At 38.8% G+C, this 144,179-nt stretch overlaps 1 protein-coding gene across 1 annotated transcript; it reads left to right on the top strand.

Moving 5' to 3' along the window:
* Window positions 1-32,941: 32,941 nt before the first annotated feature.
* Window positions 32,942-123,846, top strand: Zdhhc15 (zinc finger DHHC-type palmitoyltransferase 15). Its single transcript, XM_059251012.1, has 12 exons — window positions 32,942-33,116; window positions 52,257-52,283; window positions 72,825-72,919; window positions 79,962-80,082; window positions 92,039-92,108; window positions 93,709-93,741; window positions 94,470-94,590; window positions 99,642-99,774; window positions 101,911-102,037; window positions 105,368-105,471; window positions 119,798-119,874; window positions 123,308-123,846. Exons 1-11 carry the CDS (start codon window positions 32,981-32,983, stop codon window positions 119,842-119,844), a joined length of 1,014 nt encoding a protein of 337 aa, XP_059106995.1. The 5' UTR covers window positions 32,942-32,980; the 3' UTR covers window positions 119,845-119,874; window positions 123,308-123,846.
* The last annotated feature ends 20,333 nt before the right edge of the window (window positions 123,847-144,179 follow it).

The raw sequence follows: 144,179 nt of genomic DNA, 5'->3' as shown, positions 1-144,179 counted from the left end.
TCTGGAGCAGTCTGGAATACTAATCTGAAGCAGATGCTCAAACTAGTAGGAAATTCCATCAGTAGCATCTGGTTTACATCTGTTTTCCAGCAAGTTCAAGGATTGCTGAAGGACTACCTGAGGTTGGAGTGTTTGGAGCAGTTTGCAGTCTTTAGTTGATTGGAAATCTGCTAGGATAGTTCTAGACTAAGGACAGAAGGTAAAGTTGAGGAGCTCAGGGAAAAATCTTTATCTTGGGCGTACATTTGAACCTTCTAGGCCTATGGTCCTGATAGTTGGGGCCATGGAAGAAGTCTCAAGACCAGCAGAAGAACAGGCAATGTGGGGAAGCTGAAGCTGGGGATTGACATGGCAGGAGAACTTAACTGGAATCTGTTTGATCTGTGACAGGTTGATGCAAATCGCAACTCCCTGAAGCTTACATGAATTTTTTAAGTTTACAAAAGACAAAAAAGTTTTAGATATATATTAGCATTGCCATTGTTTGTAATCTGGACTGAAAGCCTCACTGTATAAAAAGCAGTTAATAAGTATTTGTAAACAGCTGGTGTAGACTCATGCCTTTGAGTAATGGCAAAGGCTTGGGGACCCAAAAGTTGATTCTGGATTAAAGGCTGTCTTTCCTCTGTCCAGAAGGCTGGGTGTATATAGATTAAACAGAGATGTTTTCAGCACAATGAGAAACACTTTTAAGTCTATATTTAGAAAATAACCAAAGGAAATTGAAAATCGTGAGCTTGTGACTGTGATAACAGTAGTCAGTGCTTTACCAGAGTTAGATTAATAGCTCCTCAGAATTCCACTGATTAATGTTAAAACTCTGAACTTTTGAAGTCTTTTTTTTACAGTTAGTGTTATTAATGTTTTCATTGTTTTACCCTGTTCTTATTTACAAAACACACACACACACACACACAGAACACATGTTCACATCATGACACAGTGACATAACATCACAGAATACAATATTTTGAATTTTACTGTTTCCACTTAACAATGTATTATTTTCCCACATTAAAATATTTTTTAAAAATATTTCAACAGCTCCCTGATGTGTTAATATAACAATAGCATAGTGAGAGGGAATAATATAAAATACTTTTAATATACCTTAAGTTATTTTTTATTTATTTATTTACTTTTTCTTTGGTTTTTCGAGACAGGGTTTCTCTGTGTAGCTTTGTGCCTTTCCTGGATCTCGCTCTGTAGACCAGGCTGGCCTCGAACTCACAAAGATCCGCCTGGCTCTGCCTCCCGAGTGTTGGGATTAAAGGCGTGCGCCACCACCACCCGGCCATACCTTAAGTTATTTTATCAGATATTTACAACTTGAATTTAAAAACCTGAAATCACTTCCCTCAGACCCTTATAACTTATTTAAGCTTTTATATCCTCAGATCTTTATAACTTGCATAATAAATCATTTTCCTAGATGCTCATAATTTTTATAAACTCGAAATATTTTTATCAACTGTTTACCATAAGACATAGGTGCTTGATTGAGAGCAGTCATTGAAAAGAAAGGTTTTTTTCAATAAAAGAATAGTAAAAGTTTCCTTGAAACCTGTTATGTGAATTTATCTCTCTTAGTGTAAAGCCTGTCAGTAAGGTAAACTGTATGTGTCTGCCTCTTTAGCAGGGGACCTAGTAGCTCTAGAAAAAGCAAGTCTTTATGTTTGTGTATGAAATGGGCTGACCAGGCAGCTGCAACTGGCGGGCAGCAGAGGGGCCTGGGTGTTTGCTGCTGTTAAACTGACAAAGCTGCAGTTAGCCATCATCATCATCATCATCATCAGATATCTGAGGATAAATTAGAGCAAAAAGTATAATCCAAATGGCCTGTATATCGATTAAAAGGCTACAGAGACAGTTACCCTAGGCTCCTCCAAGGTGATCTTGATGGTTTCCTTGGGGGGCAGAGGTCAGGGTGGTGTCAGTCTTCAGCTGTCCCGCAGGAGAGCATCAGCTCTTCTACTGCCACACTGGGTAATATCAGTCTTCAGATGCCATGCCCACCAGATCTGAGAGACTTTTCTGTGGATGAGGAAGTTGAGATACCAGCCTAGCTTGGTGAGGCAAAGGGGGGCAGTCAATTCTCGTGTCCTGCTTGTCCATAGTTTGGAGAGGGACCTGGCAGTGGGTGAGGCATGGGGCAGTTCTTTTCCCAGTGGTTACCATTACTGCAATTCACATGGAGTCCGTTGTTCCCAGTAGTCTTCTTTGGAGGAGACCCAAGGGCTGCCGCTAGGAGCTAGCAGTTTTATCTATCACAGGAAGCTTTTTCTTGAGTATTTTAAATCTCATATTCAGCAGGTTGCTGAGGAGTTTGAGGGCCATTATTTAATTTATTAAGTATACCTTATTTTTTTTTGGGGGGGGGGCTGAGGATCGAACCCAGAGCCTTGCACTTGCTAGGCAAGCACTCTACCACTGAGCTAAATCCCCAACCCCAAGTATACCTTATTTTAAACAAACTTGTTTTTAGTTACTTGCTTTAGGCTTAACCTTGAAAATATATGTAGAAAACTATAGAAAGGGAGGTATAAATTGGTTTCTTCCTCCAAGCTTGTTGCTGTAAATGAATTACATTTGTACTTAGCATGACTATAAACATAGTTTTGAGCACATTAACAAATGTGATCATTTATAAGGTGACTGACCATTAACTTGCATGTTTTAGTTATCTTTAACAATTTACAAGTTAGTAGCTTTTACAGGATTAGAATGTTATACTTTTACCCCTATTAAGTTTTAGCCTTAAAAATTCCAATTTTTAAACTGAAGCCCTTTTAGTATCAAAATAAAACTTTAAATAATAAATGCAGTTCATAGAGAGACTGAGAATCTTTAAAAAAGCATAAACACAGTCCACGGAGAGATTGGGAACCTTACTTTTCTTGATTCTTTTATATAATCAATATTACAGAATATTACAGATTGTTTTTGGTATGACTCAGTTTATTCAAACAGCTAAAGTTTAACAAAGTTAGCAAAGACAAAGAGGCTAGACATAGATCATTAAGTCAGTTATTAACTGAGTAGACCTTATGAATTTATAAACTTTATTTATCAAATCTATTTTATTTATTAAACATACATTGTTTTTTATCTATCTTTTATTTTTAGGACAAAAATCATCACATAAAAATCCATCCTAATCCAAAATATCTTGGAGACTGTTGTTGCTGCCTTAGTCTAAAAAGGAGATAACCAGAGTTGATTTCAGGTTACATATAAGCATGCAGTTGCAAATTAAGACTACCTATATATACGCTTTTTTAAAAACTATTACCCCTTTTTGTTACAAGTTTTAAGCTAACTTTTTTGCTTGGAATTTTAGAGGCTACCCTGTGGGCCCCCACCATGATCTTATAGATCCTCAGGGAAAGGAAGTTTACATTGCAGCAAGAGCTTTGAATATCTATGGCATTGAATGGGGGAACATTTTCTGAACAAAAACCAAGAAATGGGGAAGAAGTCAAGGGCTAGACAGCTGTAATTACATCTAGCCATCTTAATTTTTATATCGGGGGCTGGAGAAATGGCTCAGTGGTTAAGAGCACTGACTGCTCTTCCAGAGGACCCAGGTTCAATTCCCAGCACCCATATAACAGCTCACAAATGTCTGTGGCTCCAGTTCCAGGGTCCAACACCCTCACACAGATATACATACAAGCAAAACACTAATGTATATAAAATAAATCATTAAAAATAAAAAAAATTATATCAGTCCTTTTGATTAAAAAGATTTAGATAACATGAGACATAATAGTAAAAAAAAAATGCCATTTTTTTGTGAGAAAGTTTTCCTAAGGAGTGTGTTACTCAGTCTCTGGAGCTTTTACCATATATATATATATATATATATATATATATATATATATATATATATATATAAAGCTTTTCCATTGCTGTATAGGTGGATGCCCTCACTATTCTTAGCTTTTAGCCTGTAAACCCATAGCTTTTCCAGAAAACCTTGAGGCCTCATGCAATTACAGCCTAATTGTACACAACCAGCTAGGAAGAGTGACTAGATGCTTAGGTGAAGGTCTAATGACCTTGCCTATATCCTTCCTTTTTTGAAGAAATATTACCTTTTAACAAGCATAGGTCTGATTATTTTAAGCGGGCATATCAAGAGTTATTACTGAAAGATTTTAGATGGAGGGTATTGTTTTATTTTATAACCACTTTGTATGTGTCTGCAGATGGAGGCAGACAACCTGAAAAAGCTTAAGTATTTTTTTCTTATAAAGTCATCAAACTGCAGAGTAATGTAAGTATCTGTAACCTCGAGGACATTAAACAGGAAAGTATAAAAACTAGATATCTATGTACATTTCTGGGTTGGGATCACTGAGTCAGAGTAACTGGGAACTTATCTTAAAGGGACTAGAGTCACAGACAAATGGCTAGTGGGCACTAAGATGGATGCCTAGCAAAAAATGGAGTTTCTTTAGTCATCACAATACTACCTACTGTGTGTATGAGTGGAACCCAGAAATGTACAAATATGACCATCTACCTGTTATGATATGACTAACTGCTTTTTGGCTTCTGTAACTTGCTTATGCAGACAGTCAAGGACTATTTTGAAGGCACCTTGACTACCTAGTCTTGGCAAATCATAACACATATCAGAAAGCTCTTGGCTTTCTTGTGTAGATACTCAAGGTCTTCTTGTGGTTTTTGGATCTATAAATCCTTCCCTCACCCCCCCCCTTTGCACACTTATCTCAAATTTGTCTCAGAGATTATTGTTCTGATAGCAGCTTTAATAAATTTAACTAATTATAATTCAGATTGAGTCTATGGTCTTTTCCCAGGGGTCACAAACTCCACAACATTTGGAGACCCCAGTGAAAAAAGTAGAGTAAGATGAATAATAGGTATTGGGTTGATAGACAAAATGTGGAAGAGAGAAATGTAATTAGAAGGGTGGGACAGCAGGGACAAGGTATGGAGATGATGTAGCTCTGACTAAAAGTAGAATAAAAATAGAGAGATAAAAGAATGCAATCAGACAATCAGAAACACTCCCAGCTCTCAGGAGGCACAGACATAGAAGTCCCACAAATCAGGCCAACCTATAGTCTTTGGGAAAGTCTTTGAAAAGGAAATGAAAAGGAAAAGAATAGAGAAACTAGATAAGAGAACAAAGGGGAGAAGGAGAGAGAGAAAGAACAAGCATGAGAAAGCAGATAACAACAGAGTAGGACAGTGCTGTCTGGACAAGCTGACATTGAGTACTGAACAGAGAAGGAACAAATGTGAAAGTTAAGAGGTGAATGTGGTTTAGAATCTGAGTATAGTCTTTCCTGCTTGTTGGGACCAATCTCAACTTTCAGTATTCCTTCCCAAACACCCAGATGCCTGTAAACCTCTGGGCAATCTTTTGCCAGGTTGGGTCACAGATGCTGGTCCTGTCAATGAGTAGTCCCTCCATGGGTTGAGTTAAATGTGCTGATCACACCTCTCCAAGGTCCTTCATAAGTCTGGTTGTAAATGCTGGACCTGCCCCTGGTGGTCCTTCCCATGCCTAGAATGTAGCTTGGAAACTGTATCTGTATTCCCCTCTAGACTCTGGCTCCTACCAAGTTCCTTCCTTGATGAATACTGTGCAATTATGACGCAGTTGATTCCCTGCATCTTTCTGGCAATATTTCAGCACATAGTCTGAATTTCACAAGTGTATAAGTTCACCAGGAGTCTGGGGCCACCAAAACACCAACTCTTCTGTTTTTTGGGGTTTTATTTGTTTTTGTTTTGTTTTGTTTTGTTTTTTTAATGACATCCTGAAGCTGCTCTCATCTGGTATAGAAAAAGGGTGTTTTTTTCTTATGCTTCTCTTCCCTCTGCTACTGCTACATGCAACTTTTGTCTCCTTTTCTCCCCTTCTTTCTATTTGAAATGTCTGTCACTGAGAGTACAGTCAATTTTCTGAGACTCTTTGTCTTAAGTGTGGTTCTGGTCACTCCCTCTCACTGAGAAGGAGAAGCTCCCTGGACTGCTCCAATATGTCCAAAACAGAATCTGTAAGTTCTATTTGCTATCTCTGCACCACTGACTCACCTCGTAAAGTAACCTTTGAAATACTAACTAATACCTTGATGCCAATAACCTCCCCTAGGAAACTTAGGTCCATTTCTGATTGTGTGTATCAGATACCATATTTGCTCAAATGGTCTTTGGCTTTTTGTTTGAAGATTCCCATTGTGATGGTTGGAAGCAGTAAAGTTAATGAATACAAAACCCAGAACTAGAAAGTCCTGGAAAAGTTTCTAGAATGGTCCTCTATTCACAGGTTCTACATTCCCAGTGTAATCCTTGATCATGCCTCATCTAAATCTTGACATTCTCCCAAGTGACTGACAAGCCAGCAATCACTCTGTCCCTCAATTAATCTTCAAGGATTCATCATCTCCAGAGAAAATCACCTGTCTAGTACGTAATCTTATTCAGTCACTTAATAAATTTATTTAGTGAATATATGTTTAGTGTATGCTGGGCCAGGCAGTCTTCTTGGCTTTAGAGAAAATTATTACTTTTTCAACTTATCTTCTAACATAAACTTTAAAAAAATAAATCTTGATTAAAAAGGCAGGATCACCAAAGTCTGACTCTCAATTGTTTTCTAGCACAGAAGAGGTCTCTCTAGTATATGTTCCAGCTACAGCAGACTCTGAAACTCTAGTTTCCATCTTTAATATACCTACAGAAACTATTTATAGATAAGTTTACCTGGTCTCCTAGCATTTCTCTGTACAGATTCATTACTAACTCCCACACACTGTTCTAAGGACTTTACATAATTAACACATTTAACTATAACAAATTATTATTATATTTCCATTTTACATATGATGAAACTGAAGCTCAGAGAAATAGTATTTCTAAATATCTAGATGGTGGAGCTTGGGCCCAAGAAGCTTAGCTTTAAAACTTTTTTCTTAATGGATTCAAGATTCCAGCTCAAGCCTCTAGCCTAAAGTCATGGTCTTTTACATTCAAAGTTTGCTCAATTCTTACTTTTCCCTAAAGGCTTCCATAGAAGCCACAAACTAAAATGCATTTCCTTTGTCTCTCCTCTTACTAAATGATCTCTACTTATCACCTCCACCCCCCTCCCTTCTGTCCTTTCCTTTATTGTAAACTCATGAAGAATATCTATGTATTAAATATATCTCAAACAGATTTGAGGTCCTCTGTTCTCCTTTGTCCTCTTAGTTGTTTAGAATGGACACACTTTCTCTTTAACAAGCAAGGCACAAAACACTCCATATGCTTCTTGATAACCTCTCATCTCTACTGTTGTCTCTGAAAGCCAGTCTCATTCATTTATTTACTTATTTGTACCAAGTCCTCTATTATACCATTTTGATAACTTCCTCTCTGGCACTCACATCTAGATTCTTTTCAGTCCTTTTCAATGTCTTTGTGTAAAACAGGACAGATTCAAACTGTGCATTTACAGGCACAGAAATCTCCAGTGATGTAAGATGCTCCATTTCATGTACCAAGGGTTGGTAAAATTTTTTGGTAAAGTGCTCAAACAGCAGACACCACAGATTGTAGGCCACAGTCTCTATCATAGCTATCTAATGCTTGTCATAACACAAAAGCATCTTTAGACAATAGGTAAATTAATGGGTCTGACTATGTCCCTTGACACTTTATAAAATTAGCAATGAGGTAGATTTGGTTTATTGGCTTTTTTTTTGGTCCACTATTAATAGACATAGTCTTCATTCAGCAAAACTACCTATTTCCTCCTAGATTCCTGGTATGTGCCTGGGTCTTAACCATTTTTCCTTTCTCCTCACACCTATGAACTAACTCTAATAGAAAGGAAATCTTAGTTTAGTTCAGCAATCCATCAGTCCTGCTCATTTTCTAGCTCTGAAACAAATAAGCACAGAGTTCCATATTAAGATAAACTAAGAAAGAGTTACCAAAAAGGGTCACACAAGATACTTGCAATGAGACATGAGGTCTACTAGGAAGATATTTGCTTCCAATTGGCTGTGAAGGAGTTGGTAACAAGATAGTATTTAACAATAGGCAAACGGGATTAAAAGTTAAAAGTAATAATCATTATAGCTGCAGGTAACACGGAAAGAGGAGAAAATTGAAGAGAACCAGTCAAGTCAGAGACATCTACTAGAAGATGCTTCTTTTTACTTACCTGCATTCAAGGAGTCATGGCCTCTAATGAGGTTACACAACATAACATTCATAAGCGTGGACCATGGAGTTAGCTGCCTAAGATTTGAGTATCCAGACATTCTCTTTCTGTGTGAATGCAGGCAAGTCAATGTCTTAGTTTTTGTATCTCAAAAATAATTCTACAATCTGAGAGGTTTTTGACACTAGACAAAGAGTGCACACAAAGCACATTCAAATGAAGCCTACCATATGATAAGCAGCCCATGTGTGTCAATCATTACTGTGGGAATCTGGCACACAGCCAGCATTAGCAGAATTCTCAGGTGGTTACAAATCTGAGAACTTTGACATAGCTAGTTCTGTCATTCTGTCCCAGGGCCTGCATTCCACAACTTCCATTCTGACACGAGATAGAGTATTTGCTAACAAATTTATTCAAAGGCCTAATGTGCTACATTTTTATGCAATTTGCAATTTATCTACAACAGAGAACAGAAAAATGCTTTCAAATAAAAAACTTAGTAGCAATGTATTTTCTTCTGCCAATCAAATTAGTGTCTAATTCCTGCAAATTTGATAATAATGTCTAAAAATATCCAGACTACACTAAGCAGCTCCTGTTCTCAGTCTTTTTGGCTCACTTTTAGGTGCTTTCTATCTTTCAATTACAATATTTCTTGTTCATTTTCACTCCCTTACTATCCTTCATTCTTTTCAGAGTGCTCTTTATACAAATTGTATCTCAGTATACTTTTTATCATCCAACTTACTAACTTTTGTTTCTTCCTCACTGCCAAATAAAAAAAAAAATCCCAAGTTGTTCTTCTGAGTATTCAAGGTGCATTAACATTCTGGTTTCTTTCCATTATTTTTAGGCTAATTAAATTCATACTTTATTAATGTTTATAGTAATTTGTTTATTCTTTCCATTAGAACAAAATAGCATTTTAGGAATACAGTTCTATGACTCTACCTAGGCACAGATTCATATAATCAGTACAACAGTCATTAGAAAGGACAATTACATCATCTGAAAATACTCCTTCATCCTACTACTTTGTAATTATACTCTAATCACTACCGTTAAGCTCTGGAAACCACTGCTATGTTCTTTAATACTTTAATTTTATATTATAAAATGTTATTTATAATTTTTAAATTATGTGCACATGTAGATGGGGGTTATGTATATGTGGATACCCTCCAGGTCCAGAAGAGAACTGGATTCCCTGGCGCAAGGGTTACAGGTGATTGAGAGCCATCTGATATAGATGCTGGCAACTGAATTCAGGTCCTCTTGAAGAGCATTGAGCTCTTAACCATTACGCCATCTCTTCAATCCCACTTCAGTCGTTTTAAGAAGGACATACAAATAGAATAATACTCTATCTGACATTTCAAGACTGGCTTTAAAAAATACAGCACAATGCCTTTGGGAATTGTTCAATTACTTATATCTATAGTTCATTCCTATTTATTGCTGAACGGTATTCTATAGCATGCATCACTATACTTTGTTTAGCCACTAATTTATTGAAGGGTTTCCACATTCTTGTCACTTTTTAGTTAGTATGAAAAAAATCACTATGAACTTTCACATACAATTTAATGTCAGAGCATACATTTTCATTTATCTGATATAAATGTCCCCAAATTCAATTTCTATGTCCTATGGTTTCTTAATCCATTTTCTTTTACTATAAAAGAAAACCACAACACTGATAACTTAAGATGAATGGAAGTTTACTTGGCTCATGGTTCGAGAGACTGAGACATTCAAAAGCATGGCACTCATATCTTGTGAATACCTTTGTGCCTTCCTAATATGTTTCCTAACATGTTGGAATAATAAGAATCATGTAAAAGACATACAGAGAAAAAAACCATCAGTCTGTGCTTATCCTTTTTTTCTTTAAATCAGGAACTCTCTCCTTCAATAACTAACCCAGTCCTGTGATGATGGCATTAATCCATTCACAAGAACAGAGCCTCTTGGCCTAATCAGCTCTTAAAGGTCATACCTTTCAACACTGTTAGAATGACAATTAAATTTCAACATGAGTTTTTGAGAGGGGTTCAAAGCACAGCACACAGTAATTGCATGTTTAGTTTTTAAAGAAACTTCCAAACTGTCAAGAAGAAGGCAGCTATAGGCCATCAAAGGCCAGCCAAAAAATAATAATAATGTAGGTTCATTCCAAAAGGAAAATTAATGAGGATTCCAGAAAGAACTTGACAGTGGAACAGATAAGAATGTATAAAAACAAAAGCATAGAGCTTTTCTTTCTTAAGCTAGATCTACAGTCCAGGAAAAAGAATAGTAACATCCTTTCACTGCCTTCTAAAAAGTGACTATCAAAATGTGAAGTCTTAGTATCCCAAGAGGGCAATTCTGCCAATTTTTAGCATTGGGGGTGGTCAAAATGATTGTAAAATTGGATTCTTCTCTTTGGAATGGAAGAGATGTGAAGAAAAATTCATAGCAGAGTCTTAGAAGCAAAGACTTTCCAAATCTACTAGGATAGTGCCTCTGGCTATTTCACTGACCTCCATTCTCCTACTACTGGCAGGGCTCCATAAGAACATGGATATAAAAACATGATACTGTGATGGCAAATTTAAAGGATTTCTACTACATTCAAATAATTCTTTAAGTATTTGAGCCATTTCTAATAATAAAGGGACAATGGTGTTTAAATGGATAAAATTCCAGAGCAGAGAAGCAATGGTGTGTAATAGATAAGCATGGGTACTAACAGACAAGAGATACATAAAGACATATAAAGTGAGATGATATTTTGTTTGTCCTTTAACAAATAAATCTTGCCTGGAGATCAGAGTTGGGAGCTAGCCACTACAGGCCAGGCAGTGGTGGCACACACCTTTAATCCCAGCACTTGGGAGGAAGAAACAGGAAGTGATATGGCTGGGTGGAGAGAGGAAGTGATAAGGCAGGGTGAAGACAAGAACTCAGCCCTTTCAGGCTGAGGATTCTGTAGAGGTAAGAAGTCTCTTTAGTGGCTGGCTCCTTTACTGATCTTTCAGCATTTATGCCGATATTTGGCTCTGGGTTTTTATTATTAAGACCAATTAGGATTTGTGCTACAATAAAGAACTCCTAAGAACTGAACAAATAAAACAAAAAAACCAATAGAATAGTTAGGGAAAGGTATAAATAAGTAATTCACAAAAGCCTATCCTCAAGCATGAGAAGACCTTCAAGCACATTCAAAATTTTGAAAATGCAAAGTAAAAAAATGTACAGAGGCACCATTTCTCACCTATCAGACTGGCAAAAAATATGACAACACATTTAGAGGCTGTGAGGAAATAGGCCCTCTCGTACACTGATGGCGGCAAGGCAAACTGCTGCAGCTCTTCAGGCAGTAAATTGAAAAAACACCTAATAAACCCATGCAGGCCCTTACTTCTTAAAAAGTAACAGTTTTATATGGATATGATTCATAAGCCATACAATTGGCCCATTTCAATATCATTTTGTAAATTCAGAGTAGCTTGCACAGCACTACAGTCAATTTTAGAACATTTCATTGTCCCGCCCCTAGTAACTCCGCACATATTAATGGCCTTTCCTCATTACTCCTTGTAATTCTGCCCAGTCTTAGCCTTGAACAACTACTAACATCTATTTTTAGTCTCTCCATAGCAAAGAGGTATATATGAAGATATGATTGAACATTCAAGGAAATCATGGAAAGGATGCAGGGACTGTACAGGTTGTGAAATTGAGAAATCAAGCTATGTTTAACTAAATTCCCAAAGGAAGAGAAGCTCTAATTGACATCTGAGTTAAAAGTAAATCACACTCTTGATTTTAGACCAATTACAGCAACTACTGCCTCTCCATCAACCTTGAGGAATTTGATTTTAAGAGCCTGAAATAATAGTCCTTGAGCTGTTTGTTGAGCAATATGATTGCACAGAAAATCTCAAAAATTACTCAGAAATATACCAAAAATTCCTCAAAATAATCAAGCAAGTTGAGAATTCTGGAGTTGTTGGTTGTTACTGATAGTTTCTTCAACATCCTTTCCCAATGACGGACCACACCATAAATGGTCCAGAGGAGGTAAGAGCTACAGACTTGAAACTTTCTAGTATTGGCCGACCCAGATCCAACCACTCACTCCAGCCAACTCCTCCTCTTTTTTGTTCCCTCAGAATAAAATTATCATTTCAAATAAAATGCAACTCTGTTAGTTACACGATAAATTGGGAACCATATAGTTCTCTGAGAGCACAGAAAATCATTACATATCTTCCCCATGTCCAATCTGGACATATATCAATATATCTATATATATCTATATATATCAATATATATCTATATATATATCTATATATATCTATATATATCAATATATATCTATATATATATACATGCCCAGAAAGGTATATCCTGAAATACCTCTCTCTTTTTTTGATTTGCTCTATTTTGTAAAATGTTTTATCCTATGGTTATTGTGTATATTATAATCTCAAAAAATAAAAAAAAATTAAAAAGAGCCTGCTTCTCAAAAAGGGCTCACATGGTTAAAGGCAACAACTCAATGTGACAAAAAGAAACCAATTTTCGAGGCATGGATATATTACCTTGAAGGGTTCCTAACCTCATAGATCTAACAACCATAACACTTTAGTGTATCAGAAAAACTCAGTGTATTCCAAGTAAGGTAGATTCCCTTTTAAAATACTGTAATGTTTCTTTTTCCTTTAATCTTCGAGTCAAAACAGGACCTAAATGTCTGGAAGTAACAGAAGAATCTTATCATGAGTGATTATCTGACCTGGGAGCAACCTTATCATCAATATAAGTTCTAAGATAGAGGAAGAATGGTGCATATTAAATGGTTAATACAGCAGCCCTGAAATTGCTATCCTTAGAAGGGCATGCTTATAAAGTTGGCTGTTGGCTGACATCTTGAGGACTTGGTTCTTGGAATACTCCCAGGCAACAGTTAACTGATTAGAGGAGCACACTGGGAATAGACTAGCTGCACAAGCAATGTGGTTTATGCTGAACACCTGCCTTCCTTCTGGGAGTCTGGCATTTCGGCATGAACTAGGCAGAGCATTTATGTAATTAGTCACTAATAAAAATCTGGGGTGCTGACTTTCTAATAGGCTTCCATGGTAGAAAACATTTTGCATGTGTTGCTGCATTTTCACTGCTGGAGAAAAGTGTACTTTGCATAATCCTTCATAAAGGAAAGGAAGCACACAAAGCCTGTACAGGGAGTTCTCCAGAATCTAGCTGTGTTTTATTTCCCCTAAGATCCAACTTCACTAAGCCATTACAATAACTTGTATCCAGCAATAAAATGTTATGCTGAGTCCTGTGAGTCTAGCAAATAACCAAACCTATGGGTCGTCTTGGGGAATCTCTGACATAAGATACTTATTCACCTAGTCACTAACAGTTAAACCCATTATTCAATGAGCATTCTATGTCCTAGACAAAGTATCTTGAACTTCAGGAATGTGGTTCTGGCATACTATCTTAAACAACCAGTATAGTCTTTTCAAAACTCTGAAAGTGACTGGTAAGTACAAAATTCATTATGCAGCAAATACGTATTGTGTACATATTATACATCAGCAATGGTAGTTTCAGAATGGCAGGCTTGAAAGGCTCAAAGTACTACTCATCCTATCCTAACAACTAAATTCTCTATGAAATTTTATTTCACTGGACTTCATGAAAAAAAAAAAACATTTCAGGGCTGGATAGTGGTGGCGCACCCCTTTAATCCCAGCACTCGGGAGGCAGAGGCAGGTGGATCTCTGTGAGTTTGAAGCCAGCCTGGTGTACCGAGTGAGTTCCAGGACAGCCAAGACTGTTACACAGAGAAACCTTATCTCAAAAACCCAATTCCCCCTCAAAAAACCCAAAAAGACAAGAAACAAAAACCATTTCATTGAACTTTCTCCTTCCTAAAGGTATAACACTATATCAGGAGTAGTACAACTCTCATAAGATGATCTGATTTGGTTAAGAGATGTAGCTCAGTGGTAGAGCACATATCTACAATGTGGTAAGCCCTGGTTCCAACCTCAGCACTGAAAAAAATTACGTTTGTCTCTTTTTGTGGACTTTGACAACTAGTACTGCCACTTAATGTTCATCAAAGTAGTTTTCTATTTCTATGAACATAAAAAGCTGAAATAGACCAAGATTTCAAATCCAGCTTCTGAAAAGCACTCTTCAGAGCACTCTATATTCTGCCTATATGCAGGTCCTATACATGTGAACCAACAGGTAAAGCAAAAATTGTGCTTTAAGTTCTGGAAACTCATCTGCAATGTTATAACTCCTTAAACAAAATGATTAGCTCTATTTTTGCCACACTGATTTTGTTTACATTAATGTACTATACTATTTACCCAAATTGTGATTCCGAATAATGGCTTTTATTTCTATAATTTCCCCATTCTTGTAAGTAATACTATAATACTGATAGGACTCACAGTACTCAGAAAAGGTGCATACAGTCCAGTCAGTAAGATCTACAAAACAGTTTGCTGAGCAGTCCCAGGGGAGATATAAGTGTGACATACTGTCTTCTCTTTCAGACATCACCATTATCTAACCGTGCAAATAATGTCCTTGACCACTGAAGGCAATGACAGCCTTCTGAGTTCCAATTGCTTCCCACTCAAACAGTTTTAATATCTCTTCCAGTATATGCATCAAAGTCACCATATATCTCTCCATCTGCCTGGGAAACTGCATATGAGGAATCAAGATAAACAGTGAAAGAATTATTTGACTCCTACTTATACTAATAAGTTGTAATGCTTGGTAAAATTTGATAGGCATTAACAAGAAGAGCCATTGTGGTAGTTTTCCTTCCACAGTAAAACAGAATATGACAGAATTTTCCCTCAAGTAAATCTAACAGCAGTGTGCCCCTAATACACAAAAGGGCAATGTCTGTTCTTCCCTTGCTCCTTGGCTCTATCTGACCTAAAAATTACATTGTCTGATTTATATAAAACCAAGCCACAAACAATAGCCAGTATTCTAATAATTCTCTCCAAGCTGCCTCACTGCCTTTGTAAGAATACTCTCATTCTCACATTTCTTCCCTCCAAAGCGACCACACATCCCAGTTGCTGATATTGATTCCAATCCCTTTGCATTTGTCCTTTCTCCTACCCTTTAATCTCCCTGGCTCTAAGTTCCTGGTTCTGTGCCTCAGATTCAAAGTCATGCCTCTAGCCCCTTTCATTTGGAATAACCTTCACTAAATTCCTTCTCTTTCTTATCCACTATTTCCCCTACATTTATGGCACATCTTGTTCTCAAGTTCCTGCACTCCAAGGTACATTTGATGAGAATTTTGTTCTCACCTCAAGCACAACATAATCAACTAGGATTTATCCCTGAGATCCAAGAATGGTTTTATATAATTCAATAAATGTGACAATAAATTCAATAAATGCATTAACAATGAAGATAAAAATAATATGATAATCTCAATAAACACACAAAATGTTTTCATATATATATATAGCATTTGTTCATGATTTTAAAAACTCAATAAATTAGCTATAGCAAAAATATGCCTCCATATAAGAAAGGCTCTAATTAAACAGACCTAATTAACATCATACTTAAGGGTATCAACACTAAAGTGTTTTCCTCTGAAACCAGAAATAAGATAGGAATCCCTATTCTCATCAATTCTGTTCTATATAGTACTAAGAGTTATAGTCAAATCATGAAGGCAAGATGAAGCAATAAGAAGCATTCAAAAAGCAATAAAATCCTGTCTTCAGCTACCATGATTTGATAAGTTAAAAACCTACAATGAAATGTTCTCAAAATTGTTGGAACTAAGAACTCAAGTCAGTTGTGATGCCCATAATTCCAGCACTTGGGAGGTTGGAGGAGAATTTGAGTTCAAGGTCTCTGTGAGTTATATATTGAGTACCAGATCAGCTAGGCCTGTAGAAGAACCTATGAAGAAATAAATAAATAGATGCATATATGTAAACAAATAATAAAAATCTAATTCTGTAAATTTTCAGGACATGAAATTAACATAAAAATCAATTGTATGTTTATGTGCTTGCAATGAACTAGCTAAAACAGAAAATAATCCTATTTATAACAACATGAAAATAAAATACTTAAGAATAGTTTCTCAAGGACATGCATTTTATACGTGCATTCTCAAAAATTATCCCTGTACACACAGAAAAATGTAGCTCTGACCCCTCATCAAAGAAGCTTCATTTTGCCACAAACAGAGACCATTACAGAAACGCACAACTGGTCAAAATGCAGAGAACAACAGACCATGGGGTGCCCAATCACAACTGATACATCTACAATGCAGCTCTTCCACTTAAGGCTCAGGGGACGTTGGGGAAGAAGGGAAGAAAGGGTGCAAGAGCCAGAGGACTAGGATATCTGTTGCAAAATGGTGTCTTCTAGGCATGACAGGGAAACTGTGCCTGTGAAATCTCAACAGTATGGTTACCTAAATAAGACATCTGTAATGATAATACCAGTTGACATGACAACACATTTGTGGGAATCTCAAGAGCCCCACCCCTAGATGAACAGCTACAGTCATTTAATGGCTGCTGAGAGTTGGAGAATCAATCTTCTCCAGGGAAGAGAGCCCTGATAGGTTACACAATCCCAAATGGTCACCCTTAAACACATACATATATGAACAACACTAAATAGACTCATAGACTCAAGTGTGTATGTGCGTGCGTGCGTGCGTGCGTGCGTGCGTGTGTGCTATAGCACACATGTGGCATTCAGAGTATAACTTGTGAGAGTTAGCCCTCTCGTTCTACCATAACAATAGTAATTATAAAGGTCATGAATTTGAGAAGGAGTCGGGGGGCATGGAGGGGAACTGGAAGGGGTAGAAATTATGTGAATATAGTACCTGTAGGAAATTCCCGAAAATTAAAAAACAAAAAACCTGCTCCAGTGACATGCATGCCTGCCTACTGCTATGCTCCCTGCATTGATAGCTGTGGGGGACCAGCCCCCACCATCTTCCCCCAGGGTATTCTTGAGGAGTGAGGGAAAAGAGATTAGATACACATATAGAGGGGAGAGAAACATAGAAACACAGGATAGCCCTGGGAGGGCCTGGATCCTTATTCGCCGGCCCCTTCTGTCTCTTCTAAAGGGCTTTTTAAAGGAATGCCAAGGGGCAGGGCAAAAGACCTTGCTAGATCAAAGCATACCACACATCCAAGTACAGACCCTTCCAAATGCCTGTTAACCATGCATGTGGGCAAGCAATCCTCTAATGCAGCTCTGCTGGGTAAAGCAAGCTCAGATCTCACTAGGAAACCTTGTGGGACTCCACAGATGGCCATGGACTAAACCTCTGAAAGTGTAAGCAAGCCCCCAATTAAATGCTTTTTTTTTTAATTAAAAGACATGAAATCAGAAAGGGACTTGTTAAGGAAGAACAGGGGAGTTGGAAGGGGAAGTGCGGTATAGATAGGATCATAGTTCATTGTATACATGCATGAAATTTTTAAAATAAATTTTTAAAACAAAAATTACCAATGCAGAATAAGAACGTTAAACCAAAATTCATATAGAAGCATAAAACTCAAAATAACCAAAACAATCATAAAAAATCAGGAAAAATTATGACCTCATAGTTTCTAGTTTCAAGTTGTATTACAAAACTACATGGGTCAAAACAGCCATGCAGACCAATGGAACAAGAAAGAATCCAGGAACAAACTCATATATATATATATATATATATATATATATATATATATATATATGTATATATATATATACATATATATAGTAAATAAATCTCTCACAAGTATACTAAAAGTACATAATATGGAAAGGAGAGTCTTTTTTCATAAATCATAATGAGAAACTTTAATATCCACATGCATGAACCAGGAAACTCATTTAAACTATTCACAAGCATCAACTCAAGTGCAATACAAGCTTTACCGCAATGAAACTATTCAACTCCTAGAAAAGGCTCCTAGATACTTGGCTTTACACTCGGGCTTTGTATAGAACATCAAATGTAGAGGGAATAACAGGAAAATAAACAGGTGAAATTATAGCAAACAAAAAATGTTCGGAATAAGAAAGGAAATGAGACTGTAGAAATGGCTCAATGCATAAAGATCCTTGCTGCCAAGCCTGATGACCCAGGTTCCATTCCCGGAACCCACATAGTAGAGGGAGAAAACTGAATCTGCTAAGTTGTCCTCTGAACACACACACACACACACACACACACACACACACACACACACGTCAGCAAATAAATGTTAAAAAGGAAATTATCAATAGAATGAAAAAAGCAACCTATAGAGAGAAAATAGCCAGGCATGGTGGTGCACACCTTTAATCCCAGCACTTGGCAGGCAGAGGCAGGTGGATCTCAGTGAGTTTGAGGCCAGCCTGGTCTACAAAGCGAGTTCCAGGACAGCCAGGGCTATATAAAAGTAACTACAATTACTACATTATCTAAAAATCAATTTAAAAATCAAGTGTTACATTTAAAAATGGCAGGGGACTTGAATAAAATCTTTTTTCCAAAGAAAATATACAAATTGGGGGTGGAGAGATGGCTCAGTGGTTAAGCATGCATACTGCTCTTGCATAGGACCTGAGTTCAGTTCCCATCACCCATATGTTAGTCAGCTCACAAGCACCTGTGATTCCACATCCAGAGGATTCAACGTCCTCATCTGGGCTCTGTCCACAGCTGCAGTCATGTGTACTGCCCTACCCCACACACGCACACACCTAATTAAAAATAAAAGAAATCTTTTAAAAACATATAAAAAACCAATTGGGACACAAAAAAGTGCTCTGTAATCACTAATAATCATGGAAATGCAAATCAAACCATAATGAGATATCACCTCATACTTGTTAGGATGGCTAGTATTAAAAAAAAAATCTAAAGATAGCATAAGTTGGCAAGGATGTAGAAAAAGAGGGAACTTAAAGAAAAACAATATGGAAGCTCATTAAAACATTCTGAAATTGAACTACCATATGATTTGGAAATCCCTCTTATAGACATATACCCCAAAACAATGAAATCAGCACATTACAGACATATCTGCATTCTTCCTGGCGTTCATTATTGCTAATAGTCAAGATAAAGAAATAATGCAAATGTCTCTGATATGTGACTAAAGAAACGTAGTATATACATCTTAACTATTCTACATTCCAACACAAGTCACCAAGAAACATTTTTCTTTCTGTACCTGGCTTAATTGACTCAGGATAATATCTTCCAGATTCATCTGTGTTGTGTTCAGGCTGGATTTCCTACATAGTAGCTTTTGTCTCGGGAAGAAAGGAGAAGTGGGGAGTTGTTGATCAAAATACACAAAATTTTTACTTATCCAAGACAAATAACTTCTGGAAATCTAATAGTTATTTTAAGTAATATTCTATCATACATTTGGAATTTGGTAAGAAGGAAAATCTCAGTGCTCTTACCACAAAGAAATGGGAAGAAGACGATGGATTTGTTACTTAGTTTGATTGTGGTGGCCATTTCACAATGTCATATTCAGAATGAATATCATTGATCCAAACTTCAAACTCTGACATTTTCCAAATAGTGACATTCCACCATGAAAATTTAGGTAAATATTCCAAAATCTGACAAAGCTGTATATAATGGACAATAGACAATTTCATTCATTTCAAGCTCATATGGAATACTCACCAAGACAGAACACATTCTAGATTTAAAATATGCCTTAAAACTTAAAAAAATCTAGAAGCCACGTGAATATGCTCTTAGAACACAGTGGAACTAAGATAGAAGTCAATAATACAGGCTATGATGTGTGCCACATGTCCGTAATCTCAGCTATTCAGGAGGCTTAAGCAGGAGAATTCCTTAAGCCCAAGTGCTTGATGCCAGTCTGGGAAATACAGCATCACATTGCCTCTTACAAAATGAAGTCATATCATGAAATTTGCAGGCAAATAGATGGAACTAGAAAAAAATTCATCCTGAGTGAGGTAATCCAGACGCAGAAAGACAAACATGGTGTGTACTCACTTATAAGTGGATATTAGATATAAAGCAAAGGATAACCAGGCCACAATCCACAGCCCCAGAGAAGCTAGGTAACAAGGAGGACCCTAAGAGGGACATGCATGGATAGCCCTGGGAAGGGGAAATAGATAAGATGTCCTGGGTGAACTGGGGGCGGAGGGGAGAGTAGAGGGGAGGAGATGGAGGGATGGGAACATGAGGGATCAGGATGATCGAGTTGGGGGCAGGACAGAGGGGGAGAATAATAAAGGCGATATCTTGATAGAGGGGGCCTTAAGGGGTTAGGGAAAAACCTGGTGTCAGCGAACCTCCCAGGAAACCATAAGGATGACCCCAGCTAAGAGTCCTAGCAATAGTGGAGAGGATGGCTGAACTGGCCTTCCTCTGTAATCAGATTGGTAACTACCCTAATTGTCATCATAGAACCTTCATCTAGTACCTGACGGAAGCAGATGCAGAGATCCACAGCCAAGCACTGGGAGTCCAGTCGAAGAGAGGGAGGAGGGTTTATGATTATATGAGCAAGAGGGCATCAAGATCATGATGGGAAAACCCACAGAGACAGCTGACCTGAGCTTCCAGGAGCTCAAGGACTCTAGACCTATAGCTAGGGAGCTGGCATGGGACCGACCTAGGCCCTCTGCATCTGGATGACAGTTGTGTAGCTTGATCTTTTGTGGGGCCCCTGGCAGTGGAACCAGGACCTGTCCCTGATGCTTGAGCTGGCTCTTTGGAACCTATTCCCTATGGTGGGATGCCTTGTTCAGCCTTGATGCAGTGGGGAGGAGGTTGGAGTTGCCTCAACTTATATGCCATCCTTTGTGGATTCCCAAGGTAGATCTTACCCCATCTGAATGGAGAGGGAGTAAGAGTGGATGTGGGGGGGGGCGGGATAGGAGGGAGGGGAAAGTGTGATGGGTATGTAAAATAAAATAAAGAAAAAATAAAAAAATAAAATAAAAAATGGGGGGCTGGAGAGATGGCTCAGTGGTTAAGAGCACCGACTGCTCTTCCAGAGGTCCTGAGTTCAATTCCCAGCAACCACATGGTGGCTCACAACCATCTGTAATGAGATCTGGTGCCCTCTTCTGGCTTGCAGGGACACATGCAGGCAGAACACTGTATACATAATAAATAAATCTTAAAAAATAAATAAATAAAATAATTTAAAAAAATAAAAAATGAAGTCATTAAGGTACAGTAGATTGTAAAATCCCCAAATATGTGGAGATTAAAATAATACCCATATCAAAGAAGCCATACATTCATTAAAAATTTTTGAAAGAAATGGAAATGAAAACATATCTCTTCAAAATCTATGAGATTCAGTAAAACCAATACTTAAATGAAAATCCATACCACTGAATACATATAGTAGAAAATTAAACAAATCTAAAATAAACATTTAAAGCCTATAAAAAATAAGGCAAATTAAATCCAAACTAAGTGGAAGAAAAAACATGAATAAATATTAGCACAGAAGTCAGTGAAACTGAAAACAGGAACTAAATAGAAAATTAAATAAAATCACAAACAATTTTAAAACAATAATTGAGAACACAAATTGATATTACTCTAAATGTAAGAGAGGAATACCACTATAGATCTTGTAGACATTAAAGAGATAATAAGAATTATATGGTAACAAATTTGAGAACACAGGTGATATGGATTGTGTCCTAGTTACCTATCCTGTTGCCTGATGAAATGGCCTTGATGAAAGTGTTGTGGCCTTGTCGCGAGACAACCACACCCCCCACCCCCATGCCGAGCAAGACCACCACAGAGCTGATATCTGATGCAAAACACAAAGGGGTTTATTACAAGCCCAGGCTTGGTCCGTGTCCCACATCCAACACAGCGGGTGGAGGAGGACGGCCCTGAGCTCTCAGGGTGAGGGGTTTTTAAAGGGAAAAACCGCAAACAGGGTGGTACAAGCCTTGGCGTCATATGATTGGGTGAGGGTGTGTAACCTTTTAATTAACTGGTTGGGGGTTACAGTTATCATTTTTAGGCAGGCCTGGACAAGTCCCAGGCTCTGTCCTTGAGCTGCCATGAGGGCTGGCTGGCCTAGCACGTACTGACTGTGGGGGCTGACTCAGTGGCCCAGGCTCTGTCCTTGAGCTACCATGGAGGCTGACTGGCCTCACACGTTCACATTGACCCATGCACGTAGCTCTAAGTTGGTGAGGGGTCCCAGACAGTAAACAATTGGCTGAACCTTGAGCGGTCAGAGTACCTGCAGAAAGGGAGCTACTGCAAGGACTATGTCTTTTGTTCATGGCCCTCCCAGAAACTGCTTGCTCAAGTCTCAGGAAACTGAAATTGAGGCCTGATCTCTGAGAGAAGACTGACAGCCTGTTATGGCGTCTGCTTGGTCCTTTCAAAAGCAGCTTAATGGAGAGTTTCTTTTGGCTCACTGTTCGAGGGTACAGTCCATTACAGAGGGGAGGGCATGGTGACAGCAGCTTGAGTTTGTTGTTCACATTGCACCTGCAGTCATGAAGAAAAGAGCCATGAATGCTTATGCTCAGCTATCTTCATCCGTTTAGTCCAGTGTCCCACTCAGTTCAAGGAATGGCACATAATAGGTGGATTTTCCCATCTCAATGAACCTAATCAAGATAATCCCTCACAAATGTGCCTGAGGGCTTGTCTCCCAGGTAATTCTAGAACCTGTCAAATTGATAATCAGCATTACATAGACAAATTTCTTGAAGGATACAATCTGCCAAAATTCTCACAAGAAATACAATTTGAATAAATCTATATTAATTAAAGAAATTCAATAAAAAATTGATAACCTTAAAAAAACCACTGGGACCAGATGAGTTCACTGCTAAATTCTACAAAATATTTAAGGAAGGCATTGTATTTAACTCTCTATGATAACTTTAAAATGCAGCCATAATAATTCCTAATTTATTCCACATGGCTACCAACTACATAATATTAAAATCAGAAAAGCTTTTTTTATTAAAAAAAACCTATAATGTCTCTCCTAAACCTAAATATGAAAATTCTTCATAAAATATTACCATGTTGAACTTCATAAAGTATAAAAACAATTATGCACTTCAATAACATGAGATACCAAACTAGTAGAAACACATGAACTGTGAACCTATAGCTGAGGAGCCCCCATGGAACTCGATCAGGCCCTCTGGATAAGTGAGACAGTTGATGAGCTTGAACTATTTAGGAGGCCCCCAGGCAGTGGGACTGGGATCTGTCTTTAGTGCATGAGCTGGCTGTTTGGAGCCTGGGGCCTATGCAGGGACACTTGGCTCAGTCTGGGTGAAGGGAGGAGGGGACTGGACCTGCCTCAACTGAATCTACCAGGCTGGGCTGAATCCCCAGGGGAGTCCTTGCCCTGGAGGAGATGGGAATGGGGGGTTGGCTGGGGGGAGGGTGGGCGTGGGGGGGTCAGGAGGAGGGGGGACAGTGGAATCCATGGCTGATATGTAAAATTAAATTATAAAATAAAAAAGAAAGAAAAACAGCAGCAGCAACAACAACAACAACAAAAATGACATGAGATAATCCTCATGCAAGGCTGAGAAAACATTTGACTATCAACTAAATTAATCCAGCACATTGATAGGATGAGGGAAAAAATTACACAATCATATCAACAGATGAAGAAAATGCATTTGATAAAAATTCAATACCTATTCATTATGGGGAAAAACACAGAAAGTAGGAATAGAGAACTTCCTTAATTTGATAAGAATATCTACTCCAAAATCTACACATTATATTAATAAGGAAATAAAACTCTTTCCCAATAAGAAAAATAATAGAAAAGAAATCAAAATACTGTACACTAATTGAGAATGATGTAATAAAACTGTCCTTGTTCAAAAATGACATAATTATCTACACAGAAAATCTGAATAAATCAGCAAAAATTAGAATAAGCAAGTATTGCAAAGCCAAAGGACTCAAGATTAATATACAAAAGTCAAGTTAAAAACACAATACTAAGCCAGGTAGTGAAGGTGCACACCTATAATCCCAGCACTGAGGAGGCAGAGGTAGGTGGATCTCTGAATTTGAGGCCAGCCTGATCTACAGAGCAAGTTCCAGGATAGCCAGGACTACACAGTAAAACCCTGCCTCAAAGAACAACAACAACAACAAAAAAAACCTCACAATACTGTTAACATTAGTGTTTTCCAAAATGAAATATTTAAGTATAAATCTAATAAAGTGTATAAATGTGTACACACTCTACATGAAGAAAACCCCCAAACTGATGAAAAAAGCAAATTAGAACTAAATAAATGAAGAAGTATCACCATGTTCATATAAAAGACTAAGATGTCAGTCCTTGCCAATTAAATTTATACATTAAATGTGTTCACAATCAAAACTGCAGCAAATTATTGATAGGAAAAGAAAGCAGTTATAAAGTTTAGAGAGACCCAGGATAGCCAAGACAATACTGAAGGAGAAGACTCACTTTGAAAGAATGACACTATCTAGCATCAAGACTTTCTATGAAGCTACAGTCATCAAGACAGGGTAGTACCGGCCAAAGAAGAGACAGAACAATTGAGCAGAACAGAGGACTCATATATAGGCTCATAAATATTGTCAACTGATCTTGAACCAAGGAGTAGATACAATACAGTGGAGAAGAGATTATCTTTTTAACAAATGGAGCTAGAACCACAGGACACCAGTATGCATAAAAATGTTTCTGGACATAAATCTTACAGACTTCATAAAACATCAATGTTTATTGTAGCGCTAGTCACAATAGTTAAGTTATGAAGCCAATCTCAGTGTCTGTAAACAGAGAAATGGATAAAGTGTGGTATACATATACAATGAAATTTTAATCAGTTATAAAGAAGAATGAAGTTTTGCCATTTGCAAGGAAATGGATGCAATTAGAAATACTAAAATTAAATGAGTTTAGTCTCAAAAAAACAAACATTTTTTTTCTCATTTGTAAATCTTAAATCCACAAAGATACATAAAATCATGTATCAATAATATGTGACATGAAAATAGAAGCAAAACTGTCTAATGGAATGAAGGAAATAATGAAAGGAACAAAGAGTGATAAAGGGATGGTATGGGGGTATGAGGAGAAATGTGTGAAAGCTATATATTTATATGGAAATGTCCTTATTAAATACTCCAAATAACTAAGAAAAGTACTAGGTAACTCAATAAGAAGATTCACAAACACAAATGGCATTGCAGTCCAAACCAACACACACACATAAAAAATATGAGAAAGAAAGTCAAGCAACGCCTCCAGAAGATCATAACTTCTCAAATACTGACCTCAAAGACCCTGAAACTGGTAAAGTGCTGCTTGAAGATTTCAAAAGTTTACTCATAAAAATGATCAATGACCTTAGAGAAGATATAAACGTGTACATGAATTCCATCTAAGACCTGGGGCAGAAAGTCAGCAATAGAGAAGAAAAAGTCAACAAAACCAAAATTATGCACAATAGATCCTGTAGCATGGAAGAAAAATTAAGCAAAGAAAAAAGTTTTTCACTGGAAAAAAGAAAAGTTAAAAATGAAAACATCAATGAATCAAATTTAAACTAGAGAGCATCACCAAAAGATTTGAACAAACTGAAGGAAGACTATGAAAAATAGAGAACAAAACCAATAAAATACTACATTTTACTCTAGACGACCAAGAAACCAAACTAAATAACCACACTAATTAAATATAGGAAAGACCAAAGATAAAGAACTAAACGCACAGAAATTATAGCAGACAATTTCCAAAATTTAGAGACAAAATGGAAAACCAAACACAATGTACATTTGGAAACACACATGTACATTAACAGTGAAGAATCTCTCCTCAAGATTTCATAGTCAAGATGTCAAAGGTACAAATGAGAGAAATAATACTAATGGCTTTAAAGGGTAAATGCCAACTCACCTACAAAGACAAGCATAAGGTGACACCCAATCTTTCATTAGCAACCATAAAAGCCAAAAAAGAAAAAGAAAAACAAAACTGGAATGAAATATTTTGAGCCCTACAAGTAAATAACTGATCATTGAGATGGCTATATGCAAGGGGGGAGGGAGATGAATCAGAACACAGTATAATGACATACATGTATTAGAAATCTGCTAGCTATACATGTGACAGGAGTAATAATCTAGAATACATAAAAAGCTCAGGTTGGGCAATGGTGGTACACGGCTTTACTCCTAGCAAAGGACAGGCAGACGCAGGCAGATCTCTGAGTTGGAGGCCAGATTAGTCTACAGAGTAAGCTTTAGGACAGACAGGGCTACACAGAGAAACTCCATCTCAAAACAAACAAACAAACAAACAAAACACCCACAAACAAAAAAACCAAAAAGCTCTAAAAAAAACCCCTAAACATCAAATGACCCAATCAATAAAGGAGCTAATGAAATAGACAGTCATCAAAAGATGAATTACAAATAGCCATTAAATATAAAAGGAACTAACAACACTTCTTACACTATTCTATAAAGTAGAAAAGAAGGTAACATTACCAAATTCATTTTGTAAAGCCAGTATTACTGTAGCACCAAAACCAAATAGACATCCAACAAAAAAAGAGACCTATCGACCAATTTCTCTGATGAATACAGATGAAAAAAATTCTCAACAAAATACTTTCAAGTCAAATAAAGGAACACATCCTCAAGATCTCCAAACAACCATTACTCTTGGTTGCTCAAAGAAGCCTTTAGTTACAGGACTCACTTTGGATACAGGCTGGAACCTAGCTGAAAGCTTCCTCCATACTGGCTGGCATTCATAGTACTGGATAGTGTTATGCAGGTTGCCGTTGGGGGAAAGTCATCAATAGTCTTACCCAGCTATGGATCCTGTGTGCTACAACACTGACCAGTCAGAAAAGATATTCCCATGGATACAATAGTGACATTAGTGCTCAGAAATCATTTTTTCTGACTGTATTGAGGGAAAATACATATCTGATAGCATAAACCTGGTCAAAAGTCTATAGATAGGGAGGTAGTAGGCTGTAGAGTGGCTGCATTCCTGCTGAGCTACCCCAGAGCCTAGCCCTAAACCATCCTTTGTTTAAATGATACCCTTTGTTTCTCTTATCGCCCTACGTGAATCTTGTCTGAGAGTCTCCCAAGGATCAAAGGCCTATGCAAAACTTTGTTCAGGAAACCTGAAAAACCGGAGTAGCTGATAAATTGAGGAGTTTGCACTTGGCATTGTGTTTTGGGGAGCTCCTTTCCGGTTGTTTTGAGCATATGAAAATCACCTGGCTAAACTGTAAATAGAGAGAAAAATAAAAACGCCCTGGGTGAAGGGAAAGGGCTTCAGTCTTTAGAGGCTGGACCCCCCTGCAGCTGAGAAAGGCTAAACTCATTCCTTTTTTTTTTTTTAAATTCAAACTCATTCTTAAGATGCCTCTGAATCTTCTTCACACGGATCCACTTGAACCCACACACCCGTGCCATGACAGTTCGAGACACTGTAGGGAGGCATCTACTACTGAATATTTTGTTAAATGGACATGCAGTCAAACTAATTTCCAAATATTTATGTTTATGCCTATACACTAGTGTTTCTTGCAGCCTTGGTCAGAAAAGCCATTTTTTAAATTGTGTGCAATAGTTAAAGCGGATGCTCATAATTTGTCCAAATGCTGACAGTAAGCAACAAGATAGCTATACCATTCCCTCCCAGAAAACACTGAAGCAGAGGGGTTGAAAAGACTGTACAAGCCAAAGACTGAGCAATTTCATGAAACAGTGTCTTCTGGAAGAAATGATATGGATAGCTATTGCAACCATGGACACATGGTAGGTAGCACATGCAAAAGACTTGCATTCACACACATGCTAAAAATGTAAAAGTAGGACAGAGACTAATTGGAAAGTAGAAATGGGTTAGTAGATGTTGAGGGGCTAAGAGAAACAAATGAGGGTAGGAATGATCATAATACATGATACAAATAAGAAATTGTCAAAAATAAGAAAATTCAAAAAGTTCAACCATCCTTAGCTAGTAGGAAAGTGCAAATTAAAACTACACTAAGATTCTACCCTACTCAACTCAAAATGCCTACCATAAAAAAAAGTTCTGGTGAGAATATGGATAAAAGGAAACACAGATTGTTGGCAGGAATGTAAATTGGTCCAGCCCCTATGGAAGTCTATATTGATATCCCTCAACAACTGAAAATAGAATTCCCTCCCATATGAGCCAGCTATACCCGTCCTGGGTAGACAACCAGAGGACTCTAAGGAAACACTTGACCATCCTTGTGTATTACAATACTGTTCACTATGGTTACGTTATGGAATCAAGGTTGGGAAGATGGCTCATCCAGGGAAGCATTTGACTCACAACTCTGTGAGTTCAGATTGTTGTACCCATTTCGCAAAACCCCCAGAGACCACCAAGGAGCCGGTTTCCGATGCAAACACATAAGGGTCCTTTTATGCAGGTTCAACCTGGGCTGCCGCACAGCAGATGGAAGGAAATGTGTAGACGATTTTTATAGGGAAAAACCACAAGCTGGGAACTGGCAACTTGGGATTGGTAGAAGGGGAAAGGTGATTTTTTGAAACCACTGGGTTAGACTTTTGGTGGGGAACCACAACCCGCTGAACAGGATTATCTGGACTGCTCAGCAGGATTATCTAGTTATCTCCAAGGGTCATAACCCAGACAGGATGTCTGCAGGAGGATACTGCTCTGTATCCATTCGAGTTGTCATGGCACATTCCTGAGCCTGTAAAGTTAAGTCTAGGCTTTCACAAGATCCTCAGAGCACAGAAAACCCAGGTATGGAGATAACCCAGAAGATGGCAAGATGGGAGGTGGAGACAGCCTTGTAGCTCACTTTCCAGCTAGCCTAGCCTACTTGATAAAGTTCCAGGCCAACAGGAGATCCAGTCTTAAATAGAAAATGGAAGCTACCTGAGGTTGTCCTTCAAAGTCCACCCACATGCATGTGTGCGCCCACATACAGATATGAACACATATGGAATCTGCGTTGGTATCAACCCACAGATTAATGAGCAAAGAAAATGTGGTCTATATATACAAATGGAATTTTATTCCATCATGAAGAGTGAAATAATTCCATTTGCTAAAAAAACTGACGAAACTGGAGATAAGAGAAACTAAACCACATGTATAAAGATAATGCCACATGCTTTTCCTCATTAGTAGATCCTAGAATTCTTCGTTGTTGTATAAATTAAAGTTAGGAAATCAGGAGAAGTTAATATAGTCAAAGTACATTATGTACTTGGAAGAAACTGTCTCTATGAAATATAACAGTATGTCCAATTAGTATACATGAATAAATAGAGTAGGACCTGGGAGATGGCTCAGCAGGTAAAAACACATGCAGCCAAACCTGCCAACCTGTTTGATTTCCAGGATACCCATATGATGACCTGATGGAAAGAAAGAATGACTTCTGTATATTGCTCTCTGACCTCCACACACACGCTGTTTGGCATGTACACATGCACACATGCACACTCATACACACATACTAAATAAATGCAACTTTAAAAAAAATTTGAGGAAGGGTCTCCAGTAACCCAGCCTGAGCCTGATCTAGATCAGCTATACAGCGCTGAGAATGGCCTTGAATTCCCATGTCTCCTGCCTTCACCTGCTAAGTGTTAGGATTACACCCACGTACCACCTTGCTCATTAATAAATTAAAAATAAAACAGGAGGAAGCCACTGGAAAATGATTATGTCCTTGTGAGTGAGATTAGTATTAAAGTAAGAGACACTCCCACCCCAGGAACTTCCCAGATACTTCATGTGAGGACAGTGAAGAGTTCTCTATGAACTAGAAACAGGTCTTCATGAGACACTAAACTGGCTGGCACCTTGATCTCCAGGCCTTCTCAGGCACCACTATGCTTTACGGCTCAGTCTAAAAAGGAAGGAAAACAAACAGCAGAACCAGTTAGTGGTCTATATGTGGTCCATGAACATACTTTGCTAAACCTTGCAATATATTCTGGAAATTGGTTTGTCTCTCTGGTTCTTAGTCATACATGCTAATCTGCATGTGAACTCTATCATAGGTCCTCATCCCCAAGCTATTTGATTATAGTGCCCAGGCTACCCCCAGAAAATGAGAATCTAGATAAAGCTCACCATTACCAAAAAGGAAAGTTTTCAATTTCTCTACCCAACCTCCTCCTCTCATCATGGCCTCTGTGGTGATGCCAGGCAACATTGTTCTAGTCAATGAAGTAATAAATCTGGTAGTTTAGCATTGACTTACCTCATTCCTCACTTGTTACAAGGGATTAACAAATTCTATTGCTTATTCCCCCCAAACAGTTCCATGTACCTCTTCTTCCTCTCCTCATCCCCTGCTTTGGACCCAAAGTTTTTTTTTTTAAAGTGTGTGTGTGTGTGTGTGTGTGTGTGTGTGTGTGTGTGTGTGGTCTAATAAAGAGCTGAACAGCCAATAGTGAGGCAAGAGAAAAGATAGGTGGGGCTGACAGGCAGAGAGAATATATAAGGAGAAATCTAGGAGAAAAAGAAGAAAGAGAAGAGAACAAGGAAAGAAGGATGCAGGGGCCAGCCACCCAGCTACACAGCCAGCTACAGAGTAAGAATAAAAGTATGATATATAGAAGAAAAGGAAAAAGCCCAGAGGCAAAAGGTAGATGGGATAATTGAAGTTAAGGAAAGCTGGCTAGAAATAAGCCAAGCTAAGGCTGGGCATTTATAATTAAGAATAAGCCTCAGTGTGCGATTTATTTGGGAGCTGGATGGTGGGTCCTCCAAAGAGTAAAGAGTAAAAAAAAAACCAAAAAACAAACTCTTGCTGTCAAAATATTAATCAAGATGTTAGCCCACTGTGATACCTTCCAACAAGACTTGCAGTCTCCTCAAATATGCCATAAAGTTTTACACATCTTCACCATTATATAGTTCCCTTTACCTAGAATTCCTTCCCCCCAAAATTCCCACTTTAAAACTGTTTTCTTCATAGTAAGTCAGTATTCAGCCCAGCTCAGAATTTCTTCCACATTTAATCATTTCCTCCACAAAGATACTTGATTTAAACAAAATAGATGCAATGATCTCAAAATATATGTTCCTCAAATCCATGATTAATGGAAATCTTAGGTATTCATGTCAGAACTTCAGGACTATAGAACTTACTGGGCTATTAAATATTATAACTAAAATATACTCTGCATTTCATTACATTATTACTTTGGTAACATCAACCTTTATCTTAATCTGAAAAGAAACAATAAAGCTGTTGTCACTTTAGGAACATTATTGCATGTATAACCATACATTTAAAACACAAAACAATCTTATAAAACCTCTTGCTCCCACACAGCAGTCACACAGAATGTAAGTCAAACTGAGTCTCAGCAAAATTGTCTCTTCATGTACTAGACCTTTGGAAATCATTTAAACGAGTGAGAAATACATAAATGCCTACCTACTATACTTCCTTTATTGTACTTGTATCAAAAACAACAACCTGTTGCCTTGGTGAGCTTGGTGGCAGTCTCATTTTGCCATTTTTTATTTATACTAAAGTTGACCTAAGAGAAAGCAGCTACTCCAAAATATGTGTTGAATGAAATTGCCTCCTGGTTGGTCTGCCTGCTCCAGGCCATCTTCCTTTCAGAAATCCAGCCTTGCTTTACAAAAATACCACTGTGACATCACTCCATTGCCCCTAAACCTTTGCTGACTGTTCACCCTCTCCTTTACATAATGGTGTTTCCAGTTTCTGACAGGGCACAGAGGAGGAGCCTTTTCATATCCTGGCTTCAGCCTGTATTTTCAGTCTCATTCCCACTCTATCCTTTTCACATAAACTCTCTTCAAGGTAAACCAGATGTTCTTGTAACACGTTGGAATTGTCATTACGCCATGCCTTTTCAAACACGTTTCTGGTTTGAAAGGTCGTCCATCCTCTTCTGCCTGAAAAATGCCTTTATTAATAAAGCTTAAACAGCACTACCTTTATAGCTTTCCCTGAGCACAGAATCATTGTGGCCCTCGCTTGATTTCTGCACCATTGTGTTTATTGTGAAAATACACTAAGCTAATTCTGCAGGGAGGACAGAAAGGGAGGAAGGAGTGCCCTGTCAAGGGACTTACCCCAGCAGCGACTGCGGCACTACGTGTTAAGCATACTGTTCAGGCAGCAGTGGGAGGATGGGGATGGCTGACCTTTAATTCATGAGATGCTACTGTGCTGTGCGCATCTTTCACACAGTTCTGTGTACTTGTGTGTCTGGGGGTTGAGACGGCAGAGAAAAGGAGAGACAGGGGAAGGAAGAGAGGGGAAAACGGAATTGAGAAGGTGGACGCAGTGCAGTAAGGGCAGATGGGCGGATCCACTTTTCTTAGGCTTTACAGTTTTGCAGAGGTCCAGCCCTGCAGGCTGAGAAGAGCAAGGGGTTGGGGGTGGGGTGGAAAGGTGGAAAGGGGAGGGACTGTAGTTCCTCCGAGCCCGCCGGCCTGGACTGCCTGGCGACCACCTTCTGCCCCACCACGGCCGGTTCCTGCAGCCGTGACTCACGCCTACTGTGCCAGGCGGGGCGCGCTGGGCAGCGCAGCCCCACAGGTGGCAGCGGCTCGGGGACGGTTCCCGCCAGGCTAGGCAGTGGAGCGCCGCACAGCGCGCCTTCCCGCCTCCCAGCCGCCGCCCAAGCAGTTCCCGGCGGGCGCCAGCAGGCCTGCTCGGTCGATCTTCGAGCCGAAGATGCGGCGGGGCTGGAAGATGGCTCTGTCTGGGGGGCTGCGGTGCTGCCGCCGGGTACTGTCCTGGGTGCCAGTGCTCGTTATTGTCCTCGTCGTTCTCTGGTCCTACTATGCCTACGTCTTTGAACTCTGCCTGGGTAAGTGGGTCTGGGCACATAAAGTGGGGAAATTATGCTCCAGCATAAATCATCTGCCCTAGCCTTCTCACTGATGTCCCCAGTGCGCTCAGCCCTCACTCTGCGGTTTTCCTTTCGCTCCCGGAAAAACTCCCAGTCTCCAACCTTGCGCTGCTCACAGTATCTCCCACGCGCCTTCCCACGAGGGTCCCACCACGTCGCCATTGCCCCTCCTCTGGGTTTTCTTATTTCTTTGCCCTACCCACGATAATTTCCTGGCTCTTCCCACTAAGACACCCCCTCCCCCCCGCTTTCCCATACAGGGTAGCCACTTAGGCTGCACTTTCTCCTTCTGAGCCCACCCAACCAGTTGAGGAAGCACCATACCCTGTGTCCTTAAAGTGCCCGCTCCACCAATGCATCCAACTAAGAGTCCCACCATCTTCCCCTTCTACTAGGATTCCTTCCTTACTGGGGATTCCCTACTAGGAATCCAAAAATATTTCCTGTACTCTCATATTAGCTCACCTTTTCTCCACACTGGGGTCCATATTCTCTCTCTGCAATCCTCACACACAGGCTGACATGTTTCACATCTCCACCCACTTATGATCCTCTCACATCAGGACATTCTGTTTTATTTCACTTTTCACATAGTGAAATCCCTCCATCCTTTCCCTGAGATCCCAGAGTGCACACACACACACACACACACACAGAGAGAGAGAGAGAGAGAGAGAGACAGAGACAGAAAGAGAGAGATGCTTCAGATGTTCACCTTCTTATGACTCTGCAGGATGCTCTGTTCTATCTCACATTTAACACAGTGATAATAAACTTTCCTCTTTCTTTCCCTGTGGGCTTTCCTCATTTTCAGAGTTCTAGTGGTGTGGGGGTTCTACAAAACACTCTCTTCTCATATTAGAGCTCCTAATTGTACCACATTGGGGTGCCCTCCAGCCTCTTCCCTTTCCACTTTGGGAAGCATTCAACTCCTTCCCATTAAAGGGCCCAAATTATTTTCTGACATTTCGCACTAGTGACCTGCTTTGTCATATTATGATCATGTCTCATCCACTATAATCTCATACTAGAATGTTCTCTTTACACTTGAAAGAGTTCCTACACTCGCTACCACATCGCACTGAAGAGCCACTCCTTTTCTTTTTCTTTTTCTCTTTTCGTTTTTTTTTTTTTTTTTTTTTTTTTTTTTTGGTTTTTCGAGACAGGGTTTCTCTGTTTAGTTTTGGTTCCTGTCCTGGATCTCGCTCTGTAGACCAGGCTGGCCTTGAACTCACAGAGATCCGCCTGGCTCTGCCTCTCGAGTGCTGGGATAAAGGCGTGCGCCACCACCGCCCGGCTGCCACTCCTTTTCCAACCCCGATTTACCCTTGTTATCTTTTCTGAGAAACACTCCCCCACCCAGTGTTTTTCCACTGTTCGCACCACATTCTGTCTCTGGTGTTTGTCATTGTTTCCTCTAGGAGTGCACCTGCCCCCTGCCTTCTCAGGCTTGGGAAATTCAGCTCTTTCTTGCTGAAGTTTGGAACACTTTCTGCCCTTTCCAATGGGAATATCATTTCCTGTTTCATCTTCTTAGACCACTTCTTTAGACGATGCTAGTCTTTGCTTCTATCCTGGCCTGCCACACCAAGAATCACTGTAGTCCCTTATTTAGAATATGGTTCCCACCATATGTCTTGTACTTTCAATCTCAGAATTCTACATTATTTCACAACACAAAATCCAAGACCCTTCCTTGTATTTACCTGGTCCCTGCACTTAGATTCTCATGGCTCCCAGTCCTCTGTCTATTAAATATGGCCTTCTAACATTCTCATAAACTCTAATTAGTTTTCGCAATATATCCTGTCTCCTCTCAACAGAAATTTCTCACAAGCCATTGAAGAGTCCCCATATCTTTTCAAATGAGATCCCATTAATACCTATTATCTTTTCAGTACTAGAATCCCATTGCCAGCAGCACCCATACACTTGTGACCTGCAATCCCTCCTATTCATTCAATGTGGGGTTCTCATTGCCCCCCAGTAGTAGTCCTACTTGTTCTACCAGACATCTCCTCAAATTTGCCTTCCCATGACTCATCTATTTCCTCATATCTTAACTTCTCACCTTGAATATTACAGTTATTGTGCTGCTTTTCAGCCCCAGGACCCAACTACACTTACAATCTCCTTCTCCTACATATTTGGCAAAACTACACTCTACCCCTACACAGATTTGGGTGAAGTAGGGAGGCAAGAAGTGACCCTGTTTTTCTGATATAAAATTTCCTTCTAATCAACTCTGTACATCAAGGTTTGGCCTTTTTCTGGCCTTCTTAACAATGTTATGGAAATACAGAAAAGACTTTTAAAAATAAGTTTCGTTTGTTGCTTTCATGGATAGATAGTTAGGCTGTTTTCCATTTCTTCATCTCAACCTAATATTAAGGTATACTAAGTAGACTCTACAGTGACTGAGAAGTTGTCCTGTTCTCAGACTGTGTTCGCTTTTTTGAATGATTAACTAAGGGATCAAAAGTTCAGCTCCATTGTTATTGTATGTACACTGTTCCTAGGAACAAAGCCACACTGTAAACACTATTAAACCTACTTTAAAGTCCTTTAGTACTGACTTACGTGAGTTCACCAAGAAATTATGTTAAAAATCAGAATGATGAGTTAACTCTTACATAGTACTTACTTTATGCCCGGAAAAAAAAAAATGTCCTCATTACTGTAGCTATATTAACAGTCAATTCATCACCTCATTTAATCCTCACAGCTATATAGGGTAGGTACCATTATTATCCCCACTATGCGGATGTGTAAACTGAGTCAACAAACTGAGGTAAAACCAAGAATCAGTGTAAATAGTCAGGTGTGGTGGCACACACTTGTAGTCTCAGTATTTGTGAAATAGAGGCAGGAGGATCAGGAGTCCAAGAACATCCTCAGCTACATGGAAAGTTTGAAGCCAGGCTGGGCTACATAAGACCTGTCTTATACCCCACCCCACAAAAAAAATCAGTGCATATAATTAGTTTGCTGTAAGTTCTTAGTCATGTCATACTAAAAGCTGCAAGAAAGCTTAGGGCTTCTTTTGCTATAGTAAACACACTTGCACAGAACTTGCCGTATGCCAGGCTTAATTTCTGATTGAGCACAGACATACACATACAGAGTACTCTTAACCTTTATGAGGTACATACTATCATTATGCCCAGTTTGAAGACAAGTAAACTGAGGAATGGACTGATTACGTAGTTTATCTGAGATTATAGAGCTAGTAAATTTTTAAACTTGGATGGCAACACAGGCAGTATGGCCCCTCAGGCTATACTAGCTACCCTGCTGCTTCCTCTGAACTAGCACAGAGGTCAAAACTTGTAACCACTAGGCCCAGTATAACCTGAAAATGTGTTTTATTTGGCTCAGACAGTGGGTTTGGTTTGGTTTGGTATCAGTTAGCATTATTTAAACCAGGCTAAGCCCAGCAAAGATTCTCAGTCTGAGATAGGAGGATCACATGGGCCTAGGAGTTCAAAACAAGCCTCTATAATATATAGAACCCATCTCAAAAAATAAAAATCAGTAAATTAAGTGGCCTCGACTCCTGTGTCTGGCTCCACCATTATTCTATGATGTCATCTTCACTTTTCAATATTAAATGTTTTCTAAAGTTTTAAATTAAAGTGTGTGTGTGTGTGTGTGTGTGTGTGTGTGTGTGTGTTTGTGTGTGTGTGGTGTTTGGAGGGATGTGCCACAGTATGCTGTGGAAGTCAGGGGAAGTGCAGGGTTTGGTTATTTCCTTCCAACGTATGAATTCTGGGATTGAACTCAGGCCCTCAGACTTGGTGGCAAATGCCCTTGGTGACACTGAGTCCTCTTGCTGGTCCTTCATTTTACAATCTTTTAACAAATGTATGACCTGGATTTCAGATATGTTGAATCAAAATTTCCTAAAGTTAGATTTAGTATATAGTTGAGAACTGGAAGTCAAGCCTGCCTGATCAAAAAAGCCATCCCTTTACCAATATAAAAAAAAACCCAGTAGATTAGGGTTTTGATATGACTTAAAAAATAATGTTAAAGAACTAACTTCCTTCTAAAAAAACCATCTCTCCTAAATATCAGGCTATAACTGAAACTAAAGGTGATAATTTTGTACTTTTATCTTATAATACTTTTAAATACAAAATAATTACATCATTTCCTCCTTCCCTTTCTTCCTTCCAACCCTTCCCATGTACCTTCTTGCACTGTCTCAAACACACACACACACACACACACACACACACACACACACACACACACTCTACAACCTGCTCAGTCTTTATCACATAGTTGTATGTGTATGTTTTCAGGGCTGGCCATTTGGTATTGCATAACCAGTTGGTGTGCTCTTCCCTGGGAAGACCATCTCTCCTGCTCTCAGCAGTCCTCGGTTGCCTGCAGTTCTCTGTCTAGGGTCAAGGCCCCATGAGCTTTCCCCCTTCCATATTAGCGTGTCTATTGTTGTCACCCTTGTTCTGGTCTTGTTGATAAGAATGTGTGGCTGTAGCCTCTCTGCCTTTTCTAGGACACATAATCTCACAGCAAACTTTCTATTCTCTGGCTGTCCCAGTCTTTCCACCCTCTCTTCTGTAATGATTTCTGAGCCTTGGGTGCAGGTGTTGTAGGTATCTCAGTTGGACTATAATTTTTTTTTTATTAATTCTACTTTTACAAGCTGGAAGACCTAGGACAGGTCATGTGATCTCTTTCAACCTCAATTGTTTTCCTATGCAATTTACTAGTATGGTTGTTTATTCATACCACAAATGCTTGCTCAGTACTTACTATACACCAAGCATTGCTATTGTAAAGTTTAAATAATGTGATGCCTGAAAAGCATGAACTATAGTTCACAGCACATTATAAGAGTGTGTTACATGACAACTTACTACATTAATAAGAATACAAAGTATTCTACTTCCTTCAAGAAAAGAAGCTTACATTTTTTTGTAGTGACCATTAATGTGTTTATTTGCCTTTTGTCAAACATTTTAAAAGCCTTGAAAAGTTTCAAGCTTGAAAATAAGACTTAATCTTAAAACTATCCCTTTCCCCCTTTGAATTTCAAATACATAGTTATGAAGAATTTACAGTCAATTTCCCCCATAAGCTTACATATTTAATAAGAAAAAATAATAGTATCCATTTCATTAAGGTAAATGTTATATGACAAAAGACAATCATTTGAAAATATTCATTTAGTACATTTACAGTGTTGTGAAGCCATTACTTCCATGTAAGTCCCACATTATTATTGTTACCTCCAAAAGAAAACCATGTAGACATTAAAAAATAACTCAGTTTTCTCTAAGGGTGTGGTACCTGGTAGTCCACCGACCCAGTGAGTGGCCTCACCACAATACCCATGAGTGTGGGGGTAGCAAAAATTAGAGTCAGTGGGTTATTTAATAAAAGGATATTAAGTTAGGAATGATGGGGATGTATCTGGGAGGAGCTAAAGAGACATAACTCCCTGTTCCCTTCACCTCCAGTCCCTGTCAACCACTCATCTATATTCTATAATCTCTCTCTGTCTCTCTCTGTCTCGCTGTCTTTCTGTGTGTGTGTGTGTGTGTGTGTGTGTGTGTGTGTGTGTGTGTGTGTGTCCTTTTGTATCTGGCTTCTTTCAAATAGCATTATGTTTCCAAAATCCACCTACATTGCAGCATCTAACAGTAAAGCATTCCTTTAATAGATTAATAATATTCTATTCTATGTCTTTGCCAGAGTTTGTCTATACATCTGTTCAAGGACATTTGGGATGTTTTCACCTTTTTTTCTGTTCTGAACAAGGCTACTATGAACAATTGTATGGAAATGATTTTGTATACGTGTGTGTGTGTGTGTGTGTGTGTGTGTGTGTGTGTGCATTCCAGTTTTAAAATATATATACCAGAGAGAAAGATGGGAATAATTGAATTGTATGGTAACTTTTTGAGGAACCTCTAAACTGTTTTTCAATGTAACTAAACCATTTAACATTTCTACTAACAATGAAAGAGAAAGGGTTTCATTTTATCTGCATTATCACCAAATATCTTTTTCCATAAAAAAATGACTACCTTGCTATAGTGGGTAACACAGTATCTTTTTTTGTGGCTTGATTTGCATTTTCTAAATAAGTAAACATGTTGAGCATATTTTAGTCATTTGACCAATTTTACATCTTTTTTGAAAAATATCTATACAGACTGAGCAGGTCATATTTATGTATTTAGGAATACACACAAACACATGCATGTAACTACAATTAATGGAAAAAGAAGCCATGAATTTGAAAGAGAGCAAGGGATGGGTGTATTTGGAGGAAGGAAAGGGAAGAGGAAATGATATAATTATAATCTTGAAAAATAAAGGAACTATTAAAAGAGAAAAATATTCAATTTTTTTTCTCATTTAAAAAAGTGTCTTCATTTTCTTTCCTAAAAATGTTTTAGAATACAAAATGAGTTTCATTCTAGTATCTTCATGTATGTCTATAATTGTACCTTGTGCATAGTCACCTACATTATCCTCTTTTGTCCTCTCTCTTGCTTGCTTGTCCCCTTCCTCTCTCCAAAAAGTCCCTCTTCTGCTTTTGTGTCATATGTGTGTGTGTGTGTGTGTGTGTGTGTGTGTGTGTGTGAGTGTGATATTTGCCCCCCCATCACTCCCTTTTCCTTGCCTTCTGATCCCTTCTTCTCTCCCCATGTACCGCCCTTCTCCTTCCATGTAGATTTCCTACTCTTATGTCGATATCTTTGTTTTAGTTCTTGAGTTGTCAAAGGAGAGAAAACATGCTAATTTTCTTTCTGAATCTGGCTTATTTTGCCTAACACGATGATCTCCAGTTCCAACAATTTTCTTGCAAATTACAAAATTTCATTAATTTTTATGGCTGAACAAAACTCCATTTTGTGTGTGTATGTGTGTGTGTATTTACCACATTTTATCTTTTCATCTGTTCATAAGCCTGTAGGCTAATTCCATATTTGGGCTATTATGAAAAATGCTGCAGTAAACATGAATGCACAAGTATCTATACGGTATGCCAACACAGAGTCTTTTAGGTATATACCCAAGAATGGTAATGTTGAGTCATATGTTAGTTCCATTTTTGAGGCTTTTTAATCATTAGTTTTCAGTTAGTATACAAAGTCATGAGTTTCAGTGTGACATATCTTTGTGCTTTGTTCATATTCAGCTTACGATTGCCTTTCCTTGTTCCCCTTCCCCTTCCCTCTCCTGTTGGTCTCCTTCCTCTCCTCCAAGTAGTCTGTTTTCATGCCTTCTGTAGGCATATATACATATATAATCTATAAGCATATGTAACGAGATTCCACATATGAGAGAAAACATGGGATATGGCTTTTCTCCCACTACCACCTTTGTTTTCCCTACATACTCTCTTTGATTTCTATATCATATATAAGCACCAATAGAAATACTGTTAAGTGTAGATACTGCGTATGAGTGAAATGTGTAGCTTTCTGATTCTGGCTTAATTCACTTAATATGATGATTTGAAGTTCCACCAGTTTCTTTGAAAACAGCGTCCTTTCATTGTTTAAGTGAGATGTGCTAAAAATAGCAATTTTCGTGTGCAGTAAGATGGGTTCAAAAGCACAGACTAAAAAACTAACATCTGAAATGACATACAACCATGGATATATTAATTCAGATTTCACTTTGGTTCGTAAAAGGACTAGACAGCTCGACTTAGTATTCCCCATGCTTATACAAATTATTATAGAGATCTCCTAAACATTGATTCAAATGGAAATGGAAATGAAAACACAGTTTCCTGGGAATTTTACCCCATGACAGCAATAACCCCAAACTTAAGAAATGGCTATTCATGCCTAGACAATGGAGATGGCTTATCTCACACAAACTGGTGCTTAGTGACCCAGGTGAGTCCATATGGTAGTAATGTCTCAAAGGTGGAGAAAAATGATTACACCCAAATCTAAAGAGACCAATGTAAACTCAGGCAAAATAATCACTCTTGCCAACAGAGGCACGGACAAGCAAACAAGCAGACAGACAAAGCAGCAAGAGCACTCCTGAGATGTAGTACAGGAGGCTAGTGTGTGGCTTGAGAAAGGGATAGCTACTTGTCCTGACAGGTGCCAGGTTTTTTTCCTCGGGATCTTGTCCATGGTGTTGACTCTTCATGGATAGCTTCTTCGGTCCCATTCTCTAAAGTGGGCTTTCCTGGATACCAAGAAGGCCTGTGTGACCTGAACTTCTGAGGTTCTGGTTCTGGCTGAAGCCTACCAAAGCTGTTGTCAAACCCTGTAGGCTCTGCTTCCCGTTGCTTTTCTGAAAACCACAAGAAAAAGATTAGCAGAGAAGACAGATTTTGTTCAAGCCTGGACCAGAGGGAACAAGGATAGACATTTCATCTCAGAGATAGCCTCCTTTTCGATTTCTAGTCTTTTGAAGAATTTCTGTACTGCTTTCCATGGTGGCTGCACTGGTTTACATTCCAACCAGTGATGTATGCAGTTTTTTTCCCCAGAATCCTTGTGAGCATTTGTTGGTATTTCCTTCCTTGCTAATAACCATTCTGCCAGGAGTCAGATGGATTTACAAAGTGGTTTAAATTTACATTTCTGTGGAGGCTAAGATATTTGAACACTTTCGAAAATATTTATTGATCATTTTTTGTATTTCTTGTTTTGAGAACTATGTATTAAGTTTTCTGTCCCATTTTTGATTGCATGATTTGGAGTTTTTGAGTCTGGTCTTGAACTCAGAGATCTGCACCTGACTCTGCCTCACGAGTGTGGGATTAAAGGCATACACCACCATTCCTGGATGTAGCAGTCTTTTCATATGGTTAGTTTATTCCTGGTACTTTAAATTTTTGAAGCTGTTGTGAATGGAGTCATTTTTCTGATTGCCCTCTTACCAGGTTAATTTCATTACAGAAAAGCTGCTGATGGACTTGGAGAGGTATCTCTGTTGGTAAAATGCTTGTTGCAAAAGCCTGAAACCTGAGTTCAATGGCTATAATCCACATAAAGAAATCTGAGCAGAGTGACGCACATCTGTAGTCATACTTCTGTGGACACAGAGACAGGCAGGCAGGTCCTTGGGGGCTCACTGGCCAACTATTCTAGCCCACTTAGTGAGCTCAAGGGTAGTGAGAAGACCCTGCCTCAAAACCAAAACCAAAAAACAAGGTGGGTAGTAACAACACCTGAGGTTGACCACTGCCCTTCACACACATGCATGCATACACACACACACACACACACACACACACACACGCACGCACATCAAAGTCTGTATATATTGACTTTAGGTCCTGTTACTTTGCTGAAAATAACATATGTATGAGTTTTCTAGTGGCGTCTTTGAATATAGTTTCATATGGTTTCAAGCTGAGATAATTTGCCTTCTTTCCTATTTGTATCTCTTTTATTCTTTCTCTTGCCTTATTGTTCTGTCTAAGAATTCAAGCACAATATTAACTGAGTGGAGAAAATGGGCACTCTTTTCTGATTTTAAAAGAAACACTTTCAAATTTTACCCCATTTAGTATTACACTGGCTATGGGTTTGTTATATATAGCCTCTATTATACTGAGGAATATTCCTTCTATTCATAGTTTTTCTGGGGACTATCCTGAAAGCACACTGAATTTGTGAAGGGCCTTTTCATCATCTATTGATGTGATCATGTTATTTATGTCCCTGAGTGTATTTATGCTCTGTATTACTCTTATCGGTTTGTATATGTTGCATCATCCTTTTATTCTATTAAGAATTTTTTGTATTTATGTTCATGTAAATTCAGTGTGGGTGTGGGAGAGAGGGGTGATCTAGTTTTGTTACTAAGGTGATAGTAACATAATGAGATTGAGATTGGTAGTGTTTCTCCCTTTTCTCTTTTATAGAGTAGTTTGAGCATCATTGTTAATAGTTGATAGTTCATCTTTAAAGACCTGGCAGAATTTGGTGGTAAATGTGTCTTATCCTGTGCTTTTCTTTGTTAGAAGACTCTATTGCTGTTTTAATCTCTTCTTATTCTAGATGTTTATATTCTTTATATACTATTTTATTCAAATTTCTAGTTAGTACTCAAACAATTTGGTTTCGTTGTGACATTTTCACAAGTATGTCAGTACGCTGTCTTTGCCCCTTGGCCACCCTCCCTGTACTCTCAGTCTCTTACTCCTCTTGCTTTCGTGTCACATATACCTTATTACAACCCATTGTTAGTTCCCTCGCTGTCCCCTTTACACTTCACCGTCTTCTCTCATTGTCCTCCTTCTACTTTATGTCCTGCATATGTATACGTTGTTGTTGTTGTTGTTTCCCTGAGACAGGATCTTATTATGTAGCCCTGGCTGTCCTGGATCTCACTCTGTAGACCAGGCTGGCCTCAAACTCTCAGAGATCCACCTACTTCAGCCTCCTACATGCTTAGATAAAAGAAGTGTGCCACTATGCCCAGCTCCCACATATATATGTATACAGGAGTTCAAATCTAGATTCTGCATGTAAAAGAAAACATGCAACATTTGTCTTTCTTACCTGGCTAGTTTCACTGAGCATAATCATCTCCAGTTCATCCATTTCCTATGAATATTTGTTTCTCTTTTTTTTAATAGCTATTTGATTTTCATTTATCTCTTGATGGCACCTTTGGAAATCAGATTCTCCTGTTTCTCTGGAACCTGTTACTGCCTGTTGAGTTGCTTCCTTCTTAATTACTTTACTAACTGTATTAGTTCCATTTCTATTACTGTGAAGAACGCCATGACCAAGGCAACTTAGAAGGAAAGGTTTATTTGGGCTTATGGTGCCATGGGCATAAGAGTTACTCATGGTGGATGGTGGGCAACATGGCAGCAAGCAGCAGAATACCAAGAGTTCACTGCTTGATCCCCAAGCATGAAGTAGAGAGAGTCAACTGGCAATGGCATAAGTCATTTAACTCTCAAAGCCCACCCCCAGGGTCATTCTCCTCCAACAGGATCATGTCTCCTAAGCCTCCCCAACAACATCACCAACTGGGGACTAGGCATTCAAATGCCTGGAACTACTGGGTTCATTCAAACCATCACACTAACCTATTTAAAGACTATATTCTTTGTCATGCATGGTCTATCAATTCTCTGTTCCTTAAATAGTGTTCAGCTAGTGGTGTAGGGGTTCCTCCAAAAGTTTACAGCCAGCACAGGAATGACCCATGAGAGGCAAGAAGGAAATCTGGCTCATTGTGACTTAGTTAACTGGTGTTGGATCAAACTTCTAGAGTCTGACACTAGGCAGTTTATTTTAGCCATATTTAAGCACAGCACAATTTTGGGAAAAAAAGTTTCCTGATGATAACTGAATCCTGTGTGTACAACAAAGCTTAAGACATGTTTACATTGAAACTCTTTACAAATTGCATATGATTTCTTCCATAAAGATGGGTTCTGTTAACTCAGAAACAATGCTCAAGATAAGAGTCTATGGAGAATGACTGAGGTAAACATAACAGCCCAGGGGGGTCAGGAGTGGCTTGACTCTAAGATAACACAGAAATTACCTAGGCTGTTGTAAAGTTCAAGTGACATGTCTCAGAAGGATGGGTTTAAGGACTGAGAAGCAATGCTCAAGATCTAGGGAGGAAGAGTCTGGGATAAACAAACATAATAGTCTGGAGGACTTCGGTGAAGCCTGGCCCTACAGATAGCAAAAGATTACAAGGTCATAAATTACATCCTTCCCCAGCATTCCATGTGGAACACAGGCAAACATCTACTTCCTTTGAAGAGATAAGCCTGCATGTTTAACTTTCCTGTTTTCCCTGGTGCTTATCTGTGTGCACAAGGACCTTGTACCCCCTACATGGTAGTTAAGCAGAGATTTTGTGGATGCCTGGAGTAAAATATATATATATATATATATATGGAAAAGTGTTACATCTCAGTCTTTGCAGATAGGCTTTGTGTTGGAATTTCCTTTAGCCATCATTAACTAAGCTGTTTACAACTATACCTAAGCCCTCTCTTCCTGTTTTTCAATTTCTGAAGTCCATCTGGAAGGAAAAGCTTGGAGTTTTTGCAGGCCTTTTAAGAACAGGCATCACATTTTGATTGTCTGCCTGCCCTTCTCAGTTCTGTGGTCCACATGGTAGCACTTAATTATCCTCATTTCACCGTCTGTTTTGTCGACCTTCTCTTGACCTAGCATTGAAAAGAGCAAAGTGGATGGGTGAGAGAAGAGCACTTGTCAGTACTGACATGATCAGAGATGATCCATGTGCAGAAGGCAGAAGTCAAATAGGGGCTAAAAGCTGCACATTAGCATCGCTTAGTTCAACACATGAAAAATGATGATGATGATGATGATGATGATGATGAAGAGGAGAGTGAGAAGGAACAGCAGCAGCAGAAAGGCAAACATTGGCCACCAGCCTAGGGAAGGAGTGAGCTCTGTATTACAAATATTTGAATACGTGGCAGAAGAGAAGGCACTCAGACATGAGTTTGACAATGTACTTGATTTTAAAAATATTTTTACACCTGAAATTCTTTAAAGAGACAATCAATATAAGGGAAAAAATCCTTTCCTGCAAAATTTCCAGTTGAGAGTTACAAACTTTTGATGAGAAAATACCATATTTTAAAAGATCATGACATTTATTTTCACAGTTCTGAATTTTTCTTTATTTTTTAACACCATCTTTTGCATTATTAAAGAAAGAGACTAAAATATTCCAGTCACAATTGAAATGAAGATGTTGCAAGAGTCATCTGAAACTTTTTTGCAAAATGAATCTCTTATCAGGAATCTCTTGGGTAAATGTACAGTTAGCTAATTCTATGACGAACTTGCCATGCATGGTGATAAATGATGTGGTAATACCTGCTGTTTCTTCAAATTTTAATTCACTACTAGGGAAGTAAAGGACTGCAGTTACCATTGAATAGCTTTTTATTGTCATTTCTCTTCCATATTTACTGAATGTAACTAGACATGAAGACAGAAGTGGAGTGCATGGGGCTTAATGGGCTAGTCAACAAATGTAGAGAAAACATGGAAGGAACTATGTCATGACTGCCAAATAGAAACAAACATAGGAATAGTCGTGAGATTTAAATTTTTGAAGGAAGAAAGCTAAAAAGTACAAGTGAAATTTATTTTAATGATTTGTTTAATCCAATATATGAAAATATTTCCATTTCAACATATTACCCATATAAAATTATTAACAAAATATTTTTATTCATTTTTATATTCCATTTTCTGAAGCTAGTTTCTTTTTTATTGAAAAATTTTTTTCTGACAATGTGTTTGGATCAGTTTCCCTTCCCCCAATTTCTCCCAAATTCCCTACATTTTCACCCCTCCCCCTTCACACCCTTTCTTTCTCTCTTTAGAAAACAAACAGGCAAACAAATGGAAAAAAACTACAAATAAACCAAAATGAACAAAAAAGAAAGAAAAAAGACACACACATACACACCAAAACCCGTTAAAACACAAAATTGGAAAACATACAAGCAAAAGAAGAATCAGACAAAAATGCTATTGAGTTTGTTTTGTTCTGGCCATCCACTTCCTTCTGCACCTGGATTGTGTAGTCTAATCTCATTACATGGTAAGAGTCTTGCAGTTACTTTAAGCTGGCTGTGCTCTATCTGGAATTCTTCTGTATAGACATTGTCTCATTCCAGTACCAACAAGTGATCTTCCCTCACCCACTGTCTTGTAGCAAATGGCCAAACAAATGAGAATTAAGGCCTCCAATTAACAGCAATTGTACATAAAGAATTCACGAATCTGTTCACCTGGACTTAAACAAAACATAACATACACATGCACCAAACATTGCATGGTGCCTCACTAATATGTACAACTTCGTTTATGAGTTTCACTTGAAAAGAAGAACAGGTAATCAGGTACTCTTCATTCATGTTAGTCTCCAAGCAACTCAACATTTACTCACTTCATTTTTTAAATTTTTTACTTTTTTAGGATGTGTTTGTCTATGTGTGTGTTGTGTGTGCACTCATGCACATATTTGTGCACATGCCCATGGAGGCTAGAAGATGTTGAATCCCCCGGAACTGGTGTTAGAGGCAGCTGCAGGCAGTGAGTGTGACATGAGTACTTGGAACTAAACCAAAGCCACAAGCTCTCTTGACCACTGAGCCGTCTTACCCTACTTCATTTGAAAGAGATGTCACTAGCCCAGTTGGCATGTACAAAAATCATGAAGTCCCAGGTTGACCCACCAACACTTCTTATTTACATTTCATTTGTATTGTCAGAATATATGCCAATTTTATGAATTGGTTTTATTTTAATTTTAACTTTTTTTGCGAATTTTGTATGTGAGTACACTATATTTACATCTTTTTTACCTCTCCTTCTGACCCTCCAGCTCCTCCTGTGTACCCTTCCCACACCCCCTATAATTCATGACCTCATCTATAATTATTGCTGTTAGGTACACAAAAAAACAAAACAAAACAATTGTGGAATATTAGTTGAAGATGTATTCCATTAATTTATACTGTGGAGTATTTAATGATGCAAAGATGTGTTGCGTTCTTTTATGTTGCATTTGTTTAACTCTGTGAAGCTGTGTTACTTTGCCTGTCTAAAACACCTGATTGGCCTAATAAAGAGCTGAACGGCCAATAGCTAAGCAAGAGAGAAATAGACGGGACTGGCAGGCAGAGAGAATAAATAAAAGGAGAGAGAGAAAAGAAAGGAGCAAGAAAGGGAGGAGAGGGGGACGCCAGGGGCCAGCCACACAGCCAGCCACAGAGTAAGAAGTAAAGCAAGGTATATAGAATAGAGAAAGATAAAAGCCCAGAGGCAAATGGTAGATGGGATAATTTAAGAAAAGCTGGCTAGAAATAAGCCAAGCTAAGGCCAGGCATTTATAAGTAAAAATAAGTCCCCCTGTATTTATTTGGGAGCTGGGTGACAGGCCCCCAAATATCAAAGAAAAAAAAAACCAACTACAAATAATGAATCCAATTAGTGTTGCCCTCACATACATGTGTATGTGTAAGGACTGACTGCCTAGGACTGGGAAATCTGCCAGGGGGTCATCCCTGAAGAAAACAAATTCGCTCTCCTTTGGCATCTATTGACTGCTTGCAGCTCTTCATCTTGGTGTGCGGCCTTGTGAAATTTTCCTCTGTCCACATTTCCATGTCAGCTGAAACCATGTTGAGAGTGTATGGCTGCAGCTCCCCAGTCACTTCAGGAAGATGCTCTCTCTCAGCAGTTTTTCTGATCCTCGGGGTCTTACAGTCTTCGTGCCCTCTCTTCTACAATGATCCCTGAACCTTAGGTGTGGGGTTGTATTGTAGATATTCCAGCCAGGGGTGAGCATTCAACAGTCAGTTGTTCTCTGCTTTTTGGTCAGTTGTGGATCTCTGTAGTAGTAACCCCTCTCTGCTGAAAAAAAATGCTTCATTGGTGAGTGGTGTGACATACACTCATCTTTGAGTAGGATGCTAAATATTGAAGCTTTATTGATGTAGAAAAGTGGTACTAGTAGGTTCCCTTCTCGGGTTATGACTTCTGTAGCCACAGGTTCTAGGCTGGGCTCACAGTAACAGGAATGAGCTACCTCCTACTGAATGGGCCTTAAGTCCAATTAGACAACTGTTTGTTAATCCTCAAACATGAGCGCCACTTTTGCACCATTGGGATATCTTATAAGTTCAGTCGTTGTTTTGGTTCTCAGGTTTGATAGCTGAGTAAGACTGTTAATAATTTTTCTCCCTAGGCAGTTTGCATAGCACCTTCTGATATGTTGAGAGCTAGCCAAAGTGCATGGTGTCTTCAGCAATAGGGCCATACTTTCAAGCTGTGTGAGGTAACTGAGAGAAATGGCAATAATAACCTGTATTGTTTTGAAGGCTCTCCTCGCACTTCAGTTTTTGTTAGATACTCTGTGGCTCCTGGGAGAGCATTATTACTCCCATGCAGGATAACTCTATCTCAAAAAGAATATATATATATGTTTTTCAAGACATGGTTTCTCTGTATATCCCTGGCTATCCTGGAACTTGCTCTGTAGACCAAGCTGGCCTCGAACTCACAGAGATCCACCTGCCTCTGCCTCCCGAGTGCTGGGATTAAAGGCATGTGCCACCACCGCCCAGCATATAATGTATTTTTAAGTAAGCTTATAAAATAATGTGTTTCCCTATGGCTTTTTCAAACATCCTTAGTGTTCTTTCTCTCTCCTTTCTCTCTCTCCCTCTGTATTACCCTTCCTTACTGCACTCAAATTAAGCCCCTTCCCCATTTTCTCCATTCACCCTTCCTTAGCACCTGTGGTGTACTATCCCTCTCTCTAGTACTTCTCCTCCCTTCTTCAATGGTCTTTTTTTTTTTTTTTTTTACTTTCTTGGCTTTTTGTTACTCAAGTTATATATGCGACTCTGAAGATTCAGAACTAGGAACAAGAGTTAAAAGAGAGCATGCAGTATTTGTCTCTCTGCTTCTGGGTTACCTCACTTAGTAGTATATTTTCCAGTTCCATCCATTTCCCTGCAAATTTCATGATTTCATTTTTCTTTTCAGCTGAATAGAATTTTATATCTATTATTAGACAAAAGAAATCAAGTTATCAGCTTTTTATCACAGACCAAATTTATCATTTAAAAAAACTCCATTCAAATGATAATTCAAAGAAGAATTTAAACACACACACACACACACACACACACACACATCTGTGTGTAAAGGGAAGGAAAATGTTCAAATTTTAGATGGTCTTACAATAAAAAAAACCCAGAGCCCGATATTGGGGTGAAAGCTGAAAGATCAGAGAAGCAGAGCGAGCCACAGCCAACCTCACCTCACCAACTCCTCAACTGATCCTGTTTCCACAAATCCTCTGACTGAAAGCCTGTGAGTCCTCACCCGAAAGGGTCTCAGCTGACTGTTCAAGTTCCTGTTTCCTCACCCCTTATACCTTTCTCCACCCTGCTGTCACTTCCTGGGATTAAAGGCGTGTGTGCTTTCCAGTACTGGGATTAAAGGCATATGCCACCACTGCCTGGCCCTGTTCCCAGTGTGGCCTCGAACTCACAGAGATCCAGACAGATCTCTGCCTCCCAAGTGATAGGATAAAAGGTGTGTGCCACCACTGTCTGGCCTCTATGACTAATCTAGTGGCTAGCTCTGTCCTCTGATCCTCAGGCAAGCTCTATTCGGGTACACAATATATCACCACAGGAAAAAGTATGACTAATGAAAGGACTGAAGAAATAGCACCTAAAATATATTTTCACTCACTGTTTTGACTCCATTTCTCCCACTCTTAACTGTTCTGACCAAAAATAAATAGATAGATAGATAGATAGATAGATAGATAGATAGATAAGTAGATTTAAAACTGGAGTTTGCTGGGTGGCAGTGGCACATGCCTTTAATCCCAGCACTTGGGAGGCAGAGCCAGGAGGATCTCTGTGAGTTCAAGGCCAGCCTGATCTTCAGAGCGAGATCCAGGACAGGCACCAAAACTACACAGAGAAACACTGTCTTGAAAAAGAAAAAAGAAAAAAAAAACCCTTAAAACTGGAGTTCTGCTTCTCTTAGCATCAAGCACACACAGATGGTGATGATACAGACAGATAGGTCCCATTTGTGTGATGATGTTTTAAACAGGAGTGATACATAACTCATGGTAAACCTGCAAGGGATGAGCTAGATACAGTATGTGGGAAAATCTCTGGAGACTAGAACTAGTCCCAACTCTGCTGCTTTCAGTACAGTATTCAATGAATCATAAGCTAGTTGACATTTTATTGTAAACAGGCTTTTTATTAGGTGACTTTTGCTCAATGGTAGGTTAACCTAAGTATTCTAAGGATGGATAAAATAGGTGTCTTACTTACAGTTTCCATTGCTGTGACAAAGTACCATGACCAAAATCAACTTATGGATGAAAGGATTAATTTTATCTTATAGCTTGTCATGCCTCACTGATGAAAGTTAGAACAGGAACCTGGAGGCAGGAGCTGATGCAGAGGCCATGGAGGGGTTTACTGTCGTGCTCCTCATAATTTGCTCAGCCTGCTTTCTTATAGCACCCAGGAACACAAGCCCAGTGGTAGGATCATCAGCCCAGGGATGGCAACACCCACAATGACCTGGGTCCTCCCCCGTCAATCACTAATTAAAGAAATGACCTACAGGCTTGTCTACTGCCCTATCCTATGTAGGTATTTTCTCAATTGAGAGTCCTTCTTCCCAAATGACTCTAGCTTATATCAAGTTGATATAAAACTATCCAGCACAGTAAGTCAGGCAGGCTAAGCTACGAGATTCAGTAAGTTAGATGTCTTAGAATAATTTTCTTTCCCTTTTTTCCTTTTCACACTGCCCTTAAACTCACTATGTAGCTGTGGATGATCTTTAATATTAACCCCTCCTGATCCCACCTCCTAGGTTCTGAGATTGGAGCATGCAGCACCATTCCCAGTTTTATGTGGTGCTGGGGCACACATTTTACCAGTTGACCTAGGTCCCCAGTACAGCACTTTCAGTTTAAAGATCTTTTCAACAGTGGCTTAATTGGGATATAACTTCATCATCACTTGAGGGACATCTGTAATAACTTCCTAATTTATCAGCTTTTAAGTTTATAACAGCATGTTATTTATCTCATATTATTTGACTTGTTGGGTCTTTTAAAGGTTATTTCTATATTTGTTAAATGAATGATGTTTAAAAGAATATTACATTATTGTGTGAAGGATTTGTGCTCATGAATGCCATGGCATGCATGGGAGTCAGTTCTCTCCTTCCCCGATAGGGGGCCTGGGGAGCAAACTCAAGTTTTCAGGCTTGGCGGCAAGCACCTTTAACCACTGAACCATCTCAGTGGCCTATGAATTCTTAATTACTAAAGATATAAAAGAAGGAAACTAGCAGAGGATGGAATTTAATCCTCCTTTCCATCCTTCATCTTACGATTCTGGCTTTCTAAAATACCATTGTTGACTTGTTCAAAATACAATGCTGTGAAAAAGTAACTAGACAACACATTTTAAAATATCACTGATCTCTCTCTCTCTCTCTCTTTCTCTCTCTCTCTCTCTCTCTCTCTCTCTCTCTCGTTCTTTTCTCTCCACAGTGACTGTTTTGAGCCCAGCAGAAAAAGGTAAGTGTATATTGTGAACTGTGTTGGTTAGGAATGTATCATGTATCCTTTTCTTTTTCAAAAAGTAAATTATAAAATGTCTATAAGCTGAGCAACTTTACAAAAAGTATGCTTGGTTCATTAGAACATTTAGGGAGATTTTTTTAAAGGAAATTTACTCAGAAGTAGTTCAAATCATATTTTCAGTGGCCCTTTTAACTATAAGATAGCAATTAGAAATTATCAAGATTCATGGTGACATGGACGTAGGTAATCACATTATCTTCCATAGTGACACCTAAGCTCTCTCTTGTTCTGCCATTATTGTCCTAGCTACCTGGCCTTCTTCCCAACCCACACCCTCTTTTAGATATAGAGTAAGGGTCCCACAGGACTTGACCATCACAGTTCCTATATGTTCTTGTGTTACTCTCAACAGATCATTACCATCTTAGCTTGACCTACAATTTTTTGAAAACACTGAGGTACTTCGAATTTAAAATATGTAAGCTAATCATGAGTCTCCATTAACAATTAGCTTTACATTATTTTATCAGTAAGATCCAGAGTATATAGAGTGTAGTTTATAGTGTCACTTTTAATTCTCATTTTATGGGAGTTCGTTTTCGAATTCATTGACCTTCCCAGCATTCAGGATCTGCTGTGTTACTGTTCTGCTTTGCTGTTGCTCATTTAACATGGATAACACAGCAGTAGGAATGGGAGACAATGGACAATAGTACTTCGAAGTGTGGGCTCTAGAGCCAGATTGAATTTACAGCTCAGCTCTTTTTTTTCCTAATAAAATATTTTACCCTCATCCTATTATTTGCATACATAATAGGAACAATAATACTACCTAATTTGTGAAGATGTTATGAAGACAGTTTAATTGCACATAAAGCAGTTAGAACAAAGGTGAATAGAGCACATCCTAAAAGCTCAATAAACATGTACTGTTATTGTGACAGCAATAGAGCAAGTCTTAAGTTGCCATTTATTCTTATGTATGGTTCTTAAAGTCAGAAATCATCTTGTATAAATACTAAATAATTATAAATATTTCCTGTTACAAACTTTCAAGATCAGCTGGATGGGGACTTAAGTGATATTCTACCATTAGAGGCATAATAACAATGTTCTTATTATTCCAAATAATAATAATAACTTATTGTGCTGGGTATCCTGCTAATACAAAAATGTATAATTTTATTGTCTCTTCTGATTCTAGGAGTCCTAAGCTCTTTTCTCATGACAATTCTTGAGTTTATCCGCACAGTAAGCAATGATATTAGATTTTGCTTCTACAGTCTGTAATGGGATGTAGTGGAATTTAGGAGATAGAAGGTATAGGTTGGAGATCTAGCTGTGTCGTTTGCTAGCTCTGTGACCTTCATCAGGTAACTCACCTTCTTTGAACTTTAATTTCTATAAAAAATAACAGCCCTTTGACATCGCAAGGCTCTTCTGTAAGCTAATAAATAACTGTAGCTAGTTTGCTTTGTTAGGAATCCTGACATAAAAAAGTAACAATAGAGATGTTAACACCCAACAAAGCAGGCTTGCTACAGACAGTAAGCTAATGACTATCTGAGGTTCCTAATAACTGTGAATTTGTGATTTGTCTCCAACAACATTGAATCTTTAAAGTAGACTAAAATAAGTAACATGACTGTCAGAAGGAAATGAAATCTCCAAATCACATGACTTTTCATTGTCTCCAAAATTTAAGAAAACTATAGTGAAACATACTGGAAAAGGTTTCTGTTTTTGTCTACTTTATGGCTCCTATACTGGGTCAAATAGCCTTCCGCCAAATTTCATGGCCACCTGAAACATTGGGATATGTCCCTCTCTGTAACAGGATTTGGGGGCATGTATGTAATTATGTCAAGGTGAAGTCATACAAGATTAGACTGAGTGTCAGTAACTTGTGTTCTAAAGGAAATTTGGATGTGTAGATAGAGAAAAGAGCCTCGGGAAGGAGGTGGCCCTGGTGCCTCGAATGAGTACTGAAGATTACCTGCAACCAAAGGAGGCGAGGGAAGAAGAGCAGGGAAGGATTTGGGGCTGGAGTTTTGAGCAAGAGTATACTCCAGAACTGTAGGGAATACATTTCTGTTTTGTAAAGCACCCAGGTTTAGTTTCCTAAAGCCCCAGGAAAGTAATAGAGTGCCTGGAAAATTTCAAAATTCTCTTAACAGTGCTTTAGAAATTAGGAGAGTTGTAACAGTAACAGGTAAGTAAGACCTATCTGGATTAGTTGCCACTTACCATATGTATGACATGGGGAAATTAAGCTAAGTTTCACTTTCTTCCTTTGTAAAATGGAGATAACACTTACCTTCTGTGGATATTTTGAGCAAATATTTTAGCATAGTGCCCGGTACACGATAAATATAAGTAGTAGTAGGTACTATTACCATCTGATGATAATAATTGCTGGTACTAACATTAGAAAGAAACTGAAAGGTTCTTCTAAGAAGTATGACATATTCCAGATCTATAATTTCTCCTGATTGGGAATAGATGGCCAAAGTTCATGTATTCATGTTGAAAGATAGTTGAGATCCAAAGAAATCAAATAGTTTTACTTGGTCATATTGATTCTTATAAAAAGAATAGAGGCTAAAGTCCAGGTCGTCTGAAGTGCATATTACAATGTACTGTATCTAACTTTGGTGATTCAGGACTCCAAAAAAATTTTAAAGGCATAACACCCTATCTTCTTTTATACTAAAATATGATAATAATATGTTTATTTTGCTCTTGTAAGTATATTATGAAGATGATCTTCCGCAGCATGATACTATGTTAAAGATCTTGATTGCAGAAATTTTCCCTTTGTTGACCTTGCAATGAGGATTGTCTCAGTTAGGGTTTCTGTTGCTTCAAATAAACACCATGACCAAAAAGCAAGTTGGGGAGAAAAGAGTTTATTTGGCTTGCATTTCCACAGCACTGTTGTTCATCACTGAAGGAAGTCAGGACAGGAACTCAAACAGGGCAGGACCCTGGAGGCAGAAGTTGATGCAGAGCCCATGGAGGGGTGCTGCTTACTGGCTTGCTCCTCGTGGCTTGCTCAGCCTGCTTTCTTATAGAACCCAGGACCAGCAGCCCAGGGATGACTCCATCCACCATTGCCTGCCCGCCACCTCTCCATCAATCACTAATCGAGAAAAAGTCCTAAGATAGATCCTGTGGAGACATTTCCTCAACTGAGGCTCCTTCCTCTCTGATGACTCCAGCTTGTGTCAAGTTGACGCACAAAACTAGCCAGTATAAGGATCAGGGATAAGCTAACAATTGGAAATTTAATAAGAACCAGGAATGAGGTGAGGCTAAAAATAAACTTAAGAATGACATGGGCATCAGACATGATCCATCATTCAGTCCAAATATAATTAAGAGTAATACAGTGCTCACAGTTGCTCATCTTCCCAAAAGGCCATTAATCATTGTAAACAAAAGTTCAGCTCATCCTCTGCAGATTCATTAGATTTTTGATGGTTTACATTTTAAATTCTCTGGGTTCTTCCTTAAAGTTAAATGATTGTAATTACTTACCTTCTCAGAAATTGATGTACTTTATAAATATTAAAGCTATTATGAACTTGAGCCCCCCCAAAATTGATAGGTGGTGTCTAGCTCCCTGTACTCTAGAATGTAACTTTATTTGGAGTAATTAAGTTCAAATGAAATCACTGGAGTGGGCTCCAATTCAGTATAATTGGTGTCCTCAAGACAGAAGGGAGTTTGGATACAGATGGGTATAGAAGGAAGACCGTATTAAAGACAGAGGAAGAAGATGGCTGTGTACATGCCAAGGAAGAGGCCTGAGACAGAAGCAACATCTTTGATTCCTTATCTTGGCTAGTCTCCAGAATTGTGAGAAAACAAATTTCTATTGTTTAAGGCACTTAGTCTGTAGTAAGTACTTTATTGTGGCCCAAAAAAAAAAAAAAAAAAACTGATACAAGAGTTTAATCATATGTCTTGAAAATCCAGAGTATGGAAATACCTGCTTTGTGTCAGCTTCACAGTTATGCTAACCTTAATTTACAGCTGATATGTTAAAAATATGCCAGGATTGTAAGAGAGAGCTAAGAGAAAAGATCCTCTGCTACAGTAAAAGCTTTTATGGTCTTTTCCAGGTTGTATAGGAAATCTTCAGTATGGTTTTGAGCAATTATCTCTGTGCTATTCATCTTTTCTTTATTGTTTAATGTTTTAACTACTTATTCAAGACAGTCTTGGTATGTACCCCTGCTGCTCTGGAATGTACAATCCTCCTGTCTCAGCCTCTCAAGTGTTAAGATCTTCAGTTATAAACCACCACACCCAGCAAACTGCATTTCTTTATGGCATTGAGGATTAAACCCAGGACATGATAGGAAAGAACTCTGCCACTGAACTATGTCCCCAGTCAGTGATTTTTTTTTTTTGAAACAGGACTTCTCTGTGTGACAGCTCTGGCTGTCCTGGAACTCCCTCTGTAGACCAGGCTGGCCTTGAACTCATTAAGATTCACCTACCTCTGCCTCCCCAGTGCTGGGATTAAAGGCGTGCACCACCACTGTGAAGCCAGTGTTCTTAATGATGCATGATTTTTAAAAAAGGCAGACTATGTATCTGCTCAATGCTTGATAGCTGTAATATGTAAGAAATACTTTTAAAAAAGCAAAGCCTCAAATAAAATCAATTTGAAAATGGGAAATAGATCTAAATAGACATTTTCCCAAAGAAGACAGCCAAATGGTCAGTGGATACATTTTATAAAGCTCAACGTGACTGTTAAGGAAAATGAAAATGAAAATAAAGCCAAAATGAGATTATTTCACTCCAATAAGAATTGCTGTTGTCTTCTTAAGAAGACAAAAAGAGGCTGTAGAAGTGACTCAGTGATTTTAGAGCACTGGCTGGTCTTTAGTTTGATTTGTACTCGTATAGATTTTTTTCCTCACACTTAGAAATAGAAGTATAAATGTATATATGTGTATAGTCTTGACTTTTTTAAATTGGGTAACACTGTGCCTATTATTCTGTGACTTAGTTTTTTACTTACCAGTTTCTTCTCCCTAGTAATACATGCAAGTATTTTTTAAAACTTTTTATTGATTCTTTGTGGATTTCCCATCATGCACCCCGATCCCATTCATCTCCCCCATCCCTTCATATCTGCCCTCTGCCCCTGCAACCACTCCCCAAATAAAATAAAATTTAAAAGAAAAAAATCTTGTCATGGAAGCTGTAGTGTCCATACAACTTGCAAGTGCATTGCAAAGAGTCTTTGGTCTGCTTCAATGCCTCTGGTTTCTACTGCACCATCAATACTGGATCCTCACTGGGGCTCCTCTTGGATATCCTGTTGTTGCCTTGTGTCATGGAGATCCTGTAGCTTTGGATCTGCAGGACCAGCCCCTTCATATGCTCTAGCAGTTCATAGATGGAGTGGATGTTTAGGTGGGCCAACTCATAGCCCTGGTTCTGGGCCTGGGTGGTAGCTGAGTTGGTCAGCTCACCAGCTCTCTCCTGTCCTCACCAGTAGGGTGAGCTCTCCAGCACTGCCATGGCTAGTTCACCCTGTGCAGCAAGGAGCAAGAGACAAGGCCAGTTCTCCTGCTCTCATGCCCTCAGGTCTGGTTCACCTGCACCCACACCACCAGGCCACCACTACTGTGCTGCCCAGTCGAGATTCAGGGTCTGCTGCAGCTGGTGAGGGGCAGGACCAGCTCTCCAACTCTCACGACTCCAGGGCCAGCTGTCATGCCTGCCACAGTGGGCAAAGGGGTGAGGGAGGTCATTTCTCCCTTTTCCACGCCACTTCATGGCAAATGAGGGGTGGGGCTAGCTCTCACAGCCTTGGGGCTGGCTTACCTGTCTCCTCAACAGGGTCAGCTCTACTGTGCTGCCCAGCCAAGGTGCAGGGGCAGCTCTCTGGTCTGCTGCAGCCAGTGAGGGTTGGGACCAACTCTGTGCAGCCCTTGGATATCATCATGGTCCCAGGAGGCAGTCCAGATCAGAGACATCCTCATGACCTTTAGTGATGACATGGGCCATGGACATTGACACAGACTCTTGCTGCTGTATGCCCACAGACCCAGACGTGGTCCTCAGAGGCTGCATGGGCTGGGACTTCACCATGGACTCAGGTGGCTCCACAAGCTACTCACATCAGGCTGTTCCTTTCCACCTTGTGTCTCCAGATCCATCTCTCTTCACAGTGCTCAAGCTGTTCCATTTCTCTTTCTCTCCCATCTCTCCACCCCATAATTGTACATCATAGTAGCTCATGCTGCAAGCAGAATCTCTGGGTATTTTCTTCCTGCCCACTCTATGTTGGCAGGCGGGCCCCTGGGAGTCTTCAAGTGTTTGTCCAACCTAGAGCTTCCAAAGAAAATAAATCTCTGGGCAAAGTTAGACACAGCACGTTAAAACTGTAGTTCAACATAGAGTTATCTAGTCTCAAGGTTGAACCATCATCACAACCAACTGGAGAGATTAGCAGATAGGCTACTGATGAAAAGTAAACACAGCAGGACATGTTCAGTCAGTTGTGGGTCTCTGTTCTGCAGGCACTGCTCTTCCTTCTGGGCTAGGATGTGGCTCTGGGAGTCACAGGGAGTCGTATAGTGGTCGATTTTCTCAAAGAAAGAAGGCATAGGCCCACTAGCACTTGTGTTTGTTACTGGCTCTATTGATGAGCAGTGCAATTCACCTTTTTCCAAGAACAGCAACCAGGCCGGGCGGTGGTGGCGCACACCTTTAATCCCAGCACTCGGGAGGCAGAGCCAGGCGGATCTCTGTGAGTTTGAGGCCAGCCTGGGCTACCAAGTGAGTTCCAGGTAAGGCGCAAAGCTACACAGAGAAACCCTGTCTCGAAAAACCAAAAAAAAAAAAAAAAAAAAAAAAAAAAAAAGGACAGCAACCACTGTTCTCCAGTTCTGCCTCACTTCACAGCACACAAACCACCTGCCTTCCATTTCTCCACCACCTATTTGCTCACTTCTTTCTCTTCCATCACTCCATCACCTACTTATTCACTTCCCACAGAACCCAGCTGGGCATGGGGCTGGGGTGTTGTCTTTGCTCTTCCCAGAGTGCCCAGGCAGAAGGCATGACTGGCTTCCCATGCAAGTGTTTTCAATGATCTTTAGAGTAATACTTAATATAGGATCTGTGATTCATTTGATAAATACCCCCACAAAGAACTTAAAAATTAAACTTTATTGTTGTTCTCTTTCATAACAAACACTAGAACCTCTGAAAGTACAAACAATATAGAAATGTTTGAAGTAGAAAGCATAAGACCTTAGTAATAATAGCAGGATTAAGGATGGAACAAGGTTCAGCATTGTCTATTGTAGACCTAATACATTTTTAAATTTTTACAAGTTATATATTTTATTTTTGTGTGTGTGTACATATGTGTGTGTGTACATATGTGTGTGTGTGTGTGTGTGTGTGTGTGTGTGTGTGTGTTGGGAGGTGATGCACATGTTCCACAACTCACATGTGTAGGTCAGAAGACAATGTGCAGGAGTTAATTCTCTTTTTTCACCATGTAGAGAGAGCAGGCAGGGATCAAACTCAGGTCATCAGGCTTGGTAGCAAGTGCCTTTACCCACTGAGCCATCCTGCTGGCCTTTGCATATATTTCAAGGTAATTTTTGGCCCTTGACATTTGGACATGTCTCTTGATTAGAGACATCTAAATGTACCTAATTTCTAAAGCCATGATTTCCTTATGCTTTGGCTCTTCTCTTCCCAGTCTGGAACTATTATATGCTCATGCCTTCTGAACATGCCCCTGTAATTATCTCCACTTACATGAGATTGCTTTCTGATGAAGGTGTATATTGATTCAAGATCATGAATGTGGCTGGGCATGATGGTGCATACCTTTAATCCCAGTACTCAGGAGACAGAGTCAGATTTCTGTGAGTTCAAGACCAGCCTGTTTTGCATAGTGAGTTTCAGGTCAATCAGGGCTATATATAGAGATTCTGTCTCAAGGAAAAAAAAGAAGAGAAGAAAAAAAGAAACCATCTCATCAAAATAATATTAATAATAATAATAATAATAATGAGAGAGAGAGAGAGAGAGAGAGAGAGAGAGAGAGAGAGAGAGAGAGAGAGAGAGAAATGTTGCCACAGTAAACCCATTGGTTCCCACCCTGGCTTGTGTACCCATCAACACTGCTTGCAATTCTTCAGTCTAGAGTGCTCAATATATTTGAAAATAGCTATTGAGAAAAATAAAAACATTAGTCTGGGAAATTAGAGTTGTTCTTTATTTTGCTAAATGTCAGAAAATCTATGATTAAAGAATTCAAGAAAAAGCCTCATTTTTGGATCTCTTTGCTTTCTGGTTTTGTCAGACTTATTGAGACACAATTTATGAAAACTGGGAGAAAGCGATTTTAAGTATTCAGGTTAATGACCTCTGACAAATATGGATAATGATGTAAACACCACCACAATTAAAAATGTAAAATATTAACATTATCTCAAATTATTCCATCTGCCCCATTAGCAAACAGTTCTCTCATCCATACCTCTGTACCACTGATTTTATTTTCTGTCCCTTATAGTTTTATTTTTTCATAATGTCATAAAAATTGAATCATACAGTGTATAACCTTTTATATGTGGCTTCCCAGTAGTATACAGTTTTAGGATTCCTCCATGTCACTGCACACATGAATAGTTTCTTGCTTTTAATTGTCAGTTAGTGGTGCACATTGCAGTTGTACTACAATTTGGTCTTTCATTCACTAGTTTAGGTGCATTTGGATTCTTTCCAGTTCTGAGCTACTTTGGATGAAGCGGAGCAAAATATACATGTATAGGGCTGAGGACATAGCTCAGTGGTAGAGTGCTTGGCTGCCATGTGCTAAAATTTCCAGAACCATTTTTTAAAGTGAAAGAAATATATATGCCTTTGTGGAAATATGTCTTTATTTCTCTTGGTACATACTAAGGAGTAGGATTTGGGGCTCATGTATCATGTTTAACTGGATAAAGAGCTGTCAAAGTGTTTACATGCATGTTTCTGCCCTCTTTGCTTCCCCACCAGTGTATATGACAATGCTGGTTGCTCTAGATCCTTGCTGTCACTGTTACTTATTGTAGCTTTGTTTATTTTTATCATTCTACTGCGTATGAAGCAATGTCTTCTTGTGACTTTAACTTGTAGCTCTGTAGGACTGCAGATGCCAAGCATCTTTCACGTCTCATTGCCATCTAACTCTTCTTTGGGGAAGTATCTGGTTCAGTCTTTTGCCCATTTCATTGAGTTGTGAAACACCTTTAAATGTCTGGGTACAGGCCTCAGTTTTTAAACAAATCTGTTTTCCTTTCCATGCAGCAAAATTAAGATCAGTAGGAGGGTATTGCCAGGAAACATTTTTCTGTATAAAAATAAGTCTGACAATATTCCAGCAATAAGGTGCACTGACCCCCTAGGAGTTGATTGATTCCATATTACTTCAAATATTCAAACAAAAGCTAGAAAACTGGTTATTAAGGGTGTTGTAAAGCAGGTGTGCGTGTCTTCTAGATTGTTATGCCAAATAACATCCCAGATGCCTTAAAACTTTGAAATTTTATGATATTAAAATCAAGTCAGCATCATGTTACTGAGATAGATTTATAGGTTGAATCAACCAAATGTAATATATTCGAAGGGAGCCAGCCTCTGTTTGGTAGTGCTCCTGTCACTTCTCCAGCCAGAGAGAATCAATTCATAAATCCCCAGCCACCGTGTAGACAACAGGTAATCTGCTTCCCTTTAAAGTCTGCTGTGAACATTCCTAACAGTGTGGAATCAACAGGGTCCTTTAACTCATTTTGTACATACAGACTAACAATATCCCAGTTATCTATTTTGAGCTATGAGGGAAGCCAAATACTGTTACCCAAAAGATTAGCCCCATTTACTTCTGTATACCCAACATGAATGAATCGATGAGATATTGGCTAGACATCAAGTAGAGGACTAGAAACAAACCATTTTCTTCATTTTTAACAAACCCATGGTGTCTCTGCCCCTAAAGTCTTGTGCACTTTTTATTACCATTTCTTAGAATATAAACCACCAAGAGTTAAGAAAAAAGGAGAATAAACTGTTTAATAAGTTATTCAGATATGTCAGATGTATCCATGCATTTTAAAAAATTAGTACTCATAAAAACTTTGTGAGACAAGCATTTTTGTATGTATTATAAATCTTATTCATTGATACATTTAAACATATTTTGTACATATTGCATACATGTGTATTTGTATGTATATATTATGGCTAACTAGCTTCTCAAGGATACGTAATTTGGAGGGAATGCTTTGTTTTGTGGTATATGTGTCTTATGGGTATATATGTGTAGCTAGAGTTTTCCTGCCTGGCCCACAGTCAGGACAAATCTCTCTCACCTGCCAGTCCCACAGCCATTCAGACCCGACCAAGTAAACACAGAGACTTATATTGGTTACAAACTGTATGGCCATGGCAGGCTTCTTGCTAACTGTTCTTACAGCTTAAATTAATCCATTTCCATAAATCTATACCTTGCCACATGGCTCGTGGCTTACTGGCATCTTCACATGCTGTTTCTCATCGTGGCGGCTGGCAGTGTCTCTCTGACTCAGCCTTCCACTTCCCAGCTTTATTCTCCTCCTTGTCCTGCCTATGCTTCCTGCCTGGCCACTGGCCAATCAGTGATTTATTTATTGACCAATCAGCAACACACTTGACAAACAGACCATCCCACAGCACTTCCCCTTTTCTTTTTTTTTCCCCAAAAAGGAAGGTTTTAACCTTAACAAAGTAAAATTACATATAATTTGGGAATTTGGGCCTAGCTTCTCTTACTACTTCCTGCTGGAGGGGGGTGCTGTATCTTATGGGGACACAAAGAAAATTTTAGGATCATGGAGTAGTCTGTGAGGGTGTATCATCTGAGCCAGTTGCCTTGAAACCATTCTGGATGTTGGATCATCTGGGCCATGGTGTCATCAGAGACCTTTCAGGGGGTCTTGGCTGGTCAAACCTGATGTATCTTGATCTGGAACAAATCCATAGCCTCTGGCTTTCTGTGGGAACAAAAGAGACTCTTTTCCAAAGCAACATATCCTTATATCCAAATTTTGAAGTCAAGGTACCTTTAAAATATACATTTTGGCATAACTCAACAGCTTTTACAATCAAATGTTTTTCTGCAGTTAAAAATCCCAAAGACAACACAATCCAGATTCTCTGTGTAATATTCATCTTTACGTGGCTTATTTTTTATATTAATTTTACTGTCTCTTTAAAGACTTTATTTTTTTAATTATGTATTTGTTTATATACTGTATATATCACCTTTTTTGTCTCTTTCAAGCCTACGTATATTTTACACACATTGTAAACTATTACATCTGAATCTGACTTATTGTGAATCTGTTGCTTTAAACTGCAGCAGCTGTGGCTGCTGGCTCTGCCCACCTCAGCTTCCCAACATGGCGGTGGTACGTTTAGCGCCAGCTCTGGGAGCTATTATGGGTCTCTATGCTTTTATCCAAGCAGCATGTAGCCCAGAAACCTCTTTTGTTTTGTACTAGCAAAGGCTAAATCCACCACGCAGCTTATTGTGCCACTTGGAGAGGCCTCATTCCCACCATACTGCAGGTCAAGCGCGCACTCTAGGAACCCACCAGTAGCTCAAACCGGCAGCTGCCGCTCATTTGAGAGAGACCATTAGGAAGCTGTTTATAGCTCCGTTTTAGAGTCTTTTTTCTCAGTTTTTAGGTGGAAACTCTTGCCACCACGTTGGACGCCATTTGTAGCTAGAGTTTTCCTGCCTGGCCCACAGTCAGGGCAAATCTCTCTCACCTGCCAGTCCCACAGCCATTCAGACCTGACCAAGTAAACACAGATACTTATATTGGTTACAAACTGTATGGCCATGGCAGGCTTCTTGCTAACTGTTCTTACAGCTTAAATTAATCCATTTCCATAAATCTATACCTTGCCATGTGGCTCGTGGCTTACCGGCATCTTCACATGCTGTTTGTCATCATGGTGGCTGACAGTGTCTCTCTGACTCAGCCTTCCACTTCCCAGCTTTATTCTCCTCCTTGTCCTGCCTATACTTCCTGCCTGGCCACTGGCCAATCAGTGATTTATTTATTGACCAATCAGCAACACACTTGACAAACAGACCATCCCACAGCATATATGTATGAGGCTGTGGGCACATGCATACCACAGCACACATGTTGACATCAGAGGCCAAATCTCAACTGTTGGTCCTCACCTTTCCACCTTTTTGAGACAGGGTCTCTTATGCTGCATTAACCATGCTTTAGTAAGTGGGATGGAGAGATTCCTCAGTGATAAAGAGCACTTGCTGCTATTACAGAGGGCTCAGGTTTGGTTCCCAGAACCCACATTTTGTCGCTCACAGTAACTCCAGTTCTAGATGATCTCCTCTGGCCTCTGGGGGCATCTGCATGCATGTGGTACACCTACATACATATACTTGAACACACACATATATGTAAAATAAAATAAATCTTTAAAAGGAAACAGACTAGCTGGCCCATGAACTGCTGGATATCCTGTCTTAATCTCCCATACTGTAGGCATGCTGGGATTATAACACTTGTGCTTGGGCAACTGCATTGGAACTCATTGTCAAGCACATTTACCCACTGAGCTGTCTCCCCAGTGCCCTTTTGTTTGATTTTTGTTTTGCTTCTGGACCTCGAACAAGCCAGGCAAGGGCTCTGCTATACAGCATCATCCCCACCCCAAGGATACACTGTTATTAAATTGTAACATGAATCTTAAAAGGTCTTATTAATAAAAAGCCCAGAGCCAGATATTGGGATGAAAGCCAAGAGATCAGAGGAATAGTTCTTACTTACCACTAGGAAATCCTCAGCCCAAGAGAGCTACTTCCTGTATACTCACACCTTATATACCTTTCTGTGCTCTGCCATCTTACTTCCTCTCTCTGCCCAGCTCTATCACTTCCTGTCTGTCTGTACAGACCTCCAGACCTCTACTAGTGCTGTAATTAGAGGCATGTGCCACCACACCTGGCTCTGTTCCCAATGTGGCCTTGAACTCATAGAGATCCAGATGAATCTCTGCCTCCCGAATGCTAGGATTAAAGGCATGTGATACGATTACCTGACTTTTATGTTTAATATAGTGGCTGGCTTTATCCTCTGATCCCAAGGCAAGCTTTATTTGTTAGAGTACAAATAAAATATCACCACATTAAATGGCAAAGCCAGAGTACAAATGAATCGTCTGATTCCAAATCCATTATGATTTACCTGACACCTCAGTGCCAGACCTCTTTAACACAGAAAAAAAAAACTGAAAAGGGGTATAAATCAGTTAGTTTTGATCTGACACAATTATCTCACAAAGGCAAATTAAAGAAGGAAGGATTTATTTCAGCCCATAATTCGAGTGGTTACAATCCATCATTTGGGGGAAGCATATTGGTGGAAGTATGAGGCAGCTAGTTACATTGCATTGACAATCAAGAAACAGAGACATAAATTCTGGGCCTCAATTGACTTATTTTTCATTTTTTATTCAGTCTGAGACCCCAGTCCACAATATGGTACCTCCCACATACAGGATAGATTTTCTTTCTTTAGTTAAAGCTCTCTGGAAACAACCTCACAGACACACCCAACAGTGTGTCTCCTAGGTGATTTCAAATTCAAACATGTTGACAAAGATTAATACTGTAATTCTCATCCATAAACATATGTATTTTATTCTTTTGGCAGTATGTACCAGCTCCTAATGCATAGGGACTAGAAAGCTCTTTGGAACTTGAAAATGCTAAGATTCAGGATATTGGTATAGTTCAGTGGTTAAATACTTACCTAATATATATGTACGGTGCAAAGAGAAAGAGTGATCTAGTTCATGCCAACTAAAACAAAGCTCCATTTTTGCGTAATGGCTGGTAAATTTAAATGTAATTCTCAAGAACTGGTAACATAGATGGGGGCCAGAGAGATTGTTCAGTGTTTAAGATTGCTTGCTGTTTATGTGGAGGACCCAGGTTCAATACCCACCACCCACTTGGTGGCTCACAACCACCAACTGTAAGTGCAGTTCCTAGAGATGAGATGTTTCCTTCTGGCCTCCTCAGGCACAGCACACATGTGGCAAACATACACATAAAATGAATTAATTTATAAACATAAATTAAATCTTTTTAGAAACTTTAAAAAGAGTTGGTAACATAACCAGCTTTATAAAAGGTTTATGTAAATTGATGAGCAGTAGATGCCTAGTGGGTAATTAGTATACTTTGGATGAAAGCCTAACTTTTGAAGTTGACATTAATAAAAAAGAAACTATGCTTTTCAAAATATAATGCCACATGTCACCAGAATGGTATACCGCTATCAGAGAAACTCCTAGGGGTTAATTAGCTAAACCCTGGAACCAACTGATAAAAATTCAAATGCTAGGATTAGATAAATCATGGAAATAACATGTGAGTAATTCTTCAATTTTCATCAGATGTTCTCAGAACCTTGGACAAAAAACTATGGGCCTCTTTCCTCCTTCTCACTGCTCCTTCAGCTCTCTGCCACACAAGCTCCAGCTCTGCTGGAGTTCCCACAGCAGTTCAAGTAAAGTGAGGCCGTGTCAGGAGCAGCAAGCACCTCATCGTTAAGTGCTCCGCTCAAAGGAGCTGTAACTGCCTAGCTGGCAAATTTCCCCCTCATCATAATCTGAGGACTTCTCTCCCGAGCCAAAATGGAGATTTTAATAAGGACTCTCAATGGCTAGATCTACAACTGCTGTTCCTATTTGAATTACAGTGCATAATTGCAAGATACTCCGCTCTCCCAATTTTCCCTCACTACCAACACAAATGCTTTTAGTCATCAACTGGTATGAAAGATGTTACAGAAAATAATCTCTTTTTAAACTGAAGAGCCTCTAACAATAGCTTTTAAAGAAGAAAAAAGAAAAGGTATGTTAGATAGTTGCCACAGTAACAGCCTTGGCATTTGTGTCTGAGAACGTGTAGGGAAGCTGCTTTACCTTCTCACTTTGCTGCTCCTCTTGCTGCACTCACAACAGTCTATGACATCCATTTCTAATCCTACAGGAATGTATGCGAAAGTCTCCCCCCCCCCCATATTTCCCACTACCTCCTAAGAGCAAAACAGCAAAGGCCAATGATGTTGCTAATAACAACTTTTAAAAGCTCCTTCCAGCATGTCATTTTAGCTTCCATGATTTTTATCAAGGTGTTTTTGAGGCATTATTTTAGGGAAAGTACTTAAGTAGTCATTCTCATTTCAGAAGCTATTCCATAATGGGCTTCCCACATTACAACCCAGTGATGAAATGCAGAACAACTGCCTGCGGAGAGGAATCTTTTTCTTTGGCATTTGGCCATGTTCTGGTCATCTTGCAAACCTCTGCATCTGGTGGAAGGAAGGAAAAAAAGGCACTTGAAAGATTTTGGGTTTTCATGTTGTAACCCCAACTCCGGTAGCTTCTGATGCTCCCCAACTAATCACTGCCAGATAAGCGAAGGGCTCCACTGTGCCTGTTTTCTGAAGATTAAAAAAAAAAAAAGATGTTTTTCCATTTCATTTCAATGTCAGTGAGTAGTGACAGCTCAGGGTTACAGTTCATAAGCTATTTGATTTCTCTAGTGATTTGAAACCTCACTGGAGCATCATATTTTAAAAAGATTCAGTGTCCCTGTGGTTTACAAGGATGGTTATTCTAGACACAAAAATTAATTATACAAAAGTATGTCTACCAGGTGTGGTGACTTGTGTCTGTAATTCCAACACTTGTGAGACGGGAAAATTGCCAAGACCACCCTTGGCTACATAGTGAGTTTCAGGCCAGCTTGAACTACAATGTGAGAACTTGTCTCAAGGAATATCCAAGGAGAGAGGGGCACAGGGGAGAAATATGCTGCATGCTTTTAATGCAGGAAGAACTAGATGGCCACATATTTGAGAGCAAAGCTTAGGGGCATTATCTATACAGAGGAATGCACAACCATGAAACTCATGAGTTCTCTCTGCATTTCAAGAAGAGTCACTTCAAAGCACGGGCAGAGATAAAGTTCTTGTCTGCCAGGAAGGTTGGAGCAATCTTCCTCCTTGAAATGGTAGGCTGGACAACCAGATGGCCTAAAGGCACTGTTCTCCTGTTCTTCAGAATGACCTAAGGGTGGGTTGCTAAATCCTTGGGCTCTAAAAGTCAGATACTGATTCAGTCTTTAGGAAAGGATATACAGTGCATTTTTGTTCGATTTTTTTAATGTAGTGAGTGTGTGTGTGTGTGTGTGTGTGTGTGTGTGTGTTCACACACGTGCGCCACACTGAGAATGTGGATATTAGGAGATAGCCTATAGGAGTTGGTTCTCTTCTACCACCTGGGTCCTAGGGATCCAGTTCAAGACCTTAGCCTTAATAGATGCCTTTACCCACTGAGCCATCTCAACGACCCTGCACACTGCAATTTGCTGTTTGCTGCCCTAAGGAAAGGAGCTCAGGACTGGAAACGAGTACACCCTGATTCTGATTCCATTGCTTCCACACTCCATAGGTAATCACTTACCTTCTGTGGACCTCAGTTATATCAGATTGAGAAGGCTGAGCTGGACGGTTGCTCTAGTCTCCAAACTGTGAAACTGTTACCAAATCTATACAATATGGCCTACTTTATCAATCTACTGAATAATGGTGACTTTGATATTTAGCCTCATGATCTCTCATTTTATATCTATCAAAACAAATCCACACCATATAAATCATTGGATAGAGGAATGAGATGCAGCTGTTTCCAATTCCATAGCTCAGCCAAGTATTAATGTGTAATAGAACTTGGGCCAAGTTAAAGTACCACATTTTCCATCTCAATCATTTGGAATAAAAGATACAATAAATACCCTTAGGATACTTGCATCCATTCATGTAACCAAACTGATTGAATCGCATTACCATTGAAATGCATGGTGACAATGTAAACATAAAATTATCTTATTCTGATGCCTTTAAAACCAGAGTCTTTTGCCCTGGAGGAGGTGGGAATGGGGGATAGGCTGGGGGAAGGTGAGGGGGGCGGAAGGGGGGAGAACAAGGGAATCCGTGGCTGATATGTAGAACTGAATTGTATTGCAAAATAAAAATAAAAAAAAATTAAAAAAAAAAAACAGAGTCCATACTCCCATTCCATTCTGAATTAACTTGAATGAATGCATCCCTTCTCCCTAAGATAGGAACAAAATCATAATGGCAAAGAATAACATATTAAGGAGAATATTTTAAAGTCTTGAGAAAGATAAAAATATTATGAGAATTCTTTACAAAAGCTGTACTGTAAAGAGAGAAGCACTCTCATTTATTAGTGATAAGAATGTAAATAAGCCGGGCTGGTGGTGCACGCCTTTAATCCCAGCACTCGGGAGGCAGAGGCAAATGGATCTTTGTGAGTTCAAGGCCAGCCTGGTCTACAGAGCGAGATCCAGGAAAGGCGCAAAGCTACAGAGAAACCCTGTCTTGAAAAAAACCAAACAAACAAACAAAAAAGAATGTAAATAAAATTGTAAGTTTTATTAATGGAAATTTGACAATATCTGTGGAGCCCAGTTTGAAGATTACAAAACAGCTCCTGTACCTAAGGCTCGGGGAACATTGCAGATGAAGGGGCAGAAAGATTGTAAGAGCCAGAGGACCAGGGAGTTTAATATGAGATTGTGTCTCATATTAAATTGTAATATCACAGAAGCTATACCCATAATGCCTCACTGACATGACTCTTTAAAAATGAGCTGAAAAAGGACAACAACAGCTGACATGCCAAAGTGGACAGGGGAAAGCCCAGGAGGCCTCAAGCCTGCACAAAGAACTGCAGGCAACTAAGGGACACTGAGAGCAGGAGAAGTGGTCTTCCCCATGGAAGAGCACATCAGTTGTCACCCAGTACCAAACGGTCAGGCCTGAGAGCATGCATACAAGTGACATTCTACACACTGAACAGTTACAGTCAGGAATTAACAACAATTAATGAAAAGGGGGCCATGAATTTGAAAGAGAGCAAGGAAGGGCATATGGTTTGGTGGGAGAAAGGGAAAAAGGGACATTAATTATAATATCAGAAATAAAAGAAACAATCAGAAAAAGGCATACCTTTTGACCTGACAATTCCAATTGAGGAAATTGATTCTACAGATTTTTTTGTTTTGTTTTTGTTTTTTGAGACAGGGTTTCTCTGTCTCCCTGGCTGCCCTGCAACTCACTCTATAGACCAGGCTAGCCTCAAACTCAGAGATCCACCTGCGTCGCCTCCCATGTACTTGGATTAAAGGTGTGTGCTACCACCACCCAATTGATTCTACAGATGTTCTTTATACATGTGCTGATAACATGTGTATCAAATATTAGTGGAATCACTATTTGTATTAGCAAGAGAAAGCAAAATTCGAATTTATAATAAACACAGTCTGACTCAATAGGTTATATCTTCACAACAGAATCCCATTCAACTTTTTATTGTTTGAGAATTTTATAATGTATACAATGTGTTCTGATAAAATCTGCCTCCTACTCCCTCCCCTCCAATTTTTTCTTCCCTCTTCATGTACTCTTTACCTGTGTGCTCATGGGTGTAGGGCCACCAATTGGAACATGAACAGGTCTACCAGGGACCATATTACTGAAGAAAACTGACTTCTGCTCTCTCAGCAGCCACCAACTGTCAGTAGCCCCTCAGCTAGGGGGCGGGGCCTGTTGGACCTCTTCCCAGTACATGCTGGCATTTTGGATGGCTTAATCTTATGCATGTCTTATGAAGCCACAGCCTCTGTGAGTTCTCATATTAAACAGCCCTGTTGTGTTCAGAAAACAGTGTTTTGGAGAAGTACCCCCCCCAACCTCTTGCTCTTACAATGTTTTTGCACGCTCCTCTCCCTCCATGACAGTCCCTTAGCCTTGACAGGAAGGGGTATATGATATAGATGTCACATTTAGGGCTGATCACTCCACTGAGACTTATTAAGAAAATAAGAAAGTTCACTCTTTTCAAGTTTTATAAAGTGAAATAATCTCCAAATAAAGTAAGCAATAAAGAAATATGTTACAAAACAGTGTACAGACTACTTCTCTGTATGTGGCAAAGTATACTGGATTATTTTTAGAAACATAAAATCTGAAGTCATGGCTTATAACATTGGTTGTTTACCGAGAATGTAACTGAAAAAGACAAAGCTTTCACTATATGTTTACCTCAAATTTTGAACCACATGAATATTTAACTTTTCACAAGAAAGACAGTTAAAATTTTAGAAGTTATAGAGATGTTATGTTTATTGTGTGCATGTATTTATATAAACATTTAAATGTGAGAAAATCTAGAATGATTCACATCCTTGACATGAACAGTTAAGAAGTGTGATGTACGTGTGGAGTACACATTTGTCTTTTACTCTGTGTTTCTTGAATTTTAAAATGAGATTTTATAATCTCACACCTAAAAGGTCTTGTATTAAGGGGCTGGGACTGAAAGAGTAGATGTATGTGAGGCTGAAACTTGTTAACTTGGTCTTGAGTTACATCATTCTCTTGAGTCTTTGTAATGGATTGAAATAAGACCATGCCGTTCAAGGACTTGCAATGGAACACTAAAGTGACATTCCACCTTGTAACCAGCTCTGTGGAGAATACCAACCCTGAGCTGTAGAAAAGGCAAAAATATGAGAAGACAGGCAGTGGAGAGTCATGTGTACATCTGTCTCAGAGGTACAGCTTATGCTTCCAAACTGTGTAGTCAATGGGGCTACTGAAAAGAACTTTGGATTTAGAGTCAGAAGTCCTATATTTAATGCTGGACTACATTACAGACTGTGTGACCTTGATTAATGAACTATCTATCTTTGACAGATAATTACCTGCCTTATGCCATTATCTTTCTCAACAAAGTTACTGAGAAAATAAAATGGGGTGACATATAAAAATATGTTTGGGGTTGGCCAGATGGCTCAGTAGGTAAAGGTGCTTTGCAGCCAAGCCTGATGACTTGCATTCTATCCCTGGAACCCATGTGGTAGGAGGAGAGGACTGACTCTCACATGCGCACGCGCGCGCGTGCACACACACACACACACACACACACACACACACACACACACAGAGGCTTAATTAATTCTTCTGAAAAAGCATTTTGTAAACTCTAATGAAGTGCAAATTGTATCCTAGCATTAAACACCCATGGTGACAGAGATAATGACAACTGGCTAAAATAGTTTCTCATATATTGTCATAAAGGGCAGTTCCTCTCTTGACTCGAAGAATCACATGACAGCTTTAAAAGGATATAAAAGGATATGATTTCCAGAAAGTCTCTGGTTCAAAATTTGGTGTTCTGCATGGGAAAATAGTAACAATCAACATTTCATATTAATACTAGAGAGTACATAGTAATAGGAGAAAAAGACACTTGTCACTTAGTTTTGTTCTTTTGAACTCTGAGAAATGGATTAAAAGTTTAATTTTCTTTTAATTTCAGTTATCTACCTCATACTCTATCATGCCATTTTTGTGTTCTTTGCATGGACCTACTGGAAGTCTATCTTTACACTCCCACAGCAGCCAAACCAGAAGGTAAGAATATTTGTTGCTTCACAAAATTAAAAACAAAAGAATCTAAAGATACCAACCAAATAAGAAAAGGACAAAAGGAGAAACAAATAACCTTCCCATTCAAAAGAAACTCAGGCTGTTTTGACTTTGTTTTTTTTTTCAAACAAGCTCTCACTGTGTTGCCCAAGCTGGCCTTGAACTCCTAGCCTCCAGTGATCCTCCCCTGAATAGCCAGGACTGTAGTGGCACACCACCTAGCCTAGCTAAGAATAAACTGGAAAGGCTTCACTCCGGGGAATGGAGGGTAGAATTGGCTGCTGAAGGAGTTTGTGAATCCACCAGCCTTGGGGATCCTTAAGACTAGGAAACCAGTATCTGCAGTGGAGATCTGATTAAAACAAGGAGCCGCGTTGATTCTGAGACCTCATCTAGTTCAATTCTGTGAAACTAGAAGGCAAATCTAAGGAAAATTCAATGGTTCATCCAACACTTTTTAGCTGTGTTCTCCTGAAGTGTTTCTTGCACTATTTGAAAGAGTCAGAAAAGTGATCATCTCAGGCATTTATTGTCTATAACTGCTTTAAAACAAATTAGATTTGGAAGTAGAAAAAAACAATGGGAGAGATCTTACCAAAACTATTAACACAGGAAAAAAATACTATTCTAAATTGTCTCCTTCATGGACAAAACATTACAAAAAAAATTTAAAGCACAGAGAAAGATAGTAATACAGAAAGAAAATAATGAGCAAAATGGCAAGTATCTTTTCTACTGACTGAATGCTTAAAATATAAATGCATCAATTTATCCCCTTACAAGGCTGAGATTTCTGGACACGCTTGCTCCTCATGTAATCCCAGAATTCTAGAGGCTGAGTCAGGAGGGTTGTCACAAATTTGAGGCCAGCCTGGGCTAGAGAGTGAGACTTTATCTCAAACAATAATAAAATAAATAGCACTTGAAATATTATGGGACAAGGTGCAGTGGCACATACCTTTAATACCAACACTCTAAAGGCAGAGGTAGGCAGCTCTCTGTGAACTTGAGTCCAGCGTGCTCTACATAGAGGGTTCCACAACTAGTTACATAATGAGACCATTTCAAGAAATATTATTATTATATTATAAAAGCCTGAGATTAACAAACAACATTAAAATCATATACATGTTTAATATGTCTATAATAGAGTTAACATTAGTAAAAAAGGCATAAACAGGTTGACAATAAATGATTGTCATTTGACTTCGTAGGGAAGAAAGGTGGGGAAGAAGGAAAGAGAGAAGGACTGGGGTTGTGGCCCAGATACAGTGCATGTGTGAGGCTCTGTGATCCATCATAGCACAAATATTTTTAAGAGAGTTAAGTCAAACATAAGAGAGGAAGAAATACAATATATATTGATAAAAGGGTCAATGTACTAAGTATGGGTCTGTGGTAGAGCATTTGACAAGTGGGTTGTTGAATTCGATCTTGAGCACCGCAAAAAAGGGTCAGTTCATCAATATGTTAAAGTTATTTTTAAAATGAACCTGAAAAATAGAAGCAAAACCTGGGAAAATTCTGTTCTGCAATAATAGTTAAAAAGACATCAGTTCTACATTTTCAGTAGTGTATAGAGTAAGTATACAGAAGGTTGAAGGATCTGAAAGGACATATATAAAGCAATCTACCCCCAAATAGCAGAATATACATTCTTCCAAATTGCATATAGAACACTTTCCAGTTATAGACAATCCATTATTAGGCCATCAAAGAAGTTAATACATTTCAAACATTGAACCATACAAAGTATTTTCTCTAAGTACAGTGAGATAAAGCTAGAAATTCACAAATGTGGGGAAATTAAGTACTCTCATTTATTAATTCTTGGAATACTCCATACACTGCATTTTGATTGTATTTACTCCCACCCCAACTCCTTCCAAATCGAATCCCCTTCCCTACCCACCCAACTTTGTGTCCTCATACTTTCTCATACTTAAAAAAAAAAACATGGGGTCCATTTGTGCTACCCATGTAATACTCTTTAGTGTTTGGGCATCCACTAGAAAGTGGATGACCTACCAGGGGCCACACCCTTAAAGAAAGCTGATTTTTCCCTCTCTCAGAAGTTCTCAATTGCTAATATCTCCTCAGCTATAGGCAGGACTTTTTGCCCAACTCCCCTCTCCAAGCTGAGATTTTGTCTGGCTTGAGACTGCATAGTCTTGCGTATGCTACAAGAACTGTGAGTTCCTATGTGCAGTGACCTGTTGTGTGTGAAAAATACTGCTTTAATGTGTACATCTACTAGCACTGGCTCTTACAATCTCTCTGCCTGCTCTTCTTCAGTGATCCCTGAGCCTTGGGAGAAGAGGGTGTAATATAGATATCCCATTTAGGGCTGAGAATTCTGCAGTTTCTTATTCTCTGTACCTTGGCCATTAAGCATACTCTGAACCAATGGATCAAGTAAGAAATCACAGGAAAAATTAAAAATACTTTGATAGGAATGAAAATGAGACATGGCATAATAAAAATTATAGGGTGTAATAAGCAGTGCTCTTAGAAAAATTTATAGTTGCAAACACATTTAAAGGAATAAATGTCTCAAATAATCTATTTTGATGCTTTAGAGAAAAGTAGAAAGCCAAACTTCAAAAAGAAAGAAAGAAAGAAAAGAAAACAAAATTTACAGAAGGGAAATAAACAGTGAGAAGACCACCCAAAGCAGAAAAGAAAGTATTTTCATACATCTGTTGTGTCCAGTGCTCATAATACATAAAGAATTCTCATAATTCAGCAACTAAAGATAACCCAATTGTAAAATACAGAAAGGTTTTAATAGATATTTCTTCTCCAAAGAATATATACAATTTTCTGTTAGAGGCATGAAAAGTTCATGAGCACCACTACTAATCTAAGGAGATACAAATCTAGACAGCAAACCCACCAAGAAGGCAACCATTAAGTGAATGAACAAATGAATGAATGAAAAATAGCATATATTGGTGAGAATGCAAACAATCAACAATTCTTCCAAATTTGACTAGGAATATAAAATTGTAGATTGTAGTTGGTTTTTTTTTTTTTTTACTCTTTGGGGGCCTACCACCCAGCTCCCAAATACATACACGGAGACTTATTCTTACTTAGGAATGCCCAGCTTTAGCTTGGCTTGTTTCTAGCCAGCTTTTCTAATTTAAATTATCTCATTTCTCTTTAACTACACTTTGCCTCTGGGCTTTTTACCTTTCTTTATTCTATATATCTTTCTTTCCTCCTTACTCCATGGCTGGCTGTGTATCTTTGTGTCTGGCCCCTGGTATCCTCCTCTCCTTCTTCCTTTCTTGCTCCTCAATCCTTCTCTTCCCAGATTTCTCCTCCTATTTATTCTCTCTGCCTGGCAGCCCCACCTATCCCTCTCCTGCCTAGCTACTGGCTATTCAGCTCTTTATTAGACAAGTCAGGTGTTTTAAGGTAGGTAAAGAAACACAGCTTTACAGAGTTAAACAAATGTAATATAAAAGAATGCAACACATCTTTGCATCATTAAACAAATATTCCACAGCATAAATGAATGTAACACATCTTAAACTAATATTCCACAACAGTAGATATACTATGTAAAACAGCTATGCTTTTCCTCATAAGGTTAAATATGGAGTTATCGTGTGACCCAAAAGTTCCATTCATGGGTATATACTCAAATAGCTAAAAAGCAAGCATTCAAATAAATATGTATTTACAAATCTTTGTTGCAGCAGTACGCACTATAGGCAAAAGATTAAAACAACCCAAATATTCATCAGTGGAAAAATAGATGGGGGAAGTATTATATGTCTGCATTGTATATCTGTATGTCTGTATATATATTGTATATGCACACATGCCAGAATACCATTGGCCGTAGATGGGAATGCAGTACTGACATATGATACAACATAGATGAACCTCGCAATATGGTAATTGAAAGACACAAAACACCAAAGGCCATACTGTTTTGAAGGCAAATTCATAGAGATCCATACAGCAGATACTGGTTGTAGTCTGCCTAGTGATAAAGGAATCAAGAATGACAGCTTAATAAGTAAAAGATTTCCTCTTGGGGTAATGAAATGTTTTGAAACTAGGTAGTTTTATTTACATCACAGTATGAGGGAGCTAAATGCCACTAAATTTGTTCACTATTAAATGTACCTTAGAAATAAAATACCATGTTATATTAATTTTAGCTTACTAAAAATTAAGTATCCTCTTCATGTTGTGTATGAAAGCTTTTAGGTCAGTAGAAAGGCTAAGTGGTTAAGAATTTTGTAGACGTAAACTTGATGAAATAATGTTAGGTTTTAATCAAGTACTGCAAATGTCTAATGCTTATGACTACATCTTTATCATTTTCAATTTGTGAAAAAGGAAGGAGAGTTCTTTGGGTCTACTTAATAGCCACAATATTAATTTCTCTAATACTCACAACATTCCAATCTGTCACCAGTTGTCTCGTCCAAAATGCATTTATTAGCTCACTGCTTCATAATCCTTAATAAGGCTTAGTTAGTGCCAGAAATATACTATCTGTGCCAGACGCCATGTTCTAAACTATTTATTGAGTGACCACAATATGTTTGTCACATCTAAATAGAAACAACTCTTCTTGTGCCCTTCAAGTAGCACAGGGTCCCATGAGAAAGTCAGTCACAAGGATACCTCAAAGATTAAAGCACTGCCACAAGGCACTACTTTGAATTATCAAAATTTAAATGAAAATCTAAAAATTTTATATTTTCATGTTAGTATAATTGTATTTACAAAAACAAAACAACCAGGTTGATTGTAAATAATTTATATGTTTAAGACATTCTTATTAGGATGTATCTACCTAGTACATAGCAAAACTCAGGGTTAAGAATTAAATGCTTATAAATGCACCATATTTATTGTGACAGCCTCAAATGCCCCTTATGCCTTTCCACATATCCTCAGGAGGACATTTAATTCTCACTCTGATTAGAATGGCATGATAATATAAAATGCACCATAGGTATAGTTTTATTTTTAATTCACTTTTTTTTTTTTTTTTTTTTTGGTTTTTCAAGACAGGGTTTCTCTGTGTAGCTTTGCGCCCTTCCTGGAGCTCACTTGGTAGCCCAGGCTGGCCTCGAACTCAAAGAGATCCACCTGGCTCTGCCTCCCGAGTACTGGGATTAAAGGCATGCGCCACCAACGCCCGGCTTAATTTCCTTTTTTTAAACATTTATTGTGTGTGTGTGTGTGTGTGTGTGTGTGTGTGTGTGTGGTGTGCACGCGCGTGTGCGCGCACACCTAGTCTGAATATTCTTGTATATGTCTTTTGGCATATTTAAGTACATGTTTCACCCACACACATTTATTTGTCTTGGCTATGTAACTAGGAGTGAAATTGCTAGGCCATAGTGCAGACATACATTTAACTTTAGATAGTACATAAGTTTTCCAAACTGCATGTATAAATCCACACTCCTACCAAGATCTTCTGTCTCTCAAAGTGTACCATAAAAAGGACTGAAAGAAAGGTATATATCGTTAGAAAAAATACAAAAGAGTAGAATCTATAATATATAAAAGTTTGCCACAATCCAGCATACAAAGACAATAACCTATTTTTCTCATTTTTGTAAGTTGTTTGAGAATTTCATACAATTTTTATCCTATTTACCACCTCCCACATCCCTCTCAGATCCATCGTCCCTGACCTACCCACCCACTCATTCATGTCCTCCTTTTTCTTTAAACCCACCAAGTATAGTTTGTGTTACTCTCACACTCTTGGATGTTTGGCCTTCACTGGAGCATGGCCAACCTACCAGAGACCTCATCCTCAGAGGAAACTGACTGAAAACCTAATTATTTTAGTGGACAAAATTCTCAAATAGGTATTGCAAGAGAGTACCCCAAACAGCCCAATGAAGTCATGAAAAGATGTTCATGATCACTAGTACTTGTGAAAGTACTGAGTGAAAGCACGATAAGGCACAACATGGTAAGTTAAAATTCAAGTGACTAGCAGTATCAAGTAGACTTAAATAATTAATAGTTACAGTTCGAAATGATACTTTGAGTTACTTGTTATTTGAAATAAGTCTTATTTCCTTTATTTTACAGGGGAAAAGTTTAGATCAAGAAAATGCCTTAATTTTCCTAAGTGATTTTCTATTTTATGTCCATGATAAGGTTTAAACCAGAAATTCCCACCATAGATCCTTTCCTTTTTTCACCTCTGTCTGCCCTTTTGTGTAGACTAAAGAAAAGTTTTCAAATCTATATTACTTTGAAAAAATAATTGTGCTATCTTAGGCAAGATTAGCAAAATGGAGCATTAAATTGGCAAAAATTATGTATCAACTAGTGAGGATGTCCAGATTTCTACTAATTCGCAAAATTATAATTATGCAGGCAATATCACAAGCCATTTCATCCAGCTTTTCTGAAAGTGTCATCAGCATTATGAACCTATGAAAAAGCAATTGGCACTCAGTAAACCTGGCTACTCATCGATGAGATCCTGGTAGCAATGTATTACACAACTGTGTTTGTTTGTTTGTTTGTTTGTTTGTTTGTTTGTTTGTTTGTTTTGAGACAGGGTTTTTCTGTGTAGCTTTGGAGCCTGTCCTGGATCTCACTCTGTAGCCCAGGCTGGCCTTGAATTCACAGAGATCTGCCTGCCTCTGCCTCCCGAGTGCTGGGATTAAAGGCGTGCACCACCACCACACAGCTACACAACTGTGTATAACATGATACGTGGTATAATGTAGTGGAAAGGGTATAAGTCTTGGAATAACATGAAATGCATTTGGGACCAGCTTTGCTATTTATAAGTTGATTGAGGACAACTGTGAACAAGATACTTAATCTGTCTAAGCATTATGGGTTTTTTTTATTATTTAAAAAAGACCACCTATTTCATACGATACTTAGCCAAAGAAATGAATAAGTGGTATTTGGAGTTCAGGGGCAGATAATAAATATTTTCATTTAGGTAGTTATGGTTGCTTTGAATCCTTTCTGGGGACCTGAGAAAGTAAAGGCTTGCCTATTGTGCTTCCAGTTCCACTTGTCCTATACAGACAAGGAGCGCTACGAAAATGAAGAGAGACCTGAGGTCCAGAAGCAGATGCTTGTGGATATGGCCAAGAAGCTACCAGTGTACACAAGAACCGGGAGTGGAGGTGAGTTCATCATCTCAATCAGAGAGGAAGCTAGCAGGAATGTAAGGAGCAATGAGTCATCTGTGTGGTCAGGCTACACTGGTCCTTTTCCTCCCGTCTTCTCAAACTCACATTTCATTAGGAAAAAAATTCAACCACCTATCAAAGTTGGGAGAATTGTAAGTAACTGTCATACCCTGGTGGGTTCTACCACTAACATTTTATTATACTGCTTTATCACATTCCTGTCCTTATATCCAACCCTCTGTCTGGTTTTCATTGGATCATCTTATTTTTTTCTGATGCATTTAAAACAAATTTCTGATGCAAATAAAAACATCAATACATAGCCACCTAAATATGTATTCTTTTGTGAGTAAAATTTGCATATGAAACATGCAAAAATCTTAAGTGTACAGTTCAACATGTTTTGAAAAATATACACACCTATAATCAAAGCTGCTAAAAAAATTACCATCACTTCAAAAAGGTTCTGCCATACCCCTACCCAGTCAATCTTCATGCATATATACAATGATTATTCTGATAGTTTTGCCTGCTCTAGAATTTTGTATAAGTGGAATCAAGTATGCACCCTTTTAGTCAGCATAATATTTGTGATATTCATTCATATTGTTGTGTATTTCATTCTTTGTATTGCTTAGTGGTATTACATTGTATGAATATAACAGCTTGTTTATCTCCTTAGTGGTTGATACACATTTGGGTTGTTTCCAATACTTAGCTAGTATGAATTAGTTTGCTGTAAACGTTGTCGTGTTAATAAATGAATGAAGATATATCACCATTTCTGTGGTTACATACCCTTTGTGGAGTTTTACTCTTGCATTTCATTTGGATGAATGGCACAGTCCTTGCAGAGATGGTTCTCCACCTTTGAAAGTTTGAAAACCGAGGTTCTTCTGCTGCATCATGCTTTGGAAAGGGTGCTGTCAGACACGGGTTCATTTCTTCACCACTTGTTTATTCAGCAGGTATCTGTTCAGAGGCAATATGACAGACGAGGAAATTTTGATTAGATAACATTAAAGACTTATTGTCAATTTTGTGAGAAAGGCAATGTTATAGTACTTATTATCTTTTCAAAGTATTCATACATACTAAAATGTCTGTGGTTCTTTCAATATTTGCTTTAAATGATGAAGTAACAGAGCCAGTGGAAGAAACATAATGAAGAAAAATGGCACATTATTGAACTTGTTGAATCTGGGTATTGATACATGTGGTTCATTGTACTCCTAACCCTATTTCAGTGGGTTTTTGGAAATAGTGATGATTACTTTTGATTGTCAACTTAATTGAATTAAGAAAAGCATAGAGTAGAGTGTGGTGGTGCACATCTTTAATCCCAGCACTTGGAAGCAGAGGCAGGTGAATCTCTCTGAATTTGAGGCTAGCATGGTCTACAGAACAAGTTCTAAGCCAGCCAGGGGTACATAGTGAGACTCTTATCTTGAAAAAAAGAGGAGGGGCATAGCAAGGCACATTAATGAGGTGCACCTTGGGCATGACTCTGGGAGTTCTTACAGACCTGTTCTGAATGTGAATGACACAATCTTATGAGCTGATGTCCCAGACTGAATAAAAAGAGAAAAGGAGAAAGCCGCTGTGGAATTCCTCTTTCTCTGTCCCCTGGCCCACCCACCATCAAGCCATGTGGCACTCATACTCCATGCCTTCCCTTCTTTGATGGACTATATCCTTTTAAGCCATAATCTATAATAAATCTATCTTCCCTCAGGTTGTTTTATCCAGGTATTTTATCACATAGACAAGAAAAGTAGCTAATAAAAAACTTCCATAACGCTCATTTTTTTAAGTGAATAATATGTGTGAGACACTGTATTCCAAGTAATAGGAATACAGAATTAGACAGGCCAGATCTTTTATGAAGTAGAAATTCTTTTTTATTAAATTACATCATTACATCATTTCCCCTTTTTCGATTCCTCCCTCCAACCCTTCTCATACAACCCCTCGCTTTCTCTCAAATTTATGACTTCTATTTCTTTAATTGTTTATATATATATATATATATATATATATATATATATATATATATTCCTAAATATGTAAATACAAAAAGCTCATTCTACATAATGATACTGGTATGTATATGATTTCAGGGCTGACTACTTGGTATTGAATAGCCAATTGGTGTTTTCTTCCCTGGGGAAGATTGTTTCTCCTGTTCACAGCATTCCTTAGTTGCCTAGAGTTCTTTGTCTAGGGTTGAGGCCCCATGCAATTTCCTCCTTCCATGTTAGCATGCTGTCCTTGTTCGGGTTTTGTTTAGGCAGTTCTGTTGATGAGATTTCATGGACATAGCTGCTCTGACATTTCTAAGAGACACACAGTCTCACAGAAGACTTCCTTTTCCTCTCTATTACAGTCCTTCTGCCACCTCTTCTGTAAAGTTCCCTGAGCTTTAGGAGAAGGAATTGTATTAGAGGTGTATCCATTGGGACTGGAGTCCACAGCTCTGCATTTTGGTCAGTTGTGCTTTTCTGTAATGCTCTCTGTCTGCTACACAGAGATGTTTTGTTGATGAGGGTTGAGAACTATACAAATCTATGGATATAAGAATAATTATTTAGGATGTAGTTCAGGACTACGCTGGTTTAGTAAAGTGGAAGTCTGTAGGTTCTCCTTCATAATCCATGACGTCGCTAGCCCTGAGTTGGTGGGTAGGTTCCCAGTACCATGATTTCCCTCTTGTTGAGCAGGTCTTAAGTTTAATTACGGAGCTACTGGTTACTGCCAAGTTATGCATGCCACCACTGCACCCTTAGGATTTTTATGCCATGCTGGTCATTATTGTAGTTCGTAGATATCATAGCAGACTAGGACTCTTGATTACTTCCCTCCCTTGGAAACTTGCATGGTACCTTCTGGTACCATGAAAGCTGGTCTTCAGGCAGGAGGAAGAGACTTTCAGGTCAGAACCAGCTTGAATCTTCTGAGTCCTATATCCAAAGTATATGGCTTCTTCAGCAATAGAGACTTACCTTAAACCCCTGGGAGGCAACCAAGGGCAAGATCAATAGCCTGTATATTTTGGGAGTCTCTTGGAAAACCCTGACCAACAACTCAAAAGAAGGCTTCTTATGCTTAGCATTGAAGTTTTTATTAGATAATCTATGGCTCTATGTGGGCATTATATGCCCAGGTGGGAGATTTTTCATTTAAACCCTATACATATATATTTCTATGTATTATATGTAATGTTAGGTAAATAGATAATATAATTCTTTATGACTTTTTCAGACATCCTTAATATCATTTTACCCTCCTGCCTCTCGCTCCTTCTGTATTGATCTCCTTGCTTATTAGAATTATGTTGGCTATGGCTTTCTCATATAGCTTTTATTACACTCTTGTATATTCCCTCTAGTCCTACCCTCTCTAGGACTTTTATTATGAAGAAATGTTAGAGTTTGTCAAAGACTTCTTTCTGCATCTAGTGAAATGATAATGCGATTTTTATTTTTAAGTCCACTTATGTGGTTTATCACATTTATTGACTAGCATATATTATACCATACCTTCATCTGGGGGATAAAATCAACTCGGTCAGGGTGGGTGATCTCTCTGATGTATGTCTGTGTTCTGTTTGCAAATATATTACTTATGATTTTTGAATCTACATTCATCAGGGAATTTGACCTGTAGTTTTTTTGTTGTGCCTTTACTTAGTTTTTATAATATATAAATACTGGCTCCCTAATGGGGGAATGTCTTTCTGTATACTGTGAAAATATGTTGTTCTTATTGGTTGATAAATAAAGCCGTTTGGCCTATGGCAGGGCAGCTTAGAGGCAGGTGGAAAATCCAAACAGATAGATAAGAAGAGAAAGGGAGAGGCAAAGCAGATGCCAGCTGCCACCGAAGAAACAACATGCCAGCAGACCAGTAAGCCATGGCCACATGGCAACTTATAGATGAATAAAAATGGGTTAATTTAAGATATAAGAGCTAGGGCTGGAGAGATGACTCAGAGGTTAAGAGCACTGGCTGTTCTTCCAGAGGTCCTGAGTTCAATTCCCAGCAACCACATGGTGGCTCACAACCATCTATAATGCGATCTGGCTCCCTCTTCTGGCCTGAAGGGATATATGTAAGCAGAACACTGTATACATAATAAATAAATAAATTTAAAAAAAAAAAAAAAAAAAAAGATATAAGAGCTAGCGAGCAAGAAACTTGAGCATAGGCCATGGCCATGCAATTTGTAATTGATATAAGCCTCTGTATATTTACTTGGGTCTGAGTGGTTGCAGGACCAGGTGGGACACAGGAATTTTATTTTATTTAACTGCGTAAGGGAAGTTCCTTGTCTGTGTATCCTGCATAATGGGTGTTAACAGCTTAGATGCAAGATTGCAAAACATTGGTATCGAACTTCTGCCCTCTGGGGTTCTCCCATTGTGCTGTAAGCCTGTATTTAAGACCTCCTCCCTCCTTCAATAAACAACATGCAGCATTAAAAATAAATAAATAAATAAATAAATAAATAAATAAATAAATAAATATTTTCATTCATTTTACATGCCAATCAAAGATCCCCCTCTTTTCTCCTCCCATCTCCCCAGCCTCCCCTTCCCAACCCACCCCCCACTCCCACCCACAAGAAGGCAAGGCCTTCACATTCAGTAGAGGTAAGTCCAAGCCCTTCCCCCTGCCTCAAGGCTGCAAGAGGGGGACACAAGAATTTTATAAATGGCTGTGGGAACTTGGTGCCAGGTGAGACCAGGAAAACTTCTAGCTACAGCTTCCTAAAAGGAGTTTCCTTCTGTTTCTCTTTTTAAAATATTTTTTAAAATACTGGCTATAGATCTTTGAAAGTCTGGTAGAATTCTGCTGTGAGTCCATCTAGGTCTAGAGTTTTTTAAGTCAGAAGGCTTGCTATTACTGTTTCAATCTCCTTGTTTATTATAGATCTGTTTAGGTTGTTGATCTCCTCTTGATTTAATTTTGGTAATTTGGATGAATCAAGAAATTCATCCATTTCTTTAAGATTTCCTAACTTAATGGAATACAGGTTTTTTAAAAGTATTCCTTTACGCCGGGCGGTGGTGGCGCACGCCTTTAATCCCAGCACTCGGGAGGCAGAGCCAGGCGGATCTCTGTGACTTCGAGGCCGGCCTGGTCTCCCAAGCGAGTTCCAGGAAAGGCGCAAAGCTGCACAGAGAAACCCTGTCTCGAAAAACCAAAAAAAAAAAAAAAAAAAAAAAAAAAAGTATTCCTTTACAATATCCTGAATTTATTTGTGTCTTTTATATTGTTTCCCTGTTTGTTTCTAATTTGGGTCATATCTTTCTTCCTTTTTTTTTTTTTTGGTTTTTCGAGACAGGGTCTCTCCATGTAGATTTGCGCCTTTCCTGGAACTCACTCGGTAGTCCAGGCTGGCCTCGAACTCACAGAGATCCACCTGGCTCTGCCTCCCGAGTGCTGGGATTAAAGGCGTGCGCCACTACCGCCCAGCCTTCTTCCTTTTGATTAGTTGGATCAAGGGTCTGTCAATCTTATCTATGTTCTCAAAGAACCAGCTCTTATATTCATTGATTCTTTTTGTAATTTTTTGCTTTTATTTTATTAATTTCTGCTCTAATTTTTATTATCTCTCCATAGACTGGGTTTGGGTTTGGTTTGTTCTTGTTTTTCCAAATGTGTGAGTTGTATCAGTAAGTCATTTATTTGTGCTCTTTCTGATTTTTTAAATTGGGGATTACTTTTATTTTTATAAAGATTTTTTAATATAGGCACTTAAAGCTATAAATTTTCCGTTTAGGGTTACTTTTAAAGTGTCTCAGAGGTTTTTGTGTTGTGTTTTCATTTTCATTTAGTCCCAAGAAATTTTTTTTTATTTCTCCATTGACCCACTCATTCAGTATTGAGTTGTTTAATCTCCATAAGTTTGTGTATTTACTAGAAGTTTGTTTGCTGTCAATTTTAAGTTGTCTTGTATTATGGTCAGATAAGATACATGAAGTTTATTCAATCTTTATGAATTTGTTAAGATTTGTTTTGTCTTTTCTGATGTGGTCTGTTTTAGGTTTCCATGGGCTGCTGAATAGAATGTATATCCTCTGGTGTTTGTGTGGATATCTGTTAAGTCCATTTAATATATGAGGTCAACTAATTCTGATGTTTCTCTGTTTATGTTTTGTCCAGATGACATGTCCATTGAAAAAAATAGGGCATTGAAATCACCTACTATTAGTGAACTGATGTTAGTCTGTGTCTTTAATTTCAGTAATATGCTTTTTATGAAATTAAGTGTACCAGAATTTGTTGGGTACATACTTAAGGTAGTAATATCTTCTTGTTTAATTGTTCCCTTGATTAAACTGAGATGCCCTTTTTTCTAACTTCTGATGAGTTTTAGTTGAAAGTCTATTTTGTCAGCTATTAGGATGCAATGCTTGCTTGTTTCCTGTTCCCATTTGGTTGAAGTACTTTCTTCATCCTTTCCTTCTCCGTTGGTGCCTATCTTTAAAGCTACGATGAGTTTCTTAAAAACAACAGAAAGATAGATTTTGTTTCTTGATCCATTCAGCCAGCATATGTCTTTTGATTGGAGAATTGAGGCCATTGATATTTAAAGTTTTTAGTGAAAGATGTGTGTTGATTGCAACCATTGTGTTTTTGTTTCTTTGTTGTTATTTGTGTTCTCAGTGGTACTTCATGTTTCCGTAATTACAGCTTTGTTTGTTTTCTTTCTACAGTCTCTTGGCTATGTTTATTCTTCAGCTGAAGAACTGCTTCCTGTATTTTATTTAGGGTTGGGCTGCTGGTTATAAAAAATTGTGTGGCTCTTTGTATCATGTAAAGTTTTTCTTTTTTCCTTCAACTATGACAGATAATTTTTCTGGGTACTTTAGTCTAGGTTGACAGTCAAGGTCCTTTAGAACTTGGAATGCATTGCTCCAAGCACTTCTAGCTTTCAGAGTTTCCATGGAGAAATCAGCTATTGTTCTCATGGGCTTCCTTGACATGTGGCTTGTGTCTTTTCTCTTGTAGTTTTCAATATTCTTTCTTTGTTCTGTATACTTAGTATTTTAACTATGATATGCCGTGGGGATAGTCTTTCTGGTCTTGTCAATTTTGTGTTCTGTGTACTTCTTGTATTTGTATGGGTATGTTTTTCCTTGGTTTGGGGGCTTTTTTCTAGGACCTTATTGAAGATCCTTCTATGCCATTGACTGGAGATTCTTCTCCCTCATCCATTCCATGGGTGTAAGAAGGGGATTTGGAGGAAATGATCAAGTGGAGTCACCTGGCTAGTCTCTGGCAGAAGATTGCAGCACTTGGCTGGGAAGAGAGGTTGGATATAGTTCTTGGGGCTTATGGTTTGTGGGCAGTGAAACCAGGGCTGTCCCAAATAGGCCTAGACACTGGATGTGGGGCCCAGGATAGATCTGGGGATATGGGGACAATCAGACAAACTCACCTGGCTAGACCCTGTACAAGTTTTGCAGGGCCTGGCTGGGAGGAAAGGCTAGATGGGCACATGAGGGGTCTATTAGGTTGGTGATAGATGACACAGGTCTTGGCCAGAGCCTTGGATGTGGGACCCAGGCTCCATTTGGTGGTTGGGGAGTATGTGAAGGGATGGATCTGATGAACTCAGCTGGCTAGACTCTGGGTGGGTAGAGACATTGGTTGGGTGTGGAAATTCTTATCAAGACCACATAGAAAAGTATATAATTTTAAGTAGTAGTATAGAAAATATGATTTAAAAACAGAGAATTAGAACTAATGCATACGTGGTAAATTATACTCAGAGATATATTTTGTTTAATTTCTAATGTCTTATTTTTTTATTATCGAGAGAGACTAATTGTTCATATTTATGGGGCACAATATGGTATTTGAAACAAATATATAGTGTGCAATAGTAAATCAGAATAATTAGAATTTTCATCTTCTTAAGCATTTATCTTTTTTTGTACATTGAGAAACTTTCAGTTCCTTTCTTTACATTCTTTGTAAAATACACAATAAATCACTGCAACCCTCTTATGCTGTAGAGCATTAGAATTTATTCCTCCTGTTGTGACTGTGTTTTGATGCCCATTATCCAACCCCTTTGTGATGGTTTGAATAAGATATCCCTATAGTCTTGTGAATTTGAATACTTGATCCCCAGTTGGTGGTGCTCTCTGGGAAGGCTGAAGAGAGGTGTCCTTGCTGGAGGAAGTATGTCGCTGAAGGCAGACTTTGAGAGTGTAAAGACTCACACAATTTCAAGTTTGTTTTCTCTGCTTCAGTCTAGTGGTTCAAAACACATGCCTTTGTTCCACCATCATGGACTCTAACCTTCTGGAACCATAAGCCCAAAAAAACTCTTCAATAAGTTGCATTGATCATAGTGTTTTATCTAAGCAATAGAAAAGTAATTATGCACTCCTATCCTGCTCCCTACAACTCTTCCTCACTTCTAGTGACTACTACTCTACATTCTTCATCTGTGAACATTTTTAATTTCCACATGGAAACAAGAATGTGTAGTACTTGACCTTCCTAATCTTCAACCTTAATGCAGAATCTCTATTTATACTTTATTAAATTTCATCCTTATCTAACTTTATATTCCTTCCAACATTGCCCTATATCTTTAATATCTGTTCCCATACATTTCCTCTGGATTTATGTATTTATATTACAAAATTCAAGTAGTTCTTTTCAAATGTATTGTACATCCTCATGGGTCACACTGTGCACCTCACCTTTATGTGCATGCTGATGCTTTAGTCATTGTAGATCTAGAGTCAAAGAAGAGTGAGTCCTGGAGAGAATCAGCATGGTATTGTATGGTAGTCACAGTTTCCTGGTGCATCCCTTCATTCAGGGATGGAAAAGCTAATGTCGTTGATAATGAAGAGGCTGCTTTCTACTGGTAATAGGGAAGCATCTTCCTCTGGCAAAGAAGATTCAACAGAATTTAGGAGCTTGATATCCCTGGCTTCAACAGGTCTTCTCACAGAATCCTACTGTCTCATAGTCAGTGCCCCCAGTTTAGCAGTTAACATCCTACAAGAGCAGGAGTTCAACTTGCATTGTAATTTAAGTGGTCTCAAGATGAAATTCTGTATTTGATGTTCACTAATCCCTGTTCTGTGGCTATGAGATAAGCATCTCCTTCCGGAGAAGCATAGACACTTTCAGGTCACTTAGATAGTACGTGCACAGGAAGTTTGAAACCCATAGCTCATTCCTTTCTTTCATTACTTTTCCAGTGCTGTTAGGAACAACAAGCCAACCTCATATTTGTCAGTTTTCTTAAAATGTCCAAAAATATATACAGTCACCTATCTCCTTGCTTCTTTTGGTGACTGATAGCACTTATTGGAGATACTTTATACATCTGCACTGCCAGAGCATGTCATGTATTACCAGAACCCTTTTTAATACTGAAATGTAGTAATTAGTTTAATTTAATTAAATCATATTTTAAAAATTTAGTTTGAGTAACACAAGCAACCCACTTGCAGAAAGTCAAACTGGAAACAAATTCAAAAAATCATTTCAATTTTTTTCCCTCTAGAATCAGTCTCAGTACCAAAAGCTATATTACTTATGGTACTCTGAAGAAAGATAACCAGTAGATTAGATAAGATAGAAAGATGAGTAGATGATAGATAGATAGATAGATAGATAGATAGATAGATAGATAGATAGAATTTATTATGAGAATTTAGTTCAGGCAACTACAAAAGCTGAAAACTCCCACTATCCACATATGAAAGCTGCAGTCCCAGAAAAGGTGATGGTATAACTCCAGTTTGAGGGAAAGGCCTAAGCATGAGGAAAACCAAGAGTGTACACTCTAGGCTAAATCCAAACTCCTGAAAACCAGAGGGCTGATGCTGCAAGTTTCGGTTCATGTCTGAAGACCTGAGGAAAAAGGAGTCCAAATTGCTTAAGATCCAGTCAAAGAGAAGCAGAAAACTAGTGTCCCAGCTAATGCAGTCAGGAAGAGAGCAGAATCTCCCTTTCTCTGTCCCCCTTTTTTCCTATTAAAGTCCTCTTCGGATTGAATGAAGCTAACCACACTGCAGATGTTCTGCTTTTCTGACTCTACCAATTCAAAGGCCACTTTCCTCTGGAAATATCCTCATAGACACAGTGATATAAATCTTACCCAAATATGTGGGTACCCAATTGTCTTGGTTCATTTCTCTGTTGCTGTGATAAAACATTGACCAAAAGCTACTCAGAGAGGAAAGGGTTTACTTCATCTTACACTTTTAGGTAACATTCCATCACTTAGGGAGTCAAGGCAGTGACTCAACATAGGAACACAAACATATGGATACCCAGTTGTCTTCTCTGTTGCTAAGATAAAACACTGGACAGAAGCAACTTGACTCAAGGCAGGAACCCAAGCAGAGACCTTGGAGAAATGCTGTTTACTGGACTGCTCTCCATGGCTTGCTCAGTTAGCTTTCTTTATAACCCAGGACCAGTACCCAAGGATAGCACTATCTACGGAGAGCTGGGCCCTCACACATCTATCGTCAATCAAGAAAATACTCCACAGACATGCCCACAGGCCAATCTGATGGAAGTCATTTCTCAGTTTAGGTTCCCTCTTCCCAGTTGATTCCAGTTTGTATCAAGCTGACAGAAACTAACCAGCACACCAATTAAGTGGACAAAACTAGCTATCAACCCATTCAAAGAGCACTGAGATAATCACTAAAGACATAAAGAACTGTAAAGGCCATGAGATAGGCAATTTTACAAGGGCAGAGAGGTAGCCGATGTCACTGGAGCATAGAGAATAGACAGTGGTACAAAGGATGTTTGAAAAGTTAGGCAGAGGCCTCAAGCTATGATACAGAATTTGGATTTTATTCTTAACATCTTGGAAATTCACTGAGTGTCAAATAGATAATAATATGATTTGATTTACTTTTTAATAAATCATCTAGCAACTCTGTATATTAAGTACTATATGGAAGCAACAATGAAGGGCGAATGATCAATTATAGAACTATTGCAGGCATATATTGAGAAATGATACTCTGTTTTTCTTCCTCTCCTTCCCTTCCTCCCCCCCCCCATTCACATGTACACACAAACACTCATTAGCAGAAATGAACACAGGACTCTGCTGAATTTGCAGCCTATTGTGTTAAATCATTTGCATGTGCCCAATGCACACTTTAGATAGAACTATTATATTTCTCAAATTATCTGTACCTTTATGTTTTAGACAGTAATAATACTATTATACAATTATACATAGCAAAACTGTATCAGTAAATGTGGAGAAAACTGAGAATAATAATAAATGCCTTTAATTGGAGAAGAAAGAAGGAAGGTGGAAGAGGATTCTTATATATATGAATAGAACCCAAAACTAAGAAGTCAGAAAAACAGCTCTACAGGTTAGAGCCCTGCCATTCATTTGCTGTGTCATGGCCTTGATCGTGGCACTTGATATGGCACGGGCTTCTATTTCTTTATCTGTAAGATGAGAAATTCAACAAATTGTTCTAGCTAACATGTCTCTTCTGTCCTCCAAATTGTTATCCTGACAACCACATTCTTTATCATGTAGGAATTATATCTATCTTATACAGTCTAACCTCTGGAAATAGGAGATTCTTACTTTCAGGGAGGAAAGGTGAAATAAACAGACTAAATGAGTTCCCGAATCACTGAAACAGTTGATAGTAGTTAGTTGATAATACAAACCTTGTGGTCAGTTATCTAACTATGAAACTTTTCTTCCTTCTTTCATTCCTTAAAGTTGCTCTCAAGACTGGCCCAACACACACAAAAAAATTGCCTGCTACAATTTGCTGTCTTTTTACCTTTTGCTTGGTAGCTTGAGATACATAAGACATTCTGTAGTCCGTAACAACATCTATCCACAAACTAGTAAACAGTAGGGTCTTATATTGACCGTGCACTCTCACTAACTACCTTCTGTTTCCTGTAGCTGTACGGTTCTGTGACCGGTGCCATCTAATCAAGCCAGACCGCTGCCATCACTGTTCTGTCTGTGCTATGTAAGTGACAACTATACTTTCTCTGGGCTGATGCTGGCCACTGATGGTTGCCTAGACAACAAAATGACTGATCCTAACATGTAACCATGCCTAGATAAGAGCATTTCTTTTGAGGCATAATGAACACATGCCAAACACTTTCACAGGGGTGATAATCATTCTAGTCTAAAAATAGAAAACTAATATTGCATTTTCAAAAGAAACATTTTATTTTAAATGATTTCAGATTTATAGGTTTATTGTGAAGAGAGTTCTCATATGTCCAACACCCACTTTCCCCTATTATTAATATGTTCCATTAGTATGATGCGTTTGTAAAATTAATAAACCAATATCAGGACATTGTTTTTCTTTGTATTCTATTGTAATATAGCTTAATTATAGAAAGTGAAATATTCCATTAATGAACCTCTATGTAATTTACAGCTTTTGCTATTCAAACCAATGCTATATAAATATCTTTGTCTAGATGTCATTTTATATATATGTGAGTATATCTGTTGGATGATTTGTATATAACTTTTAAGTGGAATATACTTTTTAGATATCCTCATTTTCCCCCTAATACTCTTTTTCTGTTCCAAGATTCCATCCAGCATAGCACATTCCATTAAGTGATCATGTCTCTGTAGGTCCTCTAATCCATGACAATTTCTCAGACTTTACCTGGCTTTGATAACCTTTACAGTTTGGAGGATTAAGAATCAGATGATTTATACATTGTTCTTTAGTTAAAATTTGTTCACTCTTTCCTCATGATCATTATAATAGGGGAATGCGGAGCAGACCATGGAGCTAAAGTACTATTCTCATTCCATGGTATCAAGGGTACATATAATCCTGACTTTTGACTACGGTGTTAATATTGAACATCTCTCTCAACTGATGTTTGTCAGGTGTTTCCAGTGTAAAATTATTCTGTCCTCTTCTCATTTCTGAATTACTCTTTGGATGGAAGTCACTATACATAACTCCATACTGAAGTAATAGGAAGTTATAATTCCTCTCCCTGAAGGGAAATAGATGCATAAATTATTTGGAATACATCTGCATTAGGAGATGTGTCCCTTCTGCCACACTTATTTGTTTATTCAGTCCTTTAAATCAATGCAGAGGAAGAGATACTTATTTTCTATTTTGTGTTATTAACCAACATTGTATTTTATTTTGTCTCTCAAATAGTTCCAGGTTCGTAAAAACCCATTTTTGTGTTAAGTGCCTATTCCACCCATATTTCTCTTACCTTTGATTCAAACACAGGCATATATTTCCCTTGTATTGTTATTGAACTAAGTAAACAAAACTAAAGATGGCATCTTGAATTTTTTCACTGTATCGGTCCTCTGGAGTTCCCTATCTCTTTCAAGATTGTATTTCTAGAGCGGTCACTTGCTGCAAGCATAATCCCAGAATGTTGCTGTGACTTGATCATCCTGGGAGTAATTTAGGAGGCAGTAATTTTGGAGTTACCATAGTGGAAGTCTGTAGATAGTTTTGCTGGAACTATGTAAAAATACTGCTAACACCTTGAATTCAATTTTGAAGTGTTTCTTCATTTCCATAGCCACACTTACCACACTGTATTTTGTCCTCTTTGCAGGTGTGTTTTAAAAATGGACCATCATTGCCCATGGTATGTCCTTTTGATTCATTTCCATCCTGTAAAAGGGTCAGAGTTGTTTAATATACCCACTTTCCTAAGCAGAGTTGAAACATGCCCATTTTTGCTGCCATAATTCAATGTACTTTGTACTTAGCCCCAGGGGTGGGGGGAGGAATAATGTTTTAAAACAAAGTTGAAAATATCAGTAAAGGTATGGTAGTGAGTCCCTGAGGTCACAAAGCTAATAGTCTCCTGTCCATTAACTTTAGCAATTGAGCACAGTAATGAAATACAGCACAAGTATTTCTCTTCTTCAACATCATGCAATTTGTTTCTGTTTCTAGCTGACTTGATTTTGAAATGTTAGAGATAGTTAAGTTCAGCGATTCTTCTATAAAAGTTGTGTGTCTGACCTAAAAAACCAATGTGGAATCACCCAATTACAAAGAGAGCGCGTCAAAGTGTAGCTACTAACATGTTTTTAGCAATGAAACTCTAGGTTTGCTTGGGTGTTTCAGGAGCCATTCTAAAGCTGTTAGGTAGTTCAGGTGACTCTGTGCTGGTAAATAAAAAGAGAAACAAGTGAGGTGTGAACTTGTTTTTACAGTCTGTTTCTATTAAGGAACCTCTGTCTCTGTCGGGTGTCTACACAGCATGTAATGAAGCAGCAGGAGTCATGTGCCTCCTTTCGTTAGTCCACTTAAGTGTGTTCTCAGTCAATAGGTCCTGATTTCAAATTGGTTTCTCTTCTTTTTTAGGGTTAATAACTGCATTGGATTTTCCAACTACAAATTTTTCCTTCAGTTCTTAGCTTATTCCGTTCTCTATTGCCTGTACATTGCGACAACAGTCTTCAGCTATTTCATCAAATACTGGAGAGTAAGTTTATAAAAATCCTGTTTGGTTCCCCCCAAAGTAAATGCATAGTCTCTCTAAATGAAACACTCCTCACACTATATCCATTTGCATTTTGAAATACATACTAATGAAGTTATCAGAAGGCAAGGCAGTAAAAACTAGTTTTCCATGTTGAATATTCTGAAGTTTAAGAAACCGTTGAGTAAAGATTCCAGTTAAACAAGTTTTGTGTCATCTGTGACTATCTTGCTAATGCTCAGGGAGAGTAACCTCTCTGCTGACCCAGTCTTTAAAATCTATGTCTGTGGTTGAGGGTTTTTTTTGTTGTTGTTTTGTTTTGTTTTTTTGAGACAGGATTTCTCTGTGTAGCTTTGCACCTTTCCTGGAACTCACTTGGTAACCCAGGCTGGCCTCAAACTCACAGAGATCCGCCTGGCTCTGCCTCCCACTTGCTGGGATTAAAGGCATGCGCCACCACCGCCCGGCCTGTGGTTGAGTTTTAAAAACCTTTCTTACCAGCTATATATTTGAAAAAAAATGTTGAAACTAATTACAAATCAGTAGTTTCTTAAAACAAGAGAGAGAGAAAGAGAGAGAGAGAGTGAGTTAACAGGAATTAGAAAATACTTAGTAATTTCATGTTTAAATGGGAGCTGCAAAATTTCTGTTGGGAAGAAGAGAAACTGACTTGCACTTAAGCCCAAAATGAAACAAGGAATCTCTTTTGCACTTCATGGGGAAGGGGGGCTTTTGTTTTCTGAGGCAGGGTTTCTCAGCCCTGGCTGTTCTGGAACTCTCTCTGTAGACCAGGCTGGCCTCTGTCTCTGTCTTGAGTTTTGGAACTGACTAAAGGCATCTGCCACCACACCCACCCTCTCTTTTGAAAATGTCTGACAAACAGTGGGTTGAGAATTGAGAGAAGCAGGGCTAATACTGGCTAAGATCCAATGAAACAGATATTGATTCTAATAATTATCACGAAATCTCAAAAACAAAAAGCAACTTACTTTCATCTGTCTCCTACTTGGAGATATCAGTCATATCCCATCTATTTTAAAAGATAAAGGTAGATTTTCCATTTGAATATGTGTATAGGTAAAATATCATGAAATATGTCCTTTGTCAACTTCAGCTGGTTAGACTCTCAAAGAAATCCCATTCCTCTACTATTGTACAGTTGGGAAGGTATCCACAGTGAGAGTTCTCTAAGCTAATGTGAATAGGAAAACACAAATGTGAGCAGAGCTACTGGTTATTACTTTAGAAAATTTGCAGGAGCCGTATATAACAGGGATATCCCATCTAAGCTGGAGCAGTAAACCAGCAGGGAAAGAACAAAATCACATGGTCAGAATACAAATTATAAGGAACTAGAGAAAAGAAAAAGACAAGGCACTGAGAGGCTAAGTAGCTAAAAATATTTAAATTATGAATCAGTGCTTTATTCCTAGTAGTATAGAAAATTACACTTTCTATTCAACTTGATTAATCAGTTCAGATATTTAATAGCTGTAAGAATCAGGAGCTACATAATGGATATCAAAATCTCTAATTCAAACAAGCTACAAGCAGAATGATGAGGTGTTCTCATGCATTTTCTTCAAATAGGAAACATTTCACCAAGCTACACATCTTGATATCTCTTCTTTGGCCCCTTTCCACAGCACAAGATCTATTCCCTATTCCTCAGGTTTCCATGACCTATTTGGCATTCCATCTGCATGCTGAGCTACTTCTATAAATATGAAGAAAATCTGCTGCAGCCAATCAGCAGGGAAGTGTGAGCCTTGATCTTTCTTACATACCTTTCTTGATCCTTAACACAGTGGGCTACCATTTAATTGTGAGTCTTTACCTTTATCACAAAGTAAACAACATTGTATTTCACACATTTTGCCTTAGCTCCCCTAGCCAGCCCGTAATCAAATACCGAAATTGAAGGCCTCTGCTGCATACTTTACTTCACTGTTAAAAGATGATAACTGAATATAAATTCATCTCAAGAAATGTGCCAGAAGCACAAGCAAATCCACGACGAGCATGGCCTTGTTCTTTTCCTATCCCTTCATTGTTTCTCCTCCTCACTAACCTAGCTAATGCCTGTCACTTGAGAGGGCATGAGGCCTGTCACAGCTTGTCCTTACACTGAAAAGGGCATTGACAATTGGGGAAATGGTTCTTTGCAGTCGCTCTGGCCTTAGGACCGCATTAGTATGGCTTAGGGATTGATGGCTTTCTGAGTTTAAATTGAGCCTCTTTTTAAAATAAAAAAGTAAACACTGCCATATATTTTTAAAGCCATATCAAAGAGACAAGCTGCGCTCCCAGGAACAGCAACGTCTATTGTATGATACTTTATGGTTCTTGAAGTATTTTTATATCTATGATTTCATCTTATCCTTACTGCAACCCTGTGAAGTAGCCAAAGCAAAAGCTATTTGTCACATTCAAAGATGACAAAACTAAGGTTTACAGCAGTTAAGTGGCATGCCAAAGATCACCTGGCTTGTAAATTTCGAAAGGAGAACTTGAACATAATTCTGCCCATAAGCCTCTGTGATCTTCCATGTACTATGCTTATGATGGTTCTGCTATAGATAGGCTTTAACTCTTTTAGAATAAAGGATTCAGAAGACCATCGCATCATTTCTTGCCTTTCAGTATTGAATTAAATTCTGCTCTCAATGGAGAGATTAATCTTTGCCTTTTGCAAAATTAATAATGCACACCTACCACGCTAGGCTATGGACCTCTTTACAAAGGTGATAAATTATTATTTTAGAAACATAGTAATTATTATTTTACAGATATTCATCTGAACTGTCTCTGATGATCATTGCTCTGAGGGGGTTTAGCTTGGTTATCTCCTGGAAACGGATTTTTGAACATAGGACTGCTTGCACAAGAAAAGTTGATATTGTGAACCCTATCAAAGTACAACACAGCAGATATTCTAAACCAGACAGATGAGTTCTGAAAGAGCGATGAGGAAAGGCTGGGAGCAGAGCTACACAAGATGTGAGCAGACTTTCATAACAACCTCACTTGCTCAGCCATTTCCTACTGCCCATTTTAACGTAAAAAAGTAAAATCAATGTAAGTTCTAAGAACTTTAAACACATGCTCAGATCATGAAATCAAAGTCTCAGTGAAGGTGAGAAGCACTACAAAGTACTATTTGAAATCTTACCTAAGAACAGCAAAAACAAAAACGAAAAATCGAAGGAAAAAAATAACTATGAATCAAAACAACCAAGAACCAAACCAATCTAATTTGGGTGCTTAGGTAAATATGTCGTGGAGGGAATATTTCAAGATGGAGAGTTTCAGATAAAGGCTCCTAAAAGTTGAAGTCCTTAAGGCAGCTGTTTCCTGACTGTTCTGCTCTGTGCACCGAGACCACCCCTTAGCTGAGAGCATCTAATGCGCTTACTTCCCCTTATCTTTATACTGCAAACATATCCGGCCTGGAAGAGCTCTAGCATTTCCTTATGTCGAAATGAATAAAAATAGCCTATGAGGAAAGAAGGAAATCTATAGTGTTTGAACTTAACAAGTGTTGCCTAGCACTGACCTTCTGTAGCTGGAGTAGAATAGGATTGTGCGGAAGTTGAGTTCCACTTCACTTAAGAATCACTTTAACTTTATCACTGGAGGGCATCTGGAAATATCTCAAGCCAATTCGTCATGCTAAAACAATGGTCATTAAGGGAAAGAAGGAAATAAGCCATAATCATTCCTCCAGATGTTCATTCTAAACTTCAAAATGCTTTCCAAGGTTCTTTTCTGAAGACAAAATGTCACGTTATGCATGCTGTAGAACTTTAGAATATTCATTCTCTAGAATTGCGTATCAAATATAAGCTGGTGCCACATGGAAAATATGTCCAAGTTAACTACAACAATCTTTAACTTCCTGCTTTATAATTAATTACCTGTAAAATCCTGCTTGATTTTTACTGTCCAAATGGCTACTCCACAGGATGTAGTATAACAGCACATTCTATGTCAGCTGTTAAAAAAAAAAATTCAACAGCTTTTAATTCGGGTCATGACTGCAGGTAAGACATTTTAAATTTCTGTGTTTTAACTTCTTATATTCATCAGTCTTGCATTTTCAACACACATACGGCCAGAGAAACATGATGTATAAAGAATACTGGTATAAAGAGCTGGAGAAATGACTCAGTAGTTAAGAGCATTGACTGCCCTTGCAAAGGACCCAGATTCAGTTCTCAGCTCCCACATGGCAGTTCACAGCCATCTACAACCCCAGTTCCAGGGGATCTTATGCCCTCTTCTGGCCTCTGTGGGCCCCAGACAAACATGTGGTACACAGACATACATGAAGGCAACACACACACACACACACACACACACACACACACACACTGCAGCAAATATTTAAAAATAGGTCTTTCTCGTACGAGGTTTTATTCAAAAAATAAAATAATTTTATTATAGCCACCCTCAGACAATAGGATGAACAGTATTAACCTTATGATTCCCTAGACAGTGATTCATAATTCTCAAGCTAAATGGAATATGGGCTTCACACCAATTATGACCTGAGCATGCATATCCATTTTATATTATTCTATTCTAATTGTTGCATTATATATTTGCACTTAAACAAGAATCCATTTTAAACTTTGTAAGCTAAGAACATACCTATAATATGATATCAGGATCAACAATTTTGCAAAAATAAATAAGTAATAATCAGGACCTGCAAGTGGCTTGACAGGCTAAAGTACTTGCCAAGAAGTCTGATGAGTTGAGTTCAGTACCTGGAGTCTGCATAGTAGAGGGAGATGACTGATTCCCACAAGTTGTCTTCTGACTCCATACCTGCACATTTTGGCATGTGCATACACACACACACACACACACACACACACACACACACACACACACACACAAAGTAACTATGTAATAAAATTTAAGCTTACAAAATATGTTTTTAAAATTGGAGCTGGATTTTTACATGTGAAAAACTACTAACCTCTATAGCAAAAGTAGCCAAGCATTCCTACTTTAATGTTTTGTTTTGTTTATTATTTCTTTTCTAGGGGGAACTGCCCAGTGTTCGCTCTAAGTTCCATGTCCTCTTTCTCCTCTTTGTGGCCTGCATGTTTTTTGTGAGCCTTGTAATTCTCTTTGGTTACCATTGTTGGCTTGTCAGCAGAAACAAAACTACCTTAGGTAAGACTGAATGTTAAGATTGGAAAATGCGTATTAATGTATATTACTGTGCCCTATGGGCTGTACCCTAAGGAGAGAAAAACTAATAGTAAAGTATTTTAGTTTTAGTGACACCTCTTTGCCTCCAAACTGAGACAGATGGAAATACATTTTCCTAAACTAGACAACAATAGTGAACAAAGCTTAGGGACTACACAGAGCATTCCTGAATCAAATCCCATAGAGAACCCAAAATGACCATAGTTCTTATAGTGCACATTGGGCAATACATCCCCAAACTCACATGTCTGACTACTAAAAAGTATTCACATGAATAAATGAATTTCAGAAGGAAGAAGTGACACTAAATAATGACAGACAATCTAATTGATGATGCATATTCCAAAACAGAGTCCTTAGAAATAATCCAAATGAATGCAAAAATCCAGGCCATCAAGATCTCTCAGCATGTAAGGGTGTGCTGTGGATATCGTTCTGTATAAGTTAAACACTGATTGGCCAGTGGCCAGGCAGGAAGTATAGGCGGGACAAGGAGAGAGGAGAATTCTGGGAAGTAGAAGGCTGATGGGGGGAGACACTGCCAGCTGCCGCCATGATAAGCAGCATGTGAAGATGCCGGTAAGCCACGAGCCACGTGGTAAGGTATAGATTTATAGAAATGGGTTAATTTAAGAGTAAGAGCTAGACAATAGTAGGCCTGAGCTAATGGCTGAGCAGTTTAAATAATATAAGAGTCTGTGTGTTTATTTTATAAGTGGGCTCCGGGACTGGCGGGACTTGGCGGGAGCTGGAGAGAAAATCTCCAGCTACAGGGTGCTTGCCAGGAGCCTGACAACCTGAGTTCAAGTTCCAAAACCCACATGGTAGAAAGAGAGAATTGACTCCCACAAGTTGTCCTCTGTCTTCCACACTCACACTATGACATGCACACATAGGTGTGCGCACATAAACACACACAAAATCAACCAATAAATTTTAAAATGGAAATTTATTTTTATAAAGAATCAAATTGATATTTCCAGTCAAATGAGGATACAAAAGGACCATACAAATGAGATATGCATATTAAATCTGCAGAAAATCAGGACACTAAATGACTTGGGGTTTTTTTTTTTTTGCTGTCAATTAGTACTCTTAAGCTTGTTATTATATATAGAACGAAAGGATTCTAGTGCAATAATTACTTCATCTATGGTGAATGTTTATATGGTCTACAAGTCAGTATACAAGGAATAAGAAGAAAGTGTTCAAGTGTTAAACGTTTAACTAGGATGGATTAGATTTGAGAGGAATTTAGTGTAAAAGCCACTGCACTTTAAGAATTCATTTGCTAGGGAAGTCTTTGCACCCATTTTTCTAAATCAAATATATGTGTAGCACTTAGTACTTAGGGTAGTAAATTAGCACATTTGGTTGAGATAGCTACAAAAGTAGAAAAGTACTAAAAGCTTCATGATAACAGGGTCTGAAAACAAAGGACAAATGGGAAGTGGTGAGATGCAGCCAGAGCCCAACAGTGAAAGTGTTTGCTTAATGGGATAAATGTGTGTCTAAAAATAATATGCACTAATGCGGCCCAATTCCTCATAGTCTTTGAGGTGATTACAGTTCACCCGTTGACATTTTGTCTGGAGTAAAACTAGGTTTTTTACATTGGAGGTTTCATTGTGAACATCTTCATTGCTGAAATGTTTCAAAACCAAATCAATGTCATTACCATCTCTTATGTGTCATTACTTTGGTCCCAGATCTACAGATGGAGACCATTTGGCTGTTGTTGCCACTTTGATTCAAATAAAGTACATTTAAATCTATTCCTGCGCTCCTTCAATTCAGCAGTCCAAAGACATGCCCCTTGTGAATGCTGTATTATTGTGTCATTGTGTATTTATCCTGCCTTAAAAAAATAAAAGTACAAATTCCTCATTTTCAAAAACAATTTTACTTTTTATTAAATAATTAAACTGAGTTTTACTAGGTAATTTAGTGATAATTAAGAACGTGTACCTATGCTAAAACAGCAAAAAGATATCATAAATGCAGGCCACGCTTTTGGAGAGATGTAAAATCATTATAGTGATGAAATGTATTCATTTCTTTCTCTTCTTCTTTTCCAACTCTCCTGAACTGTCTTAGAGGCCTTTTGCACTCCAGTATTTACAAGTGGACCAGAGAAAAATGGGTTTAACCTTGGCTTCATCAAGAATATCCAGCAGGTGTTTGGTGATAATAAGAAGTTCTGGTTAATACCTATTGGGTCCAGGTAGGTAATTATTACCACTGAAAGCAGCTAATGCTGAGCTGTGCATTAAAGCAGCAAATTTATTTTGGAATGATTTTGTTTGAGAGTTTCACACATTTATAATGAATTTTAGTAACTTTCACACTCCATTCCCCTTTCTCATCCCCTCCTCTCTCCTGTTGAAACCCTTCTTCTCAACAAGTGTTCTACTTTCCTATCTTTTCGTGTGTTTCTCACTCACTTAAATTGGTGTTGCTGGCACGTGCATGGGTGAGAGGCTATTTACTGGAGCAAGGACAATTTTTCAGTGGCTACACCACTGAGGAAAACAATACTCCTTCCCCCAACAACTGTTAATTACCAATAGTCCCACGGAGAGGGATAGGGCCTTGTAAGTTCCTCCCCTGTCTATGATGAAGTGGCAATGGGCTTACTATTCTGCAAGTCTTGTGTAGACAGCCATATCTTTGGTGAGTTCGTGGGTGTAGTGGCTGGCTCATGGCCAGAAGATAGCTCTCTGTTGCCCATTTCTCTACCCTCTAGCTCTGACCTTCTTCCTACCATTTCTTCCATGATGTTCCCTAAGCTTTGGAGGGGTCATAGAGCTGTCTAATTTTGGGCGGAGTATGCTGCCATCACTTATTCTCACCCTCTTCACCAGTTATGGGTTTTTGCATTTACTACCTCCCATCTCAGAAGAAGCTTCTCTGATGAAGGCTAAGCACTCTCAATAGCAAATTAGACTCAATTTCTTTTTTTTCCTTTTTTTCAATGAAGAAATTTTTTTATTCATTTTACACACCAATCAAAGATCTTTACACACCAATCTTCCCTCCTCCTACCCCTCCAGCCTCCCCCCCCCAACCTACCTCTCATTCCCTCCTACAAGAAGGTAAGGCCTCCCATGGGGAGTCAGCAGAGCCTGGTCCATTCAGTAGAGGTCTCACTATGTATCCCTGGTTGGTCTAGACTCGCTATGTAGACGAAACTGGCCATGAACTTATTGCAATCCTCCTGATTCTTCCCCTTAACTGTTGGATTAAAGGCATGTGTCACCATAGCCATCTATAAATGCAGATTTGGTATCATCTAGTAGGTACAATATTCCCAAGTTTCTCACTTCTGTTTGTATAGAGACAAATCATGAAGTGGAGGTATGAACAAATAAACACTTTCATGATTTGTTTGTGGAAAGGAAAACTGGCACCAATTTTTAGTAAATTTGACAATACATATTAAAAACATAAGAATAAACATATCAGCCGGGCGGTGGTAGCACACGCCTTTAATCCCAGCACTCAGGAGGTAGAGGCAGGTGGATCTCTGTGAGTTCGAGGCCAGCCTGGGCTACAGAGTGAGTTCCAGGAAAGGCTCCAAAGCTACACACACACAAAACAACAACAACAACAACAACAACAAAAAGAATAAACATATTCATTATCCTAGTGGTTATATTTCTTGAAATGTACCCTAAAAATAGAGAATAAAATACACACAAAATGTTCTTCACAGTCTGAGCATGGCGATTCATACTTGTAATTTCAGCATTTGGAAGCTTAAGGAAAGAGAATCATGAATTTGACATCAGCCTTTGTCTACAGAGGGAGTTCCAGGACAGCCAGGGCTACACAGAGAAACTCTGTCTCAAAAAAAAAATGTATAGAGCTAGACTTCTATCCTCTGAGTGACTTTGTGACCCCGATGAAACCACCACAAACTACAGGAGAATGTCTCAACCTTTTTATATCCTTTATGTTCACTGCTCAAACAGCACTATATTCATATTCTCTTGTTGGAAAAAAACCTTTGCTGGAGTCAGGTAATAATGAAGGTTAAATTTTCTCCTTCCCTCCCTTGCTGTATCAATACTTCCTCTATGCCAGTTAATGTTTTATACGGTTGTTTGTTTAAGGTGTGGTATAGTCAACTCTTCTAGGTATAAATACCAAGACAAAATTTGTCAATGGTAACATTGATTAATAACTGTTAGCAGGAATTAGCTATATATACTCTGATCACACACTGAGACACACAAGTATTCAAACTCCATTACCACATCACTCTAGTATAAAAACAAAACCAAAAATCAAAGCCCATTCACTTACATAATCAGTGTTCTAACATTTTCTGAAGGGCAATATTAATAAAATCTATAAACTTTTTATTGGCAACATTCAAAAACAGGAGAAAAAGTACATATAGTATCAAATAAATAATCTGAAAGTCATTCAAAGTTAAACTCAGAATGCACTCAGCTATATAGACTCAATTGTTGAAACTGTAATAGTATCTGGCTAGGGCCACCATGATTCATGCCATGGGCTCCTATCTCTGAATGGCCAGAAATTAATTAGGGACATGCTCCAGATTACCATAGAGATCCACAAAGTAGCCTCACATGTACATAATTGTCCCTAGAATCTACACTGCAGAGATACCTTGCCATTTCTCTTTCCCATTCTGTGTTACAAGTCAAATAAATAACAGGGTATAGGAGCATTCTCTCACCCTTCACAGCAGCTTTTCCCACTATATTTAGTGATTGTGAGTCTTCTCATCTCGCTTGAAAATTTAGAATCAAAACAGTTTGATAATGGGATATAATTGGAGCTATGATAGTTAAATGATATTTATGAAACTGTATATGCATATTACTATACTGGGCATTGTGGAAAGCAAGTTAAAGAATGTCTTACAAACAAAAATAGTCAGCATTGATACAGACAAACAAGACATGGAAATTGAGAGTAATGCAGCAAGTAGATGATAATATTTGGATGATGATAAGAGCTTATATTGATCATGGCTGTAGACAAAAGAACTAAGAATCCGCAAGTCTTGTGGTGTATAGCGCAGTGGTAGAATCCTTAAAACAACACAACCCCAAAGCCATGATTATATCTCACTTCTAAGAAGATGATTACTGTCTCAAAAGTTTATAGTATATAGACATGATGACACACACCTATATTCCAGCCCTGAGGATACTGAGACAGGAGAGTACAAGTTCTGGATCAGCCTAGGCCACAAAATAAGACCTTGCCTGAGCTGGTGAGATGGTTCAGTAGATATAAATGTGCTTACCACCAAACCTAACAACCTGAATTCAATCCCCAGGATCCACATGGTGAAAGAAGAGAACTTATTTCCATATTGTCCTCCACATATGCACCATACATATACATACATATATACACATTCTCTCTCTCTCTCTCTCTCTCTCTCTCTCTCTCTCTCTCTCTCTCTCTCTCTCTCTCTCCTTCCCTCCTCCCTCCTTCTGTGTGTGATTAAATTTGAATAAAAAAGAAAGTTTGTGTCAGTTGTAAACTCGATACCTTTCTTTCCCACCAGCCCTGGTGATGGACACTCCTTCCCTATGAGGTCTATAAATGAGTCACAGAACCCACTGCTGGCAAATGAAGAACCCTGGGAAGATAACGAGGATGACAATCGAGGTGAGTAGGCTCAGAAGAAACCCTTTTCTCTGCATGGCACACTCAACACTACATGACCTATCTTAATAAAACCATGCAGAGGCAGGCGGTGGTGGCACATGCCTTTAATCCACTCAGGAAGCAGAGGCAGGTGGATCTCTGTAAGGTCAAGGCCAGTCTAGTCTATAGAGCGAGTTCCAGGATAGCCAGGGTTGTTACACAAAGAAACCATGTCTCAAGGAAAAAATGTCCAAAGAGGTTTTTATAAGAATGACAACTTCATAAGTGCCCTCTGGGTTAAGGAGGATAAATATGGCCAGATTTGCTTAACAAATATGGGTGGCTAAGGTCGCTATGTTAAGCAATGTTCTCTAGAAGAACAGAATCAATAAAATACATGTATATGTTACATATTATAAAGGGGATTTACTAGAATGGCTTAAATAGTAGGGCCTGGGTAGTCCAACGATGGCCATCCATATGATGGAGATGCGCGAGAACCCAGGAGCTGCTCAGTCCACAAAGCTGAAAGCTCAACAGTCCCAGGCTGGTGCTGGAGGCCTAAAGATTCCTGCAGAGTCTCTGGTGTTGAGTCCACATGGGAGGGACGAGGAAGCTGCAGGCTGAAGTCAGGGGAGGATGGAAGCAGCAGTGATAGATGTTCTCACTCAGAAGGACGAGAGTGTAGTCAGGAGGCACTGCTGCACATCTTTGCATCTGGGCCACACCTTCAGAAGGTGCCATCCATTTTGAGAGCAAGTGTTCCCTCCTCAGCACATCATCTCTGCAGATACCTTCCCAGACGTACCCAGAAGTTGGTTCTAAATCCCATCAAGTTGACAAATAAGACCAACCAGTGGATCTGAAGAGAAAGCTCAGCAGATAAAGTACTTGTCACACAAGTATGAGAATTGGGAGTTCAGATCCCCAGATCCAGTAAAAGCCAGGTGGGCTGGTTTGTGGCCCGCCCATAATCCTAATGCAGGAGGCAGAGACAGGAAATATCTGGAGCGAGCTGGCTAGAAAGATTAGCAGAAACATTGAGGTCCAGGTTCCATGAGAGATCCTGCATCAATATACATGGTAGAGAGTGATCAAGAAGGATACCAAACATCAGTCTCTGCCCTGCACACAGGCATACACTCCTGCACACACATGCACTCTCACAATGCATACATGCATACACACATGAATACACACATACACATCCAAAAAAGAACCCACCTTTACAGAAGCATTAGATGGGAGCTTAAGCAGTTCCTTACCAGCTTCATTATACCATGACTTCCAACTCTACAGATAAATCAGGGCACATAATAGACAGTACTGTGCATATGAGTAAACAATCTTCCCACATAATCACTCATGGTATTTTACTTGACTGCAGAGTTTTACTTCCATCAGTGGGCAACAGTTCACCTTTCTCTACCCTCCTTCATTTTGGTTCAGTTTTCTTTAAAATCATATACACTTTAGAATGGTATAAATACACTACAAAGTGAAAGGTGTGTGGGAGCAAACTTGTACATGCCTCTAATAAGGGCAAAGGAAAAATATAAAAAGAGTACTTTGCCCTCCTAATTTCTTCCATCAGATCATTGGGTCATCTTGAGATGCTTTAGGAAGTTCTAAAGATAATATTCTCTTGTCATGCATGTTCTATTCTTTGTCTCTGTCACTGTACCCTGTGCTGTGTCTTCCGTCTTTGCAAATGTCGTTGATACCAGCCATCAGAGAGTAGATTTTAACAATTGGTGAAATAGAGCAGTAGCTGACAGCAGTTTTCAAGTCAGGAATTTTAATAGTCACCATGAAGTGAACCTGGGGTAAATGAAGCTGAATGAGGACATGAAAATCTTTCAAGTGAGGGCCAGATGCAGAAGACAAGCTTTTCTAAATGTTTGCACTGTTACATTATCCGGGCCTAGGTTCTCTACCTGAAAATACTATCGTAAAAGAAAGCATGTTTGGGGTTGAAAAATGTCAAATCAGCCCTAAGCTTATAATTAAAAAAGAAGATAATTTTTTTTTAATTTTTTTTATTCATTTTACATGCCAACCACAGATTCCCCTCTCATCCCTCCTCCTGCTCACCCGACCCCCGGCTTCCCTACCCTGAATCACCCCTCATCCCCTCCTCCAACGGGGTAAGTTCTCCCATGGGGGGACAGCTAATCCTGGTACATTCAACTGAGGCAGGACCAAGTCCCTCCCCACTTTCTCAGGGGTGAGCAAGGTATCCAACCATAGGTAATGGGATCCAGAAAGCCAGCTCATGTACCAGGGATAGATTTTGATCCCACTGCCAGGGGCCCTCAAACAGACCCAGCTACACAACTGTTTCCCGTATGCAGAGGGTCTAGTCCGGTCCCATGCAGGTTCCACAGCTGTCGACCTAAATTTCATGAGTTCCTATGAGCTTGGTTCAGTTGTCTCTGTAGATTTCCCCATCATGATCTTGACACACACCCCCTTGCTCCTATAATCCTTTTTCCCTCTCTTCACCTGGACTCCTGGAGCTCAGCCTGGTGCTTGGCTGTGGATCTCTGCATCTGCTTCCATCAGTTACTGGAGGAAGGCTCTATGATGACAGGATATTCACCAATCCGAATACCAGGGTAGGCCACCTCAACTGAAGAGTGGATAAAAAAAAACGTGGTACATATACACAATGGAGTATTATTCAGCTGTAAAAAACAATGACATCATGAAATTTGGAGGCAAATGATTAGAACTAGAAAATATCATCCCGAGTGAGGTAACCCAGACTCAGAAAGACGAACATGGTATGTACTCACTCATAAGTGGATACTAGATGTAAATCAAAGCATAATCAGACTACAACCCACAGCTCCAGAGTAGCTAGGAAACAAGGAGGACCCTAAGAGGGATGCATGGATCACCTTGGGAAGGGGAAACAGAGGAGATCCTGATGGATAAACTGGGGATGGGGGGGCAATAGAGGGGAGGGGATGATGGATAAGAATATGAGGGAATGGGATGGATGAGCTGGAGAAGGGATGGAGTAGGAGAGCAATGAAAGAGATATCTTGATAGAAGGAGACATTATGGGGTTAGGGAAAAGCCTGGTCCTAGTGAAATTCCCAGGAATCCATAAGGACGACCCCAGATTAGACTACTAGCAATAGTGGAGAGGGTGCTTGAAGAAGGTAATTCTTGCCCAGCCAAAGAATTTCAAACACACACACACACACACACACACACACACACACACACACACATACACAGACACACACACACATACACAGACACACACACATACACACACACACACACACACACACACACACACACACACACACACACACACTTCTTCTGCTCCCCTGCTTACTATGAGAAGTTGACTATCTTTTGATGTGCCATCCTCCTGCCGTTAGTCCCTCTGAACAGACATTAACTTTTAGCAATCTCAGAAGATGGGAATTCTTATTTTAGTATTGACTCTTTCCAACAGAAATTAAAGACATACCTAATCTCAAAGTTGCTTGAAATAATTCCAGAAAAAAAAACAGTTCATATGTGAGCCTTATATTGCCAAGCAGAACACTTAAAAGATGTATGTAGTGCCACATCACATGGAAATTACTTTGGAGGGCATGGGTAGATGGCTTAGTTGGTAAAGTGCTTTCCACACAAGCATGAAAACCTGAGTTCCAATCTCCAGCATCCACCTAAAAACGCGTTTTACTTTATTATGTGGACATAGGTGTGCTAACCATAGTGTTTGCACAGAAATTAGAAACGGCCGTGGGTTTGGTTCTCTTGCCGCTTTGGCATGAGTTCCAGGGGTTAGACACAGGTCGCCTGGTTTACACCACTGCCTTTACCCACCGAACCATCTCCCCACTCGAGACATTACCTTTTTGGAGCAGCCTCTAATTCTGGTCTTTTTCAAAAATACTCGGTTATACTTTTTTATATAATTTCATATTTTATAAAATATTTTTATATTTTTTCATTTTTTGACTTTAATAATCATGTTATGTAGACACTAATATTTTATAATTAATGAAAGTGATATTAACTAATTCATCCAATATCACATAACATGAATCAGAAGGTGCTTGGAATCAAATGAAGGTATTCTGATTCTAAATCCTGAGATTTTTGCAATATCATGGTATGTCTGTCTTTTGGAAGAATAAATATGAGACATGGTGCTGTGATTTAGTGCCATCTTGTTATCTGAAGCATCCAACTTATTCTAAAGTCAGAAAATACGCCACAGACCACAAGCCTCTTTTAACTTTATAAAGACCACTATGGCAACTTACATAAATGAGATTTGAACCCATTCTTACGTCTAACAACTTTATTATATAATGGTACTTTTCTCTAGTACAGGTTTTCAAGCTGCACTGTTTGTTCAGTTAACTCTGTGTTATCCTCAGTCTTCTGTGTGTGTTCATGTACAAACTGTTTGTGTATTTTTTAACAATGCTTTAATCAATTCCTTGGATTTTTTTTTTCTTATTTTAGTTTTTCGAGACAAGGTTTCCCTGTGTAGCCCTGGCTGTCCTGGAACTCACTCTGTAGACCAGGCTGGTCTTGAACTCAGAGATCCACCTGCCTCTACCTCCCAAGTGCTGGGATTAAAGGCATGTACCACCACCACCCAGAAAATTCTTTGATAATTTCATGCAATGTATTTTGAGAACACTCAACCCCAGGTCCATAACGGCCCTATCCACCCTCCTATCCTTTCCTACCTAACTTTGAGTCCATGCTCTTTTAACAATTACATTCCCAAGAAAGGTGCTGTAAGTTAAAATTACATTTCAGTTCCCTTTAGAAATTATGTCAGGATTAATTGACAACCAATAATATAATGTTTGCTATACATTATGTATTTATTAATAGCATAATGTAAAATACTCAATGTATAATTGTATAAAATAATAAAATCTGGCAACAGCAACTTGGTAAGTGAAAGTGTGATGTTAAAAGCCCGGAAAAGTTTATCTTCTTTGAAATCCCTACTCTAATTTCATACAGGAAAGTACTAGGTTCAAAAAACGCATTGATGAAAAGCAAAGCATTTAAATAGGTTTCTCTGGAGAGGGTTTTTAAAATAAAGTATTTAATTAATGCACAAATACACAGAAGACACACAAATGAGTATGCATATCTGTGTAATTTTCTGCAGAGATTAAACAGGCATCTTTTTAAAAGATTTTTGAGAGACTTGGAGTTGCATTTTAGCTTTTTGAGGAAGTGATCCAGAAATGTCTGTTTCATTATTGCTTTTTCTCATTATAAAATTTCCTATAGCTTACATTAAAAAATTAGAGATGACAATAAAAGTCTTTATACTAATCTATTCCAAATGGAACCATTTTCCTCCAAATTGGATGGATGGCGTCTACAACCCTGCCTATTGTGTCATGAATAATAAAGTGGGCATGATTGTCAAAGATGCTGAAATGCACACTGCCGTAATCCAGCACCAACCTGAATGTAAAAATGATATTGAAAAAACTCCACGGCTTTCTCAAAGGACGGAAGTCTAACCTCTTAGTATTTTCTGATGGAATTGATTTCTTAATATGTTTTTTCTTTATGGCTCTGGTGCCTTTCCAAATGTTCTTTGTTCTTTTTTCATTTCAGTAAGTAACAAAGCCTGTGCCTTTTTCCAACACTAGCCTTTTTCATATTAGTAGCTGAACACTTTGATCATGAATGTTTGTTGGAGGTACAGCATCTGTGGAAATTCAGGGAAAATAGCTCCAGTCAACATTCTGTAGATAGTGAAGTTAACAGGGATGTTGGCAGAGACTTCAGCAGCAGAGCTATGGTTGTTTCCGCCTGTGAAGTCCGATAGTTTTCTGTCACTGTAAGAAAATATCTGAGATAATCAACTTTTAAAGAGAACAGGTATATGGAAGGCTCCACTCTAGGATCACTTGGTTCTATTGCTTTAGACTGCTAACAAGGACATCCATAATGATGGCAGTCTGCCATTGAGAAATACCACTCCCTTCATGGCCCTGATGCAAAATAAAGAGTAAGGAACTGGGACCCACATACTCCCTCAAGGGTATGCCCCTACCCAGTAACCTAAAAACTTCCCAATGGGCCTGAGCTCTATAAGATTCTGACACCTCCCAATAGTGCCACCCTATGGACTAAGACTTTTAGCACATGAGCCTTTAGGGGACATTAAAGATTCAAACTATAGCACAAAAGAATAAGTTCCTTTTTCATTTTTACTGTAAAAATGTGAGGTATACAAAACAGTGCTTTTGCATACATACATGCAGTGGAGTGGTGACTGTAGCATACATCATCCCCAAACACTCTTGTACTGCATAGTCGAGTAGTCCGCATGCTGCCCTTGCAGTCTCCACGTTTCTCTCTATACTGGCCACTCTGTATGCTTTGGTCTATACCTCTTCATGCCATCTCACCTTCTGCTGCCTCAGGTAACCACTGTTCCATTCTGTTGGCATATATTTGACTCCTTTTTAAATTTCTCCCTATCAGAAACATCATCCAGTACTGTTTTTCTGTGTCTGCCTTAATGGCATCCATTTTAATCCATTTTGTTGTAAATGGGAGAAGTCACTTCTGTCTTAAAGATGAATAATAATATGGGGTGTGTGTGTGTGTGTGTGTGTGTTCCATTTTGAATTTTTAAAGAAACCTCTATAGCAGTTGTAACAATTTGCATTCCCAGCAACAATGAATGAAGGTAGCCTTTTCTCTACATTCTCACCAACAGTTTTTATTTTTGACGTATTTGTGGGTCTGGGATTAAATATAGGGCAATGATCACACTAGGCAAGCATTCTGCCACTGAAGTACACCACAGCCCTGTCGTTTGACTTTTTAAAATGTGGTTATTCTTTTTTTTTTTAATTTTTTTATTCATTTTACATACCAACCACAGATTCCCCTCTCATCCCTCCTCCTGCTCCCCCTCCCCCCTTTATCCCCTCCTCCAACAAGGTAAGTTCTCCCGTGGGGGGACAGCTAAGCCTGGTACATTCAGTTGTCTCTGTAGATTTCCCCATCATGATCTTGACCCCCCTTGCTCATATAATCCCGCTTCCCTCTCTTCAACTGGACTCCCAGAGCTCAGCCTGGTGTTTGGTGCTTCCATCAGTTACTGGATGAAGGCTCTATGATGACAGTTAGGGTATTCACCAATCTGATTACCAGGGTAGGTCAGTTCAGGAACCCTCACCACCGTTGCTAGTAGTCTAATCTGAGGTTGTCCTTGTGGATTCCTGGGAATTTCTCTGGCACCAGGTTTCTCCCTTACCTCATAATGTCTCCCTCTATCAAGATATCTCCTTCATTGCTCTCCCTCTCCATCCCTCCCCTAGTTTGACCATCAAGCATGAGGAAATGGGATGGTTGTTTGACTTTTTTTTTTTGGTTTTTCGAGACAGGGTTTCTCTGTGTAGGTTTGTGCCTTTCCTGGAACTCACTTGGTAGCCCAGGCTGGCCTCGAACTCACAGAGATCCGCCTGCCTCTGCCTCCCGAGTGCTGGGATTAAAGGTGTGCCGTGCACCACCACCGTCCAGCTCTAAATGAAACTGTCCTTCTTCCTTTGGGTTGCTTCTTTAACCGTATGACTACAGCTTTTTAATTGGACTCATGAGCTCTTACAGAGTTATTTTAATTAATGGCTGGATTCCAAATGTTTGCTCTTTGTGGAAGGAAAGAAGGCCAAGATCTCTTACTTCACCATCTGGCTAAAATCACCTGGAAATAACTCTTGGATCAGCATCCATGATTGACTAATGATATTAGCTGATCTAGAAATGTTCATAGAAATACTTTGAAAGAAATCAGAGTTCAACCTATTTGTTAGGAAGATTTACTCTGAAGATCTTCCACAGAGGTTTCCTTTCAAAGTTGCAAATAAGCAACTTCACATGACCTGTAGTTTTCATGTTGGGGTGCTTGCTCTCAGAGAATCCTAAAATGAATTACATAGTGTGTATCGTGATTGATCATCTAACATCTTCCTTAACCCTGCCTCCATAAAGTTGCTATCCTATGTATGGACTTTCCAGGGTTTTGGAAGCAAGTCACTTAAGTCCTGAGTAGTGCTGAATTTGTGAGGCTTCTTCAGAGCCTAGGCATAAGCCTCAAGTTGTTCTAGGGTTTATAAGAACTTCCAAGTTCCTATTTTCTATGCTAAATCTAAACAAATAGTAATTGGCCTTCACCTAGACCTCAAATTTAAGTCTTCAAAAACAGATTAGGTATTAAACTCAGTTTTGACTTTGATAATAAGTTAGCATTTGCCAATTGTAATTATGTAGCTTGTATCCACTAGGCTCAGTTCTTTTATTTCCTAGTAAAGAAGGTAAATCCTGTTCAAAAGGGCTTGTCACACAGGTCTTCATAATCCTGTTTGAGAATCCAGTAGAGAGCTCCAGGCCAAGGAACATGGTAATTCTGCACTCTAATCAGTGCACTAACTGTAATAAGAAAAAATATTTCCAAAGAATCCATCAGTAAAAGACCCACATTTTCCTTAAAACTGATTTTAACTCTAACAAGACTAGAAATGAAACTTTAATTTCACTTGAAAGCTTTTAATTAAGTTATGTACTCAGGGATATTTTTATCAAGTGAAAAAAGCCTATAGTATGAAACCAAAAATTTGCTTGAATTTGCATCTATAACCTTCTGGTGTTAATGATCAATACTTGGATGAATCTATCTCCTGCTTTCCAATTGTTGAACAGTTATCCCAAGAAGTATGGATTTTTGTCCCCAGTATATGAAATGTTTCACATATAGGCTCTCAGGAACAAGTCAACCAAGTCCTGAATGGTCTTGAGTCTTTTTTAATTTCCTAGTCCTTTGCTTGTACAAACTTTCTTTATATGATACCCACTAGTACTGCTCAAGGTAGAGCATGTTTCTGACTGACTTGTTTTTAATCTTTTAGTTCCTACTGTGATGACAAGTCACCTGTTGGAAAGAATAGCAAAAGAAAATAAACTAGCATGTGTTAAGAGTGTCCTGAAATTGGAACATTGGATTCATAATGTCATTAAACACTATCTCATCTTTGAACTCAATGTCTTGTAATATTGGAGTGAGATAAGATATATACATGAAAAGTTTCCCACCAAAACACAGCACAGAGTGTTATTGACCAAATGACTAGATTATTATATCAACTCAGCAGGTAAATTGGCATCAAATTGGATGAACCCATAGACCAAAATCTTTATTCTGTCAATGGTCAGGAACTACTGAAAATTTTTGATCAGAGGAGTTATGTGAGGAAACTGTTTTCTTCAGAAGATGATGAAGTGATACTCCTAAAAAAGCGTATGTTGTCATCATGTAGCAGAGATTGTTCGAAACCCTGGACTTTCTAAGAGGACTGGCGAGAGCCCTTGTCTTCATCAGAACTCAAACTCTCCAAGCACATCCTGTATACAAGAGCTCTAGTTCAGAGACAAGAGATCTTTCAATCAAGAGCTGTGTTACTTGGAAGATGCCTCTCTGGTGAATTTCTGTTCAGTCATCTTCCAGGCAGAGATAGCCATTGACTCTTAGCCATGGAAGAAAACATTACTTCACCACTTACCTCTTCAGGTCTAACTGTACCTATCTGGTCATGCCTGTAGACCTTTAAACATCACCATAGGAGGTGGATGTAGTCTCATAAAATCCATGTTATCTTCCTAAAAAATCTACTTCTTCAAACAGTCATTATTTGATATGTGGAGTCAATACATGGAGTCAGATAAGGAAAAGTCCTTAGATTTGGTAAATTTTTTAGCAAATGTTCAAATGGGAATGCAGGACACATTGATGTATACTAACACCTTCAAAATTAGTCTTCACATGACTCATATCCTTATTATATAGACATTTGAGATAGGTGAGTAGATCTTTTCCAACAGGCTATTTTGTTTCTTATTCTTACATGCAAGAGGCATTGTGATTCTAGGGTAGGATGTCTGTATGGCTGATGAGGACTACTACAGAAAAAAAGGAGAATGAAGAAGAAACTAATATTCCTTCCATTTATTTGGAAGATAAGACATTTATAAAATTTGCTTAAAATTACAGGTATTATAATACAATACTTTTCTGAGCATGGTGGGGAATGCTTACAAACCCAATACTCTGCAGGCTGAGACAGGAAGATTGCAAGTTTGAGACTATCATGGGCTACACAATGAACCCCCCCCCCTCTCTCTCTCTCTCTCTCACACACACACACACACACACACACACACACACACACACACACACGCAAGCACTGTTTTATGAACTATATGTTATTGACTAAATAAGCAGAATAATGAAATTTGTGCTATAAAAATAAAGATAAGAGTGATTTTCTATGGGTTACCTAATCAAGTAAGCTTCATAATATAAAGAGAATTCAAACTATCTAACACCAGCAAGAAGAAAACAACCTAGTTATAGTAAAGAATTTTGGCAGTTGGGTACTAGATAAGAATTCACTGAAGTCAGAGACTTACCATCCACCTGTTACATGCCAGGTGATTTATAGTCTCTCTCACATTTAATGATCATAGTCACTTTTGTGAGTTGTAACTATTCAGTAACCCCATTTTATAGATGAGAATGAAACTCAGGTCCGGTCAACTCGGTACCACACAGCAGAGTAACAGACCCTGTCTCCAAATCAGACCGCACCACTGCACACCCCTCCCTTCTTCCATCCCGTATTCAGTGTTTAGGAAAAACACTTCCTGTGCTCATTTGCCAGAAATAGAAGGATGAAGAAACATGAGCAAAGTTCTGGCATGGGAAACAGTTCCCAGTTGCTAGTTTCAATGTGTGACTTTTGGAAAAGTCCCTTCTCTCTGTACCTCAGTTTCAATTCCATTCTCTCCAAGCTCTCTTCAGCTCTGAGCCCACCTGATACTGAGGGATCAAAAGTTAAGCTGAATAACAGAACCTAAATTTTTTGCCAAATAGTTTCTAGTTCCCTTTTTAGAAGAATGCTATTATGTACTAAAGGCCATGGTAAACTTATAATATTAACATAGCTTCCTTATTCTGGGGCCAAATTTCTTTCTCTGCATATTCTCTCTATACTCACTTGCTTTCTCCTTACCATCTCTAACTAGTATTTTGACTATTGGCCTCCAAACAACATCTTGTTATGCTTGTTATTTTCCTTTTCTAAAGAGTTGAAGTAACTATATTGATAAAGGGGGAAGTAGTACTAATGATAGTTCGAGGGGAGAGGCACAACACGGTAAATGTTATAAGGCTACTAGGAAGAAATAAATGGTATATAGGTAACAGGTGCGAGTCCTAATGGAGGTAACATGGTAGAGGATTTGGTATCAGTTAGTATTGATATAATGAGAGATACATTTTAGAAAGATCAGTGGAGCACTGGTACACGGAATGAATTGGAGTTTTGAAGTAAGAAATGGGAAAAGGAGCAGAAAGCTGAGTATGTGTCGTAATAGCTTCATGGCAGGCAGTAACTATAGAAAGGGAGAAAAAAGACCAAGGCTAAGAGCCTTTTATATAGCTAGGGATAGTCCACTGACTAGAGATATGTGGGAGTTATTTGTGTAGACATGGCATTTCAAACAATGCAAACTGGAGGAAGTTATTTGTGTAGACATGGCATTTCAAACAATGCAAAGTAGAGGAGATAATCAAGTAAAAGAATAAAACTAGAGAGAGGAAATAAAGTGCATTGAAATACATCTGTGTGGACAGGAAATGGTGAAAGAGAAAGTAGAGGGCCCTGGTTAGAACGTCAGAAAACAAAGCTCAGGAGAGACTACCCAACAATACTGTCAGTGCCCACCTCTACTTTACAATTGAAAACACTGAGGCTGGAGGAAATGGATAATATGACGTGAAGTGAGTAATATATCAGGAAGCAATCATGACTCAAGTCCCTGGATTCTCTACATTGCACTCTTTCCCTACTCTATTAATTTCTGAGAACCAGTGGCTAAAAATACACACACACACACACACACACACACGACCAAGTTGCTTCATAGAGTAAGGGTTCACGTGGTACGTGGTAGCCTAGATTTTAAGGAAAGCGGGGGATAGATCTTAGATAACATAAGAAAACTAAGCTGAGCAGCATACAATAAGACTGACTTGGCATGCTTTTGATTGGATGATAGGGAAATCACTACTGCATAAGCAGCAAGAGCGGGAGGGGCACGGCCGGCCGGAGGAAGCAGTGTAGGTGCAGATTATAGGAGGCATTGAATTGACTTATTAAATCCTGTTATTTGTTTTCTATTATGCAGAACACAGTTCTTTGAAGTTTCTGCCTTTATTCAATTCATTCCTCACCTATGCAGTCTTAGCTTAATCTCACCCTGGGAAGAATGCCATGAAGGAAACTGAAAATCAGGTTTTTCATCTGAGGCCCACAGGAGCATAGTTTTAATTCAAATAATTGTTTGGTGGGAGTGTTGGGCCAAATCTGAGTGTGAGTCACTCTGGGAAAAAAAAATAAAAGAAACCCACTTAGCAAAATCCTACAGATCAACTTCTCAAAGATTTTCCAAACACACCTAAAATGTATCAAGGCAGCCAACTATCAGCTAGTAATGAGCATTGAGAGTTTGTTAGCATCACTTCTCAAGAGCAACAAGGCCAGCACAGTTATTACACTTAAAAATTGTTATTGCTGCTATTGATTGCTGCCTCAGAATGTTCGTGACATATGTTTGAGTACTTGCTACCTATATTTCCCTTTGTTTTTACAAATGAGCTATTCTCCAGCCCTTTCTAAAGACTGGGCTGCTCTGTCTGATTTAAGTTCTAAGCATGGTGGTACTTACCTGTTAGACCAGCATGTGGAAAGCAGATGCAGGAAGGCTGCAAATTCACAGCAAAACCTTTCAGAGAGAAAGAGGGGGGAGGGGGAGAGGAGAGAAGGAGAGAGGGAGAGAGGGAGAGAGAGAGGTAGAGAGAGAGAGAGGAAAGGATATTGAGATTCTAGAGAAGACAGAATCTTGCATCCACAACAGTGTCGTGATTCCAAAGACAAACCTTTTTAGAGCCACTTTTGGTTTTTTTCTGTTGCTGGAAGAAACTGCCACGGCTCTGAAGTCAGTCTGATTAACTCATGGCGTGAGTTTGCCAGGCTGCCGTGACAAAAGTAGCCCACCCTGGCTAGTTAGCCTCAGTCTTCAGAGGCCTCACTTTGGGGAGCACTTTGAATGGCAAACTGGTTTCATAAAAGAAAATCGACTAGATGCTGTAAGGGATGACCACTATGAACATTTTTATCTCAAAATGCCAAGTACATTATTATGCTGGGAGTGTGAAGAAAGTGTTTACCTGTACATTAAGCAAGGTGATTCAGAGTGTATTTTCCACTTCTAAAAAGCTAGAGGTCAGAAACGAAACGTTTGTACCATAAATGATGTTTCTTATTAATCCACAAACCTCTTATTCTCTAGATCCCTCATTCCTTTTCAGAAACACACCAACGCCTAAAATACTATAATAGCGCTCTCAATTATGTGCAATGGAATAACAGAGACGGGGTAATTTTGTGAGTAACAAGACCCACAACTCTTCATTAAAGACAGATGGTGCTGAGCTGTTATCATAGCTATTTAAATCCAATACCAGCCAGTATTATGGGTCAGATTATGCTGATAAATAAAACATTCTTAGTTAGTAGTACAGCAGACCAAGCAGCTCTTGGCATGTGAATGCCTGAGCTTATAAAGGTTTCTGTGTAGAAAACCAGTCTTTGGAGCTCTGTAGATGTTGTCCACCTCCAGGGATTGAACAAAAATGTTACCAAACAAATATCCATCCATTTTCTGTTAATATGAAAAGTTATCGAGCTGGGCTTCGTGGCACATGCCTTAAATCCCAGCACTAGGGAGGCAGAGGCAGACGGATCTCTGTGAGTTCAAGGACAGCCAGGGCTGTTACACAGAGAAACCCTGTCTCGAAAAATCTTTTTTTTTTTTAAGTTATCAGAGGCTATGTACTTTATGAAGTAGTTTATGAATCTCCCAATTCTGGTGGCCAGAGGGTTGAAACAATGTGGTGACAGTGTCACAGCAGAGCATCACAACTTGGTGCACCATCAGAAAAAGAAATGGCTGCTGCAGAAAGGGCCAAACACTGGGGAAGCTTTGCTTTCTAACAGTCTTCTCATACAAGACTTGTCGTGGGTTTCATAAGTACTGCAGTGTCGCTTCTGAGGCTAGATCTCCCAGTGACCTAAGTACCTTCTCTAGACCCCCCTTTCGGAACATTTCCACCACTCTGCTACCACACTAGGGAGCAAGCAGCACAAACCTCTGAGGGACACACTGAGCACATAGCAGTCACCTGTACCTTTCAATCTTACAGATTACCCAGAAGGCTCATCATCGCTGGCTGTGGAGATAGAAACGTAGCAGTTTTCACATTTTCTGCATCTCCAACAGGTCAGTACTCTGAAGGGGGCACATTTAGTGCCACCCGGTCTAAGAAGCAGCCTTGGGAGCAGAACTAGAAAAGGAGTTTGTTCTCATTCTGGTGAGCAAGGTGTTAAATTCTTCACCCTCGTTGCACACAGGAGAAGTTCTGTGCATAATTTCCCGGTGCAATGTACTGAAAAAGATGCCTTTATTCCCTACAAACTCACACGTACTTCACTTGTGCTAATAGACCCCAGGGGATCCAAAAACAGCCAAATATCCTGTACAGGTTATTTACTTACATACTGTGAATTATAAACCTTGTCGTGGTGCATTCCAGGTCTCTGAAACAATACAGATTACAATAAGTTCTTTGTGCCTGACTCCATTATGTCAGCTAATAAGCTACTCTTACCCACCAACAGGCAACAAACAGCCTCCCTATACTCCAACCTTCCTAAATGCTACTAATTTGTTATCAGTGGATTCTCTTTGACCTGTTGAAAAGCCGAACAGCCTTCTCTTTGTGACACTTACAAGTAAATAAGACCAGTGTAATTCCATGTTAAAAGGAGACTTAGTTATAGAAAATCATGGTACTCAAAGCTCTGAACTGGTAGGACGTCACTTCTTTTCCCATGAAAATGCTAGCAGTTACTCAGAAGCCTCTTAATTGGTTTATGAGTTCTCCTGTCTTCAACCCTTTCCCTGCACAACTTCTGCTATGTACTGATACAAGGAAAGGTAGTATACAAGACCTTATATGGGCCAGCTAGTTTGCTAAGTACTTCCATCAACTCTACAAGGTGACTGTCACAATTCACATTTTCTTAGGAGAAAACCACTTAACTGAGGTTACACAGCTATCAAGTGGCTCACCTAAAATTGCAGCCCAGGGCTGCATGGCTTCACTTGTAACGCTGCATTTAAAGGCCTGATGGACCCTTGGCTTTGCAGCTTCAATTATATCTAAAGGTTAAAATAGAGAACAGTTAAGTCTGTTTACTTATTCAAACCCTTGATGAAATGTTTGGTATTTTGGTAAGGCAACTTGTAGTATCTACCAATATCTACATTTCAGTTATCTAGGATGCTGCTTCTTTATTTTAGCATGTGTCTGAAGGTGTCTGAAATGCTAGTATTTTGGTATATTAATTGTTTAATGAAAAAGTGTTACTGAAAGGTACACTTAGGAATATAGGGATATAAGCGTACTTAGTATAGAAATTTGTGGGACTTTCAATGTGCTAGGAGTTTTGTGATTCACTAAGTGAAGCAGCAGTTGTAGTCACCCTTTAGATTTGTTTGACCATCATATCCTTTCTTGTCTTCTCCTATTCAAGGCATAGGGCCTTGCCCTCCTGGCAGTACATGTTAAGATTTTTAATATGCTAAGGCATATTGTGAATCCCCCAAAGTGTGGTAAGATAGTTCCCAAATTTACATGACCATGTGATTCCCCCTAACCTTTCGTGAACATCCTGAAGGAATATTAAACCATAGAATGCATTGCTTCTACTTCCTCAGGGAAGCAAAATTGCCTCTAAGCAATTTTCCAGGGAACACTATCCAAATAAATTGGGCAGTTGGTTTTATGAGAACAAAGACATGTTCTGATAATAATAGAAGAACATTTGAGGGAACAGTAGGAGAAATATTTTAAAATTTGTCAAGAAGCTGGGTGTGGTGGTGCACGCCATTAATTCAAGCACCCGGAAAACAGAGGCAGATCTCTGGTATACATATTGAGTTCCAGGACAGTAGGGCTATGATGACTTTTTAAGGTATATATAATAGTGACTGCAATTATATTTGTAAAATCTCCAATCTGAAATCAACTTAAATATCTGTCCACAAAATAATTTGAAAATATTATACGTGTCCAAAACTATGGTTTTGTATATATTTTCCTTTATTTTATTTTGAAGAACGTTTTAATTAAAGGATGAAATGAATATCAATGAATATCCATGTTTGTAGCTTAGAATTAACAAACATTGGGGCTGAATAGGTAGGTGGCTCAGTGGTTAAGAGCACTGGCTACTTTTCCAGAGGCCCCAGACTCAGTTCCCAGCACCCACATGGTGGCTCACAACCAACTCTCACTCCAGTTCCAGGGGATTTGGCCTCCTTTTGCACTGTGTATGCACGGTGCACCGACATACCTGCAGGCAAAACCCACACACATAAAAGAAAAGAAAAATCTCAAAAACAGAATTAACACAAACTTTTTACTCTGCTTCAGTTTTGTATATATAAAAAAAGAAATTATTTCCATAATCTTTACACAAAGACTCACTGATTCTACATATTTCCTTCAAATTGAAAGGACAAATATGGGAGAACCACTTGCAAAATATGCAGCATACAGAAATTAACATCCTTAATTTAATAATTTCTTGCAAACCATTAAGGAAAGAAAAACACACAAGTTAGAAGATGGACAAAAAATGTCACAATACAACCAATAAAATTAATAAATAAATTAGAAAATTATTCAATTTCACTGTAAAGAAGTATAAATTAACAAAATGTAACTACCAGTTTTTGTCTACTAAATCTGCCAGGTTTTATGAATTATACTACCTAGTGTTGGCAAAGACACACTGAGACATGTATTCATATTCGTTGTTGATATGCTTAAATTCACATATTACTCATTTGTGTGAAGGCCAAGTTGATGACATATATAAAAGCCTTAATATGTTCATAATATTTCATCTGATAACTAACTGCATTTGGGAAGTGTATTTAAATGAATTAATGAGAGATCTATACAATTATTTATCGATTTATTATAATGTCAGAATTTTTTAAATAAAACTAAGTATCTACTAATAGGAGACTGATGAAACAAACCACTCCAACATTCTAATAAAATATTACTAAAAATTTTAAGAATATTATACAATTATTAAAATTGTTATTTTAAAGAACAATTGACAGGATTATATAAAATACTGTATGAATGAAGTTATTTGTGTGTGTTTGTGTGTGTATGGTGGTATAGACTGAATCTAACTTTAAGGTTTTATCCATCTTTTCATTACCAGGAATAAGGCTATGAATGCTGTCCTTGAAAAGAAGTCAATTGGAATCATTTTCATAGGACAGAATACAGAAGCAAAATTACTAATATGAATATATTTTTATTTTTTAATTGTTTAATTACTATTTGTTTGTTTGATTGGGGGTGGGGCTCTGACATGCCATGGCAAAGGGGTGTCAGAGAACAGCTTACAGGAATCATTTTTCTCCTTCCACCATGTGGGTTCAGGGGATTGAACTCAGGTCATCAGGCTTGGTAGCAAGTGCCTTGATCTCTGGGCCATCTTTGTCTTTTTAAAACATAATTTCATAAAATGATTTGAATGGTTACAAATTATTATGAACTGGGTGCCACTATATAATCATTCATAGTTGTTCAACTCACCTGTAAATTTCTGGTTTTTATCCCCAGGAACTCCCATATCCCATGAGGCTTACAGACTTCAACGTTGAGAACCACTCTACTCCTCAAAATAAGTCACCAAGTTGGATAGAAAGCTTCAGTTTGGGTGTTCCATCAAATACATGCTGTGCAGATGTTTCAGGACTTCGCAAATTGACTTTGCTGACTGAACTCATTTTGGAAACAATTGCTTCAAGCCAGTTTTTCTTTCTTACCCTCCCCCAATCCATGAAAGCCTAAGTATAAAATATATATCTTTATATTCATCTAGTTGGGTAAAAAGGAATTCAGAAGATTACCATGGAGTCTAATTCCCCCGTGAAAGACTATTAATCATGTCTCTCTGCAGGGTCTTTCTGGTATTGAGGGGAGTCAGCATGTGTTTGCAGCTTATGTTCATGGGCATATATAAACATGTGTATGTGCTACAGAATTTTGCCAAAAATCAAGGTTTAAAAACTGAGGATTGTATTTAATCATGCTTTTCACCTAAATAGCAATTTAAATATTTGATGAACTCTAAACAAACCCTATATCATGTAGCTGAAATTTAAGGAGATTAAATAGACTGTGCCCAAGGTCCTGTTGAGAAGTGAACAATGAAACCCGTCCTGTCCCAGAAGTTTCTGGGAGCACCACAGCAAACAGGGAAGAGCAGGTCAGACTCCCATTTTAGTGAGCATAACAATTAGCATTTGAAGGCCAAGCATGATGGTGCATGCCTGTCATCCCAGCACTTGGGAAGCAGAGGAGGAGGACTCCTGCAAGGTCAAGACCAGCCTCATTGTTCTACATAGTGAGTTCAGACCACCTTGGGTTACATAAGGAAACTCTGTCTTGAAAAAGACAAACAAAAAAGAGAATTACTTTCTTAAAAATTTGTGATGCCAAGCTATGGTTAAAATCTCTATTTTAGTCATTTCTCTGCTATATAGCTTTATTTTAGCCTTTGTAAATTACTTTTATAATGGTAGAAATACTATAAGCCTGAGTTATGGACCATCCATTTTATAAAAAGGATTTAAGGGTGATTTTCAGGTATAATTATAATTCTGTTGAAGAAGGTAAAGTTTCAGATATGACACTAGCCTGAGGATTAGCTAAAGGTCTATGTTTTCACAACAGGAGTTAATGTACAGAGTTAACTGAACAGTGATGTTGCAGTCCTCTTTTTTTAAGCTTCGGTGGCAGCTCAGCCATTAAGAGAGTTTACATCCATTTCCCCACTTATTTATAACCAGCCTTCCTTTCAGTCCTAGTGCCTGGATCAATGAGATGGACACTAATGCTGCTTCTTTATAATAATAGTACCTGAGAGTATTGATGTTTTTCATTTTTCAGCCAGCACTCTAATGCACAGCTGCTGACAATAAAAGCCCCAACTCTTAACAGAGATCAGTGGGAGTTACAGGCATCTCACAGTTATCAAGGAATTGAACTCCTTAAGAGATAGTTGGGTTTACTAAATTATTCTCTCTAAAATGTCTCTGAGTGAAAAAGAGTTGCCTGGCACAAACAAATCTGTGTTGGGGTGCCAGCACAACTGAGAAGGAAAACAATCCAGTTATTTAGAGCAACAACCAAATGGGTCCATTTGGACCCCCTAGGGCATTTTAACCAAGGTGAGACATTTAGCATCAAATAAATAGATTGTCCTCTGCATTTCATTTGAGAGAATACAAGACACGAATAAGTCTATTAGGGCGAGGGCCTAGGGACTGCTTCTAAGATTCACAGATTAAGGAGCAACCTAGAAGACTGTGCATGCTGGATTCATTGTGAAAATTTATACTTTTACATGGGAAGAGCCTTTCCATGCTCCTCCGGAAGCACCTCTCTTGTCTAGGTTTCCCTTAGAAGCATACTTGGCCATCCACATGGCTCTATGATCCACAGGCCTTGCCTTCTAGTACCTTTCTCTAAAAGGGTGCAAACAGCACTTCCCAGCAAGTCAGCATCAAAGCAACCTTCCCTGACCCCACCTGTCACCTCTGCTAAGGGCCAGAAGCTGCTGGCTATGATGCGAAGTCAGGAAGGCGTCAGGAACTTCTCCTCTGTAGAGTGTGTCAGCTAGCATTCAGCCCTCACAGAGATCGTGTCACAAAGGACAATGTTAGTAAACGACAGGGAAGTAGTGGGAGGCTAAAGCTCAGGTTAATGCAAGCTGATTGTTCAGTGTCTTAAGACTTATGCTGTCTCCAAAAGGCCAAATAAACCAGGGGTTTCTCTGGGTGCTTGGAGAAAGAAGAAACCCTGTTCTTGTTTTAGTATCTTGATCCCATTAGTTTATAGACATTGATTATATCCCTATACATAGATTCTTTGCGTACTGATTACTGTATATAGGCACCTAAGTGGTTAGTTATTGATCAAGAAGACAGGTTTGTTTTATAATCAGCACACCCTGACCTCACTCATTTGCTTCTTTTCCTTGGAACCCTGCCCAATAACTTCTGTGGGATCTCCTTCCCCAATCTTTGGTACTCTTCTTCCACAGTTGGAAAATGGAGCTACTTGTTACTATCCCACAGTCGAAAGGTGCTATGTAACTCCCTAGTGCTCTTACATGTTTTTAGTTGCAGGACTGGAATGGAAAGTCTTACCATTGCAGTATTTCTGAGCAAACAAACGTGCTCCATTCTTTTCTTCCACACTCTCAGTGCAGAATATTTTCTTGCAGAGCCTAGAGCATTCTGTTAATCTTCTTCCATTTGTTCCAACAATGTCCTTGGAAAGAGACAGAATGGAAATTATTTTCCAACAATTAAAGATAAAGGAAATAAAGTGCCATCCAAAAGCCCACTGTTCGAGAGACTTGACTGCCTAGTGCAGGAATTACCATGGACCACCTTAGAACACTGAGAGCAAAGAGAACAGAATCACATTCCAAAAGAATCCCTCTGTCTCCAAAATCCTGAAGTTTGTGATCTAGATAGCTCTTTATTTCTAAATGCAATATGTGCCTCTTCCCCTCCCTGGCCCCGTATGACTTGTGTATTTCGCATTAGATGGCATCAGCCAGTGCCATAATCTCCTGTGGCACCCAGACAGCCTGATCTCAGGGTTCACTTTTCCAGAGAAAATATTGTGCTTCCTCATGTTCGTGCCAAATTGCACAGAGCGTAGGCATTTATGTCAATGGATATTTAAGCACAGTCCTGGCAGGTATGTTTTAAGAATACTGTGTATACATTACTGCAATATACAACCTAAGATTTAACCAGGCTGCAACTGACAGGAATGTAATAATCACTCCTAGTCTGTCCCTTTCAACTCTTCATCACACATATCTACATGTGTGTACATTTACATGGACATGAATGCACACCCTTCTTTTAAGGCAGACTGTTAGGTCATTAGAGCAAATATTTTACAGGGATGATTCTGCTCTCTCCTTTTCAATAAAGTCCAAAATCACAGGAAGTGAACATTTCATCTGTCTGTTCTAAAGTATCTGCTGTCAGAGTAGCTGAGAGACTCAGTTGGGCCAAAAGACATGCAGAGACACAGAGGACATCTAACAAGATTATCAGACCCTATTGCAAGTTCAATGTTTCATAAAATTCATGCACTCTGTCCAGGCAGGAGGAAAGAGTTGACAATGTATGCTACATTTGCATTTCTTTAACCATACCTGTAATGTTCCATATTATATTGTAGCCTTTGCATGTGGGTATTATGTAATATAGTAAAAAAATGGGTGGCTCTTACCAGCATGCAACCTTTGATTTGTTTACTTTCCCAAAAAGGCTAAGGCTGTATCCTGCACAGTGTTCAAGACCATTAAATGTGTTCTTTGGAGCAGCCTAGTTAACATCCATCAACAGAATGAGTTAAAACACACAGTGAATTCAATCTATCAGGATATAGGTTTTTGGTAAGGGATTGTTAAAAGAAAAGAATAATAAAATAAGATGCATTCAGAGAATAATTGCTTTCAGCCCACTGTCTAAATCAGCAAAGGAACACAGCAGGAAACCTGGAATTGGGTCTTGATAATGGATGAAATGTATTGGAGAGCCAGAAAAGGAAAGACACTGGGGGACTGCAACAGTTAAGCTCAAGTCGCCAATTTGCTGTAAATCCCTTTTGCCATCAGTCTGCTCACAGTGACTGTATATAGCATTCTTAAAACCATGTGTCTTGCTGCAGAAATACTGAAAAATGCTGGTCATCTTTATCTTCCTATGTCCTTTATTAAAACTATATACATAAATTTGTTGTGTCTTTCCTATATCATAATTTGTAAAAGAATATTGGTAAAGGCTAGCGCTTCAGGCCACTCTGATGGCAGGTTCTGTACATCTCATTTCCCAGAGAAACAGTAGTTCACTCCCAGGTGGATTGGTAGGTGTGGCATATAGACTCCTCTGTAACATCTCATCTTGTGGACACCCCCTCCTACACTTTCAGTGTTTTCTTTTACATGAGTAGAGCTGAGAAATTAATGGTAATGGCTTTTTGATACAACACTGACCAGGCTAATGGCACTTAATCGTGTTCAGCCTCTGCTCAGCCTCACACGCCTTCTGCCTTTTACTTTGCCATTATGATAGTAAAAAAAAGAAAGAAAAGTCTTGCTTTATATGTCTAAACATGCTCTCGAGTCTGATTTGCTTTTATCATACTGAGAACTGTGTTTATTGGTCTCCAAAAGTACATCACCTGAAGAAAAAAAATGCAGTAGTCCTGAGAGAAAAATGTAGTAGCCCACTTGCTCCTAAACCACACATTATATACTTAGAGAAATATTTAAAACTGGCATCATCAAGTAAGCTCTTTGAAAGTTTTCCTTCAGGGCTGACAAGGTGGCTCACTTGGTAAAGTGTCTGAGGAGGAGGACCTGAGTTCAGATCCCCAGCACCCATGTAAAGAGCCACGTGTGTAACTGCAGGATGTCCCCCAGGAGTTTCTGTGAGGGTTCAGTGATGATGGTGTGCCAGAGGCCTTGAATCAGGCCAATGACTCACTGCAGTGAACATTTGTGGGTGGGGCTGATTAGACAAAAGGGTGTACTGTGTGACACGCCACAGCTCCCAATGCCACTAGGATGATGCGTGACACGCCACAGCTCCCAATGCCACTAGGATGAAGGAAGAGTTGTTGCAAAGACAGAGGAGTGAGGTGGGGGCATTGTTTGTTTTGTTTTTAATTAATTTTGGGGGCTTCTTTTAGGGGGCATGCTGCAGGGGTGAGGGGTGGATAGGAGGGACTGGGAGGTGAGCAGGATCGGGGTAAGTGATGTGAAATTCCTAAAGAATCAATAAAGAATTACGGTTTTTTAATTTTTTTTTAAAAACCAGGTGTGGTGGTGGTACATGCCTATAATCCCAACACTAAGGAAACAGAGACAAGAGGATCCCCCACCCACCCCCGCCCAAGGCTTGCTTGCCAGCCAACCTCAAGGAAGCAGTGAGCTATAGGTCTAATGAGAGAGCCTGTCTGAAAAGCAAGGTAGAAAGTGAGTGGAGAAGACATCTGACATTGTCCTCTGATTTCCACACTCACAAGCACTCACACATAGAAATGAGAGTTCCATCAATAAGTGCAGCTTTTTCACAAAAGGTTCTTTACAGAAAGAATGGAAATCCCTCTCCCCTCCAACAAGCCAATAAAGAAGGCAGAAATCACTGCAATGGAGAGTGCAGCCAGCTGAAGTTTGGTGGCCTGTCTGAGTAAATAATAATGGTGAACTGGAACCACGTGGGAGAGGCCCAACCTGTACAGGTCAGGCTCAACAGAAAGTACTTTTTTATTTAGATTTAGTCTTTAAAAATGCATTTACTTTGTTCTAGGTAAAGACCTTAAAAATCTTCGCTGAAACTGCCATTTGACATACTACAGTGCAGCAGCTACAAACACCTTTAATTTACATCACAATGTACTAGAAACAAAGGAAAACAAGTTTCTTTCTAGATTAAAAAAGACGTAAAGGAAGCCTCTATATAAGAATCTTATTTAAGTTAGGCTTGTTACCAAGGAAATTTAAGGCATAGACATTCAAAAGAGACATAGATATAAATAAAGATGTAAATATATAGAATGCTTTATATAGGAACACGTAAACATATTAGTATGCACTTTCTTCATGATATAAGTAACAGAAATTTTCAAATCTAATTTTTTCACCATATGCAGTGACAGTGAAAGACTAGTCAGTTTCTCCTTGAATATTAAAATACTCATTCTTGCACAGTAGCATGAGTCAGTGTTTAGACTACCAATTCTAGAAGATTCAGAACTTTAAGATCGAAAACCACACATCTTAAGCAAATATTTTTGAAAATAATATTTGAATATGTTTATGGTCTTAGAAGGAAACTTCTTCATAAACCTTCATTGAAATACTCAAGTCTTCCATTGTGTATATGTACCACATTTGAGTCTACCAGGTTGATCTCAGTCCTCGGGGGAGGCTTTGCCCTGGAGGAGGTGGGAATAGGGGGTGGGCTGGGGGGAAGGTGAGGGGGGCGGGAGGGGGGAGAACAAGGGAATCCGTGGCTGATATGTAGAACTGAATTGTATTGCAAAAAAAAAAAAAAGAAATACTCAAGTCAACTTTATGAATTAGTAGTCTCAGACCCAGCCTCTGACCATGTTAGCAAACTCCCAAATCAATCCAACTGTGGCATATAAAAATTTCAGTGAAGAGAAAACACAATTCACTGTACAAGGAAAGCAAGTTTGGCTGTTAGAACATCACAGAATGTAGATGACTGACAAATTAGGCAAAATGTTATTAAATTCTACTTACCAATCCACTCTCATTTCACACATAAAACACCCTGAACAATTAGAAAGCACTTATTAGAGTAATGTGTTTCAGAGGGACCCAATGAAATGCAAACCTGAAGTTGCTTTTGGATCACAAAGAATGTGCATGTATGTGGCAGGGCTACAGGGTACTGGAGTTGAGTGTCCTGTAAAAATGTGAAACTATCAAGGAAAAACACCAGGCAAATAATCCAAACTGAAATAGGAAGCACCAACGTTTTTAACCCTTTCCCACCAATTATTTCTTCTAAATTCGGAAGCTATTTCCTAGCTATATGTGTTTTTCAAGCTATAAAAATTACAGTTTTAAGCCAGGCCTGGGTGGCTCAAGCCTGTAATCCCAGTCTTAAGCAAGGGATTGCAAGAACAAGGCCTGGCTGAGATACAGAGTAAGTTCAAAGCCAGCCTCCATAACCTAGGGAGAGTATCGAAGGAAGGAAGGAAGGAAGGAAGGAAGGAAGGAAGGAAGGAAGGAAGGAAGGAAGGAAGGAAGGAAGGAAGGGGTTTTAAAGAGCTGGTGATAATAGTGTAGTTGTGGAATGCAAGAGGCCCTAAGGTTACTCCCCAGCATGGAGGAGCAGGGCAGAGTAGTAGATGAATGATTTGATTACAGTTCTTGCTGGTGTAGTGATGCAAACCTGCGATCCCAGCACTCAGCAGGCTGAGGCAGGTAGGAGAACTGTCAGTTCAAGGCCAGCCTGGACTATATGGGGTGACTATGCAACAAAAAACCTTTACACTTCTGGGCCAGCAGGTAAAGGCTGCTATCAAGCCTGACCATCTGAGTTCAATCTTCTGAACCAATATGGTGAAAAAAACCTGAGACTCTAAAGCTGGCTTCTGACCTCTGTATTCTGACCTCTGTATTTATGTGTGTGTGTGTGTGTGTGTGTGTGTGTGTGTGTGTGTGTGTAAATGAAAAATAAGTAAATGAATGAATAAACATTGTAAATAAATAATCCTTTAGACATTTACACTAAGTTAAGGGTAAAAGTCATTTAGTGCTTCCATGCCTAGCCTGTAAACTGAGTGACCTGAGACAACTTCAGATTTGCATTCTGTCACTCCATCAGCACCTCAGTAGGATTAGCTTAACAGGCCATTTGAAGCGCCTTTTTGGTTTTCAGGAGTCTTAGGGTCTCAGAGTGTTGCCCAGGCTGGTCTCCAATTCCTGAGCTCAAGTGATCCTCCCATCTCAGAATGCTGCAGCCAGATATGATGGCACATGCCTATAATACCAGAACATTGTTTTTAAATATTTATATTGGTCATAAACATATAAAGTTTTCTGCTTCTTATTCACCTACGAGTTTTGGACAGCTGGAGCTATCAGAAACAACTTCATTTCATATGACTCTTTTTAAAGATATTATAGTCCTAGTTGATCACAAAAAAATGTTATTTATTACATGGAATCTTTCTAGTGTGAATTGATGTCTTCATAATAATTTTAATTTTAACTCATAAGAGCCATCATTTTTTTAAACATTTTTTAAACTGTTGACAAGAAAGAAAAGAATAAGAGAGAGAAAAAAGGGGCAGGGTTTGAAATCATATGAGGTTGTGTGTGTGTGTGTGTGTGTGTGTGTGTGTGTGTGTGTGTGTGTATTCACACATGGCTTTTTATTTATGTGATTTCTGGGAACTGAACTCGGGTCCTCATGATTACATGGCAAGCACTTTATCAATGGAGCTATTTCCCCAGCTCAATTATTTTTAAACCTTAGCATTGATTATTTTAACCAATTTATGAGGTTATTTTAAATCTTAGCATTGTGGTGCACAGCTGTAATCCTATCACTTTGGAGGTAAAAGTGGTAGGATCCGGAGTTCAAGGTCATTCTTGGCAATATAACAAATTCTGAGTTACATGAAAGCATGTTTCAAAAATGAAAAGCTAATTTTTAAATAGCTAAGTTTGTGTTGATGGACTATGGGCAGTTAATGGGTTCTGGGGAAGGGGCGTCATTTTCTTTAGTGGTATAGTCATTGATAAGTTGTGCGTGTTCAAGTAAATAACCCTCTACTCATGCAAGCAAACATAATTAAACTCACTGTGTCTAAAATGAAGACTTGTAGTGGGTAGCTGTTCCAGCTTTGACCTGGAAGTACTACCCCTAGTGAGGCTTCCAGTAACTGCCACGCCTCCCTATGACCTGCCCCTGGGGGGGGGGGCGGGAGGCGGAGACAGGAGCCCTTAAGACCCAGGATGCAGACTTGCCAGTTCCCTTTGTTCCCGGTGATCCTGGATGCTGGATGGCAGATCGAGTCAGAGTTCTCCAGAGAACCCAGCTAGACTGCACCTCTCCTCTCCCAGATCCTGCAACCAACCCCTTTACTGGCTGTAAGTTACCCCAAAATAAACCTCCTTTTTAACTACATGGAGTTGCCTTGATAAATCCCCAAAATAAAGACCAAAGCAGGGAAGGGCTTTCTGAGAAGAAGGGTTTCAGTGAGAGGGAGTGAGAAAAACTCTTAGTTTGGTCATAAATACCTTTTAAAATCTGGAAAAAGCTACAAAACTCTTCATATAAAAGTATATATATAGAGAGAAACACACATTTTTTTTTTAAATTTCATAAGCTTCCAGGTGGCTCTGAAATATTTTCATATGGTAGTTATAAATTCCTATACTCGGTCTGGGGGGTCTTATGTCTTGGTTTAGTGATAAAACATGTTCATCATGAATAAAGCACTGGGCTCCATCTCAGAACCACACACACACAACAAAGAATTTCTACCTTAAACTATGTTCCATCTTCCCATAAGCATCAAATCAAATAACTGTACTTGAATGTGACCCAGCACTACTACATTAGCAAACTGAGCCACCAGTTACCAATTAGTGTGAACCTAACACTGATTTTATTCTACTTTCCAAAGTGGCTATTTCCATAGTCTTTTACCTTCATTCCCTGAGGCTCTGGAGCAGTTGGATGAGTAGCAACATGGTGGTTTCTAAGGATATCAGAGGGAAGGGCTGTGTACACAGCAGGTATTATATACTGTCCTCACTTCCAACAACAGGGGACCAAATGTTTCTCATCAAATTAAAGGAGTTGTAAGATGACAGCTCTTAGAATACTTAGCACATGTCAGTGTTATTTTTAGTGACATTGACAATGGTTTTTAAATGTCAGAAATGTTTTCTTAAAGAAAAATCTTCATAGACATTGTACTCATTTTCACTCAACAACTCCTTGTCACTTACTGGATTGTGGAAGTCATATGCCTGGAATTTTAATGGCTTTTCAAATTGTACATAGATTAATACTACATGACAAAGATTTTCAAAGTGGGAACCTCAAGCAACCAAACAAAAGAAGCCAAGGAAACAATCACTGCATCTCATGTGGGCCCAGAAACAGTTCATTTTGCCACCAGCTAGAATGGAAAAATTTGAATACACACAAGGATTTTATATGGTGAATAGCAGGGGAAAGATGCTGAAGGGTGCTCTGGATCTACCCAGGAAACTCTTAAAAACAAATCTTATTAGGATCAAATTATTCACAAATAATTTTATTGTGTCTCAGAACAAAACTCAAGAATATTAATGGTAAAAGAAACAACTAGCACCTTGCCTAGTTTAATTCACATCTGGCACATAAGAACAACCATTAGATATTCAAAGGAGCCACAAAAATAAAACTAATAAAGAAGAATCAATCGATTTGCAGAAAAACATCAAAGTTATTATATACACTCTAGATGGAAGAAGAAAATACAAGCACATTAGGGAGAAACATAGAAAATAAAATACTGAACTTCCAGAGTTCAAAAATCACAGAGATGAAACATGCTAGATGAGTAGAGCTGCATAAAGATGTTCAGTGAACTTTATGACATAGAAAGTGCTACTTTAAAACCATACAACAGAAAAAAGAAAAGAATCATCACTGAGCTATGTGATATCTTCAAGTTCCTTACTGGAAAACACCATGTACTTCAGACACAGAGCCCAGGGACACCTGAGCTGGAACTGGCCCAAAAGCCTCCTCCCTGAGGATTGCCTTTCATGGTACCAGAAAGCACCATGAAAGTTTCCAAAGAAGAGAATCAACTAATAGTCCTACCCAGTGCTGATGCCTATGAACAACAGTAACCATCATGGCACCGTAACCCTAAGGGCAATAGTAGCATGAATATCTGGGCAGTAACCAACAGCTCTATAATTGGACTTCAGATCTGCTTAACAAAAAGGAAATCGTGCCTAATACTGGCGATCTAGTCAACAACTCAGAGTGAAGTCATGGATCTTGGAGGAGAGCCAGTGTTTTACTAAAGCAGCACAATCCTCTAACTATATTCTAAGTATTTGTCCTTCAACCCACAGATAAGTATAGCCCTCACCCCACATCAAGGAAACTTCTCTTTGCAACAAACAAGACCATTCAGAAAACCACAACAAATCAAAATGCAGAGTTACAGAGCCCAGCCCCAACTGATATATTTACAAAACAACTCCCACCTAAGGCTCAGAGAACATTATGGAAGAGGGGGTGGGAAAATCATAGGAGCCAGAGGAACAAGGAGTTTGCTGTGAAACTGTCTCCCTTCATGACTGCCTTAACATGAATTGAACAAGGGTGACACCAATGGACATACTAACATGGAAGAGGGAAAGCTCATGAGGGTTCAACTCTAGGCAATAACTGTAGGCAACTAAGGAATGCTGAGAGTGAGAGAAATAAAATGAACTATACACTAGAGATAATCAGGGAAAGAGACAGTATAGAAAAGCCTTCCTATGGTAGAAAGAAAATCTAGTGACTTCCAGGGCTAAGGGTCAGTAGTAGAACATATGGATGATGCGCAGGGTTCAATCTCCAGCAATATCAACCATGCCACCAAATGCACCAAAGATGATAAAAACCTTTTATCACCAAGGTTGCAACAATATAGATAGGAATTAGTAGAGGCTAAACTGTTGGATATACTACTTACAGATAAACAGCTTAACAAAGATATGAGGGTAAGTGACAGTGAAAAAGAGCTTTGCTAAAATTGTATCATCCAGTGGGGACTGTGTGGATACCCAAGGCTATATCCTCTGAAGAATGACATCATATGTTTTAAATTGCAGTAGAAATAGACTTCACTAAAATAGTTTAGCTGAGTTTCTAAACTACAAAACAAGTATTTCTTTTAAAAGTCCCTAATGCAGGGATATCAGTACCCAGAATTGCAATAGTTGAATGGCTTCCATGACCCATGGCTAATGTGCAAAGACTGGAAGAGGTATTTGGGTTGGTTTGGCGTTTGCTTTTATGCTTCTTTTGTTTTCCATTTAGTTTTAAGCTCATGATATTCAGGAAAATCTCTGTCAAAATAGTAACTAAACATGAGCTAAAGAAACAATGACTTCATTGACCACAGGCAAGAAGGAACATACAAAAAATAGTTTGTGGAAGTCGCTAAACGAAAGGACTACTTCAGGACAAAAAACTAGCAAACTCCGATGTAATGGACTGAATCACATTCTCTCCAATTCATATGCTGAAGATCTAAACCCTCGATGATAATATATTTAGAGATAAAATCTTTAAAAATAGTAATTAGGGGGACTGAGTCTCAGCACTTGTCTAGGATGAAAAAGGCCCCAGGTTTAATCTCTAGAATTGCAATAGAAAAGAAGAAGAAGAAAGAAAGTAGCTAAGGTCAGATGGGATCAGAAGAGTGGAGTCCTAATCTAATAGAACAATTGCGTCTGTGCACAGTGGAAGACTGATGTGCCTGGTGTTGCAGGCTGTAATACCAGCTACTTGGAAGACAGAAACAGGTAACTACAAGGCCATCGTGGGGAATTTAGTGAAATCCAGTATCAAAATTAAAACTGAAAGAGAGGCTTGGGATGAAGTTCAGTGGTTGAGCACTTGCCTGGCATGTACAGTGCTCTAGGTTCAATCCCCAGTAGCAGGGGTGGGAGTGGGAGTGGTGGGATTGGGAAGTACAAGACACACCATAAGAATGTGGCTCTCTCCAAGCCAGGAAGACAGATCTCAACAAAAAACCAACCCTACTTGAGTCCACTCTCTCCTTGATGATGGATTTCTAGCCTCTAGAACTGAGAGAAAAGAAACAGACGTTGTTTAAGAAAAACAGTCCATGGTATTCTGTCATGGTAGCCCAGGCAATCTACTAAAGACAACAAAACTATAAATCAAAAAGAAGAAAAAACCCAGAAATTTCATAATTATTTGGAAATTAAACATTACATTATTAAACAGAAATGGTTCAAACAAGAAAGTATAAGGGAAATTAGATAGTATTTAAGCCATGGTCATTAGACAAATCTGAAAAGGAAGAAGTGAAACAAGCTCCTTTTATTCATGGGTAAGAGTCTCTATGTAGTAAATCCCAAAGAATACACAAGAAAGCAAAAGATTTCAGCACAATTACATGTGAGAACTAGTTTTGTTTCTATAAATCAGCAATCAGCAATCTGAAAAGAAAATAAATAAAATAAGTCCATCTACAATATCACCTAAAAGAATAAATATCTTGAAATTAATTGTATCTAAGAAGGTAAAAGACTTACCTACAGAAAAATATTAAATACTGTGCAAGGAAATTAACAAAAATAGAAATAAATGGAGAAACATCCAGTCCATGTGGATAAAGAGACTTAGTACTGTCACGCTGGTGATGCTACCCAAAGTGCTCCACAGACACAATTGATTTCTATCAATATTCCAACGGTCTTTTCTACAAATATCAGTAAGCTGACCCTCAGATTTATAAGGGGACTATATGGGGCCCAAGTGGCCAAAAGAATCATTTTTCATTTGAAGTACTGGCAATCTACCCTAGGACTTTGAGTATGCTAAGCAAACAATGTACCACTGAGCTACTCCTGCAGTCTCTTTAAAAAAGCACTTGGGAGGCAGAGCCAGGCAGATCTCTGTGAGTTCGAGGCCAGCCTGGTCTCCAAAGTGAGTTCCAGGAAAGGTGCAAAGCTACACAGAGAAACCCTGTCTCAAAAAAACCAAAAAAGAAAAAATCCCCAAAGAGCTGAACAAATCAAGATTCACAGTCTCAAGACTGTGCCACCATGCACAGGGCCTGCACAGGTTCAAGCCAGACAGGGTCCCAGCACTGAAAGGGGGAAATGGACACGGGCTCTTATCCCTAACCAATAAACAATCCGAAATTGACACCCATTTCAAAGGAAAATTTTATTTTCTCCAAAAGAGTCACTGGATAGATTAACCACATTTAAGGCAGGCCCCAAGACCAGCAGCAGACAGCCAACACAAAATAAACTCAATGGTATTTTTGTAGACTTTTTGTCTCATATTGCTTTATTTGGGCTTTTTTTTTTCCTTATTGGTCTTTTACTTGTATATTAGGGTTTCCAGTTTGTGTTTAAAAAAAAAAAGGTTTAGTTTTCCATCAGTAAACCTTACTAACAAGCTACAGAAATCAAACAGTACACTGCATACAGGTTCATAGACATGTAGACAATTCAATAGAAATGAGAGTCCCCAAATAAGCCTGTTGACTTTAAACAAGTATGTGAAATCCATTCAGTGAGAAGGGAATAGTCAGTCTACAGAATATCGAATACACAAGAATGAAGTCAGACATGTACATTATACCATATGCAAAACTAACTCAAAATGTATCAAAGATCATAAAAATACAGCCATAAAACTTTTAGAAGACACAATTGTCTACTTCAGTAACAAAATTCTTGGAAGTCTGGTATTTTACAATGAGATGTTTATTTCACTCATGGTATTAGAGGTTCAAGGGCACAGTTTTGCCATCATTTCAGCTCTGGTGAGGATTTCATGATAGTTGACATCACAATGGAGGGAAGGCATGCAAGCGGGAGAGACCACATGGCAAGGCTGGAAACAAGAGCCTGAGGAGAGCCAGCATGGTGGTGCACGCCTTTATCCCAGCACTCGGGAGGCAGAGGCAGGTGGATCTCTGTGAGTGCACGGCCAGCCTACTCTACAGAGTGAGTTCCAGGACAGCCAGGACTACACAGAAAAACCCTGTCATCCTGTCTCGGAATACCAATAAATAGATAGAAGATAGATAGATAGATAGATAGATAGATAGATAGATAGACAGATAGATAAATAAATGCATGAATACATACATACATACATACATACATACATACATACATACATACATACATACATACATGGAAAAGAAAAATAGCCTGGAGAGAGACCAGCATTAATTCATATGTTTCATGTGTTGAAGGCTTGATTCCAAGTTGATGGCACTATGGATAAATGGTGGAACCTTTAGGACATAGTGCCTAATGGAGGAAGTTAGGCTTTTGGAGGCATACCTTTAAAGGAGATCTCTCCTCTCCTCTCCTCTCCTCTCCTCTCCTCTCCTCTCCTCTCCTCTCCTCTCCTCTCCTCTTCTCTTCTCTCTCTCTCTCTCTCTCTCTCTCTCTCTCTCTCTCTCTCTCTCTCTCTCCATATATACATGTGTGTCCTATCTCTCTCTCTCTCTCCCTCTGCCCCTTCTCCCTTTCTCTCTCCTCGACTCTTAGTATTGTCTTCCTCCTCCTTCTGCTCCTCCTCCTCTTCTTCATCTTTCCCCTTTTCCACATGGCAAGCATCTTTGTCCCACTCTACTTCCTGCCATGATGTTCTGCTTCACATCAGGTCCCAAAAAACGGGGCCAAATGACCATGGACTGAAACCATGAACCAAAATCAACCTTTTTTCCATTTAAATATTTTGTCACAGCAATGGAAACCTAATACATTCTGCAAATACATACTCGTTCTTTCCTTACTTGGGTTCATTAAAATTTATAAAACTGAGATGAGCGTAAAACATACTTAATTAGCATACTGAAACCTTCAGCCCCACCAAAAACCATAGTAATAATGAAAGATGTAAAATTATATTAAGAATGGTTGCAGGCTAGGTGTGATGGCACACACATGTAATCCCTTTAATCCTAGCACTTGGGAAGCAGAGACAAGAGGATCTCTGTAAGTTCAAGGCCAGCCTGGTCTATATAATGAATTCTAGGATAGTTAGGGCTAGCTAGAGAAAGCCTGCCTCCAAAAAAGGTTGCAAACAATATATTCATCAGTCTTTAATATATACACAGCAGGTCAAAGATGGAAAAGGGAGAGAAGAGCAGCATCCCCATATGTCATTGAAAATCAGTTGGTATAGATTTGTGGTACTGTGATGTAATAAGAAATACACATGTGGCCTCTCCCCTGGATCCTGGAACACTACTCCTAAAGCCCTTAAAGTCTCTTAAGTTGTACGTGACTTTTTGTGTGTTAATAAGATGACTGATGATTGAGGGATCCTGGATTGCCTTACGATGAGAACTGATTGCCTAGGAAATCAACCTCATTATTAGCATAGTGAAAACTTCAATCCCACTCTTTACAAGTCAGCTTTCTTGGGAAAAGAAAAGGGTTAAAGGTTAAGGTGATCATCAATAGCCAAAGATGTAATGAGCCATTCCTATGTACCGAAGCCTCCATAAAACCTCAGACAGGCAGGATTCCGGGCATTTCAAGATAGTTGAACAAGTGAGCTTCCTGAAGCAAGCAGGGCCTAGGGAAAAACATCACAGAAGCTGTACACTTCATAAATAAATGGCTCCATGCATATCTTCCATCTGGCTGTTATCTGCATCTTTGACTTTATAATAAACCAATAAACAAGCATTTATCCGAGTACTGAGCTATGTGGCAACTTAATCAAGCCTAAGGGTATGATCTTGGGAGCTCTCAATTTCAAGCTGGTTGGTCAGAAATGGGTAAAACAGTCTGGAGACTGCAACTGGCATTGCAAAGTGGTAATGGCGGTCAGTGATGGAGAACGAAGCCCTTGACCTGGAGGATCAAATGCTATTTTCAGGTACAACAGGTCAGAATTGAATCAAATCAGACACTCAGCTGGCACTCACACCCTGGAAAATTGGTTGCTTGGTGTGTGAGGAGAAATCCCACATATCTGATATCAGAAGTGTTGTGGGGAGTGTGTGAAGAGCAGGCAAAACACTTTGGGTTTTTTCCCTTTATCTAGTAGTATATAAAGTAGATTCTGGCAAGTGGAAATATATGGATGATTCCCAACTTCTGATGAGTTGACTTACAATTTTTGAATTTACAATGATGAAAAAGTGATATGCATTTAGTAGAAACCAAATATTGAATTTTTATCTTTTCCTGGGATAGTAATACGCAATATAATATGCCCTTGCTATGCTGGGCAGTGGCAATGAACCACAGCTCCCATTAACCACATAATCGTGAGAGTGAACAGCCTACACTCAACAGTATGCTGTGTTGTTAAGCTATGATGTTTGGTACCTTGATATATTAAATTCACTTTAAATTTGTGACATTTTCAACTGATCATGGATTTATCATTTGTTAAGGAACATGTACATTAACCAGTAAAAAATAACTAAAAGAGTAATAAAAACAATCGAAGCAATTAAAGTATACCATTAGAAAATGTTCCCTTAATGCAGTTGTTCTCAACTTGTGGGTCATGACACCTTTGGGGGTCAAAAGACTCTTTCACAGGAGTCGCCTTAGACAATGGTCTTAGAAAACAGATATTTACATTATGATTCATAACAGCAGCAAAATTAACAATCATGAAGTAGCAATGAAAATAATGTTATGGTTGGGAGTCACTACAACAGGAGAAACCATACTAAAGGGTCACAGCATTAGGAAGCTTGAGAACCTTAGTGTAAAAACAAAAAGTAAGTAAAGGGAGCAGACGAACCAGAAGGACATTTATGAAAATAACAAGTAAAATGACAGGCATAAAGTCAACTATATAATAATATTAAGTGCCACTGGATTAAGCAATCCAACTAAAAGCTATATATTTATCAAAACTCTATAGGAAATATAATTTAGACTTAAAGATAGAAGGAGTTTGAAAATAAAAGGTTAAAAACCACTCATCATGCAAAGAAAAATCGAGTGATTATATCGGGCCAAATATACTTTTTAAAATGTTAACTGAGAGACTGAAGATATGGCTCAGCAGTTAAGAGCATTTAGTACTTTTGCAGAGGAACTGGATTCAGTTCCTAGCACCCCCATGGCAGCCCATAACCATCTATAACTCCAGTTCCAGGGGATCTGAGGCCCTCCTCTGGCCTCCCTGGACACTGGGAATGCACATGGTACACATACATACATGCATGTAAAACACTAATACGTGTAAAAATAAATAATTTTCTAAAAATAAATATTAATTGAGATAAAGAGGTAAGTTTTACGTAGCTGGAGTTTTTTTTGTTTCCACTTGGCTCCTGCAGCCGCTCAGACCCAAGTAAACACACAGAGACTTATATTACTTATAAACTGTATGGCCGTGGCAGGCTTCTCACTAGCTAGCTCTTACATCTTAAATTAACCCATTTCTATAAATCTATACCTTGCCATGTGGCTTGTGGCTTACCAGTATCTTTTCATCTTACTTCTCATGGCAGCGGCAGCTGGCAACATCTCCTGACTCAGCCTTCCCCTTCCCAGAATTCTCCTCTCTCCTTATCCCATCTATACTATACTTCCTGCCTGGCTACTGGCCAATCAGCACTTTATTTGTCAATCAATCAGAACAACACATTCACAGCATACAGAAAGACATCCCCAACAATTTTATAATGATACCAAATGGTGAAATATGGAATTATTTTCCCTGAGACCAGTAACAATAAATGATATTTGATTTCATCACTTTCATTCAACATTGACATGGGATTCATGTCAATCACTTTGAGAAAGAAGTCATCCAAATAGGAAAGGAAGGGAAAATGATCCCTGTACATTGATAACATGACCTTATATATGAAAAAATCCTAATGTATACACACTAAAAATTAAAATTAGTAAATGAATTCAGCAAAGTTGCAGAATATATGATCAACACACAAAATACATTTTTACACACTAACAATGGACAAACTAAAAAGAAAATTAAGAAAAATCCATTTATAATACCATAAAAGGATTTCGATATTTAGAAATAAATTGAACCAAGGATATAAAAGCTTATAGCCTGCTTGGAAATCACAAAACACTGCTACAAAAAAGGTAATGGAGACAAATAAATGGAAAGATATTCCATGTTCATAGATTGGAAAATTTAACATTAAGATATCACTATTACCCAAAGTGACCTACGGCTTCATTATAATCTCTATCAAAATCCCAATGCCTCATCTTAGTTCTAAAATTCATAACAAGTTACAAGGGACTCTAACTAGCTAAACAATGAAGAAAAGGAATAGCAAAGCAAGAAAAGTAACTTTCTGATACCAAGATGTACTACAAAGCCCCAGTAATCAAAATTAGCATAATAATACAAACATAGGGTAATGAAATATAAAATTCAGAGTTCATAGACAAACCTTTATATTTGTTCTGGGTTATGGGTCAGTGGTAAATAGCTTTCTTACTATGCACAGGGCACTATTTTCAACCCTCAATACTACACACCTAGATATGAGAAAAAAATAATTGAAATGTGCAGTTATATTGTGATAAACTTATGCTGTTTTACTCTCCTTTCCAAGATGTGAATCATTGCTTTGTTCAGTGTTTCCGTGCTGTATATACTATCCACTAATTGAGTCCCTTAATAGTTATTTCATGACCAGATTGACTATTTCAGAATCATAGTGCTTGGTTTTGATTAACACTTATTTTACTTAATAATAGTCCCCAAGTACTAGAGTAGTGATACTTTCGATTTGGATATGCCAAAGAAAAGTGATAAAGTGCTTCCTTTAAGTGAAAAGACGGAAGTTCTGGACTTAAGGAAACAAGAACAATGAAGTATTCTGAAGCTGATAAGATCTGTGGTAAGAATGAGTCTCTACCCATGAAATTACAAAGAAGGAAAAAGAAATTTGTGTTAGTTTTGCTGTCACACTTCAAACTACAAAAACTATAGGCACAGCATGACAAGTGCTTGGTCAAGATAGAGAAAGGAATTGAATTCGTGGTTTGGTATTATCCCAGTTTTCAAGCATCCACTGCAGGCTTACAATTCATCCCTCAGGGATGCAGAAGGAATGACTGTAATTACATCATTAAACTTTTACGCCACAATTTATAAGGGCTTAATGGGATAAATTAAAATTTCACCCTCTCTTACAAAATTTGGACTCACCAAAAATGTAGCTCTATTGTCTGGTGGCTAAGATATCCTAGTGAATCTCTGTGTAACTCTACACAGGTAAGTATGGCCTGAAAGGAAAGCCCTTGCTAGACTCAGACCACTACTGCTGCCACTGACAGTCAACAGTCAATGAGTGTGACATTCCTTCCAAAGGTGAAAATATTTAGGTTATAATTAACTGTAGGGCTGAGGCTGCAGCTCACTACTAGATCACTAGCCTACTACATGGCAAGGCCCTGGGTTCAAACCCCAACAGTCCATTGTGATAAAGAAGGTATGGCAGAATTCATGGCTATGGGAGTATGTTGTAGAGATTCCTCACATCCCAGGAGATCAGAAAAGCAGAAAGCAGCTGCAACCAGGAGCTAGGCTATACATAACCTTGAAAGGCCTGCCCCTAGCAACCTATTACCACTAGCTAGACTCCACCTCCTAAAGCTTCCATTGCCCCTCAAAAGAGCACCTCTGCCTGGGGAACAAGCACTCAAAACACAAGCATGTAAAATCATGTATATATGACAGGAAAGTAGAAGTGGAAATGTCTAACAGGAAGGTGGGTGGGATGGGGAGTGGCAGTGAGGGGCATGGATGGGGATGTATTCTCAACACATAGTATTTACTTTTATAAAATCTTTAAAAATAAGTTCATTTTTAAAATTGACTTTATAAAGGACATTTCAGATTCGAGCAATAACAGCTATGATGGAGCTCTAGAAATAAACCTGTATTTTCATTCTTAAAAAGCACGTTACATTGTAGGACTATAGCTCGGTAGATCACTAGCCTACCATGTCATGAGGCCCTAGGCTTGATATCATGCACCTCCAAAGCCTTTTTTCCAAGTTACATCTACTACAAAGGTTATCATTTGGGAATGAACTTCCAGGAATTACTCCCTGTCTGGTCATCAAACTATGCAATATACAGCGGACAAACTGACAACTGAG

This window comes from Peromyscus eremicus, chromosome X (genome assembly GCF_949786415.1).
Source record: "Peromyscus eremicus chromosome X, PerEre_H2_v1, whole genome shotgun sequence".
Lineage (NCBI taxonomy): Eukaryota > Metazoa > Chordata > Mammalia > Rodentia > Cricetidae > Peromyscus > Peromyscus eremicus.
Note: the sequence above shows the minus strand (reverse complement) of the source record. Positions and strands in the feature narration are given on the sequence as shown.

What these genes read in the sequence shown, in the direction of transcription:
- Zdhhc15 (XM_059251012.1), top strand. Translation starts at nt 32,981, where the DNA reads ATGCGGCGGGGCTGGAAGATGGCTCTGTCTGGGGGGCTGCGGTGCTGC. An exon ending in CACAAGAACCGGGAGTGGAG is followed by an intron (nt 80,083 to 92,038) that starts GTGAGTTCATCA and finishes TGTTTCCTGTAG; the next exon opens with CTGTACGGTTCTGTGACCGG. An exon ending in ATTTCATCAAATACTGGAGA is followed by an intron (nt 94,591 to 99,641) that starts GTAAGTTTATAA and finishes TTTCTTTTCTAG; the next exon opens with GGGGAACTGCCCAGTGTTCG.